The 144,179-nt window shown below is 39.0% G+C and overlaps 5 protein-coding genes across 6 annotated transcripts; 4 read left to right on the plus strand and 1 right to left on the minus strand.

Annotated features, from left to right (window-relative positions):
* Positions 1–23,542: 23,542 nt before the first annotated feature.
* On the plus strand, positions 23,543–36,146 carry ei24 (EI24 autophagy associated transmembrane protein). The gene is made up of 11 exons (XM_041801775.1): positions 23,543–23,666; positions 27,704–27,840; positions 29,475–29,620; positions 30,551–30,611; positions 32,786–32,852; positions 32,940–33,064; positions 33,290–33,409; positions 33,557–33,668; positions 33,776–33,887; positions 35,294–35,368; positions 35,462–36,146. The coding sequence occupies exons 2-11, from the start codon at positions 27,799–27,801 to the stop codon at positions 35,622–35,624; spliced, it is 1,023 nt and encodes a 340-aa protein (XP_041657709.1). The 5' UTR covers positions 23,543–23,666; positions 27,704–27,798; the 3' UTR covers positions 35,625–36,146.
* A 3,137-nt stretch (positions 36,147–39,283) lies between these two features.
* stt3a (STT3 oligosaccharyltransferase complex catalytic subunit A) lies at positions 39,284–55,294 on the plus strand. The gene is made up of 18 exons (XM_041802212.1): positions 39,284–39,348; positions 41,360–41,480; positions 42,614–42,674; positions 42,763–42,884; positions 43,166–43,311; positions 43,830–43,920; positions 44,009–44,115; positions 44,206–44,370; positions 48,501–48,681; positions 48,848–49,003; positions 49,105–49,196; positions 49,301–49,456; positions 49,781–49,969; positions 51,619–51,735; positions 51,813–51,915; positions 52,444–52,632; positions 52,867–52,982; positions 54,908–55,294. The coding sequence occupies exons 2-18, from the start codon at positions 41,393–41,395 to the stop codon at positions 54,944–54,946; spliced, it is 2,118 nt and encodes a 705-aa protein (XP_041658146.1). The 5' UTR covers positions 39,284–39,348; positions 41,360–41,392; the 3' UTR covers positions 54,947–55,294.
* Positions 55,295–57,067: 1,773 nt separating this feature from the next.
* si:ch211-266i6.3 (cytoskeleton-associated protein 2) lies at positions 57,068–68,034 on the minus strand. 2 transcript variants are annotated; one of them, XM_041800715.1, is made up of 7 exons: positions 67,947–68,034; positions 67,665–67,744; positions 64,727–65,544; positions 61,996–62,338; positions 61,841–61,901; positions 58,877–59,159; positions 57,068–57,612 (listed from the first exon to the last, which is right to left on the minus strand). In XM_041800715.1, the coding sequence occupies exons 2-7, from the start codon at positions 67,707–67,709 to the stop codon at positions 57,348–57,350; spliced, it is 1,815 nt and encodes a 604-aa protein (XP_041656649.1). In that variant the 5' UTR covers positions 67,710–67,744; positions 67,947–68,034; the 3' UTR covers positions 57,068–57,347. The 2 variants fall into 2 exon arrangements, with proteins under 2 accessions (XP_041656649.1, XP_041656648.1); XM_041800714.1 differs by having other exon boundaries at positions 58,877–59,162.
* A 2,733-nt stretch (positions 68,035–70,767) lies between these two features.
* Positions 70,768–79,974, plus strand: thap12a (THAP domain containing 12a). The gene is made up of 5 exons (XM_041802176.1): positions 70,768–70,924; positions 72,530–72,647; positions 72,929–73,027; positions 74,180–74,216; positions 74,337–79,974. The coding sequence occupies exons 1-5, from the start codon at positions 70,839–70,841 to the stop codon at positions 76,154–76,156; spliced, it is 2,160 nt and encodes a 719-aa protein (XP_041658110.1). The 5' UTR covers positions 70,768–70,838; the 3' UTR covers positions 76,157–79,974.
* A 2,607-nt stretch (positions 79,975–82,581) lies between these two features.
* si:dkey-250d21.1 lies at positions 82,582–111,072 on the plus strand. The gene is made up of 11 exons (XM_041800964.1): positions 82,582–82,937; positions 86,988–87,108; positions 87,502–87,609; positions 87,694–87,730; positions 90,072–91,861; positions 91,951–91,981; positions 94,807–96,572; positions 96,672–96,720; positions 105,195–106,990; positions 107,100–107,136; positions 108,977–111,072. The coding sequence occupies exons 1-11, from the start codon at positions 82,843–82,845 to the stop codon at positions 110,476–110,478; spliced, it is 7,332 nt and encodes a 2,443-aa protein (XP_041656898.1). The 5' UTR covers positions 82,582–82,842; the 3' UTR covers positions 110,479–111,072.
* Positions 111,073–144,179: the final 33,107 nt, after the last annotated feature.

The following is a 144,179-nucleotide window of genomic DNA, read 5'->3' on the forward strand; positions in this document are numbered from 1 at the left end:
GAAGCAAGCATTGTCTTTCAGATGCAGAACACGAGAACCTGCGTGGGATGTGGATCTCAATCCACAAGGAATGAGGACTTTGTCAATCTGTCCTTGGACCTATCTCAGGGATACTGTGTGAGCAGCTGCCTGTCTGCCTACATGAAAGAGACGCAGATTGACTTCAGATGTCAATGTGGCGCTGAAGTGTCAACCCAGAGGTGGTCGTTCTTAACGCAACCAAATGTACTGATCCTGCAGCTGCAGCGATTCAGGTATACCAAGTCCTACCGTCTGGAGAAGGTACAACGGCCAGTTGTGATATCCCAGAATCTGCTTCTGAACCAGAAGTCCTGCGTCAACCAAGAGACAGCCACTTCTTACTCTCTGGTGAGCATGGTCAATCATCTGGGCTCAGGAGCAGAATATGGACATTATATCTGCGATGCTGCCTACAGGCCAAAAGGTTCAGTGAACAAGAGGGACTGCTGGCTGACCTACAACGACAGGGAAGTCAGCGAAACGACCAGGCAAATGGTCTGCCGCTCGAGACGTAAGACGGCCTACCTGCTTTTCTATGAAAGGGACCAAACAAACTAACCAAGATGAGCAGAGCAGGCTATGAAATCTGGAGGAACTACAGGACACACAAAAAGATGTTCAACAAAACCCTCATGAATTACAGTCCACAGTCGAGAGCAGTGTTACTGAACCAAAGAGCCAAATTGTTGAAAAATATATTTGCAAGAGCCACAATCTAAGAGGTGAAAAGCAACATTAAAATAAGTCAAAGATGGTGACTAAAATGGGCAAAAATCAGAAAAAGCTGGGCAAAAATGGAAAAAGTGGCATTTAATTGCAAAAGGCAGCTTAAATGGGCGAGAAGTGGCAGAAAAGGACAGAAAATTGCAAAAAGCAGGATAAAAGTGACAAAAGGAAGTGGAACAAATCAGCTTAAGGCAGCAAACCTGGGAGAAAAGTGGCAGAAAAGGACAGAAAGTGGCAGAAATTGATGAAGTGGCAAAAAAAATGAATTACTGGTGGCAAAAATGGTCCAAAAGTGGTGAAAACATGGAGAGAATTGAGTGACAAGTGCCTGAAATGGGCAAAACTCAGATAAAAGGTTGCAAAAGGCAGCTTAAATGGGCGAGAAGTGGCAAAAAGGGGCAAAAAATTGCAAAAAGCAGGATAAAAGTGACGGAAAGAAGTGGCACAAATCGGCTTAAAGTGGCAAACACTGGGAGAAAAGTGGCAGAAAAGGACAGAAAGTGGCAGAAATCTGTGAAGTGGCAAAAAAAATAAATTACAGGTGGCAAAAATGGTCCAAAAGTGGTGAAAACATGGAGAAAATTGAGTGACAAGTGACTGAAATGGGCAAAAAACAGAAAAAAAGGTGGGAAAAATCAGCAGTCTCTTAGCTTCACTGTTAGTGTGACCGAATGGCTGCTGAGGAGGACGCAGGTGGTTTAACGTGGCCAGTAATCAATACTGATCAAACAAGACTTCACTTTTTTGGACATGGTCAACTTACTCTGTACACTGCCTGCTCGTTTAAAGGACAAATTAAAAATGGGAAAACAAAAAGTGATTCACAATATTCAACACAGCATGGGAACGGGTGCATGCCAAGTTCTATATTGGTACTGCTACTCCTGGCAGGTGGTATACATCTCAGTCCTTGCCCACATATGGATCGACCATTCAGCTCTATCACATCAGATGTGCTTCATACAAGACCAACAGAGGACATGATCCCACTTGATGGGCAGGATTTTGCGGGAAGGACAATGGTGGAGGCCACGCAAGATGTGTTTGGAGATGAGCCGCAACACCTGTTGGTAATGAAGCAAGACCTGCGCCACGTCCACGAGGCTCTGCTTGGTGTGAATCACGGGGAGATTTATGAATCTTACTGCCCAAATGTAGCCAAGTGCAACCTGGCTGGTGAGTCTGCTCAACTTGACACACACACATTTATGGAGACAGAAATCAAACACGCTGCGTGCGGCGCGCACACAAACAAACAATCTGAGCCGAAGGGACGGACATGGATCATGCTACAGTGCATTCACTAGACTTTCACAAACTGTCGGAGCTGCCAATTAAGGCTGAAATGGAACCCAATAACACATTAGGGCAACAAAAAGAAGAACACAAACTCTCGGATCCAAAAGACGGGGCTGTACCAGAGCACACTGCTGCAGCGCATCAGCACGCAGGCTTGGGGAGGTCTGTGTGCCACGCAGCGCAAAAGCAAAAACAGTTGTTGTTTTGTCAGACAGTAAATCATGCCAGAGTGCTATGGGATTTAAAATCAAAACCTAAATCTGTCCTAATCAAGGACAGATTTACACCGCGTTCCACATTATTATGCAACGACGCTTTTTCTCTGATAAATATCAGAGGTTTCAGCAATATGGGAAAGAAAAAGGATCTCTCTGCTGCTGAAAAGTGTCAAATAGTGTAATGCCTTGGACAAGGAATGAAAACATTCGATATTTCAGGAAAAATTAAGCATGATCATCGTACTGTGAAGAAATTTGTGGCTGATTCAGAGCACAGACGGGTTTGTGCAGATAAAGGCATAATGAGAAAGGTTTCTGACGGACAAATACATCAGATTAAGAGAGCAGCTGCTAAAATGCCATTACAAAGCAGCAAACAAGTATTTGAAGCTGCTGGTGCCTCTGGAGTCCCGCCAACCTCAAGGTGTAGGATCCTCCAGAGGCTTGCAGTTGTGTATAAACCTACTATTCAGCCACCCCTAACCAATGCTCACAAGCAGAAATGGTTGCAGTGGGCCCAGAAATACATGAAGACTCATTTTCAAACAGTCTTGTTGACTGATGAGTGCCGTGCAGCCCTGGATGGTCCAGATGGAGGAGTAGTGGATGGTTGGTGGATGGCCACTATGTCCCAATGAGGCCAGGACGTCAACAAGGAGGGGGCAGAGTCATGTTTGGGCCGGAATCATGAGGAGAGAGCTGACAAGCCCCTTTAGGGTCCCTGAAGGTGTGAAAATGACCTCGGCAAAGTATATAGAGTTTCTGACTGACCACTTTCTTCCATGGTACAAAAAGGAATCGTGCCTTCTGTAGCAAAATTTTCTTCAAGCATGACAATGCTCCATCTCATGCTGCAAAGAATACCTCTGTGTCATTGGCTGCTATGGGCATAAAAGGAGAGAAACTCATGGTGTGGCCCCCATCCTCCCCTGACCTCAACCCTACTGAGAACCTTTGGAGCATCCTCAAGCTAAAAATCTATGAGGGTGGGAGGCAGTTCACATCAAAACAGCAGCTTTGGGAGGATATTCTGACATCCTGCAAAAAAATTCTAGCAGAAACTCTCCAAAAACTCACAAGTTCAATGGATGCAAGAATAGTGAAGGTGATATCAAAGAAGGGCTCCTATGTTAACATGGAACTTGTCCTGTTAAGATGTTTTTGATTGAAATAGCTTTGATTTCAGTAAATATGACCCTCTGATGCTGCAATTTCTACAAATGACCATTTTCAGTCCTTTAGAACCTATAAAATGTTTTAAAAAGCTGTTGTGCTTAATAATGTGGAACAGTGCATTTTGAGGTTTTTATTATTTTTTTTTTAATAATTTTTGTCATTATAAAGTTTGCTCAAAACCATTTGAATTATGCTCTAATGGCTGATGACTTGAAAAATATTCTGACCGTCATTTGCATTAATATTTAGGAAAATCAGAGAAAAATATAATTTGCATAATAATGTGGAACGCGGTGTAAATGTCCCCTCCCTGAGCTGCCACCTTATCGTGGTGGAGGGGTTTGCGCGTCTCAATGATCCTAGGACCTATGTTGTCGAGGGCTTCATGCCCCTGGTAGGGTCTCCCAAGGCAAACAGGTCCTGGGTGAGGGACCAGACAAAGTGCGGCTCAAAAAAAACAAAACAAAACAAAAAAAATCCTCATATGGCAGAGCAGTAGGACGGTCTCCACTCTCCCTTGCCCGGACGTGGGCCACCGGGGCCCCTCCTGGAGCCAGGCCTGGGAGTGGGGCTCGATGGTGAGCGCCTGGTGGCTGAGCCTGCACCCATGGGGCCCAGCCGTGCACAGCCCAAAGAACCAACGTGGGACCCCACTCCCATGGGCTCACCAGCCATAGGAGGGGCCATAGAGGTCAGGTGCAATGTGAGCTGGGTGGCAGTCGAAGGCGGGGACCTTGGGGGTCCGATCCTCGGCTGCAGAAGCTGGCTTTAGGGACTTGGAATGTCACCTCTCTGGCGGGGAAGGAGCCTGAACTTGTGCGTGAGGATCAACGGTACCAACTAGATATAGTTGGTCACACCTCAACGCACAGTTTAGGCTCTGGAATCAATCCTCTTGAAAGGGGTTGGACTCTTTAACACTCTGGAGTTGCCCTTGGTGAGAGGTGCCGAGCAGGTGTGGGCATACCGACTGCCCCTGGGCTGGCAGCCTGTACATTGGGTTTAACCCAGTGGACGAGAGGGTAGCCTCCCTCCACCTTCGGGTGGGGGGACGGGTCCTGACTGTTGTTTGTGTGTATGCACCAAATGGCAGCACAGAGTACCCACCCTTTTTGGAGTCGCTGGAGGGGGCGCTGGAGAGCGCTCCTTCTGTGGACTCCCTCACTCTGCTGGGAGACTTTAATCCCCACGTGGGCAATGACAGTGAGACCTGGAAGGGAGTGATTAGGAGGAACACACCCCCCGATCTGAACCCGAGTGGTGTTCTGTTGCTGGACTTTTGTGCTCGTCATGGAATGTCTATAACGAACACCATGTTCAGGCATAAGGGTGTTCACAAGTGCACTGGGCACCAGGACACCCTAGGTCACAGTTCGATGATTGATTTTGTAGTCGTAACAACGGACTTGCGGCCACATGTCCTGGACACTCGGGTAAAGAGAAGGGCAGAGCTGTCAACTGATCACTACCTGGTTGTGAGTTTGCTCCGCTGGTGGGGGAGGATGCCAGTCAGACCTGGCAAGCCCAAACGTATTGTGAGGGTCTGCTGGGAATGTCTAGCGAAGTCCCCTGTCAGAAGGCGCTACCGTCAAGCTGAAGAAGGAGTCTTATCGGGCCTTCTTGGCCTGTGGGACTCCAGAGGCAGCCGACAGGTATTGGCAGGCCAAGCGGTTTGCAGCTTCACAAGTTGCCAAGGCAAAAACTTGGACGTGGGAGGAGTTCGGAGAGGCCATGGAGAATGACTTTCGTACAGCTTCAAGAAGATTCTGAACCACCATCCGGCGTCTCAGGAGAGGAAAGCAGTGTGCTGTCAACACCTTGTATGGTGGAGATGGGGACGCTGTTCACCTTGACTCAGGATGTTGTGGGTCGGTGGAAGGAATACTTCGAAGACCTCCTCAATCCTATCAACACGCCTTCCAGTGAGGAAGCAGAGTCTGGGGACTCGGGTGTGGGCTCTTCTATATCTGGGGCCGAGGTTGCCGAGGTGGTCAAAAAACTCCTCGGTGGCAGGGCCCTAGGGGTGGATGAGATCTGCCCTGAGTTCCTCAAGGCTCTGGATGTTGCAAAATCACGTGGACATCAGGGACAGTGCCCCTGGATTGGCTGACTGGGGTGGTGGTTCCCCTCTTTAAGAAGGGGAACCGGAGGGTGTGTTCCAATTATAGGGAGATCACACTTCTCAGCCTCCCTGGAAAGGTCTATTTGGGGGTCCTGGAGAGGAGGGTCCATCAGATAGCTGATCCTCAGATACAGAAGGAGCAATGTGGTTTTCGTCCTGCCCGTGGAACAGTGGAACTGCTCTACACTCTCGGTAGGGTCCTGGAGGGTGCATGGGAGTTTGCCCAACCAGTCTACATGTGTTTTGTGGACCTGGAGAAGGCATACGACCGTGTCCCTCGGGGAATCCTGTGGTGCCAGACCCCCTGATAAGGGCTGTCCGGTCCCTCTATGACAGGTGCCAGAGCTTAGTCCTCATTGCCGGAAGTAAGTCGGACTCGTTTCCGGTGTGGGTTGGACTCCACCAGGGCTGCCCTTTATCACTGGTTCTGTTCATAACTTTCATGGACAGAATTTCTACGCGCAGCCAGGGCATTGAGGGGGTCCAGTTTGGTGGCCTTAGGATCAGGTCTATACGTTTTGCGGATGATGTGGTTCTGTTGGCTTCATCAGGCCGTGACCTACAGCTCTCTCTGGAATGGGTCGCAACCATGTGAAGCGGCTGGGATGAGAATCAGCACCTCCAAATCTGAGGCCATGGTCCTCAGTCGGAAAAGGGTGGAATTCCCTCTCCAGGTTAGGAATGAGATCCTGCCCCAAGTGGAAAACTTCAAGTATCTCGGGGTCTTGTTCACGAGTGAGGGAAGAATGGAGCGGGAGATTGACAGGCAGATCAGTGCGGCGTCAGCAGTGATGCGGTCTCTGCATTGGTCTGTTGAGGTGAAGAAAGAGCTGAGTCGAAAGGCGAAGCTCTCGATTTACCGGTCGATCTATGTTCCCACCCTCACCTATGGTCATGAACTGTGGGTTGGGACCGAAAGAACAAGATCACGGATACAGGCAGCTGAAATGAGTTTCCTCAGGGTGGCCGGGCTCTCCCTTAGAGATAGGGTGAGAAGCTCGGCCATCCGGGAGAGACTCGGAGTAGAGCCGCTGCTCCTCCACTGTCTATCAAATAAATAAATTCAAATTCAAATTCAAAAAACATGAAAGAGCGGCAAGAAAGGAAATTAATGGAATTTAATTGCAAGAGGCAGCTTAAATGGGTGAAAAGTGGCAAGAAACAGGCAAAAAAAATTGCAAAAAGCTGGATATAAGTGTCAAAAACGTGCTAAAAGCAGTAAAAGGGGAATTAAAGTAGCAAAAAATTGCAAATGAGGGCAATGGAAATATGCAGACAAAAAAAGAGGTTGACAATTTAGTTTGACAATATAAGCCAAATGTATAAATGTGGAAAACAGACCGAATAATGCTACTTGCGATGGATAATTTCTGAGGTAAAATTTTCCTTTTGAAGGTTTTTTGGGGGAATAATGATTCAAATTAAGACATAGAAGATTTACAAATCACAACAAAAGAGCCACATGTGGCTCCAGAGCCACATGTTGAGGATCACTGGTCTAGAGTCACCTGCAGGGACAGACACGAGGCTTGAGTGCAACAGAGACATTTTGTTACAGATACTGTTTGTAATTTTTATGGACGGGATCTCAGGACCTCATTGCATTACCTTCACAGTAAGTTTCATAGGATTTTATTGTGAAACATTTTACAGTAAAATACTGTGAACTCAATGTAAAACTCGTGCAATTAGGTAGCCAGTAATTTATTGTAAATTTCACAGTAAATAACTCTACTACATGACCTAAACGCATTTGTATTGCAATTAAAAGAAAAAAAGAAAATAGCAATTTTTTGTCTGTTGTCATATTACATCAAACTGCTTTTACAACATAACATTACCATAATGATTCATATTTAAAATCAAATTTTTAAAAACACTTTTTAAGAAAATAAATAGTGCAAAGGCATACAAACCATTGATGAATCTTTGTTTAAAGTCTTTGTTGTCAGATGACTTCTCAGGCAGCATCAGTAAATCATACATATCATACATATAATCTTACATAGATTTGTTTTTTTCCCATTTTAAATCCCAATCAGTTGTAAAAATTTGACATTGGAAGCAAATTAAAAAGCAATGTTGTAACAACTAAGTTGAAATAAAGATGAAAATAAGTCCATTCACTCCTACTGTACTATAAAGATGCTTGAGTACAGCGGAAAAAGTCACTGCCACAGTAATGGCCAGTGAAGTCCATTAAAGAAAGTGTGTGCATCATGTGAAGTGTGTAAGCCTTGTTGAAAACAATGAAAGCGAAGAGGGCTGCAGTTACCCCATCATCAACTCCTCCCCCTCCTCAGCACAGATCCACACAGTCCACCATGACTGAAACTGGAATGTTCCTGGTAAAGGGCGTCTTCTGGCCTTGACCGGCTGTACTGGGCAAGGACTTCAAAGTTCACACTGTTAAAACAAGTCAAAACAATATAGAAGTAAATAGAAATAACAGACTCAGATATATAATCAAAGCTCCAAATCCTCATCAATTTTTGTTTGAAAAATCTGGGTGTAAATGTAGTATAATCATTTCCTGGTTAGAGACCCATAAAAGCATCTTTCCTATCATACAGTAAAAAACTAACTCATACCTGCTCCATTGCAACGAAATGGTCCACCATCTCTACAGCAGAGGGGCAGCAGGATTAGTGCATGGTATATCATGGTCAATATCTGTAAGAAACAGGTCCTTTAAGATAGTTGTTCTCAACGTTGGGACCGGGACCCCTTTGGGGGTGGAGAGACTCTGAGAGTGGGTCTCCAGATGCCTTCAAAAACATAGGGATATTTTTAAATTACACTATTGCCACATCATACCAATTTTGCTCAATTCTAACCCATTTTCATACATTTTTCCTATGAATTTTGTCAATTTCAACACATTTTTGCCCCTTACAACCCATTTTAAACCCTTTCCACCACTTTTTTTCAGCCTGTTTTTGTCACTTCTAAACCAATTCTTGCCACTTTCTGCCTATTGTTGCCTCTGTTGACCCAGTATTGCCACTACCAACCTTTTAAGCCTGTATTTTGCCCATTTTAACCACATTTCATTATGTGATATGCTTCTTTGTGCCAGTTATACCAATTTCTGCCAAATTCTGCCTATTTTTCCACTTCAGTTACCCCTTTTGCCAGTTTATATCAATTTTTTTTACCTATTTCACCAAATTTCCACCCGGTTTTATCACTTTAAAGCCACTGCAGCCAGTTGTTAGTCCCCTTTTACCACTACTTATGTCGATTTTGCCTCTTTAACCCATTTTTTGGTTATTCTTTACCACTTTTATCAAATTTTTGCCACTTCTAAGCCATGTTGTCTACTTTTAAATCCAATTTCACCACTTTTTCCACCAATTTTGCCATTACTACCCCATTTTAGCAAATTTTAAACCATTTTCATTCTGTTTTCAACAAAAGGGATTTACATTTTGAAGAAGGCCGGTAACTACACAAATGAAGAAAAATATATTTGTTTATTTCATAAGTGGTTATTATTCAAGTGAAATATAAGATATGTATATTACAGCTTATCTTTTCAATGGGCCATGTTTTGCTGACCTCCATGGTCCCCCAGTTTGGCCGGGTCCCATAAGGCTTTCCCATTTATCCTCCCTTTATGGGCAGCCTTGTTTGCACATTACTATTCTTGATGGATGTGTTCAACCACCCACAGGTACAGTGGGGGTCCCTGGTCTCTGGCACCTTTATTTGGGGGTCGCGGACTGAAAAGGTTGAGAACCCCTGCTTTAAGACATTCAGACTATGCTTCACCTACTGTGGATTCCCGATGAGTAACTGGAAACGTGCTGAACCACATGTACAGTTGAAACCAGAAGTTCACATACACTATATAAAAAGGCACATAAACTTTTTTTTCTCACCATCTAACATTAAATCAGATCAAACTTTTCCTGTTTTTGGTCAATTAGGATTACCAAAATTATTTCTATTTGCTAAATGCCAGAATAATGAGAGAGATAATTTTTTAGACATTTTTTTATCATTTTCTTGAGAGTCAGAAGTTTACATACATTTCATTAGTATTTGGTAGCATTGCCTTTAAACTGTATGACTTGGATCAAATGTTTTGGATATGCTTCCACAAGCTTCTCACAATAGTTTGCGGGAATTTTGGCCCCTTCCTCCTGGCAGAACTGGTGTAACTGAGCCAAGTTTTTAGGCCGCCTTGCTCGCACATGCCTTTCAGCTCTGCCCATAAATTTTCAGTGGGATTGAGATCAGGGCTTTGTGATGGCCACTCCAAAACACTGACTTTGTTATCCTTAAGCCACTTTGTAACCAGTTTGGTAGTATGCTTAGGGTCATTGTCCATTTGGAAAACCCATTTGCACCCAAGCTTGAACTTCCTGGCTGATGTCTTCAGATGTTGCTTCAGTATTTCCACATAATGTTCTTTCCTCATGATGCCATCTATTTTGGAAAGTGCACCAGTCCCTCCTGCAGCAAAACAACCCCACAACATGATGCTGCCACCCCCATGTTTCACAGTTGGGATGGTGTTCTCAGGCTTGCAAGCGTCCCCCTTTTTTCTACAAATGTAACAATGGTCATTATGGCCAAAAAGTTCAATTTTAGTTTCGTCAGACCACAGAACATGTCTCCAAAAATTAAGGTCTTTGTTCCTGTGTGCATTTGCAAACTGTAATCTGGCTTTTTGGAGTAATGGCTTCTTCCTGGGAGAGTGGCCTTTCAGCCCATGTCGGTACAGGACTCGTTTGACTGTTGATAATGACACACTCTTACCAGCTTCAGCCAGCATCTTCACAAGGTCTTTTGCTTTTGTTCTTGGGTTGAGATGCACTTTTCGGACCAAAGCACGTTCATCTCTGGGACACAGAACCCTTCTCCTTCCTGAGCGGTATGGTGGCTGGACATTCCCATGGTGTTTATACTTGTGTATAATTGTTTGAACAGATGAACGTGGCACCTTCAGGCATCTGGAAATTACACCCAAGGGTAAACCAGACTTGTGCAAGTCCACAATTTTCTTCCTGATGTCTTGGCTGATTTCTTTTGGTTTTCCCATGATGTTACACAAAGAAGCAGTGTGTTTCAGGTGTGCCTTAAAATACATCCACAGGTGTGCCTCTAATTAACTCAAATGTTGTCAATAAACCTATCAGAGGCTTCCAAAGACATGACATCATCATCTGGGCTTTCCCAGATTGTTTAAAGGCATAGTAATCTTAGTGTATGTAAACTTCTGACTCTCAAGAAAATAATAAAAAAATGTCTAAAAAATTATCTCTCTCATTATTTTGGCATTTAGCAAATAGAAATAATTTTGGTAATCCTAATTGACCAAAAACAGGAAAAGTTTAATCTGATTTCATGTTAGATGGTGAGAAAAAAACAGTTTATGTGCCTTTTTACATAGTGTATGTAAACTTCTGGTTTCAACTGTATCAGTACGTATGAAACACTTAAACATAATTTTAAGACAACCATTTATACATTCATTTACTAGAACTACGACAATTATTTACTTATATCCAAATTAAATGACAGAATATCTGGTAGATCTGCTTGAAATCTAGTACGTATGGATGTTTGGGATTTTCTTCCTCAGCTTGCTCACGTTCAGCACATTGTGGTTACAGCCCTCTTACCAGCACAGACACAGGATCACAGCAGATGGATGGATCACATCAGCCTCTCCTTACAACTGAAAGAACTGATAGAGGTATAGATACATAGATACATAAATCATTGATTGAAAAACAACAATAAATTAATTTTTTGTCATATTATTCTTAAATAATTTCACTTTCTGAAGAAAATGGTGGAAACTATTTGGTGTTTTAAAACATTATTAATTTTCAAAACAAATCAACACCACCAAATAAACCTGGTCCTGTTCTAGTCAACCATCCTTTTTATTTCAATGAGAAGCCATTTAAGTAATACGTCTGTAACTCCTTAAAAAAACAAGGTATTTGTCAAAACCTGAAATCTGAGAAAAATCCTATAAAAACAGAAAATCAACGCATAATTTCCCAACAGAAATATTTAATATATGTGATTATAGATCAGTGATACTCAACGTGTGGCTCTGGAGCCACATGTTGCTCTCTTGTGATTATTTGTGGCTCTTTTATGTCTTAGTCTAAAACATTATTCCCTCAGAAAACCTTAAAAAAAGGGAAACTTTTTTGCCCCTTTTTACCCATTTAAGCTTCCTTTTGTCATTAAATACCACTTGTTTCCTATTTTCTGCCATGTTTGCCACTCTTGCCTGCTTTTTGCCCATTTTAGTCACTTTTCACTTGTTTCTTGTGTAATTTTTGCCACTTTTGGACCTTTTCTTGCCACCTGTAAGTCATTTTCTTGTAACTTCTCCCCCATTTTTGCTACTTCCTGAAATTTTTCCTCATTTCCACCCCTTTTTCATCCATTTTTGCTGCTTTTTGAACAATTTTGCCATCTTTAACTTGTTTTTTCACTACTTCCAAAGTCTTTTTTTTGCCACTTTTCACCACTTAGCTTGATTGTGGCTCTTGCAAAGATAACCTTTAACAATTTGGCTCTCTGGTTGAGCAGGCTTGAGTAACCATACTATAGTTGTTTCACAACAGAAGCTACATGTTCTATTTCCAGTCAGTCAATAGAACAGATACCCTTCAAGCCAGTCAGACTAAAGCAGCCATATGGTTGCTTTAGTTGTTTAACAGATCATTAAAAGTCATTATCTTACCTAGTAGATTAGTTTGTCTCAATTATATGAGCCTTATGTGAAAATATCCTGTGTATGCTCATAAGTCAATATACATTTAAAATACCAGCTACACCCTGTTCATAAATGGGTCTGATGGAAACCACAATTTAGCCTAATATTTCACATAGTTAAATAATAACCTGTCTATTAGTCTTTTCAGATCTCCATTAACGTTTGCATTACAGCAGCCTATCTTCCTGGGGTCTGCTCAATTCCAGTGACCAGGGTCCGACATTAACGTTTGCCCGAATGCCCGGGGCAACTTCAAAAAGCCCACGGGCAAGCAAAACTTGCTCAATGCCAGTGACAATACTAAACATTTTAATATGAACATCTAAAAGCCTCTTATTCTAGCAATTAAAATATTAAATTTGTTATTGTGATGATCTCCGTTGGTCATCTTCAGCCTAAATGACAGGAGTCAGTAAAGCTTTTACACACTGACATAACGGTCGTAGCTCAAACGTCAAACGGTCGTTTTACTACTAACAGACAGGTGAATACTTATTTACCTGATGCAGCTGGCCTCACAGACGTATCCCTGTGTGTTGTGGTATTGTTTCGTCCGTTTTTTTCAGGTGTGTTTAACATCCCCAGTCCTGCTTCTGAACAGGCTATCACCGCATTAACTCAGCTAACAGGCAGAGGTTAGCGTTAGCCACATTAGCACGCTATGGTACCTGTGGGCAACTTAAGCCCCGCCCCTTCTTTATTATTGGTCCACTTGGCGGGTTTGTGACGTCATAGATCAAAGGAACGTAACACATACCACCACTTGAAAACATCTATACTATATATATACTGAAATATCACAGGATATATTGGATCAGTGAAATTTGTCACTACTTTGAGTTTTAGGTCAAAACACTTCTTTAAATATACCTAAAAATAAGAAATAAAAATGGGTAACTGTTTTGGCCAAGACAAACTCAAACAAGAGGAAGAAGACTTTTATATCCAAAGTCCATATTCCAGTTTTACAGAGGACCAGGACTCTTTCAATAACAATGGAGTCCCTAAAACCTCTAAAAAACCCCGCTTTTGGAAAAAGTGGTTCAAAAGGAAGGAGGATCAACAGACAACTGAGTGGGAAATAAAAACACAGGGAGCTGCAGCGCCACCCTCTGCCACAAAACCAAAATATGACAGCACCGAGACAATCATTGACCTTCCTTCTTCGAGTGCTCCAACGCCCTCACAAGTCCCATCAGCAGGTCACAGCGGAAGCCTTCAGATCGACACGGTCAGTCTGCTGGACTCTGAATCAGTGGCAACATCATCCCTCATAGGATCCCTTAGTGAGGAGCTAATCTGCCTCAATGATGAGAAAAACAAAGAGTTTGAGGTTAGAGAAGCTCCAGTCACCAACAGCGACGCCAATAAGGAAGATGTTGAACAATCAGAATTATCAAACCCTGATTTTAAACAGGAGCCTGAGGGTGGAGAGGGTGAAGCTAAGGAGGCTTCACTGAACCCCCAGAACACTGAGGATCCTGAGGGTGAAAATAGCCAAGTTAATGATGGAGCTTTTGGAGACAACAAGAACAAGAAGACACACTGGGTAAACACTGACCCTCTCCCCACCAATAATCCAAAGCCCCCATTCATCAGCCCAGCAGGCCATGGTGGAAGCATTCACTCCAGCACCATCAGTCAGCTGGACTATCCACCATCTGTGAAAAAACCCGTCCCGATCCATGAGCTTACCTGTCTCGGGTTCCCAAACCTGGCACAGACGTGCTACATGAACTCGACTCTGCAGGGTCTGCTGTCTCTGGAGCCTTTTGTAAAAGAGCTCTACAACCAGGAAATGGTTTGGAGCTCTCATCCAGAGACAGAGATCTTCAGAGTGTTCAGTGAAGTACATGTGTCTAGGTCTGCTGGCAATGAGGCAGGGAAGAGGAAGATTCTGGCTACATTCAAGTCAGTTGTGGCTGAATGTAACCCAGAATTTGAGGGCAATGATCAAAAAGATGCTCATGAGTTCCTCAGCTGTGTGCTGGAACTCATGAGGTCGCCATCATTGCACCTACAAGCAGAGGCCATGAGTTGGGGCTTAAATTACACCTGCCCCGTCGAAGCAAGCATCGTCTTTCAGATGCAGAACACGAGAACCTGCGTGGGATGTGGATCTCAATCCACAAGGAATGAGGACTTTGTCAATCTGTCCTTGGACCTATCTCAGGGATACTGTGTGAGCAGCTGCCTGTCTGCCTACATGAAAGAGACGCAGATTGACTTCAGATGTCAATGTGGCGCTGAAGTGTCAACCCAGAGGTGGTCGTTCTTAACGCAACCAAATGTACTGATCCTGCAGCTGCAGCGATTCAGGTATACCAAGTCCTACCGTCTGGAGAAGGTACAACGGCCAATTGTGATATCCCAGAATCTGCTTCTGAACCAGAAGTCCTGCGTCAACCAAGAGACAGCCACTTCTTACTCTCTGGTGAGCATGGTCAATCATCTGGGCTCAGGAGCAGAATATGGACATTATATCTGCGATGCTGCCTACAGGCCAAAAGGTTCAGTGAACAAGAGGGACTGCTGGCTGACCTACAACGACAGGGAAGTCAGCGAAACGACCAGGCAAATGGTCTGCCGCTCGAGACGTAAGACGGCCTACCTGCTTTTCTATGAAAGGGACCAAACAAACTAACCAAGATGAGCAGAGCAGGCTATGAAATCTGGAGGAACTACAGGACACACAAAAAGATGTTCAACAAAACCCTCATGAATTACAGTCCACAGTCGAGAGCAGTGTTACTGAACCAAAGAGCCAAATTGTTGAAAAATATATTTGCAAGAGCCACAATCTAAGAGGTGAAAAGCAACATTAAAATAAGTCAAAGATGGTGACTAAAATGGGCAAAAATCAGAAAAAGCTGGGCAAAAATGGAAAAAGTGGCATTTAATTGCAAAAGGCAGCTTAAATGGGCGAGAAGTGGCAGAAAAGGACAGAAAATTGCAAAAAGCAGGATAAAAGTGACAAAAGGAAGTGGAACAAATCAGCTTAAGGCAGCAAACCTGGGAGAAAAGTGGCAGAAAAGGACAGAAAGTGGCAGAAATTGATGAAGTGGCAAAAAAAATGAATTACTGGTGGCAAAAATGGTCCAAAAGTGGTGAAAACATGGAGAGAATTGAGTGACAAGTGCCTGAAATGGGCAAAACTCAGATAAAAGGTTGCAAAAGGCAGCTTAAATGGGCGAGAAGTGGCAAAAAGGGGCAAAAAATTGCAAAAAGCAGGATAAAAGTGACGGAAAGAAGTGGCACAAATCGGCTTAAAGTGGCAAACACTGGGAGAAAAGTGGCAGAAAAGGACAGAAAGTGGCAGAAATCTGTGAAGTGGCAAAAAAAATAAATTACAGGTGGCAAAAATGGTCCAAAAGTGGTGAAAACATGGAGAAAATTGAGTGACAAGTGACTGAAATGGGCAAAAAACAGAAAAAAAGGTGGGAAAAATCAGCAGTCTCTTAGCTTCACTGTTAGTGTGACCGAATGGCTGCTGAGGAGGACGCAGGTGGTTTAACGTGGCCAGTAATCAATACTGATCAAACAAGACTTCACTTTTTTGGACATGGTCAACTTACTCTGTACACTGCCTGCTCGTTTAAAGGACAAATTAAAAATGGGAAAACAAAAAGTGATTCACAATATTCAACACAGCATGGGAACGGGTGCATGCCAAGTTCTATATTGGTACTGCTACTCCTGGCAGGTGGTATACATCTCAGTCCTTGCCCACATATGGATCGACCATTCAGCTCTATCACATCAGATGTGCTTCATACAAGACCAACAGAGGACATGATCCCACTTGATGGGCAGGATTTTGCGGGAAGGACAATGGTGGAGGCCACGCAAGGTGTGTTTGGAGATGAGCCGCAACACCTGTTGGTAATGAAGCAAGACCTGCGCCACGTCCACGAGGCTCTGCTTGGTGTGAATCACGGGGAGATTTATGAATCTTACTGCCCAAATGTAGCCAAGTGCAACCTGGCTGGTGAGTCTGCTCAACTTGACACACACATTTATGGAGACAGAAATCAAACACGTCGGTGCGGGCGCGCACACAAACAAACAATCTGAGCCGAAGGGACGGACATGGATCATGCTACAGTGCGTTCACTAGACTTTCACAAACTGTCGGAGCTGCCAATTAAGGCTGAAATGGAACCCAATAACACATTAGGGCAACAAAAAGAAGAACACAAACTCTCAGATCCAAAAGACGGGGCTGTACCAGAGCACACTGCTGCAGCGCATCAGCACGCAGGCTTGGGGAGGTCTGTGTGCCACGCAGCGCAAAAGCAAAAACAGTTGTTGTTTTGTCAGACAGTAAATCATGCCAGAGTGCTATGGGATTTAAAATCAAAACCTAAATCTGTCCTTATCAAGGACAGATTTACACCGCGTTCCACATTATTATGCAAACGACGTTTTTCTCTGATAAATATCAGAGGTTTCAGCAATATGGGAAAGAAAAAGGATCTCTCTGCTGCTGAAAAGTGTCAAATAGTGTAATGCCTTGGACAAGGAATGAAAACATTCGATATTTCAGGAAAAATTAAGCATGATCATCGTACTGTGAAGAAATTTGTGGCTGATTCAGAGCACAGACGGGTTTGTGCAGATAAAGGCATAATGAGAAAGGGTTCTGACGGACAAATACATCAGATTAAGAGAGCAGCTGCTAAAATGCCATTACAAAGCAGCAAACAAGTATTTGAAGCTGCTGGTGCCTCTGGAGTCCCGCCAACCTCAAGGTGTAGGATCCTCCAGAGGCTTGCAGTTGTGTATAAACCTACTATTCAGCCACCCCTAACCAGTGCTCATAAGCAGAAATTGTTGCAGTGGGCCCAGAAATACATGAAGACTCATTTTCAAACAGTCTTGTTGACTGATGAGTGTCGTGCAGCCCTGGATGGTCCAGATGGAGGAGTAGTGGATGGTTGGTGGATGGCCACCATGTCCCAATGAGGCCAGGACGTCAACAGGGAGGGGGCAGAGTCATGTTTGGGCCGGAATCATGAGGAGAGAGCTGACAAGCCCCTTTAGGGTCCCTGAAGGTGTGAAAATGACCTCGGCAAAGTATATAGAGTTTCTGACTGACCACTTTCTTCCATGGTAAAAAAAGGAATCGTGCCTTCTGGAGCAAAATTTTCTTCAAGCATGACAATGCTCCATCTCATGCTGCAAAGAATACCTCTGTGTCATTGGCTGCTATGGGCATAAAAGGAGAGAAACTCATGGTGTGGCCCCCATCCTCCCCTGACCTCAACCCTACTGAGAACCTTTGGAGCATCCTCAAGCTAAAAATCTATGAGGGTGGGGGGCAGTTCACATCAAAACAGCAGCTCTGGGAGGATATTCTGACATCCTGCAAAAAAAATTCTAGCAGAAACTCTCCAAAAACTCACAAGTTCAATGGATGCAAGAATAGTGAAGGTGATATCAAAGAAGGGCTCCTTTGTTAACATGGAACTTGTCCTGTTAAGATGTTTTTGATTGAAATAGCTTTGATTTCAGTAAATATGACCCCCTGATGCTGCAATTTCTACAAATGACCATTTTCAGTCCTTTACAACCTATAAAATGTTTTAAAAAGCTGTTGTGCTTAATAATGTGGAACAGTGCATTTTGAGGTTTTTATTTTTTCTTTAAATAATTTTTGTCATTATGAAGTTTGCTCAAAAACATTTGAATTATGCTCTAGTGGCTGATGACTTGAAAAATATTCTGACTGTCATTTGCATTAATATTTAGGAAAATCAGAGAAAAATATCATTTGCATAATAATGTGGAACGCGGTGTAAATGTCCCCTCCCTGAGCTGCCACCTTATCGTGGTGGAGGGGTTTGCGCGTCTCAATGATCCTAGGACCTATGTTGTCGAGGGCTTCATGCCCCTGGTAGGGTCTCCCAAGGCAAACAGGTCCTGGGTGAGTGACCAGACAAAGTGCGGCTCAAAAAAAAACAAAACAAAACAAAAAAAAATCCTCATATGGCAGAGCAGTAGGACGGTCTCCACTCTCCCTTGCCCGGACGTGGGCCACCGGGGCCCCCTCCTGGAGCCAGGCCTGGGAGTGGGGCTCGATGGTGAGCGCCTGGTGGCTGAGCCTGCACCCATGGGGCCCAGCCGTGCACAGCCCAAAGAACCAACGTGGGACCCCACTCCCATGGGCTCACCAGCCATAGGAGGGGCCATAGAGGTCAGGTGCCATGTGAGCTGGGTGGCAGTCGAAGGTGGGGACCTTGGGGGTCCGATCCTCGGCTGCAGAAGCTGGCTTTAGGGACTTGGAATGTCACCTCTCTGGCGGGGAAGGAGCCTGAACTTGTGCGTGAGGATCAACGGTACCAACTAGATATAGTTGGTCTCACCTCGATGCAAAGTTTAGGCTCTGGAACCAATCCTCTTGAAAGGGGTTGGACTCTTTAACACTCTGGAGTTGCCCTTGGTGAGAGGTGCCGAGCAGGTGTGGGCATACCAACTGCCCCCAGGCTGGCAGCCTGTACATTGGGTTTAACCCGGTGGACGAGAGGGTAGCCTCCCTCCACCTTCGGGTGGGGGGACGGGTCCTGACTGTTGTTTGTGTGTATGCACCAAATGGCAGCACAGAGTACCCACCCTTTTTGGAGTCGCTGGAGGGGGCGCTGGAGAGCGCTCCTTCTGGGGACTCCCTCACTCTGCTGGGAGACTTTAATCCTCACGTGGGCAATGACAGTGAGACCTGGAAGGGAGTGATTGGGAGCAATGCACCCCCTGATCTGAACCCGAGTGGTGTTCTGTTGCTGGACTTTTGTGCTCGTCATGGAATGTCTATAACGAACACCATGTTCAGGCATAAGGGTGTTCACAAGTGCACTGGGCACCAGGACACCCTAGGTCACAGTTCGATGATTGATTTTGTAGTCGTATCAACGGACTTGCGGCCACATGTCCTGGACACTCGGGTAAAGAGAAGGGCAGAGCTGTCAACTGATCACTACCTGGTTGTGAGTTTGCTCCGCTGGTGGGGGAGGATGCCAGTCAGACCTGGCAAGCCCAAACGTATTGTGAGGGTCTGCTGGGAATGTCTAGCGAAGTCCCCTGTCAGAAGGCGCTACCGTCAAGCTGAAGAAGGAGTCTTATCGGGCCTTCTTGGCCTGTGGGACTCCAGAGGCAGCTGACAGGTATTGGCAGGCCAAGCGGTTTGCAGCTTCACAAGTTGCCAAGGCAAAAACTTGGACATGGGAGGAGTTCGGAGAGGCCATGGAGAATGACTTTCGTACAGCTTCAAGAAGATTCTGAACCACCATCCGGCGTCTCAGGAGAGGAAAGCAGTGTGCTGTCAACACCTTGTATGGTGGAGATGGGGACACTGTTCACCTTGACTCAGGATGTTGTGGGTCGGTGGAAGGAATACTTCGAAGACCTCCTCAATCCTATCAACACGCCTTCCAGTGAGGAAGCAGAGTCTGGGGACTCAGGTGTGGGCTCTTCTATATCTGGGGCCGAGGTTGCCGAGGTGGTCAAAAAACTCCTCGGTGGCAGGGCCCTAGGGGTGGATGAGATCTGCCCTGAGTTCCTCAAGGCTCTGGATGTTGTAGGGCTGTCTTGGTTGACAAACCTCTCCAACATCTCGTGGACATCAGGGACAGTGCCCCTGGATTGGCTGACTGGGGTGGTGGTTCCCCTCTTTAAGAAGGGGAACCGGAGGGTGTGTTCCAATTATAGGGAGATCACACTTCTCAGCCTCCCTGGAAAGGTCTATTTGGGGGTCCTGGAGAGGAGGGTCCATCAGATAGTTGATCCTCAGATACAGAAGGAGCAATGTGGTTTTCATCCTGCCCGTGGAACAGTGGACTAGCTCTACACTCTCGGTAGGGTCCTGGAGGGTGCATGGGAGTTTGCCCAACCAGTCTACATGTGTTTTGTGGACCTGGAGAAGGCATTCGACCGTGTCCCTTGGGGAATCCTGTGGTGCCAGACCCCCTGATAAGGGCTGTCCGGTCCCTCTATGACAGGTGCCAGAGCTTAGTCCTCATTGCTGGAAGTAAGTCGGACTCGTTTCCGGTGTGGGTTGGACTCCACCAGGGCTGCCCTTTATCACTGGTTCTGTTCATAACTTTCATGGACAGAATTTCTACGCGCAGCCAGGGCATTGACGGGGTCCAGTTTGGTGGCCTCAGGATCAGGTCTATACATTTTGCGGATGATGTGGTTCTGTTGGCTTCATCAGGCCGTGACCTACAGCTCTCTCTGGAATGGGTCGCAACCATGTGAAGCGGCTGGGATGAGAATCAGCACCTCCAAATCTGAGGCCATGGTCCTCAGTCGGAAAAGGGTGGAATTCCCTCTCCAGGTTAGGAATGAGATCCTGCCCCAAGTGGAAAACTTCAAGTATCTCGGGGTCTTGTTCACAAGTGAGGGAAGAATGGAGCGGGAGATTGACAGGCGGATCAGTGCGGCGTCAGCAGTGATGCGGTCTCTGCATTGGTCTGTCGAGGTGAAGAAAGAGCTGAGTCGAAAGGCGAAGCTCTCGATTTACCGGTCGATCTATGTTCCTGCCCTCACCTATGGTCATGAGCTGTGGGTTGTGACCGAAAGAACAAGATCACGGATACAGGCAGCTGAAATGAGTTTCCTCAGGGTGGCTGGGCTCTCCCTTAGAGATAGGGTGAGAAGTTGGCCATCCGGGAGAGACTCGGAGTAGAGCCGCTGCTCCTCCACTGTCTATCAAATAAATAAATTCAAATTCAAATTCAAAAAGCATGAAAGAGTGGCAAAAAGGGAAATTAATGGAATTTAATTGCAAGAGGCAGCTTAAATGGATGAAAAGTTGCAAAAAACGGGCAAAAGAAATTGCAGCAAGCTGGATAAAAGTGTCAAAAATGGGCTAAAAGCAGTAAAAGGGGAATTAAAGTAGCAAAAAATTGCAAATGAGGGCAATGGAAATATGCAGACAAAAAAAGAGGTTGACAATTTAGTTTGAGAATATAAGCCAAATGTATAAATATGGAAAACAGACTGATTAATGCTACTTGCAATGGATAATTTCTGAGGTAAAATTTTCCTTTTGAAGGTTTTTTTGGGGAATAATGATTCAAATTAAGACATAAAAGAGTTACAAATCACAACAAAAGAGCCACATGTGGCTCCAGAGCCACATGTTGAGGATCACTGGTCTAGAGTCACCTGCAGGGACAGACACGAGGCTTGAGTGCAACAGAGACATCTTGTTACAGATACTGTTTGTAATTTTTATGGACAGGATCTCAGAACCTCATTGCATTACCTTCACAGTAAGTTTCATAGGATTTTATTGTGAAACATTTTACAGTAAAATACTGTGAACTCAATGTGAAACTCGTGCAATTAGGTAGACAGTAATTTATTGTGAATTTCACAGTAAATAACTTAACTACATGACCTAAATGCATTTGTATTGCAAATTAAAGAAAAAAAAAGAAAATAGCATTTTTTAGTCTATTGTCATACAATACATCAAACTGCTTTTACAACATAATATAACCATATTTAAAATCAAATTTTAAAAACATTTTAAAAGAAAATAAATAGTGCAAAGGCACACAAATGCCATGATGACTCTTTGTTTAAAGTCTTTGTTGTCAGATGACTTCCCAGGCAGCATCGATAAATCGTACATTATACATATAATCTCACATATATTTGTTTTTTCCCATCTTAAATCCCAATCAATTGTAAAAATTTAACTTTGGAAGCAAAGTAAAATGCAACGTTGCAATGACTGAGTTTAAATAGAGATGAAAATAAGTCCGTTCACTCCTACTGTACTATAAAGATGCTTGAGTACAACAGAAAAAGTCACTGCCACAGTAATGGTCAGTGAAGTCCTCTAAAGAAAGTGATGAAAACAGTGAAGGTGAAGAGGGCTGCAGTTACCTTATCATCAACCCCTCCTCCTCAGCCCAGATCCACGCAGTCCACCATGACTGAAACTGTAACGTTCCTGGTGAGGGCATCTTCTGGCCTTGAATGGCTGTATAGCTGAGCAGGGACTTCAAAGTTCACACTGTTTAAACATGTCAGAATAATTTTGGTTTGTTTCTCAAAATCTCTGCTTATCTAGGCTATCTTATTTTGGGCAACAAAAGCAAGTCAACATTTCTTGACCCTAAACAGTAGTTCCTCTTTCTGTCTTTTAAAGATCCCCTTAACTCAAGGCTCCGTATAAGGGAGGAAAAAAGGGGACGCATTCTGTGGTCCAGCTGTGTGAGGTCAACAAAACATCATCCACAGAATGGATTATGTTGCATATCTTACATTTCACCATCTTAAGCAAACAAAAAATATGAAAACAGTGATGGTCGACTGAAAAATACCCAGAACTTAACTGCTGTTACACTGTAAAGTTGTTCACAATTGCTGATAATAAACACAAGTGAACGGAGAGAATCTTGTTTTGTGCTGCTTAAATCCAGATCCTCACACTGTTTGCCTACCTGGGTTCTCAAGATAAAATAAAAATCAATCTAACACTGCTTTCTTGGTGTAAAATAAAAATGAAAAATGTAGTGTGATGGGAGCAGAGTGAATGTCAACATTTTTAACTTGGAACTAAAGATAAGCTGTCTGTTTTGAAAAAAATTAACAAACTAACAAGCAAGATCAACCATTTCCATAAGCCTAATTATTTCTGGATATAAACAGATGTTGTATACACTTGGCAAAAAAGTCTTTACAGCAATCTTCTTGCTTTGAGGCAACATTGCTTACCCCTGCGTCGCTGTACAGATCTAATGATAATAATAATGATAACAATAACAACAACAATAAAATCAATAATAATAATAATTTTTAAAAAAGATAATAATAATGATAATAGAGAATAAAACATTTTTGTTTGTTTTTATACAGAGGAACAACTTCTTCTGTTTGACAAATGAGATTTATTTTGTTTGTTTGTTTTCCCCCTTCCTCTTGTTGCATTTGCCTACAATACAAGAGTGTGAAACAGATGAGCCATAACAAATGAGGAATGAAGATACGAAAAAAGTGCATACAATGCATAAATGATGAGGACTACATACATTTTAGAAATTTAAAAGAATGTTTCGATGCTTTTTAAACGCCCCTTGTCCTGTCTTTATTTGTAAAAGAAGGCGATTTTAAAAGAAGCTGATATTGTCAAATGACGTGCTCCATAATGACTCCTTTATCGCCCTTGCGTTTTTCATCAACGAGAACTACAATACCCATAATTCCTCAGTGTCTGAGCTTGCGCAATATGTTATCCACGGCCCTGGCTGCTTCTAGTATCAGCTTGGTGTTGTTGTTGTCACATTAAAGGGGGGCAAAATAAAGAATTGACGAAGTTATTATAACCCTGAGCCTGTCGCATGAGGTAAGAAGCATATCTCAGTTAATTGTTTTCTGTGTCTTTGAGTTCAAACGCCTTTTTAACTACTGTCTTTATGAAAAACCGAACAGTTAAATTAGTTGTTAAACGTTAACGTCTGGCTAGCAACACAGACAAGCTAACAGAGCCCTAAACATGACGAAAGTCAAAGATTATAAGATTTAAACTCATATATCGACCACACTGGATATATAATCAGGATTTTCATATATCAGGTTTTTGAGATCTTTTGTAGGCCAGGGAGAGCTAGCGAACATCTCTGAGTCTTAGCTATCATCTTTCTGAGCTAACACTGAGTCAGCTTGCTAACGTTAACTTACACCAACAATATCACAAGAGACACTGAATTTACTTCCATTTAACATTAGCATTAGAGCTGTATCACTGACAGACAGACAGTCAGTTTTAGAGGATTCGCTGTGTCATGCTTTAATTACCATGTAGACACATTCATGGGGTTGTTATGAATAAATCAGCATTATTTACTGAGCTGACATTAGCGCTAGCTTTGCTCTCATGGTTCCACTTTTGTTTACAACAACATGACCTGTAATACCAGCATCTTTCATAAAGTTAACAAGTTTATGAACTTGTTAACTTGTTTCTCACAATATTAAACTTTTTAAATTCTCATGGACCAGATCAATAGTTTGTCATATCTAGGTTAAAATGAAGATGATGTGTTATTTAATAACAAGGAACCATGATCGAGAGAAGTGACACAGCAGAATTTAGTAGTAACAGTAGGCTAATCTTTGATTTGAGTAATAAGATACCGATTGCTGTGTTTAGGGATGCACTGATACCAATACCAGTATCTGTGCGGGTATCTCTTCCAACACCAAGTCTAAGTACTTGTACTCATGAAACATTGCAGATACTAGGGCTGGGAGGTATTCGAAATTTAGATTAAACCATAATATGTCTGCATTTTTGAAATCACAGGAGGTGCAGTATTTCTCAAACCTGAAATGTGTGTCAAAATATTAGTATGAAACTCTTTTTGCGGCAGAGATGTTATTCCCTACATTATGCAGATGTTCAAGGGTCATTTTTTTGTATATTTTACAACAAATTCTCGATCCTCATTTTTGTACAAGGTTTTTCTTAATCAAAATGAGTGGCATAAATATGATTATTTTCTTCAATAGCAATTCATATTAAATTTGCAATGTGAGTGAAAATGATTTTCAGTCCATGTTGATCCATTGAATATTGTGTTGGTTATAAAATATAATATTTTATTGCTTGTTTGTTGATATATATACAAGATAAGGAACTTGGAAAAATATTTGCATATGAAATTGCAATCTCAATGTTGGGGAAAACAATCGCAATTAGAATATTTTTCCAAATCATTCAGCCCCTTGCAAATACAGCACTTAATATAATTTCTTAGATAGATGGATAGATAGATAGTCGTTGTCTATTGTCATTGCATTGTAAAAACACAACTAAATTACATTTGGTCTCCTCTGTAGCAGCAAACACAGTGGTTAGAAATCCGCAGCCTCACGTCATCCATCCTGCTGGCGAGGGAGCGGGCACCCACAAGAAAGAAGCTTGGTACAACAGGTTTGTGTGGGGCTGCTCTTAGCCTCGCCTGAAGCCCGGCTTGTTTGCCCCACTTCTGCCTTCTCGCGCAATGTCATCTCTGCCTACTTCCAGCTCGACTGTAGATGTTGTGCTGCTCCGTGTCCTCCTCCTTTCAATTTCCAAGTGCCCTGTTCTCCAGATAATCTCCGTTAGGAATGGGCGATATGGACTAAAAAATAATTTGCTGTATTTATATAACTTTGCAAAGCAGATGGATATGCCTGTTCCCTTGTTTCTCACTGGTGAATCCATCTTGCAAAGCACCCGTCTGAACCGTTTGGGCCTGGTTAGAAAGTGACAGGACCAATCAGCAACAAGGGGAAGTACTTTCAGGCACGGCGGAGGCGTGACATAAGCAAGCAGCAGCAAGAAACCATTGCTATTATGGTGGAAGACATTAGTGTGGATGCTGCTAAAGCGCCAGTTTTATCAGAACTTGACGACATTTCTTCATAAACGCAAGAACAAAGAACAGCAGTGAATTGTTTTCTCTTCAAAAACATCTACAGTCACCATGGTTCACGTTCCACCTCGGTCGCGGCTACGTCACGTGTTTTGTTGATCTAAATGGCCCATAAAGATGTGACAGACAGAACGTTCATCCAATCACACACCGAGTCTTTTTCAAAGCCTCTGCCCTTTCCACTTAGTATTGAAGGTTTTCCAGGTTGTCAGGTAAGTATTTAATGTGATAGCATTATAAATCACTATAAAAAATAGCACCATTCAACATAACCTTTTTGGCTAGGTAAAATGTTTCAAAAGGGCTGCTTAACTACACCAGCTACATATAAATATAGATCTATAAATATATCTTTATTAATACAAACATATAAATAGATATCGATTCATGTAGGGATATTTTAGTAAAAAAAAAAAAAAAAAAAACCTATGTTGATTCTACATTTTAGAGATTGGAAGGTTGGAAATGGTACAAAGAATGTTCCAACTTGGCACATTATTAAAAATATCAGGGTTTGCATTAAAAATTGACCCTAAACTAGTAGTATTTACATCACTATTTTACCTTCATTGGTGAATGCCGTTTTCTTATTGTGGAAAGTTTTATTTGCGGTAACCTATATCGCAGACGATAAGATATCACCCATTCCTAATCTCCATCAGGAAGGATCAGTTCTTTAGCAGTTAAAGAAGCAGTCTCTAATACACAGAATGTCAGTTCTGGTAAGAGTGTAGGGCTTTATTTTGCTGCTAGTGATCAGGCAGTGTTAAAGATATATTTTGGACATTTTGTACCTTTTCGCTAAGGAGGACAGTGGATAGAGTTGGAAAAGGATAAGAGAGTGGAGGAGACATGTAGGATTGGGTATCGTTTGGGTTTTTTTTCTGACACTGGTGCTAAATTTATTCTTGTCATACAGTGCCAGGGCCTAAACGGTGCCTGAATTGACACTTTTGAGAGAAAAAAATGTGGAAAGTCAGCAGGGGAATAAAAGCTGACCGGATTTCGATACTCGTTCCTAGAGACGTGGCAAAGAAGCCACAGGCTGGACTTGAACCCGGGCCGCCCAAGTACATGGGGCAGACTTTAAGCATTGGGCCATCTGCCCCCCTTTCCCAGTATCATTTTGCAGCATAATTTTAACCTTTCATAATATGAGTATGTGATCAAAGTTGGAGCCATGTCTGCTGTTTGGTGATATTTTAACAAAGTGAGCATGACAGAAGTAGATGAGAATGAAAATTATTCCCTAAAATTGTCAAGAGGAGGGATGAAGAACATCTTATGGAAATAAAACCAACCTTTAAAATAATTGCCAGAACAATTATGGTATTATTAAGCGCTCCTGTTTGTATTTGAGTTCCCAAATGTAAGTACTTGTACTCATACTTGATCTGGGAAAATGGTGATATCAGTGCATCTCTGGCTGTTGTGATGCTACAGAAACAAAGATAGAAGTCCTAGGCACCCAATATTGTTTGATTGCCTGTTTTCAAAGATAAAAAATGGAACTCACAGTATCAGCATGGTTGTGATATCCACATATAATAGCTGGAAATGTTAAATATCAATTCACCTATATGAACTGTGTTAATCACAACTTTTCTTTCAATGTTAGCAAAATGTGTAACTATACTATCGGTTTGCCCCCTCGTGATAATTTGAAGGAAGCTCCAAACATAAAGCAAATTTGCAAGCAAGGGGCAAGGCATCTGTGTTGTGAAATGGAGTATATTTTTTAATTTTCAATGTTTCTATGCAAGCAGGCTACTTCATTGTCACTGTAGTTTTAAAACAATCCTGAAAATCAACTTATATTGACAGAAAACATTCATGTAACCCCAGATACTGTTAGTGACTCTCTGTCAGTGAATCTGAATTTGAAGGCTGTTGTGTGTTTCTTGAAAGAGAGCCACCCTCTTGCTGTTATCCTCACCTTCTTGTTATCTCTGTGTCATTGCAGGTTACTGGGTGAGCCCCTCCCTGCCATGAGAGCTGACCACCAGGTCACCAGCCCCCCCTCCTTCTGCAGTTGATGGATCTGCAGCTGGTCCAGAGATGACAGACAGCGTCAGGGCCTTCCTCCGCAATGTTGCGACGGTCAGTGCGGACATTCACAACACTCAAACATTACATGGAGGCCAAGTGTGTGATTATTCTACCCATGTAGCTTTTTTGTACAGACATTAAACAAACTGTCCACTTACACCTTTAACAGTGTCAAGCCATGTCAAATCATAAAGACATGTAGCACGTGTCCTTAGTTAAAGGGGATGAACAAAGACAACACTTCAGTTTTTCTTGCTTTATAATATTACCCTTAAATAAATTTTAGGATGTTGGTCTTGTACTTCTTTTGCGTGTGCTAAAATTGTTTTTAACAATTGAAAACCCCATTTTCTGGTTTATAGATTCATGGTTTCTGTTCACAGACAAGCTCTCTGGACTTACAGAGCTTTTATTTTGCTTCTGATCAAGGGCAAATGGGGACGGTTAAACAACATTTTCCGTTTATTACCTTTAACTCAATATTTGTGTATCATTGGCTTGCATGTGATTTGGCTAGGCTCCAAAAGAGTCCAAAGATAATGTTTGTCTTTGGGATAATACCAGTTAACTTTGTGTTTCTGCCGTGTATTTTAAAATGATTTCAACTGGTTTATTTTACCCATCATTTAAAGGGGAAAGGATATAACACCGCCACACTCATTAAAAGTGGCATAATGATGCCAGTGGCATGGTGACACCTTTAATTTTGAAAACGTTGGCACTTCATAGCATGAATTAAACAGTGTACAGTAGACACTGATCCCCTTTAGCACACATCCTGTAATTATTCAGCCTCCTCATCCACCTCTGATATGATGATGGAGCGGTCTTCCTTTACATGAATTATACAGATATTCCTAGGTATATTTTTAGATGGCTGCTCAGACAAATAAAGTGTACCTGTGATCATTTTACTAAACAGCCTTTGTGATGGTGTTGTGGTAAAGCTGTCATGAAATCTCCCTGACTCTAAAAGAGAATCAGATTTGTGGTCAACGTCCACTACATGTATGCTCAGAGGTTTCATTGCCGTACATTCAAGTCATCACGATGCTTGGAGATACTTTTTTAATCATGAGGGGAAACTCAAGCAGCTGCTGCTCATAGTTCAAACCTTTCCTAATAATTTTGTCAACATCCCCTTATTAAGATGCTTCTTTGCTCTGTTCAGAAATCATTTTTGTATATTTATCTAAGAGTTTCCGTACTCATGAAGAGTGGCAAGATGGTGGATGATATCCAGTCATTTAAAGAGTTAAAAAAAAAACACAAAACTGTGCATTCACAACAATAAATAGCAAAGAATTCAAAGGAAAAAAATCAAGCTTGACCATTAACCAAAATAAAACCCAGCAGATGTTACAAAATGTGCCAGAATGCACACATTATGCTGTAATAGTTTGTTTTTAATTCAAATATCTCAAGATTTTGTTTTCTGATTCTGACTTTTAAACCTTATCCCCTGCATTTTTGCTCTCACAGCCATTTCACTGAGGTGGTTTTGAAAGCAGAAAGAGGTGTAGGATCTTGGATCTTTTGCTGCAGGCATTCTGACTTTTAAAACCTTTGACCAGTGTTTGTGATGTTTGTCTTTGGTCCTTTAGGAGCCTTTTGTTCTTGAAGTCATTTTTTGAGCATTGAAACAAACATCTAATGTATTTTCTCTCCATTACTTGGTTCTTTAGGGGATCAAGGACTCCATATTGGGGATTGGAACAATCTCCAAGCTGGATGCCCGCATCCAGCAGAAAAGGGAAGAGCAGCGGAGGAGAAGGGCCAGTGGGGCCCTGGCACAGAGACGGGCACAGAGCGAGGAGCGCAAGCCGGACAAGTAAGGTCCAAAGACGGCTGCAGATTTTGTTTGAAGCGCTACTGAAGTTGTATCACACATAGCCAGAGTCAGATAGGCTCATGGACAACACTGGATTTGTCTGTTCTGTTGACGACTTGTGCAATAATTTGTGCCACTATACATAATTACTCCAAAACTTAGTTAGGACCAAAGATTCGCAACAAGATGGATATAGTGTGTAACCTCTTGCAACTGTCCACTCTGCCAGTTCTCACTGCTGCGATTGATGGAGATGATACATTTTTTCAATAACAACAACTCTCACATTCACTCACTTTAAAGGGATTTATTTTTAAAGTTACTGCACAATGAATCTATCTCTACAAGAGTGACAGTACTGCACATTCCCTTTTTTTTTATGTGTTTTTTCGCCATGATAATGCTTAAGATTTCTTCAGTATATAAATGGACAAGAGTAATGCATCACAAAATCCTCATCACCCTAATCGCAATGCAGCAGCTAAAATTTCACAGCACGTATAAACAAAACACTTCTTGGCTAGCTCAGTCTTGGCATAACAAAGGCATCTGCTGAGAATAATTATTTTTTAGCTGACAAATTTAGCTCCTACAGCCTTAAATTTCTGCATTGCATTTATAGCATTTCAAAACTAGATTCATACTTCCCTTTTTTCACGTTCATATGCTTGCCACGTCATGCAGCCAGCTGTCTGTGACTTGAGTTGAATCGCAGGCGACTGCATCAGACGGCTTGATTTGAGCTGCAACGGTTGGTTCAGACTGCTGCGACTGTAGCTAGCAGAGTTTTAAAACTGTCTTGTTGCGTTGCAAATTGTTGGTCTGAACAAGGCTTAACACTCAATTTCCCCAAACTCTGTGGTGGTAGCATTACATGTGATTTATTCAACACAGATGAGTATTGTAATGATTGTCTTTTTGCTCTTTCAGTGAACCCAAAGTAGCCAGCAGGATTTTTCAGTGCTGTGCCTGGAATGGAGGAGTGTTCTGGGTGAGATATTCTCTATTAATTTATTGTGTTTGTTTATTTTTGAGCTTGTTATTGATATTATTGTCTATGGCAGTGATTCTCAACTGTTTGAGCCTCAGGGCCCTCTGTCAACTCCTTTAAGTCAAATTGCAACCCAAAGTTCAGATATTTTTCAGCTAATCAGATTTATTTAATGAACGTAGTGCAAAATCTGTAATAAAACCAAAAAACAGGACAAAAGAAGCATATTTCATTGACATTTTGGTGCAATTTTTTTCCAGGCATACATTTGCAACCAACTGAAAAGGGTTTCTTGACTCACTTTTGGGTCCTGACCCACTAGTTGAGAACCACTCATGTTTACTCTCTGGATACTCTCATTTTAAGTTTTCCTACTACTGACATTTTAATGATATAACTGCTACATCAATCAAAGTACTTCCAAAGAAACTATAATAAAGTTATCTATTTATATCTTACTAGCCTATATATTTTTATGCCCACAAAGTCAGATCTATCTGATAAATCTCTTTAATACTTACTGTTTACACATAATTCCCAATAGGACTAAACAATTTACAAAAATTTTCTAATTGCAATTTTTTTCCCCCCAATATTGCGATCACAATTAAATATGTGGTTATTATTAGGCTCCTCATCTTGTGTATTTTTCAACAAATTCAAGCTATAAATGATTCTATATTGAAACCTACACTCAGTCAGGAACCTGTCACCATACATTTAACCATTTTATTTTACAATGGATATGCAATTTTACTTGACAGAGAAGAATCTGCCTAAAAGATGCTCCTGGGTTAGTCAAGCAGCATGCTTTGACTTTCCAGAAGGGGATAGCTAGAAATATAGATAGAGACATTTATGACAATGTATATTGAAAACAATTCAATTATTTCAGAAGTAATTAATCCATAGTAGCATGAATTGGATCATGAGGGTAAAACAAGCTTTAAGCTATAAAGGAGGCAGCTGGGGTGGAGGAGGTTCAGCTTCGCCAGCAGCAGCATGGTGTACCAGCATTGATGCAAGCAGGGACTGCTGAGAAATACGTCATATTTAATGAACTGCCGTGTTATCATTTGAATGTTTGCATGATGTGCGTAAAATCTCTGCTGCTGCAAAAAATCAATGGATAAAACTGGTATTTTGAGAAATTTCAAGTTAAAGAAAAATAAATATAAAATGTAGCCAGCCATATTGTGATTCAATCTAATTTGCAATTAATTGCCTAGCCTTATTCCCACACTAAACTCCTTTATTAGTTCATGAGTCTCACTTTAAATCTATAGCCTGTGACTATGTAATCTCCTCTGTGTCACTTTTGTTGTGGTTTGCTTTCACTCAGAGATCATAAAAATGTGTTTCCTGCTCACTTTCCATCATAAAGTCTCAGTGCGTCCCTCCTGTCAGGCTGCTGACAGCTCTTTTCCAGCTAAAAGAGTCGATCACAGCAGACGACAGCTGAGCAGCTTGTACTTTCCTCTGTTGGGTTCAGAGGTGGTTTTAGCCAACTTCACTGTCAGTCACTGGAGCAGCTTACAGACTGGAGTCACTGCTGTCAGTTATCACACTGTCCTACACTGACATTACACAGAACTGAACACAAATGTTTAAAGTGTTTGACAGGAATAAGCTTTTAGAAACTAAACTACTGTAGCATTTTAACTTCCTGGTTTATTTTATGCAATAATGGTACTGTGTACATTTGCACTTATAAATAAAAAAATGTGGCATGAGGGAAAATCAAAAATCTTTAAAACTTACAAAAACAGATCTTCTTTCTTAAATTTCTGTATTTAAAACTAGAATCCTACATTTCTTAAGTGTTTGCCCTGTTTCTTGGTATATGACTTAAATGTATCAAAGTTGTTTTTGTTGCTCTTCAAAGATTACCCAAAAACAAAATCTGCAGGTCACTGGTGACTTTTTTATCATAGATCCAGTCGACAAACCCTGCACAGCCATGCCATGTGATCTTATTAATTTCTACATGTCTTGCATTTCAGTATTCAAATCCAAAACGTTGAAAGGTTTGGGATATTTTGACAAAATCTGTATAGCTGACATATCCTTTGAATGTCCATGAATGCTAAAGTTGAAACAAGTTTTGAAACAGCCCTATTGTCTTTTGTGTTTGCTTGATTTGTTGAGTAACTGTAGCTTTCTTTTCTCTGCAGCTCAGTCTGTTTCTCTTCTACCGGGTGTTTATCCCTCTGCTGCAGACCCTCACAGCAAGAATCATCGGTATGTTAGGCTGCTCTTGAATCTGGAGCAGGTTCTCAGTCCGGTTTGTGGTTGCGACAGTCACTAAACACTCTGTTTTTTCTGCAGGTGACCCCTCCCTCCATGGCAGTGTTTGGTCCTGGTTAGAGTTCATCCTGACCTCTGTTTTCAGCGCTCTCTGGGTCCTCCCTCTCTTCGTCCTAAGCAAGATAGTCAACGCCATCTGGTTCCAGGTGAGACTCTGCTCTGAGAGACCCAAATGAACCCTGGTTACACTGCTGACAGGCAACATTCACAAAGGTGGCCAAACATATATTCTGCTCAAGCAGATGGCTCTGTAACCACCACTCGAATCACAAATCAAAGTATAAAGTGATCCAAATCCTAATGTTTATCATATTCATTTCTTATTTGTAATGATGCACTCGCACTCATCAGAGTGTTGTTTTCTGTTGTAGGATATAGCTGACCTTGCATTTGAAGTGTCTGGATGTAAAGCTCAGCCTTTCCCCAGTGTTAGTAAGATCATCGCAGACATGCTTTTCAACCTCCTCCTCCAGGCACTCTTCCTCATTCAGGTACTTTCTCTAGTCTGAAACCACAATTATTTCTTCCTGATGTTACTAGAGCTATCAGAATACAAAAAGGTCCATTTTAGACAAAAGATTGGTGTGAATGCCCTAATTTAATAAACTGTGTTTTTTTTTGTCTGCATGGTCATGTAGGGTATGATTGTTAGCCTCTTCCCCATCGATGCCATTGGACAGATGGTCAGCCTCCTCCACATGTCTCTGCTCTACTCCCTGTACTGCTTCGAGTACCGCTGGTTCAACCATGGTCAGATACTCAGACCGAATTTCAACATTAAAACAACATCTCTGTTTATCTTCTTGAGTAAATCCAGAGCTCAGACTGAACTGTGGCTGTGTCTGTTAATGTTCCAGGCATTGAGATGCACCAGCGTCTGTCCAACATTGAGAGGAACTGGCCCTACTACTTCGGTTTTGGTTTGCCCATGGCTCTGCTGACTGCCCTGCCCTCCTCATATATCATCAGGTTGGTGCAATATATTTTGATTAATGTAGAAAATAAATCAAGTTAGTTGATAGAGAATTGTGTTATTAGTTGCAGGTTGCAGCTTTACTTTTTAAAGGAACTTCTGAGATTTTCATTGCCATATTGGTTTAAATTCTGTGCAGATTTAAAGAGAAAAGGTTTAATCTTATTCCAATTTAAACTTCACCATTTCCTGTCATGACAGTTGGGTATTTGTTCATTTCACCATCTAAAATGGTCTGTTTTTTTACCAAAAGGCTCTAGTAATTTTGTAGGTCAAGCTCTTATTCTTGCAAAACAGTCACAAAAAGTGTGACAAAATGTGTAAAATTCTCTCTTTAGGCTGAATTCTCCTTCACTGATAGGCTTGTCATAATACCAGAATCTTCAGCTTCAGTATTGTACTAACAAACATTAAATGATCCACACCTGCTTTAATACCAGTGCAAAAAAAAAAATGCAAGTCATACTAATAATTTTAGAGTGTAGCAGTGCAATCTTTGATGGATTAATTTCTCAAATTGTATGAAATGTCTCCAGTGTCCAATGAAATAGATGTTTTTAAAGCTTGAGCACTTTTATGTCGATTACCATACTATTGTTTAAAAAAGTAAGTTATTGATTGCCTATACAGACACAGATGTTTTTTTTCTTCTGGTATGAGACTATCACCTTACAAAAATTTTCCTTCATGTTTGACCATCACAACAAATCATTTTTTCCAAAGAGTGATTTAATCTTCTTACTAAAGAGTATTTATTATGTGATTAAGCAGTTAGCTGTTTTACATGCTAGCAACAAATTGATGAATATAGATAAACATCTGCTACTGATATTGGTTCATGCTACATTATTCAATGATGGCTTAGGTTTGTTAACAGAATTAATACATATGTTAACAGCCTCTCTTTTCTTCTTCTGCTTTATTTTCTTAACTGCTAGTCATAAACAGATGGTAGGCAATTATTGAAATTTGATGCTATTTAAACTCACTATTAGATTCACTTAAATTGTATGTAATTTTTGTGTTTGTTTTAAACCAAATGCCCCCTGGTGGCATCATTTAACTTTGTGTGTGTGATTGGATTAATGAAGATTGTATTCTTTGAAGGATTTGCTCATTATTGCGGTTCCTAGGGTTTATTTTTGTAAGTCTGCCTTTACCTTGGCATTAAAAACACATATGTAACACCACAGAGGTAAGGCCCACTGATTTTGACAGTGCTTAATATTTACAAACATGGATTTAAATGCCAGGGTTGTCAGTGAGGAGGAAGAAAAGGCTCATTTGCATACGGTGGACCACAGGCTACAGAGACCAGGAAGAGGTCTCAGAGACAAGTGGTGTATATAACATTTTGTCAGCCTTAAACACACAGGGTAAGTTTTGTTCCTTTTCCATGCAGTGGCTGCTTGTTCTCCATCCTCTTCCCCCTGTTCATCATCAGTGCTAATGAGGCCAAGACGCCAACGAAACTCTAGTGAGTAAAACAAACACAGCCACCTTTGTAAAAAACAGAATAGCTCCTCTAAATTCAGAAAATTTCACCATGTTTGTGTTCCCTTTTCTCCAGTCACTTCCAGCTGCGCCTCTTCTCTCTGGTCGTGATGATCAGCAACAAACTTTTCCACAAGACGGTCCACCTGCAGTCCTCGCTGACGTCCTCGGCCTCCTCAGAGCGGCTGTCCTCTCCACACACCTCCCCCACACGCCAGAGACCCCTGCCCAGCCAGTGATGAGCCACTGGATGGAGGCAGGAGATCAGATGATGGCCACTCAGTGTGATCCCCCCCATGATGAAGATGATTTTTCGGTGTAGGACAAAGGGTTTACATGTTTTTATCTCCTCTCTGGCCCTTTGGTTACTCATTCACAGACACGTTTTTAGTGTGACACAAAACTCGACTGCCCTGTGCCTCACACTCAAAACACGTTATATACTCAGCTCTTCTTGTTTTCTTTTGTGAATTTTCTTTCTTTTTTGTATAATGTGCCATTTGAGTGACTCTCCTTTTAATAAATTACAGCACAAGAACTCATGTAGTGTTACTATGTTTAAGCAGACGTGACTAAAGAAGGATTTTCTAGCAATGAAGGGTTTTCATTGAGAAGCAAAGCCCCTAGCGTGTTTTCTGTATGTTGCAAGTCCTTCGTCACAGATGGAAGGCGTACTTGCACATGGTTATTTTTCTCCTTGGTATCACACTGACCTACAATCTCTAGGAGTAACCTTGTGTAATAAAAACAGGTGGTTCTTATCCTGTAAGAGCTTTCTTTAAGTAGAGCTGCTGCTGGTAGGAACTGAAACCAAATAACAAAGTCACTCTGTTAGTCTGACGTTGAGATAGCCCTGCACTGTTTAAAATATCACAAGGTGACACGAGCAAAAGACATGCTGCCTAAGTGTTTAATTTTGAGAATACACTGCCGAACTACTGCATCTCTGTTCTGTTTATGTCACTTAATCTGCTGAAGCCCTATGATGAGAGAAGAAGCCTTACTCTAGATTGTTTTATCCTTACAAACCAGCCTTCACCTGCTCGCTCTTGCTGTCTAAATAGAGCTAAAGCCGATCTAACTGGTCCCTACAGATCATCGGCTGTGTGGTTTTTGTGCTGTACATAATGTTAAAACATCCTGAATGTTAAAAAGCAGAAGTCCACCTTCACACAGTGCAGACCCTTCCCCAGTCATCATGGACGGAGGAGGCCACAGTTTGAAAACATTGTGCAATTACTGTTAAAGAAGAGCGTAGTGTTTGTGCAGACTGATATTTGTGAGTGAGGTTTTGTAAAAGTAAAACGTCTTATTTCAATAAAATTGGTAGTATTTAATATTTTGATCACTGTGTTCAGGGTTTTGCTGCAGTAGTGGCAATAAATAAGATGCTTTAAATTCAGAAATGAAGTTTAGATGATCAGAGTTGGATTGAGAACTCGGAGCAAGTGAGCAAATTGAAAATTTATTGAAGCACTCCAGCATGCAAAACTTCAGCTGAAGTGGATTTGGTACGTTATTTTTCAGTAAACTGTTTTTTAGATAAAGATAATCATAATGATAACGGAGCAGCATGGTTAAAGAATATGAAAGGTGTTCAATCTACATTAGTATGTGCTTTTATTTTGAAAGAGCAGTAAATCTGCCTTACAGTGAGAACGTTTACCACTTTACCTAGCTATAAAAGGCAGTCATAATGGTCCCTTTCGGTCACAGTTACTGGAAAAAAACAGCTTCTGATGCATACTCAACACTACCAAACAAACCAAATGACACACACTGTTCTCTTTTATGCTAATTATCGGTCTGTCTCTCTAAAACAAACCATGAAAAGTCGATGTTTTTGAGGCTTTTATGCCTTGACTGAGATAGGAAGCAATGGGACAGGACAGTGGATAGGGTCAAAAACGGGAAAGAGAGGGCAGAGAGGATCGTCTACTCTTAGAATAACAGCCATCACATTAACTCCATGGACTCCTGATCTATTCAGCCTATAAACCCCAAAATAACAGTGCCACAAACCAGAGACCCCCACTTTCTCTTGGGGTGGTTACAGAATATAATGGTGTGTATCCTCACTAACAGGCTTTTCCTAACACTGGCTTTTGTTTGTTTGTAAAGCGTCTTCGAGTGTCCAAAAAAATGCAATATAAGTGTGATGTATTATTATTATTTTTTATTATTAAGAACAAAACCACCTCAATAAACCACGGTATTATTTTGTAAAGATAATGTCTGCAAGAAAGGAAAAATGCAAAATATGATTTAAAGAACAGCAGTTCTTTGCATTACTGCAGTTTGTGCAAACATGTACAAATGATTTTTTGTATGATTTTGTAAAACATGACTTTAATTTCAGTGTGGACCTGAAAAGACGGTTTTAGGTTTAACTGACCTTATTTAATGCATGTATTTTAGTTAAAGGATAAACTAGACTAGTAAAGAAAAGATCACACACCAGGAAGCGCCCATTTCAAGCATTTATTTGGAAAAATTAAATAATATGATATATATGATACAAATATATCAAAATATATTCTAATTTAAACTCAGAAGTCTGACTTAAAACCCAGATTTCTTGCTTGTTTTCTTGAAATGCTGACTTTTAACCTGTAAATATGAATTAAAACTAAGAATTCTGACCCCCCCCATTTTTCTGACTTTAAACCCAGATTTCTTACTCATCTTCTTGAGATCCTGACCTTTAATCTTTAATTTAAACTCACATTCATGACCTTTTTTTAAAATTTCTGACTTAAAATCCAGATTTCTGCCCTTTAAAAAAAAAAAATCAAATTCCAACTTCCAACCTGTAAATATAACTTTGAACTCAGATTTCTTTTTTCTGAATACTCTGACTTAAAAACCCATAATTATGACCTTTTCTTATAATTCTCAACAATTCTGGCCTTTATTCTGAAAATTCTGAATTCAAAATTAGACTTTTGACTTTTCTTTCTTATAATTCTGATATTAAACTCAGAATTCAGACTTTACCCTCTAATTCCCTGGACTTTAAACTCAGATTTCTCCCTTTTGTTCTTGAAATTCTGACTTTTAACCCATACTTGTGACTTTTTCCTCTTACATGCTAAATTTAAACTCCAATTTCTTACTCTTCTGTAACGTTCTGACTTTAAATCCAGAAGAATGGCTTTTTAATATATTTTCTGACTTTAAACTCAGAATTATGACTTTTTCTCTCTGTTCTCATGCTAAACCTAGATTTAGGATTTTATTTCTTTAAAATTCTGACTTTTAACACAGAATTATGGCTTTTTTCATATATTAATATAATAATAATAATAATAATAATAATAATTTTCTTATTATTCTGACTACAAACCCAGACTAATGGAGGGTTTTCTACAATTTTCAGATTTTAAAGTCAAAATTATGACCTTCTTTCTTAAATTTTGTTTTTAAACTCAGAATTCTGACTTTTTCATAAGACTTGGACTTTAGGCCCATTTTCATGACTTTATTCTTGAATTTCTGAATTAAAACTCACAATTCTGACCTCTTTCTTGAGATTCTGACTTTGAACTCAAAAATATGACTTTTTTATATTCTGACTTTAGCCCAGAATTTTACCCTTTTTTAAATTTATTTTTCTTTTAAAAAGTTCACCCCAAAAGAAAAAAATGATCTCTTGCCCTTTCACCTTCCGTAATTTTTCTGCGGCCTGAAGACTTCATAAATATTTCCTTGTGTCGGCACTGACGGACCTCTACCAGCAGGAGGCGATACGTTTCCTTCTTGCACTAAGGACACGTCACACACTCCAACGGCAAGTTAGAGAAGGAACTCTGAATGACGGCTCAACAACCAATCAGGTATGGTGAGGATTACTATTGACAGACTCTTAGCCAATAAACGCGCTGTATTACATGACGGAGGCGGGACTAGTCGTCGGTGAAGGTAGTGTGAGTTAGAAGTGTATGAGAAACAGGAGCGGAGCGGGTAAGTCATACTCAACATTACATATTAAACCTTTTAGCGTTTTAATGGTTTTATTTTCAATTAAAGCCTGTCGTCCTGGTGGAAAATTTAAAGGAGGCGCTGAGGTTTTCACAATGAGAGAGAAGATAAGCGAAGCTACGGTGTTCATTATATATCAGAGCACATTAGCCATGCTAGCTAACGTTACTGGCATACTTTTAAGTGGATGGAGGAAGCATAAAAATCAGCCGGCTTGATGCTAACTGTCTAAAGGAGCCTGGCTCATCTGTAACTGTACCTACACTCATTTAAAATATGCACAAGAGTTGGTTTAAAGCTTTGAATAAAGACTAGCATGCTGTTTGTCATTTCCTTGATCAGTTGTTGGAAAGGTTGGCATCCTGTCAGAACTCACAAGGCTAGATATCTACCCATCAGTATGTGCACTAAATATGAGAATTAACAAGAGCTGTGTTGAGTCTAATAGATCATGTTATTGTGTTGTTAAAACCTGCAAAACCCGAAGATGACTGGCTCAAATCCCTGCAGAAGTTTTCCATTGTGAGTGCTTCCTGGTTCCTGACGCCACATCTTAGTGCGTGGCCTTATCTGGTTGGGCTGGACATGGAAGTTCACTCTGAAAACTTGGAAAACTCTCATTGTCTTTCCATACTACCTGGCTGGTTTTAAACTTAACTCAACGATGAAGATCTTACTTTTGTGCAGGATGCATTATAATGAAACTGGTCTATGAAAATGTTTGACTTTTCTTCATTTTCTGCTGATCTGAACCTCCCAGTTTTACTATGCATAACTTTTTATTAAATTATAATACAAATAGAGGTTTAAAAAACAAAGTGTACAGAATTATTGTACTCAAGTACAAGTACAGTTAATTTAATTAAAATTTACACATGTTGAAGGACAGTTACTAGTCTGCAAATATACTCCAGGAAAAGTGATTCATGTGATGTTTACTCAAAGTACTAAATAGTTATTTTGATACCTGAGGGGGTGAAAAGCAGAACAGGATTTCTCCTTCATGTAAGAAAACAAGAGAATATGAATCTGGAGCTATATTTTTAGATTAAAGAGACTTATTTTTAATGAATTGCAGTGCAGCTGCAAATTTTGGATGCAGTCTAGAAACTTTGCTTCAGACCTATTTTAAAACCGGCGGGTATTTTTGAGCAGTGTCTGGTGAATTTACTCAACCTACCAGCCACTTTGACAGGTAAATAAGTTACCTGAAAGAGCGATTTTATGACCGTAAACAGTAGGGCTGAACAATTTGGGAAGATAATGTAATTACAATATTTTTTTCAATATTGATATGATGTGCAATTTTTCTTAAGTTCCTGATCTTGTGTTCTTTACAACAAACAGAAGCAATAATTCATTCTATATTACAACAAACTCACTACTAGATAAAACTAGGGTTGAACAATTTAGAAAAATATCTAATTGTGATGATTTTGACTCATATTGCAAATTGGATAGGGATTGTTGTATTGAAAGGAGTCAGTTTTATGTCATTCTCATATTCAGAAAGAAAAATGTACAAAAAAGTGGGATTTTTGTTGACTATTCTAAAAAACTTCCACTTGGATGGTAAGTAATTTATAGCATCTCTGCAGCAAAAATGCTTTAAATTGGCGATTTGAAAATTGCACCAGGCTATATTGCAATTTAATCAAATTTTTGTTAATTTCCCAGCCCTAGTAAACAGTATGAACTGAATCCCAGCTTTCTGCTTATTACAGCTGACATTATGAGCAGAGCCAAGCAGACCAACATGCTCACTAGACATCATAGTTTGTGTTGATTCTGGTGAGCCCTGTAAAGAAAAAGGTCCGTCTATTCTTGTGCTGACCATGTGTTGTAGATGCCGAAGTAGTTCTAAAACATCCTACTGTCAGTCACTTGTAAAACCAAGGGTTTACAGAGTGTGCTGACATGTGCAGAAATACTCTTACTTGTAAAAGGTAATGTTTTTTGTATGATGTTAATATGCTTGTCTTCCTCCCATCAGGTAGTACGGTGAGCTGTCCCTAACCTCGCCAAAATGACCAAGCTGGGCTTCTTGCGGTTGTCCTATGAGAAACAGGACACGCTGCTGAAGCTGCTCATCCTGTCTATGGCTGCTGTCCTCTGTGAGTTCTTTCCCCCCTACGCTACTCTCTACATGTTAGGGATGTCAAGATTTTGATAACACATGATTTAAAATGATTGCAGTCAACATTTAAAAGCAACATTTAACAAAGTTTCAGTGGCAAGGTAAAACTTCCCTTTATGGGGCAGAAACTTTGAACAGACTCATGTTGATCAGCCATCTGCTGAAGCTGTGCTTGAGTAAAAAGGGGATTGAGAGGAGATACGGAAGGCTAGAGAACAGAAATACATAAGAATAAGACTGTCCTAGCCATGAATCCATCTTAAAATTAGGCTATTCAATCATCAGTAGTTTTGAAAAGTACTGACACCTTAAACACTACAGAGCACCAGTCATTTTCTGAAGAGCTGCTGTAGACTTAAGAGAGAGCAGGGGTGGTCTGTATAAACCTTTCTGCAAACACTGATGCTCTTCAGGTCCTTACTTTTACATCTCTTTCAAGCGGAGAGAACAAGAATGACACTGTCTAAATTGCACACTTGCCAATATATTTGTGCAAATAAATAGCATGCAAAGCTTGATGGCTTTTTATTGTAGTTAAAAGACAGAAATTACTGGTTGCCTGAGTCTCTTATTTTTTGATTTCATCTTTCCTGCATAGTATCGAAACAGGTATGGAAAGTGTTTAACTTTTACTAGTATCTTAAAATGATTAAAAAAATGGGAAATTATACTTTACGTCTCAATTTCAGTTTTGATTTTCATTTCCCATGATCATGAAAACAAGATAGTTCAGGTTATACAATTACTGTGCTGTACTCTTGATTGCAGTTTTTTTGTCCCTAGGTTTTGTCATGTTTATTAATGTTTTTTTTCTATATTTAAGCCACATGAATTCATCACGATACCATAAAAACATATTTCATTTATTTATTTTTTATAAATAAGTAATGTTAATGTGTTCATATTGTTAAAGAGATAAGGTGTAAAAGTTTAACTAATGTAGATGTTGCAAGATTAATGAGTAACTACATCATATCACTCAAATTGATTATCATATTTGCCATAATAGAGCATTCCTAAAGCCTACTTCACATAACATTGTGTTCCTAATAGAAATCACAGAGGTACCACATTGGTCTGTGACCTTCTGTACCCTTTTTCTCTCCTTAGCATTCTCCACCAGACTCTTTTCCGTCTTGAGGTTTGAAAGTGTCATCCATGAGTTTGATCCGTAAGTTCTACTTCTACTGCTTTTCAAAGATTTTGAATATATGTGCTCAGTTACAAAATATCTTACATCACTTTCATCTCACCTGCAGGTACTTCAACTACCGTACCACCCGCTTCCTGGCAGAAGAAGGATTTTATAAGTTTCATAACTGGTTTGATGACAGGGCATGGTATCCTCTGGGGAGGATCATTGGAGGAACCATTTATCCAGGTAGGAATCAGTTTGAGTGCTCATGACATGTTTGCTGTTTTTGTTTTTAATTTCAGGATGCAAGATGAGCAGTTAAGTTGATGTGTCATGATCATAAGAGAGTAGTCAATGAGGTCCTTACTGCCTGCTTTTGTTGGCAGTAGTGCAAATATTAGTTTAACACCCCTTGTTTAAATAGAACTGCAGAGACTATTAACCTATTCTGTTTGCAAGGAGACATTGAGGACATTTTTTGCGCTGTGGTGCTTTATAAAATCTGACTGACTTGTTCTTTCTTCCAGGACTGATGATTACCTCTGCTGTCCTGTACCATGTCCTACATTTTTTCCACATCACCATCGACATCCGTAACGTCTGTGTCTTCTTGGCTCCTTTGTTCTCTTCCTTCACCGCCATCGTCACGTACCACTTCACTAAGGAGCTGAAGGTAAAGCATGTCTTATTTGAGTTTAGAAACTCTTAGAAATGCAGAGCTATTTTATTTCTTTAGAGGGGCACTCCAGGGAGTAAGTTTCCTACTTTAGGAGTATACTTTTGTATGCATGCACTGCAGCTGTTCCTTGCAGAGATGTATCAAATGTGACTGAATTTGCTTTATTTTTAATGCCACACTGACTACAACCTGCTGCTACATCCATCCACTGACACATCTTTATTCCAACATCAGGTGTCGGTCTCATGAACTACTAATAGTTGGTATGAGTATCAGCCCTAAGAAACAATATCAGGCAATCCAGATTTGAGAGCCTCAGAGGGCATTAAATCACAAATTTCATTAGGAATTCATTTGGAGTGCCTCTCAAGATCCTCTAAGCAGCTTTAAAAGAGTATGTGGCCAGTGTAAAAAGACTTGTTTCTGTTGAATGTTGTGTATAAGTTTTGCATGTTGTCCACTAACATGAAGTGTACATATTTTGACTGTAACTCGTCTTTTTGTGTGTTTAGGATGCAGGTGCTGGTCTCCTGGCTGCTGCCATGATCGCAGTGGTGCCTGGCTACATCTCTCGATCAGTCGCTGGCTCTTATGATAATGAAGGTATACTCATGACATACATTACGCTGTCATTTAAATAATACAGTAATAAATATTTTCTAAATGAAACCCTCTGTGCTGTCTCACTCAGGTATTGCCATCTTCTGCATGCTGCTCACTTACTACATGTGGATCAAGGCGGTAAAAACAGGGTCGGTTTACTGGGCGTCGATGTGTGCTCTGGCCTACTTCTACATGGTGAGGAGACCTTAAAGTGGCATCTTTTACTGAGTTACTTGAGTTCTTAAAGATTATAGAGTATTTATTAAATGTTTAATGTGTCTGCAGGTTTCCTCCTGGGGTGGCTATGTGTTTCTGATCAACCTGATCCCCCTCCATGTCCTGGTTCTGATGCTCACAGGACGGTTTTCTCACCGCATCTATGTGGCTTACTGCACAGTCTACTGCCTGGGAACTATCCTCTCCATGCAGATCTCTTTTGTTGGATTCCAGGTAAGCTGAAAAAAGAAACAGAATTTAAGTTTCTCTGGTGTAAAAGACAGTCTGTTTTTGGGGGGTCTCCCAGAGGAAAAGGTTTGAACTGTCATTCTGATTGTGTTTTGCAAAGTCTGCATCATTCAGATTCTGTGCAGCTTTTTAGCTCTCATAGTTCATCCTTTTTTTTTTTTTCTTTTTTTTTTTTTTTTTTGCCAAGTGGAGTTTGCAGTCCTACCAGTTTGATAATCAGCCTCTCAGCCTTCATGTTGTGATAGTTGTGAAGTGCAGAGCTACAGCCTGCAGGTAGTGCTGCCCACCTTTGATGGTCACTTATGGCTTTTAATGGAGCAGTCTTTTCAATTAAACCTGTGTGGGTCAAGGCTTTTGCTTAACAGTATGTCTCTGTATCTGTTGAAAAGTTGTTAAAATATGGCACTTGTCTGTGCAGCTATGTACCTGGCACAGTTTACACCATCAGATCAAAGCTACCATAAGCTTTCAGACACTTCATAATCAAAGTGTACTTTTGTTACAGATTTGATTGGAAAGACTTATTAGTAAAATATATTAAAGTTCATTTTGAACAAATGTATTATACCTGTGAAGCTCTGTCTTTAAGACCCGGTGTTATTTCACTCGACTGTATCATAGGTACAACCAGTAGTCAAACAAATGGGCAATATTTTTAATATTTGCACAAGAATAAAACATTTTTTATCAGCTGACCATTTGAGAATCACGTAACTTGATGATAGCCTTAAATTAACTTGCATTAAATACACTGTTTACAGTACAGTATTATAATACTACTGGATTGTGGAGCTCAAGTACAGATCAGCACAGCTAATGTTATGTTACAAACTCAAATGCATTTACTGAGTTTACTTTAGGGTTAGATAAATATTCTAAAAATATATACATTCATATCTCGTTAATGCAAGCCTTATCATTTGTGTCTGTTATTCTTTAAATATAAATTAAAATTTAGGACAAGGCTGCAGCTCATGCTAGCTTTGATCTTATTGGTCTTATCGCAGTGTTAATTTTGACAGCTATTTTTACTTTTAGTCTCAGTCTTAGTCTTTAGATTAAATGCCTTTTAGTCTTAGTCAAATTGTAGTAATTTCTTCTCTTTATAGTTTAAGTCAACGAAAACTCAAAAACATTTTAGTGTAGTTTTTGTCAATAAAGTCCTCATATTTTAGTCTCCACTGTAAGTCCAAGCATTTATTCTCTTGCCTGAATCTGGTACCAAATTATGATGGTCTGTTTTAGGGCTGGGCAATTAATAGAAATTTAGATTTAGATTCTTGAATAGTTTATAAAAAATCCTATTTTCCCCAAATTTTATCAATTTTTTTTCTTCATTGAATTGATAACAGCAAAAATGATCATTTCTTTCTTCACAACAAATCATATCGAATTTGCAGTATGAGTTTAAATAAGTGCAATTAAATTTATTTTTTGAAAAGTTCAGCCTTAGTTTAATCTGTTTAATATTTTGTTGGTTAAAATAAAGAATGATTTAGTGCTTGTGTTGGTTGATACACAAGATGAGGAACTAAAAAAGATAATTGAATATCAAATTGCGATATTGGAAAAAATAATCAGAATTAGATTATTTTCCAAAACTGCTCAGCCCTAGTGTGTTCTTTCTTTGCATGTTACCAAACCTGGGATTCCTGCTTTCTACAGCTGAGGGATAGTATAAATCCAGATTCAGTGGAGAAATATTATGGATTTTGAGTGTTCAGAGTAAACCAAATTACATTTTAGGCTAGGTTTAGTCATCCTAACAAACACTAAACTTACTTTTAGTCAGATTTAGTCATCGGGGGCCTATTTTTGGCCAGTCATTCTCATGGAAAAATAGCTGTTGATGAACATTTTTAAAGAGAACAGAAATCTCCAGACATGCTTATAGTTTAGAGAACAATTTTATGAACTAGATGAACAATTTTAGTCATAATTTTAGTTGACCAAGTTGTTTTTTAAGATGAAACGTTTCATGATCTCTCTGAAACTCCAGTATGGACTGTCTTAGTCAATAATTTTCATTTGGAAAAAAAACCAAAATCAGTTGTTGGAATCTTTGCAGTTATATGAAAGACAACCTGAGATTAAAAAAAGATGGCAATATAACATTTAACTTCCCACCCTGGGAATGGCATCACAGGAACATAGCTACCGTGGGAATATTGATTACTTGGGGTAATGATGGTGCATTTTTTTACTGGTAAATTGGTTTCCCCCGTCTCATCAACCAGTTTATTCATTGATTATTTAATACATGACATGATTTGCTCTTACCCTGGACTTTGGGAGAGAACTTTTCAGATGAAGTGTCATGGAAAAATACCATCTCTTGTTCGAATTGCCAGTGTTAAGATAGCATCCAAAGCTGATGTCAGACAACACATTTGCAGCATGATTATAGCCTGATCTGACAATTGTAGGGTTTCAGGACCCATTGGCACTGAAAATTTGTCATTTCATCTCGTGTGGTGTGTCATAGTGAATGACAATCAAAAACATGCCTGTGAAACCTAACAACCTCCTAACTGAAAGTCCTGCATGTTTGATTTTTGTGCTTCTTTCCAAGAATTTCTCTATGATGTCAGTGTTGTTTATCAGTCATAGCAGTTACAAATTCAGAAATATCCAGTAGGAAAAAATGTTGATTTGAGGAACAGTTAAGATTGGAAAAAAAAATGTCCAGATTGGTTTAATTGATCCATTTTACAGAAATCTACTAGGGGTGTAACAGTACAGAAAAATTTCGGTTTGGTATGTACCTCGGTTTTGAAGTCACAGTTCGGTACGTTTTCGGTACGGTGATTGAAGCGGATAAATACAATTTAATTTTAATTTTTAAAATTAAATAGGCTGAATACACTACATTTAAATTATAAATAATGCTGACCTCCCTCCAAAAGTTCTTCAGTGATTACAAATATTAATAGATAAATACATTTTGAATAACTAGGTTATTTTCATTGATATACTGACATATTTATACCCATTCTTTAAACACTAATATTTCCCAGCTAACTTAAACGCATCATCACAGAACCGCAAGTTAGCTTGTGAAGTATGCAAATAAGCGTCTTTTTTGCCAATTTCAACACGGACTTCGGTACTGGACTACTTTTTTAACCAATGGGACCTACTACAAAGTTTGGAAGAACTTTTCACAGCCCATCTTAGAGGATAAGGAGGTTAAAGCCGTGTGAAATCTGAGGATAACTTGTGACACAACTGCAAAGTCCCTCTCTCGCTCCTCCGAGGCAAATAGCTGAAGGTGAAGTTAATTTGATTCACAGAGCCGGAGCACCGTTGCTATAAGGGTGATTTAAATGAAACCGGCGACTCTTCTAACTCCACACGCGCCATCACTCTTCTTTGTTTGTTTTTGTAACTGCTCCTTCTTCTATAATGACGGTTGCTGGCAGTTTTTAGGCTCATTGCCACCACCCTAATTAAAGTGAGAACAGACTTATTTTTAATACTCACTCAGACGTATTCGTCGTATTACTGTGTGCACCAAACCGTGACGGCCATATCGTGACGGTGCGGGATGAATACAAATACCGTTACACCCCTAAAATCTACCTGCCAGCCCCTAATGGCAAGATGCATGATAAACACCCCTATCAGTTCATTCTTAATTGATAATATTCACAAGGTATATTTTTTCAAAATAATAATCAGACCAAAATGTCTCTGTGTTTTGTTTATTTGAAAGTCCAGTTCCCAAACCGTCCATCAAGGGAAAAACTGGCCATTATACAAATATAGCTGATGGCCCTTGCACTATAGTATAGTAAAACAGTGTGTTTATTTACACTCTCCTTCTGTTGTAGTCTAGCACTGCCCTCCTGCCTCCCTACATCATAATTTTGGCCACAGTGATTAATCGCATATTTCTGTGTAGTCTGTCATGTCATGTTGGTCAAGCCTCAGCACCAATTAAGACTCTTTGATCACCTAATCTGACACAGTGACCACCAGAACTGACAAAATAAACGTACAGTCTGAGCTCAGTTTAAGACAAAAGAAAACAAAACTGACTTGTCAAGGAAAAGCAGCTTTTATTGTTTCAGTTGCACTCAGTCAATATCCATGTGTCTCTCCTTATCTACCAGCCGGTGCAGTCCTCAGAGCACATGGCAGCCTTCGGGATGTTTGGCTTGTGTCAGATTCATGCCTTCGTCGACTACCTGCGCAGCAAACTTAACGCCCAGCAGTTTGAAGTGCTGTTCAAGAGCGTCATCTCCCTGGTGGGCTTCGTTCTGCTGTCTGTGGGCACCGTTCTCATGCTGACAGGTAAGATGGTTTACAAGACGGCCCAAAAAATTATGTGGTTAAAACCTAGCACATGTAAAAGTTTTAACCTGATTCACTGCATCTCTTTCTGTTTGTCGGAAATGTTAGAGATTGATTTCTTTTTTTTTTTTTGACAGTGACTGACTAAAAATTAATTTTCCTTCAGGTAAGATCTCTCCATGGACGGGTCGTTTCTACTCTCTGCTGGATCCCTCCTATGCCAAGAACAATATCCCCATCATCGCCTCTGTCTCTGAGCATCAGCCCACCACTTGGTCCTCATACTACTTTGATCTGCAGCTGCTGGTCTTCATGTTTCCAGGTGAACACTCAGAGAAATGCAGAGTAACAAGGAATCTTTAAGCACATCTCCCTGCATATGCGTTTCAGTTTGACTGACTGGCAGCTTCTCTTCCCTTCCAGTGGGTCTCTACTACTGTTTCAACAACCTGTCAGACGCCAGGATCTTCATCATCATGTACGGAGTCACCAGCATGTACTTCTCTGCTGTCATGGTGCGTACAATCAAACCTTTACTGAACCTGAGGGGGGGAGAATGTCTATAGAAACTGTACTTGAACTTTTGAATTAATATCAGTGACTTTTTCTGCTTCTTCAGGTGCGTCTCATGTTGGTTCTGGCTCCTGTCATGTGCATCCTGTCAGGCATCGGTGTGTCTCAGGTGTTAACCACCTACATGAAAAATTTGGACGTCAGCCGGCCAGACAAGAAGAGCAAGAAGCAGCAGGACTCCACCTACCCCATCAAGAACGAGGTAGGAGGGCTGAGAGGCCTGGTCGGGGGGCTGTTAGGGGGCAGTGTTGTCTGCTGGAAAAACAAGAGTTAGCATAGTAAATTATCAGTCAGAGGAGAATACTTGGATACTTTGATATAATTCATGTGATTGTACTGATATTCCTCTATGAAGGTGCAGTTGTGAACGCTCACTGATAAAATTCAATGACATTCCTTGTTGATAAGGAACATTAGATTTTTTATTAACCTTCCTGAATTCCAGCTATCAGAATCAAAGGAATGATTGATGATCACAGAGACTGAAGTGTTAATCTCACACCCTGGGTTGCATGTTCTTCACCAGGTTGCCAGCGGTATGATTCTGGTCATGGCCTTCTTCCTCATCACATACACCTTCCACTCGACCTGGGTGACCAGTGAGGCTTACTCCTCCCCTTCTATCGTCCTGTCAGCTAGAGGAGGTGACGGCAGCCGCATCATCTTTGATGACTTCAGAGAGGCTTACTACTGGCTTCGCCACAACACACCTGAGGTCAGTTATACATAGAAAAAAATGGACTCAGAGCTGAATATATAGAAATTACACAGATATAGGTATATTAATTTAAAATAACTAGTCCTGTGTTACTTGTACTGTAAAATCTGGAATATTATTTGCCTGAGTCTGTAGGCTGCTGTTTTTAGAAATCAGCAGAAGGAGAAACGTTTAAACTGTCCACCTGTCTAATAATTACCATCGGTTCGCTCCCTTGAAAAGCAATCTCTGATCTCAACAGGACTAACCTGGTTAAATAAAGTTTAAATAAATAAAATTTTGCCATGTGTAGTCTGCATATCTACTAGCGTTAACCTCCTTAGACCTAAGCTTTTGTTTGGAATGAATCTTTTAGTTCCCCCCACTTGTTCAGGTTTAGTAGGATCTGAGAAGTTTAAAAGCACGGCCTTTTCTTTGAACAGGAAGCAGTTTTTACCAAAAAAATGTCTGTAAATCTTCTGATAGTTTTGTTTCTGCAGTAAATACAGCACTGGATGGGTTTTAGCGCAAATGTTTCGACTGTGGCCAAAATCCACTTGTCTAAATTTCCACTTGTTGTCTAAATTTTTGTGAAAATTCTAAAACATTTGATCTAAAATATTGAATTAAATAGCCCAATGCGTTTTTACCCAAATGTTTCAGTAAAACTTTATCATAAAGCCCAAGCATTCTATTTAAAATTTTCTGAAAAATGCCATATAAATTCCTGAAAATTTTCAAGCAAATTCCACAAAATTTCAAAGCAAAGTCACCCTAAAATTTCCCTCAAATTCACTAGAATGTACAAATATGTTCCCTAAAGTTCAATGAAAAATGGACAGTTACCCTAAACATCCCCAAAAAATCCCTGAAATTTACATGAAAATTATTGTAAATACCAAAGGAAACCCCTGCTCCAAATTCCCCAAAATTTACAAGTAAATTTCGCAGATTTCTGTTAAATATTCCCCCAAACATCCAAACACATTTCCATGAAAACACCCTTAAATTTCGAAGCAACTTTCTCCCAAAAATTCCAGTCAAATTTTGAAAATTAGCAAACATATCCAAAAAATTTCCATGAAAATAACATACAATTTATAAGAAAATTCCCAAAATATTGGTAAAAATTTCATTACAAATTCTTCCAGCATTTCAAGAAAATTACTTAAACTTAAGTGGAAGTTCTCAACAAATATCTTAAAAGTGGTACTTGTTTGGAATTGAAAACTGTTCAACAAAAGCAGCACTCCATTTATCTATTTACAGGAAACTGATGTTTTGGTTGCATGGATTAATATCTTATAACAAAGGAGAAAAGCAGTTAAAGTTATCTTAGAATACTATGAGAGCACCTCACAGCACAAATCGAAAATTCCACTTCTAACAGCTTTTCTCCCTCATTGTGTGAAATACATCAGTAAAACCAAACATTGGGTAAACACCTTCTGGAGTACCATTTTTGTTGAATAGTCCTGAATTCCAAACATAGAGTATACAGTGAAGATGGGCAGAATGGAGCAGCATGTTTCTACTCGTCTTCTTTTGATTTAGAGCCCCCTGGTGGTAGAATTTACATGCTGTGCATTTAATTAGTATGAAACATTTTTAAAGACAAGATTAACAGACTTTCATGCTGTATTTGTGGATAAATTTTGTGCTTTCAGGATGCCAAAGTCATGTCGTGGTGGGATTACGGCTATCAGATAACAGCGATGGCGAATCGAACGATTCTAGTGGATAACAACACGTGGAACAACACGCACATCTCCAGAGTTGGACAGGTGAGTTGGGTAACCTCTCAGCTGATGATGTGTTTTAAGTGTTGCTGTGATGGCTGAGCTGTTTGTTCGCTCTACAGGCGATGGCGTCCACAGAGGAGCGAGCCTACGAAATCATGAGGGAGCTGGATGTCAGTTATGTCCTTGTCATCTTTGGAGGGCTGACAGGATATTCATCAGATGGTACGTCTCTTACATCCCAGTATTGCATGTTGGCTTTAAACCTGCATGTCTGCACTCATTCCCACTGCAGACAGCAGATTTAACAGTCTGAGCATGGTTGTTCCTTTGTCATGGGACTGGAACACATCCCTTAACAGCTAAAAGTTGTAAAGTTTGAACAAACAGATTATCACTTCATCAACTTGGTTTTTATCTGGATCAGACTCAGAGTTTGACGTTAAAACTTTAAGCAGGATTTGGATACTTTTGATCTTAAAATCTGGATAATCCTTCCCACACAAGAGAAGTGGATTTAAGGTGGATATCAGGAACAAAGTTGTCAACCTCTTAAAAGAAATCACCTTACTTCTCCTTTCTGCTGCTCAGTTTAAGTTAGAGCTGACTGCCTTGGACATGCCAGCATACCAAAAGGCTTTCTGTTAATGGGAATTATTTTACAAATGAATGAAGTAAATCTGTCGCTAGATTACCAAATGTATGACATTTTTAACACCACTCCTTTTCCTGAACGCTCCATCTGCCTCACAGACATAAATAAGTTCCTGTGGATGGTTCGTATTGGAGGAAGCACAGACACGGGTAAACACATCAAAGAGCACGACTACTACACCCCCACCGGAGAGTTCAGAGTGGACCGCGAGGGCTCGCCTGTACTGCTCAACTGCCTCATGTACAAGATGTGCTACTACCGCTTCGGACAGGTCTACACAGAGGCCAGTGAGTAAATGCAACCCTGTAGGATGTGTCTTTTTATCTTATCCAACCAGAGGAGATGTGTGAATATGTAACTGTGGGGATTTTTTTTAAAAGAACTGCTCAGGATGCTTTGCTTTCTCAGCTCCTAATTTAATATATTAGGTACTTAACTCAAAGTTAGACAGCTGTTCACAAAAAAACATAAGTCTTCTCTTATTATATCTGTTCTGATGATCTGAATGATGTTTTCTGCAGAGCGCCCGCCTGGTTACGACAGAGTGAGGAACGCTGAGATCGGGAACAAAGATTTTGAACTGGATGTGTTGGAGGAGGCCTACACTACAGAGCACTGGCTAGTTAGGATATACAAGGTAAACTCATATGAAACTCTCCAGTGTTTCATTGGTATTGATTAAGACTGAGCAACTGATTCAAATTTAAATTTAAGCACAATACAGTTCTTATACAAGGTATTCACCCCCTAGGATGTTTTACCCTTGTATTGATTTTATAAAAGGCCACTACAGAGAGTATGGTCTAGGCCTGCCCTCTTTGTAAAGTGTCTTAAAATGAATTTGGTTAAGAGTTGGCACTATACAAGTGAAGAGGAAATCAGTCATGGTCAATATAATTTTGCTTTTTAGACACAAAAAATCGAAACGGATTTCTACAAAGTAATGTCAAATAAGTGCATGAATATTCACCCTCTTTAAAGTGGCTGACCTAATTCAACAGAGGTCCAGCCAGTTGGTGCTAGAAGTCTCACAATTAGTGAAACAGGGATCTCTTGAGTGCAGTGAATGTGTCTCAAGTGATTGTAGTATAAAGACACCTGTGTCTGGAAGGTCCAATCATTGGTTAATTAGTATTCCTAGCTACCATTACACCATGAAGACAAAAGAACACTCCAGGCAACTCAGAAAAAAGATTATTGACAAGTATAAGTCAAGGGATTGATACAAAAACATTTCCAAGGCACTGAACTTCCCCAAGAGTTCAGTTAATTCCATCATCAAGAAATGGAAGGAAAATGGCACATGTGTAATCTGCCTAGATCAGGCCATCCTCACAGATTAAGTGATTGTGCAAGAAGGAGACTCTGACGGAGTTACAAGCTCCAGCAGCTGAGATGGGAGAGATTCTGCTTACAACAACTGTTCATCAGGTTCTTCATCAGTCAAAGCTTTATCGGAGAGTGGCAAAGAGAAAACCACTATTGAAGAAAACTCAGATTAAATCTGGACTAGAGTTCCCCAAAAGCCATGTGGGAGTAAATTCTTTGGTCTGATGAGACCAAAATGGTGTTTTTGGGCCATCAGAAAAGACACTATGGCTACGTTCACAGTCAAAAGTGACCTGAATCTGATTTTTTTTTGCTCACATTTAACTCGTATCTGTTTTTTTTTCTGACTGTGTGAACAGCACAAGTCACACTGAATCTGACCTTTTTCAAATCAGATTCATGCCACTTTTGTATGCGGTTCACAATCAGATACGTATCTGATCTATTGGAAGTTGACTGCAGTGTGAACAGGCAAACAAACACACCATCCCCACTGTGGAGCATGGTGGTGGCAACATCATGCTGTGGGGATGCTTCTTGGCAGCCGGCCCTGGAAGGCTTTTAAAGGCAGAGGGTAAAATTAATGCGGCAAAATATAGGAAAATCCCGAAGGACAATCTGATTCAATCTGCAAGAGAACTACAGCCGAAGCATACAGAGAAAGCTACACAGAAATGGTTTAAAGACTACAGGGGGAATATTCTGGAGTGGCCGAGTCAAAGCTCAATCCAATAGAGAATTTGTGGTTGGATTTGAAAAGGTCTTTTCATGCCCAATCCCTGTACAACTTGACAGAGCTTGAGCAGTTTAGCAAAGAAGAATGGAGTAAAATTGCACTGCCTGATTTGCAAGTCTGATCTAGACCTATCCACACAGACTCAGTGCTGTGATTGCTGCCAAAGGTGACTCTACTAAATACTGAGTTGAAGGTGGTTAATATTTATGCAGTCACTTATTTTATGTTGCATACTTTTGTTCAGTTGAAATGACGTAGAAATCTGTTTTCACTTTGACATTAAAGAAGTTTTATTGTCGAGAAGGCCAAATTATATTGTTTACGGCTGTCATGTTAACCCCTAAAGAGAAATTCAGTTTAACTATGTTAAATATTATTGTCTGAATGAAAACAAAACTTAATTTGGATCATTTATTTATAGCTTTCTTTAGGCATGAAATAATTGCCTGTAAATCGCCCAGCCCTAGCCATAACTAAACTTGTGTTTGATGTTTCAGGTCAAAGATCTGGACAACCGGGGTCTGTCGAGGACATAAAAGCTTCAGACTGCAGTGAGAGGAGCCTTTTAGCGCACAGCACTGAACACCTTCCCCTGTGGTCTGCAGATGAGTGGGAAAAAAAGAAGAGTACTTTTTATACTTCTGTTCTGGGGGAAGAAATTTGCATCCAAGAGATTTTGTTTTGGGTTTTTTTTTTTTTGTGGATGATTTTCATTTTTTTATTTTGTTATAATGAAATGTCTCATCTGGGATCAGAGGGAGTCAAACGTCCAGTCTGATATCAGGAAGTGAAATTCAGCGTGATGCATTCAAGAGAGAGCAGTGTTCATTTTAGGACGCTTTGGATTTTTACAATGTGTTCAATAAAAGTGGGATTAAACAGAATCAGACTGTGGTTTGTCTTGTGTTTTTTACTGCTGACAAAATAAACTTCATACTCGAAGAAGTTGTTTCAGACAGAGGATGTAAAGAATCTGGGACAGATCTCAGCTGAATAAAACAACAAAAAAGTAAGTTATTCAATTCACAAGTTGTCTGCAGAGCTGGAAGCTAACAGTATTTTCATCCATTCAGCCACTATCTATACTATTTATCCTGTTTAGGGTTGCAGGGGACTGAGCCAATCCCAGCCATCATTGGATGAGAGGCAGGGTACACCCAGGACAGGTGCATCTCAGAAGATTAGAATATCATGAAAAAGTTTATTTTTTGCTGCAATTTAATTCCAGAAGTTAAACTTCCATATGTTATAGAATTACCATTACAAAGTGAATGATTTCAAGACCTTTTTGTTTTAACCTTGATGATCTTGAACTTAAAGCTAACAAAATCCACTATCTCAAAATATTTTAATATTGTGAAAACATTTTTGCAAAAAATATCTCGCTCTGGTTCAGTTCACACAACCACAATCATGGGGAAGACTGCTGACTTGACAAATGTCAGAAGGCACTCATTGACACCCTCAACAAGCAGGGTAAGCCACAGAAGGTCATTGTTGAAAGGGCAGACTGTTCTCAGAGGCTTATCAAAGCATATTTATAGAAAGTTGACTTGAAATGTGGTAAAAAAAGATGCACAAGCAACAGGGACGGGCTCAGCCTTCAGAGGGTTGTCAAACAAAGCAGGTTCAAGAACTAAAGGGAGCTTTACAAGGACTGGACTGAGGATGGAGATCAAGAGCCACCACACAGACGGGTCCAGGAAATGGACACGAGTTCGTAGTGTCGAGCCAATCCTGAACTACAGACTTGATCAGCATCTCACCTGGACTGAGGAGAAAGAGAACCAGACCATTGTCGTCTCAAGTCTTGTTTTCAGATGAAAGTCAGTGTTACATTGCAGTTGTAAATCAAGGTCCCAGAGTCTGAAGGAAAATTGAGTCACAGAATCCAAGGTGCTTTAAGTCCAGTGTGAAGTTTCCCCAGTCAGTGATGGTTTGAGGTGCCATGTCATCTGCTGCTGTTGATCCACTGAGCTTTATCAAGTCCAGAGTCAACACTGTCAGCCGTCTACCAGGCGACTTTAGAGCACTTCATGCTTCCATCTACTGAGAAGCTTTATGGAGATCCTGATTTCCTTTCCCAGCAGGACTTGGTGCATGCCCACAGTGGAGCCAAAACTATCAAAAACTGGTTTGCTGACCATGATATCACTGTTCGACTGGCCAGCCAACTGGTCTGACCTGAACCCTCAAGAGAATCTCAGGGGAAATATCAAGAGGAAGATGAGAGACACCAGATTCAACAATACAGAAAAGCTGAAGGCTGCTACCAGAGCAACCTGGGCTTCATAACACCCCACCAGTGCCACGGACTGATTGGCTCCATGCCATGTTGCACTGATTCATGCAAAGTACCAAGAACCTCTAATGATGGAGGGACTCTGAATAAAACAGTTGGAATTTGATGATAAAGGTTGTATCTCTTCACGCCAGTAGTTGAGTGAGCGCGCCATATACGCAGGCGACCCGGGTTCGAATCCGGCCCGTGGCACCATTTCCTGCATGTCTCTCCCCACTCTCTTCCCTGTTTCCGACTCTATCCACTGTCCTATCAAATAAAGGCAAAAATGCCAAAAATAAATCTTAAAAAAAAAAAAAAAAAGTATAAAGGCTTGTGAAGATGCACTGAAGAATCAGACACCACCATTTAAAGATAAGGCAATATCTTTTTATTGTAACTTTAAGGCAACACATGTCAACTTATATTAGATTGAACAATAGTGTTATTAGGAGATCTTTGATACATTCAGAACAGATAAGAGCACGTAAAAAAAAGTCTGTTAAAATTATTTAAATGACAATTAAAATTCTTAGTTTGTACCCATCCAGATGAGTAAAAACCACCTTGGAAAGAATCAGTATAAAGTGTCCTTCAGCTCCAGTCCCGTAGTTTTACGGAGGATTATTTTTAATAGCACACATTAGCACAGCTCCTCAGGCTTGAGGCTCATCTGGCAGCCCTTCTAACAGTGCAGGGTTTTTCCTGTAGATGTAGGCATTAGGATCGTCGTCCAGCTTCACCAGCTCAGCCAGTGACGACACACAGGGATCGTGATCCACCAGCATCGTGGGCATGCGGGATGATTTACGCTCGATACGACAGGAGCGACGCACCGGGGTCAGAAACTTCAGATCTTTAATGTTACTCTTCCTCCTGGAGGAACCCAAGCTGACCTCACCTTCGATTGTCTTCTTCACACTGAAAGAAAAGAATTTAAAACAAAATGTTCATGTTGGAGATAGTGGGAGCTGAGCAGCACTGGTCTATACCCGTCATCTTTTGTTAAAGTCTTTAAAGACTGGAATTTACATATGTTGCATTTAATAACAAATGTCAATGTTTACAGTAGGGCAATATCATTTATAACAAAGTTTATGTTCATGTTGATTTAAAAAAAGGAAAAGAAGTTGACAGCCTGATGCTCAGTAAAACGTTTACAATAAGAGCCAATAACAGCAGCCTCCCCACTGACAAAACACAATCTGTTTGAAATGTTTAGTATCAATGGAGAATTATTTGATATTAATTAAATAAAGGAACATTTTATTGGAGGTAAAAATCAAATTATATCACTGCCTGATCGATACATGACAAAAATTGAAGTCCAAAACACCAAATATTGGATAATGTATTGTTTTTAATGATCAAAGACAGCAGATAATCTCCTGCAGTCTAATTTCAACAAATAAGTTGCCAACATTTGGAAAGTGGTCAGAACTGGTGAGGAGTCCTCCCACTATTCCAAATGTTGTCAACACACTTTGTAATTTAGACAGCTCTTCCAACAGGTTAAAAATAGGACTGAAGATCATTTAGTTTCTGTAGACTGATATCACTAGCCCTTCAAAAAAAAAAAAAAAAAAGAGATTTTGTCATTTTAAAAAACATGGCATTTAAGAGTAGTAGCTATGTTTACATGGACCATTTGTAATCAGAATATATGCCTGATCTGAGTAAAATGCTTCATATAAACACTGCATTCGTAAAAAAAACCCACAGCTCATTCTGTAAGAAATTTCATTCCGACAAGAGGGTTGGTTTATGCCAATAATTGTTTGGATCAGCGTCCATGAAAACACTCGATCTGATCATCTATCCCTGTTCAGGGTGAGTTTTGTGTTGCTGCACATGTCTGCCCCCACGTGAGTAGGAGTTAAAAAAAAACAAGTGGGTGCTGGCGATTTATTTACAACAAAGACGAAGAATTTCTTCTTCTACAGCAAACTTTTGGTAGATCTAACTGGTGGGATGATGAACATGTAAGAGCAGTTTTATTCAGATTAAATGTATGATACATGAGCACTCATATCTGAGTAAGATCATCTTTTAGCACCATGTAAACAGAGAAGTTTAAATCTTTCATCAGAATAGATTCAATTGGATTGTGAAAAAATGCTCTTGTTACCACAGCTACTGTTTCTGAACTCCTAAACAGTTGATTGAGATCAGCTAAAGGACTCACCTCTGCAGGTACGGCGTGGTCTTCACGCTGTACTTCACCACTGAAGCTTCCTCCCTCTGTGGTGTGGTCTCCATCACACCTTCATCACTGTCTGCCTCCTCAGCATCGTCCATCTCCCCTTCCTCTTTATCATTTTCTTTTTCTTCATCCTTCACATGCACAACCTTCAGCTGCTCCTCAACATCCTCAGTCTTCTCATTCTTCAGCTCCTCTTTCTCACAGTCTTCTTCTTCATTCCTGCTCTCAAGTTTAACCTCAGCACAGAGGTCTGTCACCTGTAAGACTTCTGAAACAAACAAAAATACAAAAAAAAAAAAAAAAAACGTATTTAATCATAGATAGGCCTGTTGACATGGCCTAAGTATCCAACTTTGTTTTTTGCCTTTTGTGGTAACAGTATTATACCAGTATTACAAATTAGAAGAGATGCATTTAAATGGATATTCAGGTCCTACAACCCCCTTCTCCCTCAAAAGGCAAACCTGTGATGGTATACTAAAGTCGTATGTGAGCATTAGATCACAGAAAATTATTTTATAAGTTTGTCTGTGTTCACTTCTTTGTAGCTGCACCTGTGCTTTTAGGTTTCGTCTCTACCCTGCTGAGTTGTTTAGCTGCTATTGAAAAAGTCCGGTCTGAGAGTTGACTATAAAAGCACGCGCAACAACTATGGACTGCTCTTGTGAAGGACTTGTCAGAGATACCATGTTTATTATGGATTTAACTTAGCTTTAGCAGCGCTACTGTGTTTAGAGTGGCTTCTCCGACCTCTTTAACGCCACAATGGGGCAACTGAGGCTCAGTTGGTTGTCAGGTTGTCTCACAATCAGAAGGTTGCGAGTTCAGTCCCCATCTCCTGCAGTCACATGTCAATGTGTCCTTGGGCAAAACATTTAACCCCAATTTGCTCCAACTGCTTTGTCTGTGTTGTGTAAATGGGTACAGATGCGATTGAACAGGATTAGCATTCTCCATAGCAACCTCTGCCATCAGTGTGAGTGAGGAGTGAATGGTGTGAAAGAGTATGAATGTGTAGATGTGACCTGTAGTGTAAAAGTGCTTTGAGTAGTCAGACCATTAGAAAAGCACCAAGTTCACTTACAACATGCTTATTTCAATCATGAGCTTAAAAGCAAGCAAGTCAACAGTTAAAACACATATTTAAACAGGCTATTGTAATACGAGTCACTGCAGCACTTGTGTTAAAGCCCCAGACAGGCCGACAGACGCTTTGCAAAGTGAGCACACTCACTTCATATTGCTATTATTTTTACTTGGAGAGAAGAGATCAAACCTTTAACCTCATTACTGTACCTCACATTAATCTGATGGACACAAACGAATGACATTTGGCTTGTTACCTGGCTGACCTTCAGTGTCAGAGTGAAACATGCTGATGAGTCGACTCTGCTGGGCTACTGCTGGAATGGATTTTTACCATTCTGTGTAAGGCTGAACGATTTGGGAAAATAATCTAATTGCGATTTTATGTACCCCAATATTGCGATTGAGATTTGATATGCAATTTTTACCTAAGTTCCTCATCTTACATATTTTCCAACAAACAAGCAATAAATCATTATATATTATAATCAACACAATATTAGACTAAACAAGGGCAGAACAATTTTGAATAAATATCTAATGGTGATGATTTTGACTCATATTTCAAATTGGATAGGAATTATTGTATTGAAGAGAATGAGAATTTTTATGTCATCCTCATATTTGATTAAAAAATGTACAAAATGAAGAAAGTAGGATTTGTTGTAGTCTATTCTAAAAATGGGTGTTGAATGTTTGCATGATATGTTATGCATAACATCTCTGCTGCAAAAACATAAGTTTTAAACTGGTATTTTGACTCAAATCTCAGGTTAAAGAAATATTTCAACCCCTGCAATTTGAAAATAGCAGCAGGCCATACTGCAATTTCATCTAATTTTCAATTAATTGCCTGGCCTTACTTCTGTGGCAAAATTTTTACTGGTTATGGTATTAATACAGGTGTGCCCCTACCATATTCAGGAGTATTTACAATTTGTAAACTCATATCTGAGGGAAATCTCATCAGTCCTCAGCTCCACACATTAATGCACCATTTAGACTCAACCAGTCAAAGCCACGCTGTAAAACTGATCAAATTCTGATTATTTTGTTTCAGTTCAAAAACTATTTCTAACAGAAAAAATTCTTTTCCTGTTTGTGCACACTCTACAGACATCTATTTCCTTTTACAACTATTGTTTTTGTAAATTGAACTTGATTTTTTGCATCCACTTTGAAGAACATTGTGACCTGGATTTTTGATAAAAGTTAATTAAAGTGTTAATATGAGTTAAAGCTATCAAAAAGTGAATACTGCTCCAGTCCTTGAATTTCCCTTTGGATCAATGAATTATCCATCTATCTAAACTCAGCTTTCAATAACAAACAAAACCTGTAGAAAGGAGTCCAGACAAGTTAAGAGCTCATTTTCTCAGTCAGCCAGCTCTCCGTGGTTAGATCAGATATGTAGTGGATTTGTGTGGATCAGCTGTAGTAGATTTTAGGTATACATCTACAGAATCATATAGGAAATGGTATACTCAGCAACATATAATGCTGTATATTATATATAATCTATATTGATGTTTGTATCTGATGTGTTATCTTTGCCACTAATGATTGTTGGGTAAGCATCTTCATGATGAGTAAGTTTGACATTTGTAATAGTTGAAGAACTGCTGTGATTGGATCAGGAGTCGACTAAGGCGGGTACTTGTATAAAAAATAACTTTTTGTCTGGGACTGTTTGTTTTCCTGCTGCACAGCTACAAAGATCACATTAAACCTTTGAATTTTGAAATACAATTTTTCTGAGTATTTATTTAAAATATAAAAGGACTATGATACAGTATAAACATGTTCTATATTGTTAGAAACTGTTTTAATACAGCTTCGAGCACACACGTAAAAACTTACCATCATTGCATCTGGAGGGCGTCTCCATGGCCTCCAAAGCATCACAAAGGTTCACAACAATCTTTTACAAAGAAAACAAAGACAAAAACAATTTTTATTACTGCAGACAATAACATTTCAAACACCATGAAAGCAAAAGCAGCCTGTTTTCTTACATCATCCACTCTGTCCTGCTGGCCTTCAAACAGATCGTCAGAGTCCTCCAGCAGGTCCAGAGTCGTGTTCATGATGGCAGGAGTCTGACAGTGTGTCGTCACCTCTGCTCTCTGAGTATCTGCACAGAGAGCAGCAGCAGAATCTAGATTCTCCGCTTCCTGAACATGCTGAGGTTCAGGGTTGATTTGTTTGACTGACTGAGTCTCAACATGAGACTGAGTCTGAGGTTTAGGTCCACTTGCAGGTTTTGTAGAAACTTTTGTTTTTGGTTGGATTGCTGTTGTCATGGCAGGTCTTTTGAATGTCTTTCCCTTCGAAGCTAGCCAGTTTGCAAGTTTAGCTCTGCAGAGAAGACAGAAACATTTTTGTTAAAAATTTCTGATGTTATTGCAAACATGAGGAGCGAGAAGAAGTGTATTCATAAATATCATTTCCATCCTTCCTTTTTTTCCTGCATTAATGAGTAAATACCAGGTATTTTCTTTGGAAGTACCTACTTGTCTCATTATAATCACCTTTGCTTTCCTAGGATAAGACAACTTTAGGGGGTGCATGATATTGATTTTTTTGCCAATATTTAATACACAGATTTTTACAAATTAATTTTAGCCAATACCAATATATATATTTTTTTGATACTTTAATTTTTATTGAAGTTTCATTTTGAAGCATAGTGAGAACAGTTCTCATTTGAGCCATATATTTACAACATTCTGAGTAAATGTGTTAAACAGAAAACAGGCAAAAAGACAATAAAAAAACAAAACAAAACAGTCATGGTTACCAACAGCTATAGTCAAAGTAGTTTACATATCAGTGATTCCTTATGTATCTTTCACTGTGTCGTAAATTATCCATTTTTTCACAAAAATATCCCCCTTCAGTCTAAGATGATAGGTCATTCTTTCCATAGTATAGATCTCTCTTATGATTTCTAGCCATTGGTTTACAGTAGGGGGTTCAGTCTTGCACCAGTTTCGTGTTACTGCCTTCTTGCATGCGATCAATAATATTTTAGTTAAGTATCTATCAGCCAATACCAATATTTAAATGTAGTTCAGACCTAAAACTTCAGTCCTTGAAACCCACAACTAAAATTTGAGGATGAACAATTTTCAGTCCTTAAAACAGACATAAAAATGTTAGGAATGATGACGAATAAAGAAAAGACTTCAGCTGACATAGGTCTGTTGGTCCTGCCTAAAACTGCACTAATGAGAGAAGATTTATATATCCAAAATATTGGTTGTAAATACTGACAAAAATGTTCATATCTGCCAATATGATGATTCACTTTAAAAGCATAAATCTGCCAACACTAAAATAATGCCAAGTGACAAGGACAAGTTAATTTCTAGTTTCTTTTTTAACTTTAAAAATATATATTTTAAAAAACTTATCTGGGGAAAAAATGATGCTTTTTGATACCATACGTTTACAATAAGTTAGTGTGTTGTTTTTAAAGCTTTAACATATTGTTAAGCACTGAAGCATAAAAAAAAAATACTTTGGCTCTTCAGATTAATTTTTAACCAAGCTGCAGCAGGAACAAAAGAGAACTGTCAAACTGCACTAATTATTTGGTAAAATTCTTGGTAACAAAGCAATGTAAATAAATGTGTGCATATTAGAGAGTTTGCAGCATTTCAATTGAAATTTTGATATAAAAACAAGAAATTCATTGGGTACCTTTGACTTGTGTGTTTGTTGTTGTGATATCCATATAAAGGGTCACTGTAGTTTGGCTTTTAATACAGTTGTGATGATTAAAAAAATTTAACCTCCTTATGTAAAAAGTAACTCTGAAATAAGACTTCCTGCAGCACTAAGGCTAAGAAATTGATAATATTTAGATGAAATCACATTATATCCTACTGCAAATCCCACAAGGTACAATGTTTCTTTAACCTGAAATGTGTCAAAATAAAATCTTTTTGCAGCAGAGATGCTATTCTCTACATATCATGAAAAAAATCAAGTGTCAATTCTTTTAAAGAAAAATTAACAAAATAACTACTTTCTTTTTGTATGAATTTATGAAAATGGTCAAAAAATGTCATTTCAATACAATTCATATCAAATTTGCAATGCCATTCAACCAATCACAATTAGATGTTTTTCAAAACTGGTCAGTCCCATTTGGTACCGCATCAACAGAATTACAGTCCTCAGTGGTCACGTTTTTGTTTTTAATGACAAAAAAACCTGCACACATAGACTACCAAAATGTTAAAAATGAGTTCACCTACAACTTTTGATCAACTCATTCCCTATTTTACTGTAATTTTTTTTTACTGTATTTTCTGTAAAAAATAAATATTGTTTTGCTGATTTTAATCTTGATTTATTTATCACCTTAACTTGGAACATCAAAGCTTGTTCTCCCATGATAATTTGTTAATATTGATCTCTAGAAAATCAATGTTATCACAGAAAACAGTGCAAAATTAAATGCATGCATGCATGCATGTCCTCTCAGGGCTTCTGTACTCTTTAAACATTTGTTTTTTCCTGTCTCCATGTTTAGTCACTTGAGAACCACTATATGCACCTGTCTAAGAAACAGTTTTTTAAGCTTCTGCACTTACTACCGATCTTAAAATAACAGATTGTGTGGTTTAAAGACATGGTATTAAAAAGTACTAATTTACAGAAAATTATCATAATGTTATTTTTGAAGTTCAAAAATCAGGTACTGTGACGAGCCTGTTTTTATGTGGGAATATTTACCTTCTCTCCTCAGCAGACTCCACGTTTAACCTGTACTGACTGATGGTGCTCGAGACAGGAGGTTTGCTGACCTTCCTGTCTGTCACCGAAACTTTCGGCTTTGACATCTGATTCCCGATTCCTTTGCTGGGGGCCACTTTAGTGTTTCTGGTGCTGGTACTGGTCAGTGTTGCTGGGATAGTTCTAGCAGGGGGGCGAGCAGAGCTGAATCCAGCAGGAGGGCGGCCGCTAACGGAGGGCTTGGACACATGAGTAGGCTTTTCTGACACCGACTTTGACCTTATAGGTGCAGGTTTCTGTGAGCCATTCCTTAGTGTGTCAGCAAAAGACTTGGACCTCATCTTCGTCATGTTTCCAGCCATTTGGCTCTCTGTTTTGGGTGCTGATGGTTTGGGATCTGCCTCACCTACGCTGCTGCTTGACTTCCAAATGGATCCAATTTTTGACTGGATAATCTTGCCTTTGTACATGCCAGGAGCAGATTTCAGCGATGGAACAGCAGCTGGAGGCTTTGGAGCTTCAGCAACCATCTTTTTGTGTTTGACAGCCTGTTCAGACAGGAATGCCTGGCTGTGTGTTTGACGTTTTCTGACCTCAGTAACAGCAGCTCCTTTCCCATTTCTCTGCACAGTCTTTTTCAGGGCTTCACCAGAAGCTGACCTTGTATCTGCTTTTTTCTCCTTAGCTTTAAGAGGAACACTTTTTGCCAGGGTTTCCTCTTTTTTGTTGCTTTTCAGTTGGAAGGGAGGGGCAGAACTTTTCTCTTTCTTAATACTGGGCTTGCTTCCAAATGCTGGCTGAGCATTTTCCTTGTTTTCCTAAAAGAAATAAAGTTTAGTAGCATTTTTACACCCTTAAAAACATTTGCAAGTAATAATAAGTAAGATAACATAAAGTGTGGGAAAAGACACAAAACTACGAGAGCTTATGTGAAGCCTCCAGATGGAGGGTGGGTTAGTGCCCAAAAGTGGGCTGTAGTGCTTTTTTCACCAGGGAATAAATGCATGCCTGGAAAAAATTCTGGCAAAACATCCATGATGTATGGAAGCAGATATACAGTGCATGGAAAATATCCTGAAAACCCAAAACTGGCATGTTATCACTGGAAACAGTAAAAAATAAAATGTATGCATGCTTCTGTACTCTGTAAACATATTTGTTTTGTCCCATCTCTGTGCAACTTAAAATTGGCTCTGAATCCTGACAAAACCAAACTTGTGATTTCTTCCAACTCAAAGAAAAAGCTTCTTACCAAGCCCCTGAACCTTACCACATCTCAGGGTGATGAAATTGAATCTGTCTTATTATAAATACCTTGGGTTTAGAATAGTGATCTTCTGACTTTAAGCCTCATATGGAGCAACTTTTACTTCAGAAGTAAGTCTTGCTTTTCTTTTGCTGCAAAGAAAAGACTTGTTGTGGCCACTTTAATGCCTTTGATTGATTATGGTGGTATTTTATATATTCATGCATCTTCCCAATGCCTTAAATCTTTAGATACTGTTTAACATGAGGTTTATAACAAATTTTAATTCATCTTTGGATTCTGTATGATCAAGTTGGATGGCCTTCATTTGCTGCGTGTAGACAAATCATTAGCATATCCTTATTTATAAGGCAATACTTAACCTATTTCCAGGAAAAAAGTTTTGGAAGCTTAAGGGTGAATCCCATTTCTACTCCTTAGCCCTTATCTTGGCCCTACCCCTTGGTTTTGCACGTTCACATCAGGTGAAGAGGTATCCCAGTTCTCTTTTAAATCGAGAGCTGGGGCTAAGGGCCAAGGGCTACATAACCCTTGAAACGAAGATTTTCCAGGACCACACTTGAAACCAAGAGGTATGATGAGTTTCCCTCCACACACAATTGTGAAATGTCACAACGAACTACAATGGAGGAACATAAATGTAAAAATATTTTCGGCATAGTGATTATAGAAAACACAACAGTTGTGTTTTCACATATATTCAATCTTTAGCCACTGGGATGGGAGATTATTGTATTTTTGGTATAAATAAATGCAGAAGATCAACACGCAGACCCAAAGTATGAACGAGATGGTCGAAGCTTTATCGTCACCTCTGATGACACAGCTGTTTATCGGCAATGTGTGATGATGAACAGCAATCAAGTGGAATCTCGTTTCTTAATGGAAGGTTTTCACCCCTACCCCTTACCACTCTGTTTCAAGGGGCAAGGGTAAGGGGTAGAAATGGGATTGACCCCTAGTCTTCACACTATGACAGTCACAAGATTTGCTTTTGCCATCTGTGCCCAAAGTCCAACTTGAAATGGGTAAAAGAAGTCTGCTTCTGCAGCCTGGAATCTTCTTCAAGAAAAAAAAGTCTGGGGAACTGGTCTATTTAAACTGATTTAAAGTAGGTTAAAGATCTTGGAGGAAGATGCACCAAGTTATAGATGTTTTTATTGAGGACTTTCTGCTCGGTGACAAGGGATTTGGTTGATCTGTATTTGCAGTTGTTTTATGTTTAATGTTGCTGCCTGTCTTGGCAAGGGCAAACTTGTAAATGAGATTCTTAATCTGAGTCAGGCTTTCTTTGGTTATATACATTTAAATAAAATACATTTTAAAAAAAAAATCAATAATATGTTTGCTCCGTCTAATGTCCATGTATACATTTTCATTTAATTATCATGTGGTCAAAAATATTCTGTAATTTGGGTCATGATACATTGCCAAGGAGGTGGTGGTGGGTCCTGAGACTACACAACTTGAGAACCACTGATCTAAAAACAAAAAGACGTTTTACAAAATAATAAATACAAAACTGACAGAGGAAAACAAAATAAATTTACAGCTTTGTGAATAATTGTTCAACTACACATGCAGTAACATTCAAACTAAAAGCTGAAAATAGATAATTAACAGTCAATGTAACCGGATGAGAAATTAATATTAACATTTACATAAACTTACCTTCTTATTGGCGTGGTTTCGTCTTGAAACTGTCACTACGTCCATGGTGAAACTTCAACCAAGTTAATCTAAGGAAAAGTCTAGACAACGACCATAGAAATACATATATTAAAATGACTAAAATGAGTCGAGTCAAATTTTCCGTTCATTCAGCAAACACGAATAAAAAGCCAACGTTTTAGAACGTTAGCGGTTAGCAAACATTGCCCATAATTTCTACTCTTGTAGTTTGACTTTATCTACTCTCATATTGAAATAAAGAAATATCAAATGTAAACGTACCCCGTTGTCTTCCTTTGTAGTGTAAAAACCGAGGAGAAACTCCTCCAACGGCGACTTCTCACCAAAACAGTCACACGTCTGTTTGTCCGGGTGCGGATAACTCCCTTAATTTGACTTATCGCGGCTGCGAGGCTATTGGTCAAACGAGTATCGCGAGACTTTAAAAACAACCAATGGTGTCTCAAAACCGAGAACGAGATTTTCAGAAGATCTCCGCATCACAAGTTTTAAACCTCGTCTGCTGTTTGAATGTTTGAACCCAAATAGGATTCCTTTAGTACCGGTCCATGCTTAGAGCAACACGCCCAAAGGCTGACAACACTAGACAGTTAATAAATATTCCTGACTTTATAAAAACAACACGTTCGTTTAAAATGATCACATTAAGGTGTGTAGTAGAACACATTATGACTTTAATTCAGTTTTATTAACAATACAGGGGCTATGATAAAGAAAAATCTCTTTATCTCAGACATAAAATTATATGTTGCTGCATAGATTAAAATAACACTTTTCTGTACTTTGGTCAGTTCTATAAGACAAAGGGTCTGTATGTGACTTTTCATTGTTCATAGTCTTGTCACTGTCACTTTGAAAATGTTATCTTTTATATGATAAGGATATAAATAGCCTACTGTCTATACACAAATAAACAACGCCAAAGCAGTAGTAATAACAGCTCTGCTGTAATCATGTTCTGTTCTTGGTATGAAAAAATATGTGTCTTTGACCCACAGGACATGTCCAGGCATACCTTTATACATAGCGTTATGTCTGGGCATGCCCTGTCAACCTAGATCATTTACACATATTGGCTGAGTATAATGGGGAAAATGTAAGGAATGCACTTAAGTTTTAGTTTATTTATCAAGGGAAAACATGATGTGGCATTGATCACTCAGATATAGTACATGAAAATGTTGTTGCATCAGATTTAGAAAGTTGCTAATTTCCAGCTATAGTCCCATATAAAACTAATGCAAAACAAACATGAAACTCCCACATAGCAAGGACCTGTCACCTAACAAGACAAGGTACAAAGCATAGGTGATCATTTGATGCCATAAACTGTAGGTTAAAAATGTATATATTTGTTGATTGTATGCAAATGAGAGTATACAACTCCTCTTTCTAAGAATATGGATGTAAAGCAAAATTAAAATAAATTCAATGTGAATATATTTTGCAAAATACTGACCCCCAAATCTGACCGCATATTGCAAAAAGACAACAAACTGGAACAGAGAAATTGTTTTTGGAGAAACTGGCAAAATGATTGAAAGTGATTTTAATACTGACTGGATTAAAGTTTCAAGGTATCTTTATCAATTTCTCAAAAGGTAAATTTTTTTTAACTAAGTTTTGGCTTTCCAAATACAGAAACAATAAATAATAACATCAAATCACAATTCAAGACAGTCAGAAAAATATGTGAAAAACTAACATTAAGATGCTAAAAAAAAAAATGTTGTTTATGTAAAACCGAGTCATGATAAAGTGCTTTTGAATGCACTGAATGCATGCAAGTTAAAGTGCATTATCTCAGGCCTGCCCACAGATTTGGCTGGGCCCCTGAAAAGCCCAGAGAATGAGCCTTCCCCAGGTGTGATTTATTGCAGTATCATTACTGGATCAGTAATATTAGAGCTATCATGTGTCCTACTAATGGTTACTTCATGTAAGAGCTGAAAATTGTGTCAAACTATTAACAAATTTTAAATTTGTGTGACTTTATTACTCTTTTTAAACATTTTTCCATCCATTTTTGGCAGTATTATTTACCACTTTTATGAAATATTATGCAATTTTTGCCTTTTTTATTTTACCCATTTTGCCACTTTGACCAGTTTTTGCCAAATTTAATCAACTTTTATCCCACCTATTGTATTGTTTTAAGAAAAGGGGGGTTTGTTTTTCAGAAGGCTGTAAACTTTGGCATCAATGAATTAAAAAATATTTTCTACTTTGATAGGAGTGGTTATTATTCAGGTTTTTAAAAATTGTTATCACAGCTTAAATTCACCATGAACCATGATTTTGCTGACCTACATGGGCCCCCAATTTGGCAGAGTCTAGAAAGCTCTCCTCTATATCCCCCTTTATGTGCAGCCTTGCATCTTGTGCTAGTTTTGTCTGGAAGAGCTAGAACTGCTGGAACAAAAGTGTCGCTGTAGTTGATACTCAGAATTTAAATTAAACTTTTTGAGATTTAGGATTGTAAATCTGGGTGGTATTAATTTTTTGAGGATCTAAATATAAACCACTTTCTTTGTGAGTGGTGGTCAACACAGTCATCATCACAGAGAAAGTGTATTTTCTGTTATAATAAATAGGATGTACTATCTACACATAAATGGAAACAGCAAACGTACGTTATAGTACAGCTGTTTTAACTCCATAATGAATGTTTTGACCTTGGACTATAAGACTAAAGGAATGAGGTTTCCTGATGTTTTCAAATATGAGCATGTTTTGACACTTGGATTTTGAAACTATTGCTGAGGATTGTGGGAAATAGCGAAGCGCGCGATGTGGTTGTGTGCACCGGTTGGCTCCATCAAGCCGTGTTCAAACAAGCAGGACTGCTGGCCTTCAAAATAAATTCAACGTCCCTGATTAAACAACAAGCGCATACGCTTGGTTGTTTATAGCTGCACGAACAAGTACGTTAGGGAGACGGATCCTGAATAATAAAATTTTATAATCTGATGCGGTTATTTCATCAAGTCTCGACATATTTGATCCACTCAAAATATATATATTACATTTTATTTTGAAAATATTAAGCGGAAACTGTCTTTCTCAGCAAATTGGCTCGACGGCTAACAAGCGTTAGCATCATAGTTGATTCCTCAAATGCATTAATAGCTCAAATCCAGTTTAAAGCATAAAATGCAGAATCACTGCGCCGTGCCGAACTGTACTAGTGGTATATCAGACCCTCAACCTCTCTTCCGGTTCCCGAATGATCCAGAAAGGTAGGCTAATCCATGTTCACATCGATACCCATGCTAACAGACAGCATTTAAGCTACATTTGATTGTGTGCATTAAAAAGCCCCAGCTTCTGCCAATTTGGTTGACTAGTTGCACAGCCACACTTGTCTCAAGACAATTAAATGGCACTATAATAATGTTGCATGCTCAAAATAAAATCAGGATAAAAACTGATAAGCATCTTAACAGGAAAACTTGACTCAAGTTTGACAGATTCACGTGCGTCTTCAACGTTTCACAACAATCATGCTAGTGAACCACATGCTAGTGACTAAATGTACTTGGAAATTACTGGTGTTATAGAATAAAGCATGCATTTTGGATAAGAAGAAGAAATAACTAGTTTAACTTGATGAATCGGATGCTGAAACGTTTTGTTAGTATTTTCTTGAAGCTGGGGGTGTAACAACACTCCACAGTTCAGGGCTATTCAGTTAATCTGGAATAGGGGCCAGTTCCTGAAAAAGGACCCAGATGAAGAGCTTGGGAGTTGGGAGATATTTCTCGACTTGAAATATGCAATTTTTAGAGCTTCAGTCAAACTGTTGGATTTTCTCATCTGTACAAATCTACTCAGATACAAGCATTAAAGTCGTGATGATGTTTGCGATTGTAAATGGCATTGTCTTTTTTGTAGTCTAAAATCCATGCCACCAGTGGGGATGTGTTGATAGTCTTGATACTGTGCTGTGGGAATCACACATTTAAAGAAGACTGCACATATCTGCAAAGCTGTTATCAATGCATAGAAAAGAAAGAAAAAGTTTTTGGGTGTTTTTTTTTTAAATACAGCGTAAAATATTGCTGTACTGATAGCTACATCATCATGTAGAGGGAAAATTTCCCCTCTGTACTTTTTGTTCAAAAATGCTGGTAAGACTATTCAAAGGGAGGTGTATTTAGTAAAGAAAATCAAGAACACTTTTCTAAAAGTGTGTTTTCCTCCAATTCTTAATTCATTTTAAGGTCACATATTATGCAAAATACACTTTCAGAGGCTCTTCTAGCAGAAATGGCCTGGCCTGTCCACAATCCCCCCAAGTATCAGAACCCCCCCCCCCCAAACACCTTTCAGAAAATGTGTCCTGAAACAAGCCGTTCTCTGATTTCCCCCTCATGATGTCATGTGGGGCGTTAGCACCGCCCCAAGGTTTGGTTGGCCCTTGCCACTTAGAAGAAATTTCCGCCCCCTTTCCTGGAGAGGAGGATCAAGAGAGCCACTTCCATTTAGCAGGGGCAGAGTCAGACAGCCTATTAACATTTAAAGCTACAGACACAGAAACAGCTCGTTCTAAAAGGGCTGAAACAGAGGGGGTTTCAGACATGCAAAAATCTAATACTGGGCTGTTTTTTCAGAAACAAACTTCACAGACATGTCTTTGGGCCTTCTGAGACCAATATAAACTTGTCTGAAAGAATATATATAAATATGCGACCTTTAAAGTCACTGTTAAAGGGATTTGAGATTTTTAGTGGGTTTGTTGGAAAGTCCATAAAGCACTTGGGGTATGGTTGAAACAAAGACCAAACCTCAAATTTAAATGTCTTTCAATTTTTAAATACGACCTGATTTTGATTTCCTTTCAGGTCTAAGAAGTGGGTTGAACAATGTCAGAGAGAAGATCTTGCAGACAAATCACCAGAGTATCTATACAGATACTACAGACTCTGTGGGAAACATTTTGAAACTTCTTTGATTGAAAAGGTAAGCAATGTTTTTAAAATGCAAATGACTGACAACCGAAATTCAGAGGACAGTATTGTCCAGATGATCTGCCGATCATCAAATTTGATACCCCAGTAATTCTGCATCAGTATGGTAAACTAAAGTTTTTTTATGTGCTATATAAATAAACCTTGACTTGACTTACATAAAGCTTGTTGTGTTAGGCAGATAATGTAACTTTACTTCTATTCAACATAATCTGTGTCTCAGTATTAATCAGTGCCGTGTATTGATATTTTTGTTTGTTTTTTTTTTATCAGGATGCTCAGAATGCAGTGTTGAAGGATGACGCCCTACCAACCATCTTTGATACCCCAAGCCCGTCAAAAACTGGGCAGGTGAAGCGTGGTAAAGTGCTGGTAGGTTATGCACCTCTTAATTAATTTAGAGGAGAAATTTAAGGAAAAAAATGATTAATATTAATTACTGATGATGTGTCTTGATGAGCTGCAAGAGCAAATCTGAACATCAACATAAAGATCAAGTAATCTTGATAATCATATTTAATGCCAGCCTTTTTTTTTTCATTTTCCACAGCAGTATTTCTCAATGAGTGATTCATTTGGCTATAGAGATTTTATGCATCTTACAAGTTAATGTCCAGCAGATGTTGCGCTTTGACATCAGTCTGTCAGACCAAAATGCCCCACTTCCCTTCCTTGCCATCTCCCACATGGGTTCCGACTGTTGCTATGCCTGATCTCCATTCAGATATGCAGCCCAAGATTTGGTGGCTCTTATTTCTTTCATGTATATCATGCATATCTTGATTTTCTTATTGATTGTGAGCTTTCATTCAAAGCGCATATTGCCAATTTGGTCAACAAAATTAGGGTGAAAATAGGTTTCTATTATAGAAATAAATTCTGCTTCTCCCTCAGAGCTTGGAAACGTCTGTTATCAGCAACCTTTTTACCTTTACTTGATAATGGTGATGTTCTGTAAATGAATGCTTCAGCCAAATGTCTGCAGTCTCTGCATACTGTTTATCACTGTGCCTTGAGGTTTTAACTGGCTATTGTCACCTCACTCATCACTGTGAACTCTATACTAAATCTGGCCGGCTCTCTCTTAGTGTTCAAAGGTATACTCACTGGCTGACTCTGGTTTACAAGACTCTGCTTGGCTTAGTTCCTTCCTATTTATGTACACTTCTTCAGAGAACTAAAAGCCATTATGCCTTGGTTCTTGTGATATTTTCCACTTGCTTGTTCCTCGTCTCAGGACTGAACTGGGGAAAAGAGCGTATGGTTTAGCTGCCCTTCTGCATGGAATACTCTTCAGACTGATTTGAAACTGTCAGAACTCATTTCACTGGAAAACTTGCTCTATCTAAAATGACAAATCCATGGAACAGGGCTTGTGATCTCTTGAATATGCATTATGACGTCTCCTGCTTATCTCTTGGCCAGGCCAGCCTTGTGAAAGAGATCTCTATCTCACTGGGTTTTAGCTGGTTAAATAAAGGCTAAATAAAAATAAATGATTTATTCTCATTACTTATTTTACAGGCCAAAGAAGAGGAAACGCAGAGTAGGGGAAGGAAAAGTAAGTCAAAAGTCCATGCACATTCATCATACCGACAATGAAAGATATCACCTCCACTCACATTTTTTAGTTATTTTATTTTGATGTCTTTCTTGCAATGGTTTTTGTCTCCCCTTGTAGAAATGAAAAAGTCTCAGCCAGAGCCAGCTAAAGAAGATGTCCAGAAACCCCCGGAGGAGGACGAGTACAAACAGTATCTGAAATCTTTATTTGAAGTTCTTGTTCTGCTGGGAGAGCAGAGCATTCCTCCGACAGGGCCTGGTGAAAGCAAACAGGATGGTCCTGGTTCAAGCAACTTTGAGGCACTGTTAGAATATCGCATGAATTGTGGAGATGAAGCCCTGAAGAAGAGGTATGATGAGAATAAAGAGTGCTGCTCCTCTGAGATGCTCAATCAGCTGATGGAGGTGTGTGAGAAATACATCCACAGCAAGCTGCTGGAAGAAGTGAAACTTAACGGCTTCTTCTCGTTACTCACTGATGATCTGGTGCAGATCTCTGGAGAATGGTTCCTCCCTGTCTTCCTCAGTTATGTGGACCAGTCTAACATCCAGCAGGAGAAGTTTGCTGGGTTCTTACCCTTTGAGGGCGATGGAGAAGTGTTTGCAGAGAAAATGCTCTCTGAAATGACTGACAAATGGGGCTTAGATATGAAGCAGTGTCGAGGGCAGGCCCACTCCTGCTCTGGGACTCATAGTTGTAAAATCAAAACATTTGCTGCAAAACTGACAGAGAAATATCCAATGGCAGTGCTTTCTCTAAGATCTACTCGTGCTCTGAACATGTCTTTGGCAAACAGCATGACTTTGTCAGGGGTTCAGCTCGTCATGTCCACTTTTAAGAAGATCGACTCGTTTTTCGGCCAGTCCCATTTCCTGCAGTTGGAGTTGGAACACGCCATTTCCATTTTTTACCCAGACAAGGAGGACAAAGCCAAGGAGCTGAAGGAGCTCTGTAAAGCTGGTTGGACCAAACAAAACAATGCTTTTGAGGTGGCTGTGGAGATCCTTGAGCCGATGCTTCTCTGTGTGGACAGCGTGCATGACAACGAGGACATGAGGTGGAGCGATGAAGTAGCACACAACGCCTTAGAGATCTCTAAAGCTCTCACTGATTTCGAGTTCATCATGGCGTTGATTGTGCTGAAAAATGTTCTGACACTGACTCGAGCGTTAGGGAAGAACATGCAAGGGAAAGCAAAAGATGTGCATTTTGCTGCAACCAGTTTGAAAGCTGTGCATCACTCCTTAAAAGAAGTGTCAGACAACATTGATGTGTATCATGAGTTCTGGAATGACGAGGCTGTTAACATAGCTGCTGCAATGGAGGCTCCTGTCAGAGTCCCCCGTTTCTTCTTGAGAAAACATCAGTTGGGAGCTGGAGCCGTTCGTCCGGAGAGTTACTACAAAGAGCATCTGTCAGTTCCTGTTGTGAATCACGTCATCCGCGAACTGAATGAGCTCTTCAGCGAGAACCACCTGAAGGCTCTGAGGTGTTTGTCGCTGGTCCCTGCTGTCATAGAGCATTACAAGTCCACCGAACCTGAAGAAGACTGTGTCCAAGTGTTTAAGGATGACATCCCTAATGCAGGAACCCTCTCCACAGAGCTGCATTGCTGGTGGGTGAAATGGAGCAAAAGGGGCAAAGGGGAGATTCTTCCCACCAGTCTCCAAGAAGCTCTGCAGCTGGCTGACGTGAAGTTCTTCCCAAACATGCTTTCAATTATGAGATTGATTGCCATACTGCCTGCTTTGGCTGTGGAGGAAGACAGTGATGTGGCCTACAAGCACTTCCAGATGTACTTGGCAAACACACCTGATAAGTTCAAATCTAAGGGACTTGCTCTTTTGAACATAAACTCTGACGTTGAGTTTGATCTGGACGCAATGGTCGAGCTCTACATGACTGCCCACCCCGACAAAGGGAAGGTGTCACAGTGAATTCTGAATTGATGCTAATAGTGTATACTCAGTAGTCAGTTAAACAGGTGTGAAAATATAAGATAGTTGACTAGTCTAAAAGGGAAAACAAAAAGAAAAACAGTCAAAACAAGCAAAAAATTATTTTGGTTTTCGCAGTGATTTTCAAATGTTGGTACTGTAATAAATTCATAAAACAAATCCACAATTACATATTTTTATTATTTCAATTTATTTATATCTCATTGTTTTTATCCGCTCCTGGTTGTAATGTGGTACTACTGCCAGATGGTGGCTCTATTGCATTTGAAAGCTATTTGTGGATCACCATTAAAGTTTGACTAAACCCCAGAATAAAATACATACTTAAGCCGGGCAAACACTGCGCGATTTCAAGCCGACCATACAACAGTAGTAGCAGAATGTCCATCATGCCCGATTTATGTGCTCACACTACACGGTCTCACAGTCGTGCTTGACCTCAGTGCTAACACTGTATGAGTGAAGTCAGGATGGATTGTGACCGAAATCTGTGGAGATTCTTTTTCAAAAAAGTCTCACACACTGAGAGCTAAGTGTCTCAAGTCATATCCTCTTTCCACCTTCCACCTCTCTCTCTGTACCCCGCTACCTCTCTCTATCCCACACACACACACAGCATCACCTCCGAGTCAGCTGCAGCTCGAAATCCATCCGTTCAGGCAGAAGCAGTTCGTCAGGTTGTAGCTGGGCCGTGGTTGGCTGTTGTACTCCCCTGTACACAGCATGACAAACGACACCCGATCCCACTGGCAGTTGTCCAGACTTCAAAGTGAGTCGTGCAACTCAAAATCTGTGGCCGATTTGGATGAAAATCACACAGTCTATGCCCAGCGTAAGACACATAAATACATTTAGAACACTTAAAATATTTGACACCTTTAGAATGCCTTTAAATGAAACCACCGACTAAAACCACTGTGTTAAACATAAACATTAACTAGGTTACTTGGTAGTAAAGTTGCAGAGGATGTCATATGGTACTGGCTCAAAATTCAGCCACAGTAACCTGGTTTCAACCTGCAGAGAGCAGTCACTATACACATTTCTGACTGAATGTAGATGTAAAACTTTCTGCTCAAATTTTGGGAGCTGGACCTTACTCATTCTAAACCACCAGTAGATGCCGATATATGTAACTTTAAGCAAAAAAAAATGGTTTGTGGGTTTAACTTTACTTTTAATAACAAAAGATGAAGAAGGTGGCTCTGGTTCCAGAAGTGAAATTTACCATTCAAATCCCCAATAGACATTTTGCAGAATTGTTATTACAACACTTTTTATGCATGGACCAAGCAAACGAGCCGAATACTCGTGACTCTGCGCAAAAATGGAGAAAAAGTTTAAAATACAAGACTGGGTAAATAATTCTTTATGAGGATGAAGGAACTACATATCCCACAGTCCACTGTGATTCATTTCCCTCCTCAAGGATAGCTTTTCAAGCTTTTCAACCATATATGATTATATATTACTATATATAACGATAATGTTGTAATATATCCTAGTTTGCATATATTTTGCTTCACACTATGGCGCTGTGTTTTGTCGTCATCAGCAGTTGTTAGTCTTTGTTTGTGGGTGTGGTAGACAGTTCCAGTGTTACCAGAAACCAATCCTATGAGAGACATCGCTTTAACACTGTAGGTTTGTGAGTAATGTTTTTTTTTTTTTTTTTGCTGAGATCATTTTTTTCTCAAAAAGGTTGATATCTTACAGACATCTGTTTTACAGGAGCATAAATCATTGTTTCATACTCAGGTAGCCTGTGGAAAGTCTGACTTAGATACTTCTGACAATATCTCTAATAATCAAATCCACTGTGGAGAAAATGAATGGGAATTTTACTTCTAGAACCACACTGTTAAACTCTTTAGTGTGACTAACTGGAGAGGTGCCAAGAAACTAACTTCCTTTCTGTTAACTTTAGATGCAATCTATTTCAATTGAACGTTTTTTTTTTTTAAACGTAAATGGCCAGGTAAAAATATCTATTTTACTTAGTATTTTGAAATGAAATTGTTTCTAAGTAATATCAGTGCAAAACCAGGCTAAATATGTTAAGCCAATGCAATGCAATGGCAGTTTCTATTATGTGTGAGTATCTTACTAAAAAACTAAAGCCTGGCACACTATTAAAGTTTTGAAAATCCAAATTGGTTTTGAAAAAGTGAGAGATCCAACAAATGTAAGATGTAATGGTTTGGATCTTAGAGCGTGTTGTGAGCAAAAGATGTTAACAAAGCATGTCACACACTAACAGATACATTCACCAACAACCAGAGTCTCCACTCTGGAAAATGCAAAATCCCACACAGTTAAACATGACTTTAAATTAAAAGTCAAATGTGACTAGTTGTTAACTACCTTTAGCATCCATGACAGTGGCTATTTTAGTCCAGCTCCTCTTCTTGTAGTATAAACTTACTCCTCTATTTCTGACGTCTGTCTTACTTTATATTTCACGTTTAACTATTGTTGCCATGGCTGTGTTTGCTGTGCTTCCTCCTTTGGTTGGCTAGCTTTCTGACTGGTGATTGATCCAGTCCACGTAACAATCCTGCTCATGCCTGCTAATCTGCCCTCCGTGTTCCCTCCACACAACAGGATTTCTGATCATAAATAAAGAACACATTTAATATTTATGATTTCAAGTCAGAATAGCTTCAATAGCTAACCGTCAGAGCAACCACACACCACAGTAAAATCTGTCATAATAGTCTTCAGAATCATCCAATAACTGGGCCTTTGTTGACTTTGGTCAGAAGGGGGACTCGAGCTGAAAATCATCCAAGTTATCTTGTAATGTGTACCTGATTGTAGATGGACATTCTGGTCCATCTATTCAGATTTTTTTCAAACAACCCAAAAAAAGTTTTCCTAGAAATGCACTCTCCTATTTTAGTGGAAGCACATCTTATGCTGGTAATGAGCTGTGTCTCCTTTCAGACTGAGTGGGATCAAAGCAGCTGCAGGTAAAAGAAATGTCAGATTGGTTTGCAGAGTCTGACCAACATTAGAAGTGATAACATCACCAGCCATCAGTCCTCCTACAGATTAACATGCAGGCGCTTGTGTTGAATGTGGTTATGGATATGCCAGTAAACCTGACATGGCCTTTGTACAATTTGATATTTATTTTCTCAATTGAATTACTGCTGAACTGCTACTTTTATATGTGCTATCCATTCACTGCTCTCATTTGCTGTATATATCCAGGTACTGCAGCAGGAAGAAAAGGCCTATTTGGCCATGGCTGTAGTGCTCTGTAGGGGTCCAACACATAAAAATGTAACAGTCCAACTTGCTTTCACAGCCGTTTTTTAGTACAAACAGTGTGCTTTGAGCTCTGTTTGTATTGTTTTCATGTGGGGAAAAAGAGCTGTGAAGCTTTTAATCTCCTTCTGTGAACAAGGAAAGTAATTCTAAGCTTTGCCAATAATAATTTCTCTTTCATGTTGGGTGTTATGACTATAAATGTTCAAGTAAAAAGCTGACTCCAAGTCTCCTGAGAGTCAAACTTCCACTGTTGTGTTTGCATATTTAGTGATTGATTTAACTGAAGACTTGCTCTGATTCTCTGCTGCAGAGGACTATATTAAATCTGCCTTTTTCTATTAGTCTTGTTTGTATTTACTTGTAAATAATTTATATCTTTTGTTGACTTGTTTCTTTATAGGGCCTCTTTTTTTGGCAGTTAATGGAAAATTAACTCCTACTTCCTACCTTGTTAGAAGCTCACTGTTGCCTTATTTTTTATTCCTTTCATGAGAATTGTCTGAGGCTAGTTAATGTGTATTCTGGAGAACAGATGTACCTTGTAAAGTGTCATCGATTTGTATGCTTTATATTTGTTTAATAAAGCAGTATTAAATATAACAATTTAGTGGCGGATTCATACGTGAACTTCTTAGGTACCTGCATTGGTATATTAAAAGATTTTTTGCTCAAATTAAAAATTTGTACATCATCTAAAAGGTGATAGTTATTCTGACATGCTGATTGCTTATAAAATAATGCTTATCATTGCCATTCTTCTCACTAGCTTCAATGGTTATTTTGAGCATTTTAATAAAAGGTGTTTACGTCACTTTACAGTAAAACATTTAAATGCAAAATGCTTTACAATACAAATCTGGACTGATGGTCTTTGAATTACTGCTAAAACAACAACAAATATGTATATTTTGGTATTTGCTGGAACGCTATAACACATCCACCTGATTTGTTAAGAATTTTAACACCATTAAACATTGGGAGCTTTAGCACCACCATCTGGACTAATAGTCCACAAAGTCAGCCTCACACTTCAGGTAGAAGACAGGTCCAATGAGCATATTTTGCAGTTATAAATGATTTCCTGCACATTGCAAGTATTGTTAAATGAAAAAAAAAGTGTAATGGTGTTCCTAATTACATCAGGACTATTATTCTAGTTCTTTATGCTTTTTACTTGATGAGTACTTATCATGACTGACGTAGATATGGGAACTGATGATTTTACTAAAGATATTTCAACCCATACAGACCTTCACTCGACCGTCCCCATTGAATTCAGTTCTGTATAAATAAAGTTTGAGTCTAGAAATGACAGGAGTCATTGCACAATAATTCCTCACTATATGATTTCAGTATAGTACTCATTGTTCTTTTCTGCAAAGACACATGGTAGCATAAATAATTAATAAGCGCACACAAAGAAAGTGCTAGATGCTATTTAGGATCTAGGATCAGAGGGATTAAAATGGTTGATTGAAGAATAGGAAGGGTACATAAAGACAGCATGTATTAAATCTGCGGTACAAAGTGTGAAAATGAGGAAGCTGAAAATCAAAACCAGAGAGTATTAAGTCAGGACAAGAGCAGAGCTGCAGGCTAACGTGCCTCTGAAAGTGTCAGAGCTTAAAGTTCAAACAAAACATGCTTTCTATACACATATGTCAGATATGATATAAGCAGTGCAATTTGATGGGAGGTTTTAAATATGTAGAAGTAGGTAGAAATCTATTTACAACAAATAAACATAGTTTATAATTTTCAGAATTTGGCTTAAATGACTGTCCTTTTTATGGCAAAGTATACAGCCAATGGGTCATTCATAGAAAAGAGACACTGTTATAACTTATTAACCATTTTGAATATACTCCCAAAATGTTCAGAATTAATCTAAATGTTAAAAATATTTTTTAAATTTTAATTTTGATCAATCTCAAAATATCTATAGTTTATCGCTATTAATCATCCCTTATATTGCATTTTAAAATCCCACTGTTTTGCATTCAAAACTGCTTTGTGACATTTTGGGCTGTCCTCACTTCTTGTTTGGATAAAGACCCGCTTTTATAAGTAGATTGAAAATTTTAACATGAACTTAATCACAAAAAAGAACTGGTTATGGATTTTAAAGGAAATAAAATTGTAATTTCACAAACACCTTAGCCCTGCTTAATGTAAAATATCCTACTGTTTCTTACTCAAACACTTTTAATAAAGCTCATTCCAGTAAAATGCCCCACCTCATGAGCACATTTGCACTAATGCATCTATTGACTGTAACTTGAATCACTGTGGAACAATGCCTCACCTCATATGCACACTTATTTATTTATTTACTGCAACTCAAAGTCAAATCACTATAAGACAGCTCACTGCAGTAAAATGCCTCACCTCAAAGGCACCAGTTAATCTATTAACTCTAGCTCAGATACTGTAAGAAACTCCCTGTGGTAAAATGCCTCATCTAATATGCACATTTGCACATTTAAGCTTATTTACTGTAACTGAAACCACTGTTAAAATGCCTCACCTCATATGTATATATGCTCTAGTTAATGTATTCTGTAAAAAGGCTGAAATTGATCAGTTTACTGTAACATAAATCACTGCGGTAAAATACCTTACCCCATCTTAACGTTTGCACTATTTAATCTATTGAGGGTAACTCAAATTCTGTAAGAAGGCTCACTGCAGTTAAATGTCTCACATCAAATGAATATTTGCACCAATTGTTTAGTCAGCATTCTTGCACGCTTTGCACGTCTTGCAACCACACTATCAATGCACATGGATTTGTTTATACTGGGAAAATAACCCCCAAAAATTTACATATTAAATTCTTCTTTTTTTAAATACTTTAGTTGTATTTAATTCTATATTTAATGTTGAGAGCAAAGCTAACTGGTGTCAAATTCTTTATTGCAAAGCATACTTGTCCAACAAAGTTGATTCTGTTTGTACGGTCACTCGTCTGGCGCCGATGCCTGTTCCTTGCTGTCATTTGTTGGTTTCCCGATAGAACCAAACAGGACATGAACTATCTTGACTTCTAAAACTCTTTGGTCCAGCCTGGCGGTGCCATCCTGCACTCTGCTGGACAACGTGTTGTACTACACGGTCCAGTTCCTGGTTGATGGGATAACACGCTTTCAGCGACACTTGGCTCAGCACGGAACATCAACTTTTGAAAGCATGGATTCAGTGGGTTCTTAGTTTGCCAAAAAAGACAATAACAAGTGACAATAACGTTGAAACTAGAGTGAATCGGTTGCAGGTTTTGCCCGAGGCATGAATCTGTAGACTCTCCTGCAGGTTTGCTCTCAGTAGGCTTGCAACCGCCAGCTAAGCTAGCTAAGTTGCTAGCTAGCTAGCTAGCTTCATTGCAGTTAAAAATGACTGACTGCTGCGCTGCAGTGAACTGTGATTACCAGCGAGGAGAATCGGGAAACTCCACTCCGCTCTTCAGCTTTCCTTTGGATCCAGAGCGGTAAGACTACCACTTATTTCATTGAGCTAATCATGAAAAATAGCCACTTAGCATGCAAAATGTACGTGTTAGCCCTCCAGTGTTAGCATTAGCCTAACATCATGTTGGCTAACAGTGACACAACTCTGGAAAATGGCGCAGACTAACGTTACTCTGGAAAGAAAAGTCCGTGTGAAATACTATCCGTTCTTTCAGTTGAAGTCAGATACGGACTCTGTGGTGTGGGATTGACATAATGGGTGTGTGTTTTGTCTTAACTCATTCAAATAACGACGACAAACCACACTCAAAAACTTTTTTAGTTGTAATTTAAATCGCTATCGGTAGACGACACCTACCGTCTCCATAGTGGGTAACGTTAGACCAGTTAGCCTAGCAGCCTTAAATATCATAATTTTGATGGATATATTTAGAATATTTGTATGTTAAGTGCCAAACCACTCAAATAAGGAAGTCATTTTGCGGTATAACCTATTTTAAAAAAATATATAACTAAACGTGTATTTTCTTAGCATTGAAAGAGGGATGTCTGTGTTAATAAACAGAAGTATAGCGCCTCCCTCCTTCCTGTTGTTTCCTCTGAATTGGCGCTGTTTTCATTTTGAAATGCTTGTGTCCAGTAGTTTAAGTTGAAAGGAGGTAGCATTTCAACCGTCTGAGCCTTAATATTGCATCTGCGCTGGATAGAAAATACCATTTTAAGAAATATGTAGATTTTTTTCACTAGAATAGTTTTAGTGTTTCATAAAGTAATCTTCCTATGTGGTGTATTTTTCTTTTGGTCTTACTGTATCTCAGATATTCCTGTGAAATTTTCAAAGACAGAGAAATTCATATTTTGTTGTAATTGTTAAAAGACGTGTCTTGTCATGGAGGCCCCCCATGGTATCAAGTTTAATTGCCCAAACTGACCTCTGAAACATGGATCCCCCACCCCACCGCCCAAACCTTTTCAGCTTTGTAGCATTTCCAGTGCTACCCACCTCGGCAGCTTTTTTCACAATATTTCTTTTTTCTTTTTTTTTTAATTTAGGACTTTCTGTGAATTAAACAGCACATCATAGGGTGTATTTACTACACAGAAAACAATATTTTGTTTACACACCGCAGACTTGCGTAAATGATTTTCAGAATCTGCGAAATATTTCTGCAAAAGTCATGCCACTCCTAATGTGCATAAAAGGTGTCAGAAAATTGGTCTCTGAATTATTTGCCTTTTCGTGCTATTTATTCATGTTGTCCTCAGTGTGTAGTAATAGCCTTTACAATGAAGGAGAAATGCACTTAAATGCACTTCTGCGTTTGTGCTGAAGCAAAGCCAGGGAGCTTGTGTGTCCTTGGATCCCAGAGCACATATGCATTATGGGAAACATTTCAGATATTTTAATTGTGTGTGGGATGTGAGGGTTAGCCTGTATGCAAGGGTCTATGTGAATGAAGGTATGCATGTATGCATTAGTGTAGTTATGCATGTTGGATTTTTTGTACACAGTAAGTTTTTAGGTCTTGGCTTTTTATTTAGATGATTTTTAGTATTAACCCTATAGAACCCAGCCTAGCGCCGGCGCTACAATTAGCATATTCATTTTTGATTGGCAGTAGATTTGATAAGATAGATTGATCATTCTTTTTACATATAAAATCAGGGGAGTTACACTAACATTTCACACATTTACCATGTTTCAGAGGGCTTTTTAGTTGCAGTGATGGGTTTGAAAAAATACACAATAAAGCGCACATAACAAAAATCTTTATAAACGAGACCACGGGTATTTGCAGCACTTCCTACGTTTAAATAAAGATCATCACGTTGTGGGTATGACATGTCACATAATTCTTAAGTGTCTCTACACTTAAGAATTAAGTGCCCCACCCCCGACACCAGGAAGAGGCATATTTTCCCAGGAGTTGTAGTTTTTTTCCACAGAATACACTGCTGAACTTAGCCTGCACACATACTTGCCTTTGCTCTCCTTTCAGCCCTAGTTTTTGTAAAAAAAAAAAAAAAAAACTCTTCGACACACAACCCACACACACCAGACATCCATCACACACACCTTTGACACACTTCCACTCATATGTAGTTATGGATTCACAAAACCTGTTTGTGTCAAACAGTTTTGGAGCTGGCGTGAAGCTTTCAAACTAATTATAGCGCCAGATGAAGAGTCCAACTACTCATCTGGCTCTGTTTTTTTGCAGGTTACAAAATTGACTATATCTCAAAAAGCAAGTTATGTACAGACTCCAAATAAATTTCCTGCGGTTCCAGAGGATATTGTGCAACTTGTTTACATTTACAAATTTGAGGGATACAGCTGTGCAATTTCTGTATTTTGAAATATATGTGAAAAAAAAAAAACTGTTTTCATTTTTTTTAGGTTTATTGCACTTTTAAGCAATTTATTGTAGTAGTTAAGACATAAGTCAATACATACTATTAACACTTGGGATATAAGGGTTATATTGATGTAAAGCAAGAAAACAAAAAAACAAAAATTGCACTACAGTTTATAAAAATGTAAGAATATGTCCTGGCAGACTTGCACAATTTTAGGTTCTAAGGGGTTGATTTAGATGATTTCAATAGGACCACAGTACTTTGTTTTGTTCCTTCTCATGTAATCACATTTGGTTTTGAATGACAATTAATGATCCTGGAATAACATTTTTCCCATGTCACTTAATGTTTTTTTCTATTAAGAAATAAACAAATTAGTTCTAAGTGAAATTCACATGTTTAAACAAAAATTTTCTTGTAGTCAAGTGTAATTACATATATTTTTACTGTTTAACTGTAAGTGGCTCTTACACTATGCAGTCTCTTCAATGAGCATTAAACCTGGTATCTATTTTTTCTTCAAACTGACATAAACTACATCAATTTGAATAACTCCTTTTTTCAGTTTGCTTGTGTACAGGAAACCATGGTAACTCCATGAAATGGAGTACATTATGTTGGTGTTAGAGAGGATAAATATTAAGCAGCAGCTGATCATTACACTTAAGACAAAAAAAGGAGACATTGGAGGAGACGGAAGTTAGGGCGGATGAATCAGCTGAAACAGAGGACAGGATTTGTTTTTTTGCTCTGATTTTGCCACAGAGAGAGACCTGGATGAGTAAATGCAAGCCAGTCAGATAGTGTTGTGGGCAGGACATGAGGTGAGACTGTACAGAGTTAAAACAGAACCAAAGGGGAGGTCCACCCTGAAGTGAAGCTAAAGCACACCTTTGAATTGATTGATTTTGGCCTCAACAAATGCTCCCTCAAATTAACGCTGCTGCTGCTTGAAGAAGCCAAACTGTGAATGAAGTAGCTATATTTAAAAAAGAGATGTCTTTAAGATTTAAGGAACAACAACACCCATTAAAAAGACTTAAAATGACAACTGGATGAACTACAGAAAGAGCTAAACCAAGACAAACCGACCAAGTTCAAGAGAAATCAGTCCACTTTTAAGAAGGACATGTCTACAAAGAAGCAAAAAGACAGTGACGAAGCCATACCACAAAATAAAGGGTGGTTTATGATGGGGATCTTTCAAGACTGGAAGAGTCCTCTTCATCTTGTTTTTCATTCAAGACCTCAGACAGTCAACAGTCCAAGACCACAAGAAGTAAGACCAGATGACTCAGAAGCAAATCATCATAGACCCAAACAAAAACCCAACAAGGTGGGAGTGAGACAACAATGAAAAGTGATAAGGATCAATTAAGTGTGGAAGAATCTTTTTAATCCTAGATCCAAGAGATTTTAAAACTTTAGATATAGCAGCTTAGTGGCCGTTGTTTTTCTGCCTTCATGAAATAAAGACTTTTCATTGATTTCCCCTTTTGAGTGCCTCAGATCTCTTCGATAACTTTAAACTTTGCCCCCACAGCGACAATTTTTAAAACATTTTTTCAGACCAATACGGCACTCCATGCATATTCTTTGTGACTACTTAAGAACTTTTAGAACACATGGAGAAGTGCTTTGGAGTTTGCCTTTTCTAACCACATGTGTTAACCCATCAGTTGGTAACTCTATGCACATTTATTTTACAGATGCAAACAATGGGTGAACAACTCTCAACGGCAGGATTTGGCGTCAGAACCTCCTGAACAGTTGCATAAGCAGTACAGACTTTGTGCAAAGCACTTTGAGCCCTCAGTGATCTCTCAACAGGTGAGAAACAAATCTGTTTTGCATTAATCTCTGGATTTGTAGATGCTTTGATAATAAAATAAACTGCCAATGTGTGACCAGACAGATGTTATTTTTGTACCATGAGTGTTGTTGATAATAGCCTACCACAGGGCGTCACTAGTAAAGTTTTAGTATGTGCTCTCCCTGAATACCAAATTCAGACTCATCTTGAAATACTGCTGTCTTCAGATTAAGAGAAGTTACACATTTCCATGTATTCCTTAGAATTAATTATTTTGTTTGATCCATTATCGACAAAATAAAATGCGGTATTTGGCCAAACGCCAACTATCAATAATTGGTCAAGCTGTATTTCATAGCTTATTGCAAAAAGCAAAAACATAACTGACCTTCTGCCATTTTTTCTTGCAGAGCGGCTCCTGTAGCGTGTTACGGGAAGATGCTGTTCCAACGATATTTAACTTCACAACACCTGTGAATAATCAGTCAGCCAGCAACAGGAAACGAACCCGGGATCCTGTAAGTATTCTACCTGTTTACATTTTTCATCAGATGTTTCACACGAAAGCTGCTAACCTGTTAATATGTTTTATCTCTGCCTAGTCCGAAGAGGAAGCGACTTCTGTGAAGAAAACAAAAGGTAAAAGTTAAAAATTCTATAAACATCACTCTAGACTCTTTTCCACCTTTCATGCACTCTGAATTAACAACAATTGTGGCCTCTAAGTCAAAATCACCTCTCACTGCTGTATTTTTTAACACGACTTATTTGCTGAAATGTGAAGAAATATTTTTGTGTTGTGGTTTAGTTATTGTTAGGGTGAGTTTGAATCCAGTGCTTTAAACAACTGATGTGGTCATAGATCCACTGATATAAAATGCCAGTGGCTTTCATTCATCACGTTCCCCCTGCTCAGACTAACAAGAAAAAGGCCGTTGAAATGCCAAAGTGAGTCGTGTCAGCTTTTTGATCCTTGTCACAACTTCTACCATCAATATTGTTTTTATTGATCATACACTTTAAGTATAAGCAGTTATTAGAAATGAGGCATCCTGAACACTTAATATTATTGCTGTGATATCGATACTATCGGATATTATAGTATAATATCAATTAAAGTTAACTATCAGTATCAGCAGGTACTAACATTTTTGGCTAATTTTTATAACCGGTGTATCTGCTGTAACTATCTGCTTATATCAACTGTAAAAAATTACCTGTGTGTGTAAGTGTATGAAGTCTTAGACAGAACATAAGACCAACATCAGTCTTCTTCTTTTATTCTTTTGAAATTATTATTATTATTTTCAGAGATACACTTAGACATATACAAAAATAAAATTAACACGGAAATACACAATAAGCACCAAAGATCGACAGAAAAGTTGAAACAAATAAATAAATCCATAAGACAAATAGCATCTTACATGATTTTTGGATGGCAATTATGTTGAACAATATTGGGTTCTTTAAGTACACTATTTCATGTTCTTAAATGTCCATATATCTTGGTTCCTGACTTTAAAGAAATGTATTAAATTGTTCCCAAGTTTGAAATAAATTCTTTACTTTTCCTTTTAGTCAGTTTTTCCATGGCTAAATAATTAGAGAGACTCTTAAACCAATGTCTGACTCTAGGCATGTCAGGTTTTCCATGCTGTTGTAATACAGTTTTTGGCCAGAATAGAGCATAGAGTAACATTTGTTTTTTTTTCTGTTTGTATCTGAAAGACTCAGCTCAGGTGGGAAAAGTCTTAGAAGAATGCCCAAGGGCAGATAGTAAGCCTAGCAGACATCATATCAGATGTAGTTTGGATAGTTTTTCTCTCAAAATGTTTTAATTTTTGGGCAGCTCCAAAGACTGCGAAATATGAGTCCTTATCCAGGCCACAATTCATACATGGATCAGAATTTCTGCTATCACAGCGATCTAGCAAGGAGGGATATAAATATGTATACGAAATCCTTTGAAATTAAAATAAGTATTGATAGTGTGGCTTTGTTTATTTTGGCCTTAAAAACAATTCTTTAAATACCTCCAGATAAGGAGTTGCCTTTTAAATGCTTCAGGTAAATTCCCTTGCAGATCTCATCTGTTAAGCCTCAAAGGACACACTAGATAATCTCAACAGTTGTGGTTTTATTATTTATTCTTGTTTGTATCTTCAAATAAGGACTTAAGTTTGATTCTTTGTTCATCCTTTAACTATAGAGTGTGTTTCTCAGGATGGAAGTTTTAGGTCAGACTTAGTCTGTTTTTGCTAAAATTATGGGTGATTAATGGTATGCATACTTTTGTGTCTAAGTCTATTTCCTTATAAAAATTGTTATACACACACACACACACACACACATATATATATATATATATATATATATATATATATATATATATATATAAATTCATGGCACATATTTTATATTTTGGCATCTCAAACCCAAAAATGTTATGTGGTGTGACCATCAGCATTTTATCACACTATTCTAGATTATTTCAAAGAAAGAACACCCCCAAAATAAATATGGGTGAGGCACTGCCGACACTTTTGGGGGTACTTGCCAAAGATTTCAATTCATATTATTAAAAGGAAAGTATGTGTATTTAAAACAAATGCAAAGTTGCACCCCCTGATTGTTTTTGGATGCTGAAGTTATAAATACAGTCAAAAATAAATTTAAACACTTTTAAAAGTTATTTCATAAAGGAAATTTGTTGAAAGACATTGTTCCACATGCAAACACGTATGAGAATGCTTTAAAATTTACCTTCTTGAAGTCCTATATGTGATTGCCCCATTGGTAAACACCATCATATTGGATATTGGCAAAAATCCAATATCATCCATCTCTACTTTTTAGTTATAATCACTGTTAAAATGTTTTTCTCCTATTATCAATAAAAATTATCCAACCTAATCAGCATTATAAACTGATTATAAACATTCAATCAGGTCTTTTTGTATTTCCTGTCATTAAACAGAAACAGAAGACTCTAAGGTGAAGAGCGAGGCCTCTGGAGAGAACAGTGTGACACCTGAACTGCAGAAAGAGAACCAAACCCCAGAGGATGCAGCCACCTCCAAAGCAAAAGAGACTCTGAAAATTTATTTCAAAGAAATCCTGGCACTCACTGGATTCAGCATCAATGGTGCAAACATCAAAGCTGATGAGCCGATCGGAGGTGCGAGAGGTCCGCAGACTGTCAACCCAATCTGCGTGGAGAAAATTGACAAGAAAGAAATCCTGCAGTTTAGTGAAGACCTCATGCGGGAGGAGATCCAGAACAGCCTCAGACTGGCTCGGTTCTTCTCCATTCTGCTTCAGGACGTGACGAGTATAGAGGGAAAAGATCAGATTCCAGTTTTCATCAGGTCTGTCACAGTAGATGGCTTTCCACAGAAGCACCTCATTGGGTTCTTACCATGCGACATAGATGCAGAGAATCTTTTTTACATGCTTCTGTCAGAGCTGAGGAACAAATGGGGCCTGAGGATGGAGCACTGCAGGGGACTGACGTATCTGGTTACAGGCAACATGTGTCAGAAGATGCGAGACCTCACCTGTAAGATTCTGCAGGAGTTCCCCCAGGTGGTTCTGTCACCTAGCGACCCATACGCCTTTAACATATGGATTATCCGCTGCATGCCTGTGCCCTCCATTCAAAAGGTGGCAGACACTGTGGAGGAGGTGGCTGTGTTACTCAGGAGAGCACCAGAGCTGTACAGAAGATTGGAGGGAAATATCCAGTTGACATACGGGCACATAAAAGGAGAAGTTGACAGGATAAAGACAGCGCTCGGGGAGAACTGGGAATATGGCACTGATGCCTTTCAGACCATGTTAGAAATCCTGGAGCCATTCCTGAACTGCATCAATGAGATGATTTCAAAGGTAGATGAGGATACGGCTGAACAGATGGCCAAGCTCAAGCCAATTTTGAAGAATTTCAATTTCATCATCACCCTTGTTGTTCTGAAGAACACCCTCTGTTGTGTGAGCATACTCAACTCTAGTCTCAGGGGAATTATTAGCATCAGCAGTACCTTACAGTACACAATCTCCAATGCCTTAAAGCTGGTGAGCAAATACCAACAGGAGCTTGCAATATTCAACAGAAAATGGTTTTCAGATGCAGTAGGCAGAGCAAAGAAACTGGGAGTGGAGGTGACGAAACCAGAGATGGGCCAAGCAGGCGAAGATGAGACCTCACTGGAGGACCTCTACAGAGAAACCCTGGGCCGGCCTATCCTTAATTATCTTGTCGCCGAGGTAAAGAGAGTGTTCAGCATAGAGATGGTGAGGATTCTCAGATGGCTTTCCCTCGTACCATCTTACATGGCTGACCACAATTTCAGCATTCGCAGAGATAAAGTAGCAGATGCCAACTTGAACAACCTGGCAAGACCGGACACGTTCTACGAAGAGCTCGGTTGTTGGGAAGTGAAGTGGAGGCATGCGAGCAAGCGCAGGATCCTGCCGACCACAGTGTTTGCCACGCTCAAGATTCCAGATATCGGGTTTTATCCCAACGTGCAGAGCTTGTTGAGGGTATTGGGAACTGTTCCATGCGTAAATGCAGAAGCAGACGTTTACGGCCAGTACCACATGGTGCTGGAGCGGTGCCACGCCTACCTGAGAGCCACACCAGAGGACCAAAGACAGTGCAGCATGGCGTATGTGTACGTAAACCAAGATGTGCACTTCAGTGTTGAAAAAATGGTTGAGTCATATGTCCAGAAGCACCCAGACATCCTGCAGCTGCTGCAGAAGGTGAGTAGATATTAGGTCTGTGAGAGTTTTATTAAATAATAAATCAAGTCACGAATCTTAAAATTCATTATAAATATTGCTTTTTATAGGATGAAGACGCAAAGGAGATTCCTCCTCAAGGTGAGCTGACTTTCAGATTATTTTAAATATATAACAGTGTGTCCCAACAGCATGTGACACGAGCAAGCGTCAGTGACAAAATCAGCTTGAGTCCAGCTCAAGCAGCATGATGCAATGTGCTGCTTTTACAAAGATGCATGTTTCTATATTTGTTTCTATTACTCACGTAGACATGAGCAAGGAATGATGAAGGGGGAGGGAGATCAACAGGACACTGGAAGAGTCTTACAGGAACATTTATCCCAGTTTGTCCGTCTTTGTTACCCATCAGAGCATGTTAGCTTGTTGTACACATGGCAGTAGTGTTGTATTAGTAATATCCATATTTGTGATTTGAATTTTTGCTCTAAACTTTTTTAATGTGGGAGCAAAAAAATTCAGCTCACTGTCGTCAGATCCAGTCAGTACAAGGCATCTTACTCCCTTTGTTTCACCTTTGAAATAATAAATGTCTCACAAGGGTAAAAGGAAATTTACAGAGCAGGAATGTTAATATTTAACAAATATAGTGGTGACATCAAGTATCCAATATTGGACGATGCAGACCTGATGTTCATATGGTGTTAGAACATGCTGTAAGAATGCTTATTTCTGATTTACTATGCATTCTCTCCATTCAGATATCAAAAATACACAAAGACAGGGATGCATGACATTATTGGCATAATATTGACTGGCCAGATTTCTTCCAATACTTCCAACTAGGGGTGTGAATGTCTCTTTCTCAAGAGTATTCGATTTGAATCTCGATTTACAGGCTCGATTCACTGATGATTCTTTAAAATACAGAACAGTTCAGTCTGATGTGATTCGGTGCAGTTTGATGCAGTCCGGTGCAAACTGATTATGGAATCAAAATAACTTTTGCTTTAACAAAACTGAGAAAAAGGAGGGGAAACAAGATAATTTCACCACAGGTTAATTGTCTCTGAGTTTATTTTTAAAAGAGACAAAATCCCTGGTCTCCCATACAAACATTCTGGCATTTTTATGAACTGAAGTTTTCATCACACACCTGCCCAGGTGTCTCACTTTGACAGTTAGTTGGGAGACAAATATATATCAGCATATTAGCTAAACTTTAGCTCCACTGTCTCAACTGGTGAGGTTTATGTGCTGCCAGTCTCTTCTCAGAAATGTACGAACGGGCAGACATTTCTCAAGTTTTCTTTCCTTCATGTGAAGTCCACATGAACTGTAGCTGACATCTTGGTGATGATCAGTGCAACACATCCAGCTACCGAGCGAGGACCTATGGCTACGTAACTCTTGTTTAAAGGAAAAATGTCACAGCGAGTCATGGGAGATTAGAGACACTGAGCACAAGCATGGCAGAATGAGTGATGAAAACAAGCAGCAAAGCCTCAGTGAACTGATCTCTAAAGTTAAAACCACTGCACAGACCGATTCATGCTACATTTTTACTGATCCAGGGCTGCACGGATCGATGCACTCGGTCCTGTGATGATAAGATTGGCTTACCGATCCAGTTTGGTCCATCATTACACCACTTCTTACAACCAGTATATCAGCTGTATGCAAGGTTATTATAGTTAACTTAAACTAACTAAATAACTAGAACAAAAATGTGAAAATTGCTTTAGTTAACTGAACCTAATTTAAAACTAAGGTTTACCGGGGAGCAGGTGGTCAGTGGTTAAAGGCGCTCCCCATGTACGCGGGCAGGCCAGGTTCGAGGCCCTTCACCGCATGTCTCTCCCCCACTCTTGACCCTGTTTCTGACTCTATCCACTGTCCTCCTCTCAAAAATAAACCTTAAAAAAAACAAACAAACAAACTAAGGTTTACCAAAAAAATGTATGATACTCACTCAGCCCTGATGTGTGAGTGGAAAAAAACTAGAGAAAAACTAAAATTGATGAAAACTAAACTTAACTAACATACAATCAGTAAAAACTAATTAGAAATAAACTGAAATTGAACACAGAATGTAGAACGAAATCTAATGAAAAATTCAAATCTTTTGTATCCTTGTCTGTATGTATGTATAACTTTGTAACTTCTTGGTAGGAAAAACAATGTTTTTCTTTGTTTATCCTCATTCCTTCGATTTTACAATGTGTTTAAAGGACTGAGACTGAAGTTTGCTCTATATATTTGTCTGTATCAGAGACGCATGATGTTGGATTTTTTCAGATATGTCAGTATTTATAAAATAATTTCAGCTCATATTGATGCTGACATTTAAATGTAGTTCAGACCTAAAACTTTAGTCTTTGAAACACAATTTATAGTTTGAGGGTGAACAAATAAACAAATTTAATTCCTTAAAATACAAAATTTAAAGTGTAAAGAATGATGATTATGAAATAGACTCACTGACCTATTTGGTTGTAAATATCAGCAGAACTTTGTTGCCATATTGATAATATTGTGCATCCCAAATCTGTTTTATTTGTACCACCTACAATAACTTAGGAAATAATGGCATATTTAATGTTGGCAAAAAAAACAATATTATGCATCCCTGATAAAAAGAAAATTGTTATATGTTTTTTTTAAGAACAATATTTTTGTCCAAATGTGGGTGTAGAATATTGTTGTGTACACCAGTAAATACTATATGGCAACAAAAAATAAACACCCAACATAAAGTGCCCAAATTATCTAAAATTGCTTTGCTTGCTTGGGATTTTCGTCAGTATTGCTTTCTAGTAATTAAAAACAGATTAGAACATCTCTAAGTTTGATAGTGCTTTTATTCAACTGCAGTGTCTGCTTTCACATTTGCTTGTTTTATTTTGAGATGCAATGTAAATATAATTGCTTATGCTAATAATGACTTCTCCCACCTCATGATTCAGTGGCATCCCATGGGAACCATGCTGAAAAGGACACTGAAGAAGAATTACAACTCATAAACCTGGAGATGGATGCTGAGAGGCTTGTGGAGTTGAAATGTGCAGAGACTGACAGAGAAGCTCTTAAATCTGCTCTGCAGGCTGCGGTGACGGCTGCATACAGCAGTCAAAGCAGACATCATGGTGACACTTCTGTTCAGGACGGAGAGGTCGAGTATGTGACCAAGTCTGAAATGAACGAGGTTCTCGCTGTGTGTGAGAAAGCTGTCAGAGAGGGAATCCTCACAGAAGTGGGGAGTTCATTCTTCTCCTTATTCATCGACCGTGTGGTGAAGTTTGGGGAAAAGGACTATCTACCACTTTTTCTCAGGTTTGTGGACAGTTTCGATGTAATGCGACTGGAGCTTATGGGGTTCCTTGAGGCAGATCTTGATTGTGATGCCATGGTACAGCGTCTCCATGAGATAGTCACAGTCGAGTGGCGTCTGGATCTGAATAACTGCAGAGGACAAGCATATCTGGGCTCTGGTGATGTCTCCTACAAGCTAAAAGCCTTTGCCTGCAAAGTCCAGGAGAAGCATCCTCTTGCCATAAGCACACACTGCTCTTCCTACTCTTTTAACACATGGTGGTCTAAATCCATCCCAGTGCCTGCCGTTAAGAGAGCCCTGGATACATTTGAGGAGGTGTTGATGTTTTTTGGCAGCACTGCTGCTCTACAAAAACAACTAGACCATGTAATAGACTTTGGACTGAGAGAGAGCTATGAGAAGGTCCAAGAGCTGCAGGGGAAGTTTTGTGCCCAGTGGCAAGAGAAGCACGATTCTTATGAAGTGTTTGTGCAGATGCTTGAGCCACTGGTTGAGTGTCTGGAGAAAATCAAAAACAACCCACAGAGATGGAAAGGTTTCGTCTCTGAACAGGCTGGGGCACTGCTCCGCAGAGTGATGGAGTTTGACTTCATCATCGCGATGGTCGTCCTCAAGAATGCATCCTCTTTTACTAGAGAGCTGAGCGCGGGTCTTCAGAAGGACCACTTAAGTGCTGCATCTCAACTTTGCCAAATCGGTGGCATTGTAGCCTCTCTAACTCGAGTGAAAACAAATATGAAAGTCTTTCATCAGAACTGGTTTGACGAGGCTTGCGCAATGGCCCAGAGTCTAAGAGTGCAGATTGAAGTGCCTGAAAACTCAATGCCAAGAGACGGCATGATCAAGCCAGTCGGCTTTTACAAAGATGCACTCAGCGTGCCCCTTGTAGATAACTTAATCAATGCTGTGAAGGATCATTTCTCAGACGACCACAAAGAAGCTCTAAACTTTCTCTCCCTCGTTCCCTGCTCGGTCACAGTGAGTTACATGTTTGAGAGCTTGAAGTCAAAGCCTCCTCTCTACAGCAGAGATCTCCCTGACGCTGACAACTTCTTCACTGAGCTCTGCTGTTGGAGAGTAACATGGAAGACCAAAGTTGCTTCTGTGACGATGCCAAGCTCCATCTTCCAAACATTACGCCTGCCCATCATGCAGTACTTTGGTAACATCAATGTGCTGCTGAGGGTCATGTCGGTGCTACCCAGCACAGCACTGGAGGACTGTGGGGTCGTTATGCGCCACAAGAAGTTTCAAGACTACCTGAGTGACACAAATCCCAAAGACAGGTCCCTGTGTTTGGCTATGCTTCAGGTGGGCACTGACTTCAGCAGAGACCTCGACCACATGGTGACCCAGTGCTTGAAGGTTACTCCACAAGCGCTGGAGGGTATCTGTCTGGTATGTACATCTTTTCTTCAATGCCTGAAAAATTTTACCTTTTTTTTAATTTTCACTTAGTTAAGTTGTTCTAATGTATTTTGTTGATTGTACTTACAGGACAAGGAGTCGAAAAGTTTCAACAAGAACTCTGAAAATAACATGGAAGGTATGGCATTTTATTTTCAAATGTCGCATATATTAACAAATCTATTGTAATCAGACTGCATTACTTCACTCATTCCAACACTAAAGCCAGATTCACATATGCACTAAACTCCTGAAAGGTTTCTGAAATTTCTGTTTACTCCATGTGAGAATGCAAGCAGTTAAATGTTTTATATTATAACTTATTTGGATTTTTTTCCTGTCACCCCCCTAAGTTTTACATGTGAAGTAGAGTTGTGCTGATTTGTAAATAGAGCAGGAGATAAGCAGAAAATTCATAGCAAGTGAGTGTAAAGGGTAATGACTTTTAATACTGCATCTAGTGCATGACCAGAGATTATATTTAAAGTAGGGCTGCCAGATAACAGTTTCTGTTTAATTGCAATTAGTCTCACCTAACCCTACCCTAACCCTAACCCTAACCCTCACCTTTTTCTTACATTCTGAAATTTCACGATCAGTTTATCAAAATTCTGCTTTCAAATTTTTTTTTTTCCAATTTTGGACCAGCTCTTTTAAAACAAAAAGAAATGATTTTGGGTAGATCACAGATTATGACATGAAATCAACCACAAATATGAACTTGTTATGGATTGTTAAGGAAATAAAGCCCAAACACACCAGCATGTCAAAACAAACCCACACCAGCAGCAGCCAGTTGCCTGTCGATGCGCCGCGGCACTTTAGGCCAGGTGTCTATTTCTGATGAGTCTTTCCTTGAGAGAATAGCTATTTTTCCATCTCTACTGCCATAGGAGCTGCTCTGTTTTAGGCGGTTTGAGGGTACAGAAAAGAAATCTAGCGGCAGCTTTTGTCCAAGGTAAGAATAGACAAGAGGCCTTAGCTGCTGGTGAAATACCACTGTTCCTGTGGTTTTTTCACTTACCCAGACAAGTGATCGCCAAGTGGGCTTACAGCTCTGGTATCAGACACCTGGCAGTGGAGTGGCTGTTTGGGAGCTTAACTCTTAATACACTGCTGTTGGTGTGTGTTAAGGATGGCAGTTGAAGGGTCTCAAATAACATGACATGCCAGTGTGTTTTGGGCTTAAGGGATCAGTAAAAAGGTAAATGCTTCATATCACAAGGTGCAGATGACTTTTGAATTTTGTGCAGTCTGTATTATTTTGAAAGTGAAATGAGACATTAGAAAGCGTTAGTGAATTTATTTTGCACTGTGGCTGCAGAGAGGTGCTGCAGTGGCTTAATCAAAGTGTGCTGAAAGGGACGATAATGCACGCAATCATGATTTTAAAACAAATGAATGCACTAATCATGGACAGTAACTTATCACAATTAATGTCTTCTTGTTGACTAGAGCTGTCAATTTTTCCTAAAAAAAAACACATCCTTATTTATTGCTTTATCTGTTATTGAGCCACACTAGACAGGACCTCAGCATCAGGAAAATAATAATCTTTAGACAACAGAAGCGGTTTTTAAAAGTGTTGGATTTTAACAGCAGTAATATGCTACTTATGCATCGACCAACATCCTGATGGCCTTTTGAGTGATCCTGGTTATTTTAATGGAGATTATTTGCTAAAAGAAAACCTGTCAGTTTGATCTGCTTTCTACAGCAGAGAGGCAGAATAGCTACAGATGCATTGCATTTTGACAGATTAACCCACAGTGGGGAAATATCACAGATTTTGAATGTCTGACGAAAACTAAATTACATTTTAGTCTAGTTTTTGTCATTTTGACATAAACAAAACTTAGTTTTTGTCAATTTTAGTCATCACACATCTACTGTTATTAGTTTTAGTTTAGTTTCTGTCATGGAAAAAAGGCTGTTGACGAATAGTTTTAGTCATAGTTTTAGTCATAGTTTTAGTCAACAAAATTAACACTGCGAGCCAGCTTTGAGAGCTACAGGCAGTACCTTATGTTGCTCCGTTAAAGAGTTTCCTTTATGTATGTTTGCATCTCCTGAATCACTCTCCCTGTTTTTTATTTTACCATAAAAATCCACACAGAGCTTCTTGTGTTGAGATGTCATTTTTGTTCACTGGTTGATCTGCTTCCATCTTTGCTTTGTAAAACTTGGCGCACCGCTGTCCTTTTTTACTGAGGCAAAGACGGCACATGATGGCTAAGTTATCCTGAGAGCGCTCTCTGCTGGATCAAAAGGCAAACTGCTTCAGACAGCATGGTGTGCTGGTTGATCATTTATTTTGACTTGGAATGGCTCATCACAGTTTGAATTTAAACCTCCACCCATGGGTTCAAATTAATGTTCGGATTTGAATAAAAAGTGAAAGCCCTAATACTGACAGCCCTAATAGGCTATATGCATGCAGGGGTGCTGACGTGTTTCCGGTAAAATCTCAGCCAGTCGCATTACTTCGGGTACTGCATTGATAACAGTGTTACAGCCGTGAGCTAGCCATGTCCGAGAGGAAAAATATAAATTTCAAAGAACAGGATGCTCTACATTGGAACACTGCTGTGTGCCGTTATGTACAGCATCCAGCAAATACAATGCTGTACTTGGCTTTCACACATTTCTGACTGATGTGAAAACCAGGCATAAGTGGATCGTTGCCATCCGATTTTTCGTCAGCCCTTTGTGACAGGGAGAGGACTGCTGGAAAAGGCAGCAGTTCCTTCATTGTTTGAGTCGAACAATTTCTCACTTCCACCCTCAAGACCAGGAGCATTGGAGAGAGTGGGCCATACCGGCAGAGGAGGATGACGTGTCATGGGAGGAGCCGGCTACGTGGGACCATGACTATGCAAAAGCCCCAGATCCTGTTGTGATGGATTTATGTCTTGAAGAAAACGAGACCCTTAGAGCTTAAATCAATGACCTTAAAAGCCAAATTGAAGAGCTACATATAAAGCAGCGGTTTGGGATTCATCGGTTTTTTGCCTCCGACAGCGACATCCGCTTTTTCACAAGGTAAGAATGTAGAAAGAAAAACAGAAATAAAAGACTTTCATAGTATTATTTTCAAACATAGAAACCAGTTAATGTTATCTTAGCTCAATAGTTTGTGAAGCTTTTATGGTGCAGTTTCTATCTCCCTGCGTGCCTGTCTCGCCTTTGTGCTGTGGTTTTGTGCACAGTTTGGCATGAAGTGAAAATCATCTTTTAAAAGTTGACGCCAACAAAAATGAGTCCAAGGCAAATTATTTCGTAAGATAGAATAATGTGCATTTTAAAAATTATTGCATTTTCATTATTTTAAATAAATCCTTCATACATGAGCTATTAAAACCCAAAGATCCCCCCCCCCCCGTTAACCGATGCATTGTGCCACCCTTGCTAATTTAAAATTAAAGGAAGAAAGATTTAATTTAACCTTGGAAAATGATAACCTTGCAAAGCAGATGGATACGCCCAGTTCCGTGTTTTTTGCTGGCGGATCCATCTTGTTAAGCTCCCATCTGAACCGTTTGAGCCCAGTTAGAAAGTGACAGGACCATTCAGCGACGAGGGCTAGTACTTTCAGGCACAGCAGAGTCGAGACGTAAACAAGCAGCAGCAAGAGGCCAGTGCAGTTGTGGCAGAAGAGCTTAGCGTGGATGATGCTTAAGCGCAAGTTTTATCAGAACTTGACAACAATTCTTTGTTGAAAGAAGAAGAAAAAACAGCAGTGAGTTGTTTTCTTTTAAAAAAGGACAAAAGTCGAGTACTTACATGACTATAGTCGCCATGTTTTGCGTTATTTCCCGGTAGCTGCACACGCACAGCTCGATAACTGCTACGTAACATGTTTTGTTGCTCTTATTGGCTTGTAGCTATGTGATAGAACGTTCATCCAATCGTGCTCCGAGTTTTTTCAAAGCCTCTGCCTTTTCTCAAATGTTTCCTATTGAAGCTTACCCAGATGGATGTGTGAAACAAATCCATCTGGCGTGTCAGGTTAGGAAAATCATTGTTTTCCACAAATATCTTAGATCCAACAAGACCAAACAAAACAATGTCTATCATCATGTCTGTAATTGGTAAAGTAAATAAATTCCAGGGGAAATAAATGCACAGATGGGATTGGTGTTAATATTGTAATATTATTCCTGTGCTAACCAACATTTGGTTAATTTTTGTTGTTAATATGTTTTACTGAGTGGCCACTGTAAACCCTTCATTAATCAAAAGAGCCTGTATTGTGCATTGCAGTGCAGCCTTCTCTCGTATTAAGCATAGATATTCTGCTTTTCCTCTTTTTTCCACATAAAGATGATGAGTAAGGAGGGAAGGGGGACTTTTTCAGGGTTTGTTTGAAAACTGTGATTGGAGTTTCATGTTCAAAACAAAGTTTTCTCCTTCAGTGGAGAAAGTGAATCACTCCGTCTAATCAGTTGCACCGGTCTAATCTGACAGTTCCGGCGCATTTAACTCTTTGAGTGTGCTAAGTGCAGGGTCTGTTAACGCACCTACAAGGCTTCTTTGTGAAAATAAGGTATTAGCTGAATATTATTGTAGCCTGTAGACTTCATTTACACTAAACTCAAATTAATTTTGTTATTTTATTTCATTAGGTTCACATCCTATGACTCCCTGATGCGTTTTTGGGCCTTAATAGAGCCCTTTTTGCCATATATGGTCAGTCGGCCTCAAGCACAGAGAGGTACCAAAACACAGCCCTCTTGCCCTGCTGTAAGAAATCTTATTATTGTTTTTATTGTTATTATTATTGACTGCACAATTCTCTTGATAGCAAGATCAGGTCTGATAGTATTAGATTAATTTGGGAGAAACCTACCTTAAATGTTCTGAAATGTTTTTGTTTTGAACAGGCTCACTCCCTTCAGCCCATCGATGAAATGTTCATGCTTTTGAACTATCTTGCGCTGGGATCAAAACAGTATGACCTCGCTCTCCGTTATGGAGTCCACCAGACGACCGTTAGTCGCATCATAACAACATGGAGCAACTTCTTGTGCGCTGTGCTGGGATCAGTGAGGATCTGGATGCCAGAAGTGGAAATACAGAAACATCTCCCTGTGGAGTTTAAGAACTATAAAGACACCGCGGTCATCTTGGACTGCACAGAGCTGAGGTGCCAGTGTCCATCGTCAACTTTTCTCCAGTCGGAAGTTTTCTCATCGTACAAGTCACACTGCACCCTCAAAGGGCTGCTTGGAGTTGCACCTCATGGGGCAGTCACCTTCGTTTCTCCACTGTATGCAGGATCAACCAGTGATGTGCAGATGTTGCAAGAGTCAGGAATCCTTTCCCTTCTGAAACCTGGGATGGCCATCATGGTGGACAGGGGTTTCCTGGCTGATGACGTTGTGTCGTGTAGAATCTACGGGCCTGCCGGTGAGGTCAGGGAGACCTACGCCATTACACGCCTAAGGGTGCATTTGGAGCGTGTCATACAGCGAGTGAAAGAGCACAAGTTCTTTGACTCTGAGATTCCCCTCCGGCTTTTGGGCAACATTAATCAGCTCTACACCGTGGCCTGTCTCCTGACCAACTATGAAAATGGGCCACTCATAAAGTCTAGGCAAAAAAACCCAGAGTAGATTCTGTATTAAGGCTGCATTGGCTACTGTCGTTGATTATTTTTTAAATGTTTTTGCATAAAAATTTACTGTCAACACTAACATGTCTATTAACAAAATAGTTGCTTATTGTTTTCTATCAGTAAAGAAGTTGATAGCTCTCGCAAGAATCTTATATGTGCCATGATAATGTTTGCACAAAAGGAATGTCACTCCAAATCATATTCACTATTGTGCCTTACATAATTCTCATAATCCAGTGCCTTCGTTGTATGATTGCAGGGTGAGAATTCTTTCACTACAAGTGTTTATACCAAATCTTAGCAACAAATCTATGTAGATTGTACAGAGACCTATTTGACACAAACAAATGAATAATCCTTACAGGGCTGTATGACAACTTCAGCACTTTTGATTTATAGCAAGAAGGTTCCTAATTCACATCCTGGTTAGGCCCTTTCTGTTAGCATGTTCCCCCGGTTGCTCCAGCTTCCTCCCACTACCAAGGACATGTTGGTTAGGTTATTCGGTGACTCTTGATTGTCGTTAGGGTATGAGTGTGGTTGTTTGTCTCTTTGTGCCAGCCCTGTGACAAGTCCAGGGTGTACCCTGCCTCTGACCCAGCGATGGCTCCAGCTCCCCACATGGGAATAGAATAAGGGGTGTAGAAAATGGCTGGATAACCTTTATCCTTTTCAAATGTTTCAGAGAGCAGGGAATGTGAAATTTAAGATTTAACACCACTTGGTTTTGGAGCAAAGCATCTTTAATCATTCAATACCCTAAATGATGAAAACACAGCACCGCTAATCAAAATACTTTGCTAGGGATGACTGATATTATTGGTATTATATTGGTTATCAGTAAATATTTGCTTAAAATTGAATTATCAGTGTATGTTGAAATGAAAATTTTGGCAGATGTTTGTATTCCTGAATAAATTTGTGGAATTCAGAGCAAGACCAACACCTACGTCAGCTGAAGTCTTTTGCTTTGTTCATCCACGTTCCTTAAACAAGTAGTTTAATGGTGTTCTGAGGCACGTTGTTGAGTCTTGGGGAAAGCCTAGTTGTGCTGTTGGAGTTGCACTAAAAATATACATCAACTTAAAACACTGTAATGTGTTCTTAATGAGGCTGTTTTGCATAGGTAGTAGGGGTGTGAGGAGACTCTTATCTTGTAAGAGATGAGATTTGGGCCCACAAGAAGAAGACAAGAATTTACAATTTTGGAGAAAAATATCTGAGGGGAAAATACCTCCATTATACAACTGAAAGTCATAATCGCATAGCATTCAGGTCTATTCAGAAATGTTGCAACAAACTCCTTTTATGTTGAATAGGCTATAAATGCTTACACAGTTACACTCAAACTGTACATTTTAATGCACTTCAAATTTCTGTGTATTGTTAATTTTAAGAAAAATAATAAATTAAAGGTCGATTAAAATATAATTAGGTTAATTTTATTTTGTCATGTCAAAATGGGTCAAATTTTATACAAACAGTATGAAAGGGATGATTTGGTTGTTTCTCTGTATTCTAAATACATTATAAATTTAATTTCTCACTGTTTGCATTTTTATATTTAGTTAACTGTAAAAGACTTACATTGAATAACTTCTCTCCCAGGTGATTTTTAAAGGTGGAAAAGGGGTCTGTACCCCACGTCTTCTTTCTTAAGATGACTATAAACTTTTTGTTTGTTGTTAATATAAATCTAACAAAAATATTGTAATATAAAATAATATAAATACAACAAAAGTAAGGAATAAAATGTGCAAAAAATATTTAAATACAACATAACCAAAATTAGCATTCATAATAACTACAATAATCATGATAATGGAAATATTTACATGTGTACATCTTCACTTGTGGAAGGACTTAGACCAGATTATAAATAAAACACACACAGTGTACATGGTGCTAATGTGACAGAGGTACTAATTTCCAGGTAAATATTACACATCTGCCAAAAATACTAATGATATAAATAATTTAATATGAAGTTAAAGAGTGGGAAAAAATAGCCATTTGGGAAGGTGGCTGTAACATTTTTGGGACTGTGGGGACAAGTGTAAGAAAGGAGGAAACAGTGGACTGATGCTACTTGAAACTCTGCTTCCACTTTAGCTTACTAAAGATGGAGCGATCTTCTCATCTGCGATCAGAATGTGATTGCCTAACATTACTGCCCCAGCACACTGACTGATGTTTGACACCTTTATACCATTGTTAAATAATGTGAACTAGCTAATTGGTGCTCACCTATACTGGAGTGATGCAGAATTTCCTGTTTCACTATCCAGACAGCAGCATTTTGGACTCAAACACTTTGTAATTGCATAAAACTATCCATGGTTGTGTAGACTTTAATCCTGTAGCTGGGGAAGGGGAAAGATCTACTCTACTGTGGGTACACTGGTTTGTAAATACCACTAAACCCCAACTTCTGCCTTGGACTTTCCAAATTAAGTAATTTAGATAGCATCCCAGGTGCTGCACAACATGATTAAAAACTGACCGTTTAAATGTATACTTTGGTTTTTTTTCTGCAATTGTCAGGCGATGTAGATATGCATTGTCTAAACAAAAGGGATAATGAAGTGCCCCATGCTTCTGTGCCATGTAGTGTTCAGCCATATTTGTCTCACTCTAGGCTCTTTTTGACCTCTAGACTTCTAGACCAGCAACAGGACTGAAGTGTTGAGAATTTTAGATATGTAAGAATACACACATCATTGATTTACAGACAAATATTTATATTATGGTGGACTATTCTGTTGTCAACCGTTATTCTTTTTATGTCATGTATTGCCTTCTAAAATGCCCTCCCACCCCAACTCTTGCACCTTTTCCCAACAGAGATGGTTGGACAATGGGGGCAGTCTGCATTAAATTTTCTTGGAACTTTCAGGAGTGCATATGTGAAAGTGACTTTTAAAAGTTTGATTGAGCATTTTCCCATTATTTGGATGTTTTCCATAACCTCTTTTTTTTCTTTCTTGTTTCTTTAGTTGACTTGGTCAAAGAGGATTATGAGGAACCAAACATTCAGCAGTCCCCAGACAACACTGAGGTCCAAGACATTAAACCAGCAGATGAGAACGGTCATGCAGGAGACAATCGTCGAAGCATTGCAACGGTATTCAGACAAGCTGCTCTACTAGGGAAAAAGAATATTCATCTCTCTGACCTCTCTGAAGAGAGCAGAGAGCTTCTCAACCAGGAACTCAGCATGTGCCAGTGGTATGAAAGTGACAGCAGATGCACATTTTTAAGCGACGATGAAGTGGTGAACCTCCTCATAAATGGAATCAGAGATGTCATCCTTAAAGAAATACAGGAATCCCCATTCTTCTCACTAATCACGGACAAACCTGTCAGAATTGCAGACAAGACACACTTGCCTGTTTTTGTCAGGTATGTGGGAGAATCTGCTCCCAAAGTTGAGCTCATGGGTTTCTTACCATTTGATGAAAACGGTCATATTGATTCACAAGCAAAGAACCTCGCCAAGATTCTCACTGAAGACTGGGGACTGCCGATGTCTCAGTGTCGTGGACAGGCATTCATGCACTTGGGTTCAGGTTATCAAAGCCTGAAGAAAATGTCTCTGGATTTCCTCAAGAGCTATCCACTCTCTGTCGTGACGCCCAGTGAGTCTTGTGGCCTAGCCCATTGGCTGTCAGGAAGCGTGCCTTGCCCTTCAGTAGCAAAGATGTTGGACATCACAGAAGACCTGCTTCTGTTCTTTGATGAGTCTCCTCAGCTTGAGGGGCAGCTTGCACAGGCTGTCGATGGCCTTCTGAATATGCCAAGAGAGGCGCTGGAGGAAATACCCGAAACATGCTGCTCGAGATGGAAGAAGAGGGAGGACTTCTTTGACATTCTCGCTGACACATTAGAGGGCATTCTCAGTTGCCTGGAGGCTGTCAGCTCTAGTACCATAGGCGTTAAGTCCATGCATGCCCAAGTTCTCTCTTCCGCTCTGAGAAATATGGATTTCATAGTCACCCTTGTAATTTTAAAGAATGCATGTGCTCCTCTCCGTAATTGTAGCACTGTCTTCCGCTGCGGAAATCCTGCTGATATTCTTTGTGAAGTGGAAAAAATCCCCTCAATCATCGAGACTCTTAACAAAATGTTGCAGAATGTGAGCACATTGCACTCATCTTGGTTTGAGCAGGCATTCCAGCTGGCCACCAGGGTAGCACCTGAACAGGTATGCTTCTCAGAGGAGGCCAGCAGCTATGAATCTCCAGAGATTTATTACAGAGAAAATCTAAGTGTTCCTCTCCTTAGAAGCCTTGTCGATGAAATGAAGTACAGCTTCTCAGAGGGCCACTTAAGGGCCCTCTCAGTTCTGTCATTGCTGCCCTCCTGTAATCCTCAGCCCGTTCTACCAGAGTCCACAGACAAGCCATTCAGCATCTACCTTACAGATGTTCCTGAGCCTGAAGCAGCAGAGCAGGAAATCAGTGACTGGGCTGCAGTTTGGAGAGAGAAATACCAGGATGTTGCTCCTCCAGCCTCCATCGCTGAAACACTTAACCATCCTGAGTCAAAGAGCCACCCAACTGTCTCCTTACTGCTCAGAATAGTGGCTGTCCTGCCAAGCGTCAGTATGGAGTGTGACCTGATGAAGACCACCCTGAATTCCTTGAGGGATCTTTTGAAAAACACTATGTGCAAAGGCAGCAGAACAGATCACGTCATGCTTCTGTCTCACAGTACAACACTGCAGAGACTGCCAGAGGTCGTTGAAGAGTGTGCAGCTGTGGATCCTGAGAGCAGTCCATGCCTTTACCAGGTAAACCTTCAAATTATTTTGCAAAAAAACTTTGCTTGATTACACAGTTGATCAAGAACACAGCTCTTGCACTTTTCAGCTGTTCTAATCATTATCATGTATTTTGCAGGTGATGGGAACTCTGGAAACACTCAAGTTGGTCAGCGGTAAGCGCTACTCATTTCACTCTTGCTCTCTCTCCTTCTCTCTATCCGCAATCAATGAACAAACAATAATTAAGGCTTATCATCAATAAGGGAGAATTTTCCTACATAGAAGTTAAAGTAAAATCACTTGATAATTGATTTGTGGGTCTCTGGATAGCAGAAAATGGACACAGTCATCCTTTTGGATTGGGCAATAAGAATGGAATGTTTTACTAGCGCCAGTTAATAAATTAAAGACTGACTCTGTCATGGACTAAATATTTAGAATATTTCCAGCATTTTGTTTTTTAAAAAAGTCTAGAATTTATTTGTGTGTAAGAAGAAGAAAGGGTCAAACTTTTGTTATTAGTAGGTGCAGAAAAATTTGTAATCCTGGATCTGCGTATGGTCCGCCCTGTTTCACTCTTCAAGTGTGAGGACTTCAGCCGGGCGCAACTATTGGACCATAGTATGAGCACATAAATCTTAAGTTTTGGTCTTGTGCCATAAATATTTAAGTCGTACCGTGGATGCTGACATATGACCACCACGGTTACAGTTATAGACAGCTCAAGCAGAGACTGAAAATTATTGGGGGGGGTTTATCAGTAACAGAAGGGTTAAATCCCCTCAACAGATCGTACCTTGTGACCCGCTTTGCAACAGCGAGCCGCGCCTTGAGGTGGAGCTGGATCACATTTGGGCGCAGCTCAACTTGGTCTGGCTCAGCGCAGCCAAAAGTTGTAGTGGACAAGCCCCACTAGTCCTGTACAGGTCTCAATGAGGTTTATACATGCAAGAGTCTTTTAGTCCTTAACCCCATTATATAGGTATATTCGTCCAACTTTGAGATATTGGATTGAGTACAATATCTGTGTGGACCAACATACACTACCGCTCAAAAGTTTGGGATCACTTGGAATTTTTCCTGTTTTCCATGGAAAAGCTCATGAAATTAGTCTGAATAAGAAATACAGCAAATGAACTGGTCATGCTGACATTGTCAGAGTTAGAAATAATGATTTTAATGAAAAATGTTTTTTGAACTTTGCTTTCATAGGAAAAAAACAAACATTTGCAGCCATTACAGCTGTGCAGACCCCAGGCACTCTGTCAGTTTTTTAAGGTAGTCTGATGAGATTTCACCCCATGCCTCCTTGAGCATCTCCCACAAGATGGATTGGCTTGATGGAGTCTTCCTTCGTACCGTACGTTTAAGCTGCTCCCACAACGCCTCAATAGGGTTCAGATCTGAAGACTCTGCTGGCCACTTCATTACAGTCAGAATTCTGACTGCTTATTCTTTAAATATTTCGTAGACATTTTGGAGGAGTTTGTTGGGTCATTATCCTGTTGTTGGATGAAACTGGCCCTAAGCAAGTGCTGCCTACAGTGTACGGCATGGCATTGCAAAATCTTTTGATAGCTTTCCTTCCCCAAGGTCCAATGTAAAATTTTTTTTAGCTTTGCAAAATGAACAACTTTGATTAGCAGCCATGGCAGATGACTGACAGTTGCTGATAACTGTGAACTGCATGAAAATGTTTTTCTTGGGAAAACAAAGAAATTTGCCAGTGATCTCAATCTTTTGAGAGGCAGCGTATTTACATGCATTTTACCTTAGGAAGCCCAAGTATGATGCTGTTTGTATATTATTCTCTTTATTCTCCAAGAATTTATAATGTCATTATCCAGCTGCTCTGGGCTGTGCTGCCCTCGGCTACAAAATCAAGAGAAATTGTGGGTTAGACTTTTAGAGGCAGCCCAAGATTCTGTCCATAGAATTACTAATTGCTTGTAAATAAGGTGCAGTTGTTTTTTTTCTGTATGACTTGAAAATATATTCTTATTCTTTAATCAGGAGGCGTTGAACTGCATGAAGAGGTTCCAAAAGAACTGAAGGCAGAGAATCCAACAGACCAAGGCATAGAACCAACTGTTGATCAAGGACAGAGAACAGCCCTCTCTTTCTATGACCCAGAACTGCGCGAACAAATCCTCAAGGAGCTCTGGGACTCCCAGTTCTTCACAGTCATAACAGAGCAAGCTGTTGATATTGAGGGTGAGCTCTATGTCCCTGTGTGCATCAGATTCCTAAACAAAGAGGGCATCCAGTGTGAGGAAACATTAGCTTTTATACCCTTTTGCGGAGACCCAGTTGTCCTTGCAGATGCCATTGAGACGGCTCTGTCTCAGAAATGGGGGCTCAACATGGAGTTCTGTAGAGGCCAGGCGTTGATGAGTTTTGGTGAGATAGGAGCTCAGATGAAGGCTGTAAGTTTAGCTTTAGCACAGAAATACCCTCAAGCTCTAAGAACGCTCAGCTTTGCTTTGTCTCTTAACATATGGCTGGCAAGATCCTCTCCTGTTCAAGAAGTGGCAGATGGAGCAGCTCTCATAGGAAAAGTATTACACTGGCTCACAGAGGATTCAGAACGCCAGAACAAACTGGAAGACATGATCATTCACGTGTTCCAGCACGATGAAGGTAGAGGCAACGAGCTGAGGGACAAACTGATCAAAAACTGGGAGAAGAGTCACGACATGCACGAGTTGATGGTGGAGATCTTAGAGGCCGTCATGCTCTGTCTGAATGAGCTGAAAATGGAGGGAAGCCCTTCAAATCAGCAGCAGGCTTCACAGATCTTCGATGCGATCAGAAACTTTGAGTTTATCCTATCAACTGTGGTGCAAAAGAACGTCTTGAGTGTAACTAAGAAGCTCAGTCAGTGTCTTCAGGGCAAACCCTTGGATATGTTGCATGCTGTGCACAATTTCCCTGATCTCAAAGCATCCCTCTGTAAACTTCAGAGTGACATAGACACCCATCACAAGGCCTGGTTTGAAGAAGCCATTGCACTGGCTTCTAAACTTGACATTACAATGTTGCATTCAGTGCTACTAGAGCCACTGAGCGAGTTCTACAAAGAATCTATAAGCACGAAAGTTGTTGAGCAGTCGATAGCAGAAATCGACGACCTCTTCACAGAGAAGGTATTGGATACCTTGAGGTGTCTGGAGATTGTGCCTTATGCAATGTCCAAAGTAGAAACCAGCATCCTTAGTGGTCTTGTGTTTCGCTTGTACAAAGAGGACTTGCCAGATCAGGGTTCCCTTCATGCTGAGATGAAGTCATGGAAAGAGAAATGGTTGGGTACCGTGGCGGGATATCTCCCAACGACTGTGCTCGATACGCTCAAGACGTCGCAGACCAGAAGTTTCAGTAATATTGAGACTCTCCTCAGACTTTTGGTCATCTTGCCGTTTTCAAGAAGGGAGAGCAATTTCAGGCAGGGAAAAAGAAGTTTGCAGGAGTTTATACAGCAGGAAAACAGATCCCTCGCTGAGCTACATCCTCTGTAGGTGCAGGTCTTCCATCAACCCTAGCAGGTTTGAGAAATTAATTTGAGATGTCGGCGCCTCCATACTTCAGAGCCAATGTTTCTCAATCTTTGTTGAGACGCTGAGCTCTCACTCAATCTGTGTGTACATTATTGATCTAAATTCTTTGAGATTTTCTTTTGTTATCCTGCAAACCAAGTCCTATGTTATATTCTGTTATTTTCGTTCTGTAGTTTGTACAGCTGTACTGCCCAATGGGACCAATGTCTTGGCAAAAAAGCAATGCTCCACTGACGGTTCTCAATGCTTGTGTGCCTTGATGCAAAACTAATAATTCACCCCATGTATCATGATAACACAGATGTTGAAAAATGTCCCATTGGCGTTGACTGACCTCTGTTTCACTGTCATGAATTTATCATAATCATGAAAATGCACCCTTACCTTTTTTCCTGGGCACAAATAGAAATTGTTAGTTTGATCATGTCTCCAGATGATTTCCCATGTTTCCTGTCTGTTTGCAGGAATGAATTTGCTGTAAACGTATCTTTGAAAGAATGTTTCCTTGATAGGAAAAAAAACCTTCATATATATTTGTCAAAAAAGTAATAAAAAGCTCCAAAAAGATGATTTGCTTTTGAGGGGTTTCTGTCTTTCTCTGAGCCTCTTATTGAAACCCCTTAACGGGTTTTATCTGGTTAAATAAAGGTTTAATAAAACAAAAAAATTCTGATACGACAGGCCTTCACTATTTGTCAATACCTTAAAATAACACAAGATGGTGCCATAAGACAGCAGTATTCCCTTAAATCAGTGGCACTCAAAACTTGTCACCCTTGCCAACTTGATTTAAAAAAAAATATAAAAAAATTCCAACCTGAGGGGTGTATAAAGAAATTTTTATGCATGTTTGTGTGAGAAAGCTCCCAAAGTTAAAGAATCCAAAAATTATTAAATTAAAACAATCAGAGCATGTAGAATGCTTGTTTTCAGCTTTTATTTTCATTTTCCTTCATCTATAGTTATTTAAGATAATTATTTGGGTTGAAAAGCCACTTTTAAGTATCTTTTTTATTTTATTCTTATTAAAATACCAGCTTAGCTACATGGAATAACTGATTTTTTAAAAATATTTGCTGTATATGGTTAATATTTGATATAAAAATAGAAAGTCAGGAAATTCAGTGATGAAATATGTCAGATGAATGGAATTTATTTTTTGAGTGGAAATGAATGCATGTAATGGAATAATAATATTACTGAATACCAGTTTTAGATAACTGAAGACTTGGCATTTATCTTGAATCAATAAAATAAAAAAAATAAATGCCTTTTAGTGTGTCTAATGGAGTTGGAAAAAAAATCTAGATTTGGGCATAAAGGTCATATTTTGAATTATTCTGCTCCTACACACAATGGTTCAGGCCCTCAGCCTACACAAATATCCACTCTAAATCACTGAAATAAAGCAAAAGTACAAAGTCAAATATTTTGTTCCTTTTTCTCGAGAATCAGTGATAATATAGTGCCTGTGAAAAGCATTCACCCCCGTGAATGTTTTAGCCTTTCACTGATTTTATAAATCAGTCATGGTTATGTGCTATGATCTGGCCTTTGGACAAAAATGTTTCATAAAATACTCTTTAATGTTCAAGTGTAAACAGGTTTCTACAATGTAATGCAAATTAAACAAAAATATGTAATGTAAAATAGGTGATGGAGTAAATATTCTCCCTCTCTAAAGTGACTGACCTACTTCAACAGAGGTCCAGCCAATTGGTGCTAGCAACTGCTGCCCAGGTTCTTCACCAGTCAGAGCTTTATGGGAGAGTGACAAAGAGAACCACTGTTGAAGAAAACTCAGATTAAATCTGGACTGGAGTTCACCAAAGCTATGTGGAAGGAAGTTCTTTGGTCTGATGAGACCATCAAAGAAGCTGTTATGTTTGACAGATACCAAACACTGCACATCACCACAAACACACCATCCTCACTGTGAAGCAAGGTGGTAGCAGCATCATGCTGTGGGGATGCTTCTCAGCAGCCAGCCCTGGAAGGCTTGTAAAGGTAGAGGGTAAAATGAATGCAGCAGAATATGGGCAATTCCTGGGGGACAATCTTATTGAGTCTGCAAGAGAACTATGACTTGGAAGAAGATTTATTATCCAGTAAGACAATGACCCCTGTGCAACCTGATGAAGCATTAGCAGTTTTGCAAAGAAGAATGGAGTAAAGTTGCAGTGTCCAGATGTGCAAGGCTGCTTGAGACCTATCCACACAGACTCAGTGCTGTGATTTTTAGCCAAAGTTGCATCTGCAGAATACTGACTTGAAGCGGGTGAATATTTATGCAGCTACTTATTTTACATTATATGTTTTGTTTTATTGACATTACTTTGTAGAAATCTGCTTTCACTTTGACATTCAAGAGTTTTTATCACATTTTTGTTAAAAAAAGAGCTTTTTTATTATTTACTATATTGACCATGTTTGATTTATAAAATCAATAAAAGGGTAAAATATTCAAGGCAGTTAATGCTTTTTATTTGCACTTTTAACCATAATAACTACAGATAACAGCTTTTAAAAAGTATAAAGTGTAACAGAGCATCTAGAGCTAGAACTATTTCCATAAGCTGTTTTCAAATTCCTTCCAGTTTGCAAGTTAACCTCGATTACAAATACCCCACATCATGAGGAAGATGAATTATTCAGCATAAAATGGTTATATTTGGAGTTACTGGGAATTTAAAACATGCCCTCTTAAAACTACGTGACCTGGCACCACAGGCTGCCAATGTTAATGATTGCTGACTGAAAAAGACCAGGTCCTCTCCTTAGGCCATGTGGTATGAAAATTTGTGTCATATTTCACGTACTGGTCAACAGGGATGTGGGTTTTGACCGAGGGTTACTAAGGCCACATAACCACCATGTTATCTTGAGATACGCGGTAAATATTTACACGACAATTATGTTTTGTCCTCAAAGACTAAGGTCTCTGCAATGCTGGGTATGTGAGAGAGATGCAAATCATGGCTTTCAGGCTCCATTGTTAGCATTGTGGCTTGGTTAATGAGTAATTTCAGGGAACAAGAGAGGTCTGTGGGTCTGTTGAAGGGAAGTGTCAACCTTTTTTGTCAATTATTTGCTATAAAACTGACAATATGCCAAGGCTTGTAGAGCCACTTTAAGTTCAAAGGACAGATTTGTTCCTGGAATGAATAAGGATTCAGGTTTTTTGGCAGAGAGCGTGAGGAAACCCCAAGCAGACATGAATCCAGACATTTCATTCTACTCTATTTTTCTGTAACAACGGGAGAATTGTTTTCCTGAGTCTCAAGGGATTTGTCTTTAGAAAACAATGCCTTATTTATCCATGATGTTGGCATAATACCCAGTATAAAAGACACATTTTTAATACCAAGTTCTGAGTATAATATGCTGAGACATGCACCGTCAGTACCCCCAGTGCAGCCTCTCACATCAAATACAGAACAGGACCTGAAAATTCATCCCATTCATTGATCATTACAAGTGGCTATTTCACTGCTTTAAACATGTCGGGATTAATTGTAACATGGACCTACACACGTGGACAAAATGTTGATACCCTTTTATTAAAGAAAGAAAAACCCACAATTGTCACTGAAATAACTTGATCCCAACAAAGGTAATAATATATTAAAAAAAAAATACTTAAAAATTAATGAATGAAAATCAGACATTACTTTTGAATTGTGGTTCAACAATCATTAAAAAAAAATAATTAAACTTGGCTTGGACAAAATTGATGATACCTCTAGGAAAGACTGAAAATAATGTGACCATAGGAACATGTTAAACTAAGGTGTGTCCTGTTATTAGCATCACAGGTGTCTTCAAACTTAATCAGCCACTCTGCCTATTTAAAGGGTGAAAAGTAGTCACCGTTCTGTTCGGTGTCATGGTGTGAACCACACTGAACAAGGACCACAGAAAGCTAAGAAGACAGTTGTCCTAGGAGATTAGAAAGACAATGATAGACAAGCATGTTAAAGATAAGGGCTACAAGACCATCTACAAGCAGATTGATGTTCCTGTGACTACAGTTGACCATATTATTCATTAGTTTAATGTCCACAGGACTGTAGCCAACCTACATGGACGTGGCCGCAGAGGGAAAACGGATGATGAATTGAAGAGACGGATGATACGAATAGTAACCAAAGAGCCCAGAACAACTTTCAATACATTAGAAATGAACTCCTGGCAGTGTCAGAACCCACCATCCATCGCTGTAAAGGCCAAAATGGACTTAATGGAAGACGACTGAGGAAGACCCCACTGCTGGCGGCAAATCATAAAAAAAATCCAGACTGGAAATTGAAAAAAATTCATATTGGCAAGCCACAAAGCTTCTGGGAGAATGTCCTTTGGACAGATGAGACAAAACTGAAGCTAGCAAGTCACATCAGCTCTGTGTTCACAGATGCAGAAATGAAGCATAGAAAGAAAAGAAGACTGTAGCTACTGTGAAACATGGAGGAGGCTCAGTTATGTTCTGGAGCTGCTTTGCTGCATCTGGCACAGGATGTCTTGAATCTGTGCAGGGTACAATGAAATCTCAAGATATCAAGCGATTCTGGAGCAAAATGTGCTCCCCGGTGTCTGGAAGCTTACTCTCCGTCACAGGTAATTGGTCCTCAAACAGGATAATGACCCAAAACACAGAGCTAAAGATGGCCTAGAATGATTAAGAACAAAATGGACTATTCTGAAGTGGCCTTCTAAATCCTATTGAACATCTTTGGAAGGACCTTAAACAGGCAGTCTGGAAAAGGCACCCATCAAACCTGAGACAGCTGGAGCGATTACTCACGAGGAGTGGGACAAAATACCTGGGACAGGTGCAGAAGTCTTATTAAGAGTTACAGAAACTGCTTGATTGCAGTGATTGCCTCAAAGGCTGCGCAACAAAATATGAAGCGAAGGGTACCATCAATTAGTTTGTTTTTTAAATAATTCTGTTGAGCCACTATTTAAAAGCAATGTCTGAGTTTCATTAGTTTATTTTCAGTAAATTCTAAGTCATTACTTTTGTCAGTTTCAGGTTATGTCAGTGACTGTTGTTGGGGTTTTTTTCTTTAATGGAAGGTACCAACAATTTTGTCCATGTGTCAAAGCTATGCCACTTTTTAACAGCTTCTCTCCCTCATTAGGTCATAATCCTGCATTTAAAGACAGCAGTGGTATACTGTTGAGAAAATGAATGTCATGGAGTACTAGTTTGATAGAAAAGTCAAAGTCAAGGGACGAGCAGAGGTGGATTGTGCAACCTGAAGGCTGCAGGTGTGTACTTCACAACTGTCACTGGACAGGTTTAGGGCTCAGTGACTGTCCCTGATCCTGGCAGAATTGCAAACCAGATGGTAATAAATTAAATAAACCCATAAAATATCCCAAAATAAAGTTTAAAAAATGGAAAAGGAAATGACTGAAACTAGTTAAACAACAAGTATTGTCTGGAGAAAAATGAAAGTGAGGATGTGAAGAAAAAATAATCATGGTATAATGGGCAAAAAATGTATGAATTTTTGAGTTAAGGCTTCCATAAAAGTGGCTTTATTTACATGCAAATAATCAGACAAATTTTAGGAAGAAGAGGGCTTTCTGCTGCTGTTCAGACCCAAACATATTCACTGTGTTTGTTGACATGAAGCCACCTTATCTTTCACACTGACATCCCCTCTGATTGTACTTTTTAAAGGGACAGCTCCTCTTCCTGTGAGCTGTAACAGCAGTTGCCTTACTGACAAAGCCCTGATTGTTGGTGTTCAGCTCTCTGTGAAAGGAGCATCTCCGTGTCCCAGCTCAGCTGCTGAGCAAACGGATCTGCCTCCGCTGTGGGCCGGCGGCTGCAGCAGTGGCCTCACTGCAGCCATGTGCAGCACAGGAGCGCACCAACATCACCGTCCGGAGAGTGATATACCTCCTACAAGCTGTGTTTGATTTATTTACACTCTGGAAGTAAAAGTGAACTCTGTTGAAGGTGCAGCCGTCGTGTTTGAGCATGAAGAACACATCCTCTACCTTAAAGCAAAACAAGGTATTGCCATAATTGACCCGTGCTCCGGGTTTCCTGCTGGAAGTCAAGGTTCTGCACTGATGTAAGACCTGTGGCACTCGGTAATCATGTCCATACACAGCCAGGCTTTAACTGCACTCTGGAGGGGAAGACAGAGGGCTTATGTGGATTTTATTTCAAGGTCCCCTTTCAAGGAAAATTGGCAGCACAGGCCAGAACTCAGATCCTCCTTGTACAACCGGTGAAACTTTTGGTTTTAATTATTCAGAAGTCCACTTGATTGTTCTTCTAGAGAATAATTTGTAATTTTTTCTTTGGCTCAGTTTAGCTCATTGATTTAAAAGCATATGAAATATAAAGGATGTCTGAGCTCTGAGCTTTTTGAGACCCTCTGATCACCAGTGATTACAATTTATTTCTTATGAGTGCATCTTTGCTTGATTGTCTGAAATGACTCAAAACAAATGCTCAGCTCCCTTTTTGGATGCATGCAAAAACCTCCATTTATTCAGTCGTGGAGCAAAGACCATGCTGCTTGGAAGCTTTTGTAATCCTTAAAGAAGGGAGCTTTAATCATTTGTAGGATCTCTGTGCTCTCACTCCTCCCCCCTACCTAACGTAAAGAGTTAAATTCATAAGAACCAGATGTATCTGCACAATTTATCTCTTGTAATGTTTAGAGTCCTGCAGCCTGGCTGGTGCCCGTCCTTGTAATCGCTCTTCGGCTTCATGTTTACCTCGAGGTGCTGCCGATTAGACGTCTGTGAATAAATCAAAGCGTTGCAGACTCTGCTGAAGTCATCACCCCACCCACATGGTTCACCTCGACCTCCTCTGCCCTCGGCACCTTGTGCTCCTCTTCAGCAACACCTCCTCAGATGCAGAGATCCGGCTGCATTCAGAGTGATAAAGGACCTGCCGCCTCAACGCTGGAAGAAATGTCTCTTTTTGTGCAGAAAAGGCATCCAAAAATTCACGTGTTGATTGTTGGGTGATGTATGACTGAGTTTTAACTCACAGTTTGGACCAGAATGAGAGCAGAGAGGCTCACTGTAGGGGTGATGTCATGACACCGATTCTGCAGCTGCTCCTCGGTAGTGAAAAATAACAGAAATCCCAAACTGGATTATCAATATATCTTCTAATTCATGACAAAGTGCTGCTTCTCATTTATTTATAAATTAACAGGCAACAAGGAGCTGGCAGAGGTTTGCATTCATTATTGACTCATTCACTATTTCTGTCAATGAAACAACTCCAGCATGTGTGGCTGAATGACATCCATTACTGTCATGTTTGAATTTTCAATCAATGCCTACCAGGTCCAGCGCCAGGATTACAATTTTGCTGTATAAAGAGCGGCTTACTGTGCTGTCTGTCTGAGCTTTATCATCAGCAACAGTGATTATGTTTTTAAGACAAAGTAAAGACAGACCAGACAGGGGCCATCCCCAAACTGTTCCCACAAAGTTGGGAGCATGGGATTGTCCAGAATCTCTTGGTATGCTGAAGCATTCAGAGTTCCTTTCACTGGAACTAAGGGGCCAAGCCCAGCTCCTGAAAAACAACCCCACACCATAACCCCGCCTCCACCAAACTTTACATTTGGCACAATTCAGTCAGACAAGTGCCGTTCTCCTGGCAACTGCCATCCCAGACTTGTCCATCAGATTGCCAGATGGAGAAGCGTGATTCGTCACTCCAGAGAATACGACTCCACTGCTCTACAGTCCAGTGGCGGTTTGCTTTACACCACTGCATCCGACTCTTTGCATTGCACTTGGTGATGTATGGCTTGGATGCAGCTGCTCAGCCATGGAAACCCATTCCATGAAGCTCTCTACGCACTGTTCTTGAGCTAATCTGAAGGCCACATGAAGTCTGGAGGTCTGTAGCGATTGACTCAGCAGAAAGTTGGCGACCTCTGTGCAGTATGTGCCTCAGCATCCGCTGAACCCGCTCTGTCATTTTACGTGGACTAACACTTCTTGGCTGAGTTGCTGTTGTTCCCAATCGCTTCCATTTTGTTATAATACCACTGACAGTTGACTGTGGAATATTTAGGGGCAAGGAAATTTCACCACTGGACTTGTTGCACAGGTGGCATCCTATCACAGTACCACACTGGAATTCACTAAGCTCTTGAGAGCGACCCATTCTTTCACAAATGTTTGTAGAAACAGTCTTCATGCCTAGGTGCTTTATTTTATACACCTGTGGCCATGGAAGGGATTAGAACACTTGATTTCAATTATTTGGATGGGTGGGTGAATACTTTTGGCAATGTAGTGTATAGTGTATAATGATGTGAGCATTTTGCCTCGCCTGAACATTTTGTCTAAAAAAGCTTGTGAAACATCAACCCTGTGGTGTACTGTCAAGCTCTAAACATCCTTTTCTTCAGGACAAACTGGTCTTTAAGAGTCTGTGTGCCGCAGTAATGTGTCTTGAATTAAAAAAAAAAGTTATTTGTTTATAAAGACAAAAGAAAAAACTGAACTGAGATTAAATCTCAAAAGACTTTTATGTGTGACACACAGTAAACAACAATGACTTTGACTTTTTTGTTGCACAAACTTGTTCTCCCATCTCTTGGAGCCCAAAAAGTGTAAAAATAATTTTTCTGTGACAACAGTCTTTAAAATATTCACATATTTACAAAAATGTCCTTGCACTTTTTTTTGTATAGGCTCTATTTGTGCCATAACTCAAAGCAAATCCTGTCTGCAGAGACATAGAGTGACACATCACAGGCTCTCTGTCTCTCTTTTGCTCCATTATGAGCTATACAGGGCATGTCCTGCATGAACTAAGAGTAAAGACATGCACAGTTTGACTAAACATGACGGCACAACAGAGCAGCTTGCCATTGGAGGTCACAGCCCATGTGGGATACAATATGGCATTAGCAGCTAGCAGCAGAAACAATAAAAAACTGATTAAAAATGGATAAAAAGAAGTTCAATATCAGAGTTACTGGATTTAATTTTTAAATGTCCCAGAAAGTCACCCAAGTTCCAGGCTCACTAGAAAAGCTTCCATAAGGAATTTAAGGGCATTATAGCCTCATTCAAACAGCAAAACAGCAACCTCCAAGAATGTAAGAAGCTACAATTTATGGCTCAAAAGTTACTGAAGTTTTTATAATCTGTGTCACTTGTTGTAGTATATGATAACACTGGCCTCGGAGGGTTAAACATGAAATATGAATCCGTTAGAATAAGAGTAAGGAAAGTCATTTCCCAGTCTTTTAGGTTTGACCAACTAGACAAGTAGGTGGGCCCATCCATAACACCATGACTGAGCCCTACTGTGCACACAGACTTCAAAAAGGCTTAAACAAGAATATAGGCTGACATATTGTAATATTTAGGAAAGATTGTGTATTTTGCAGCGCCATGCCAAACAGAAACCTCCAGTGTGGGAAAATAAGCCAATGTGAAAGTGTGAAAACTGCAGTTCCTTGAATGTCCACTGGAGGCTGACTATAAAAGTCCAGGGTTCACATACACACCCATTCAAATACTGTCTGATGTTTACAGCAAAAACTATCATGTTCAATGCCTGGGTCCAAAAACAAATTTGTTCATTGGCTCTTGATCATCCCACACTCTGAATTAATTTTTTTTTATATAGCTTATTCATTTGATTTTATGGATGATAAGAGTTATTGATGATAGTGAGCAGGGCTGACCTGACTGATGGATGGATGCATCGTAGCTGTTTGTCAGGAAGCCTCACAGCCTAACTTCAGTGTAACTTCACTGTAATTGTCTTCACAGAGTTGTGCTGTCCCAAATCATATCCTTCTGTTTAGCTCTTACCAGAAGTGAGGACAGTTAATCTGCCCTTTTTTTTTTATCTTCTTCTACGTCCCTTTAACATCAAATTTCAAACAAATGTTGGTAATTGTTACTAAAATTTGAAAGTTAATTTCACCCACAGCTCGTTGGGTTAACTTGAATTTTAGTTTAAATTATTTCCACAATGAAAATGAACTTTACTGCCTTAAATTCCTTTTGTGTGATTAAAACCAGCCACTGTAGCTAGAGGCATTTTAGCTAGCTAGTGGATGCTAACTTTAGCAATGTATTAGCACACTAATGGTATCAAATCCAAGTTTGTATGACACAGCATTTCCAATATGGTGACCGCCATAGATGGGCTACAAAATTTTAGAAACCAATGGGTGACATCACTGAGCCTATGTCCATGTATATATATATATTCTATGGTGATTACATAAAAGTCTGAAATTAGACTTTTATGAAGTCTTTCTCGATGAAGCTTCTGGTTGTACTCTAATTTTTATTTAATTTATTTCTGTAATTATTTTTAGCTTTCTGTATCCACATGCTGCCTGAAAAAAATGAAGTTTGCTCTTTGGAAAAGTTCAATGTACAACGTTCCTACATTTAACTTTGCCACTATCAGAGACCAGGGCTGAAAACCATCCTATTAAACCAAAATTGTTTTCATTATGCCTCTTTTTAGTGTCCAGAATAATTTAGTTTCTTTCTTTCATCTCACAAATTGCTCTACATTTGGTTCAGTTTTGAATCTTATTAAATCTATTAATTCAGCCATGTTTTGACTCGTGACTAAAATGTTTGGTTGGATTTTACTGGGATAATTTGTAATAATGATATCAAACTGAACCTAGAATATCACTGTTTTTCATGACATTTGGTATTCAACATTATAATGTGCCCATGGTTGAGCCGTGTGGAGAAAAGATCATCCTTTTATCCTGTCATGAATTAAATGACAACAAAAAAGAAACCAGCTCTTACGTAGGAGTCTGCTCCCATCTTTCATATTAAAGCACTGACTTACAGAGCTGAAGGACAAACCCCTCATTTAAACAAGACAAGAAAACATTAAGGACAAGAAGAGAAGGAGAAGTTCACAATGGAAAGTGTGGTTTTATTTATTTTTTCTTAGTAATTAGTGTCATTATTGAATCCATAGTGACTTAGTGAATTGGTCAACAGGCTGAAATTCATATAAAAAAAAGAGTAAAATAGAATACTGCTCCTCCCTTAAAAATGTAAAAATGACCAGCGAAATAATGAAAGTATATTTAATTTAACTATGTGAAAAATATTGCTCATAAATGGGGAAATTATGGTTCAAAAATACATAAAAAAGTGTAAATATTTGTAAAAATGACAACATTTGTTGCTTGTCTCCCTGGTTAAGGGGGGCCCTGTGTAAATGATTTCTGCCAGCATGTCAGTGAGAAAAACAATTAGTGTGCATTTTTGCATTGCTGATGATTGATAGTGAATTGTTTAAAATTTAGAAGGGTACTGAAATGATCTTATTTGATATTTTCAGCATTTATAAAATCTAGTAAAAAACGTTTTTTTTTTCTTAAAGGGAAGTGTCTTATCATGGCAGCTGTTGTGACAGATATGCAGTGCACTCAGAAAGTACTCAGACCCCCTTCTCATTTTTTCAGTTTTGCTATGTTGCCGTCTGATGCTACAGTAGAAAAAAATCCTTTTTATTCCCATTAATCTGCAGTCAGTACCCCATAATGACAAAGTGAAAACTGCATTTTAGAAATTTTTGTAACTTTATTAAAAATAAAAATATCACATTGACATAAGTATTCAGACCCTTTGTAAAAACTGTTGTTTATTAGCTCAGGTTCCTCCCATTTCTCTTAAAGGGGCTCCATGCAAGATTTAGAGAAATATCAGTGTAGCGACACCACCGGCTAAACCAAACCATGAGGTCAAAGGAACTGCCTGCAGAGCTCAGAGACAGGATTGTTGTAAGGCACAGATCTTGGGAAAGCTGTAAAATAATTCTGCAGCTCTGAGGATTCCCAAGACCACAATGACCCTCATTACTCTAAAATGGAAGGAGTTTGGCAAAACCAGGACTCTTCCAAGAGCAGGTCACCTGCCATCACTGCAGCCCTCCACTGATCTGGGCTTTATGGCAGAGTGGCTAGACTCTCCTCTATGGAAAACACATGAAAGCCTGACTGGAGTTTGGAAAAACCTCCATGTGAAATCCTGATTGCAGGGTTTTATGTCAAAGACTGCAGCCTTTCTGTTGCTGTACCTCATTTATGTTTTGCATTTCACCCGTTGGTCTTCATTGTGGTCAGTTCATTTTCATCAGTTGGTGGGCGGTCGGTGAAGCAGAGAATCACTCCCATGATTCCCTGCTACCCATGGCACCATCTTGTGTTTTTGGTTCATCTGAGTGCCTCCAATACTGCGAGTTTAAAGAAGTACTTGATCCTCAGAATAATCTGCTCTGTTTACACTGTATGTTTAAAAGTATCAGGAGGTAGCACTACTGTTAGACCTTTAGGAGAATATTTTGTAATGTTAAAACTGTCTAAAAAGTTGTTTAATAGGAGGCTAGCATCAGTGGACAGTGGACTGGAACAGTTTCAGTACTCAAGAATAGAAATGTCCTGTTTTAAAGGGCGCCAGTTTAGCTTGGAGGTTTGCTCGAGCATCCCAGCTTCAAATCTGACTCTCTGCTCTTTGCTGCTTGCCTTTAGAAAATATTCTCTCACAATAAAAGCACGAAAAAGCCTCCCAAAAAATCTGTTTTAGGGTGTTTAGTTTCTTTAAAGTTTATTTGGTTGTCAGAGTTGTTTATCGTGTGGTGAAGTGGCTCATTTAGCTCAGATTTATGAAGCTCCGCTGATATGACAGCGGAGTAATGTGCTTAATTAGTGGAGTTACTGGAATCTTCTCCTCCAAACTGCAGAAAACATTTATCTGTGAGCTCCAAGCAGAACAGCCGCCGTGATTCCTGTTTTTCTGGAGACCTTGTGGACACAGCTCTGGGCCCGGACTCCTCAGAGGACCACATGACGTGTTCAAAGGTGCCACCCATCTGTCACATGAAAGGGCCCGCTCCCCAAAGCACAATAGACGGAGGTCATAAACAAATGGTTTGCAGGAGACGTGGGAGCCGTTCCACAGATTGGACGGAGCTTGTTGTTTGTGAGCCGGTTCCCACTGTGAGCTTCACAGGAGGAAGCCCAGAGCATGATGGGATTCTCACATGGCTCCTTGAGTGCTGTCACTGTCCCTGTGCTGGGTCTGGTTCCACTGTTTGTACCACCAGGAATGCTGTTAATGTCATCCATGATGTTCTTATTATTTATCAATAATCAGCTGGCAGCAGAGCCGTGCACCCCTGCTGGGGATAAGAGACAGGACGAGAACTGAAGCGCTAGGGATACGCCGCTCTGATGGTTTCCATCCCTAAATCCTCTTTTAACTCCAGGCTTTATAGTTTTTTATGACAGCCGTTAATCAAACTCCTGGTTTTGATATTGATAAGACGATTATCTCCGGTCAGACGGGAATAGAAAGCAGACAGAAATAAATGCAGCTCATCAGAGTCTGAACCTTGAATAGTTTATCGATGTGGTTTGTATGTTTGAGGATTTAAAATGAAAACATGGCAGCGAGTTTCTGTGAATATTTAGTCTGACTGAAAGAAGAGTTCAACATTTATCACTTCATTGTTGTGGTTTTCATGTTTAAATGACAAAATTAAGCAAATTAGACCTAAAAAATTAAACCATGGCAGTGATTTTTCTAAACATGCGTCTGATGTAACGGGAATTAAACATTCATCAGCCTTTTACTGTGGGTTTCATATTTTAAATTAATGTAAAATTATGAAATAAACAACATTTAACAATGACAACATGACTTTTTTTGAATGTTCACTCTGATTTTATTCATCATGTTTTGGCTTGTAGACCCATTTAAACACATTTATGATGTTGAATTTCTCTCAGAACATCTTTAGAGTTTAAAAAGTAATGAAAAACATTTCTCTAACTTATTTTAGAATCATTATTCATCTATCAGTGACTAAATCTTCATTTATAAAACAGCTTTTCATGATAATTGTCATCTCAAGCAGAGAAAAGAGACTTCCAAATAAAAATAATCAGGCTTGAGAAGAAATGTATGGATCTGGCTGGAATAAGGGGGGATAAAAATCGTGTAACAACAGATTTGACTGCAATTCACTTTATTTTGGTGTCAATCAGTCGTCTATACACTGTTGACAGCTTGTTCCAAATGCTGCTGCTTCGTAGCAGAAGTAAAATAAAGCATCTTTACACTGGTTACCAGTTCAGTTCAGAATCCCATACAAAACTCTCCTGGTTGAGTTTAAAGCCCTTCATGGCCTCGCTCTGAGCTGCATCAAAGAACTGTTAACACCTTACAGGATGGCTCGGCCCCTCAGATCATCAGATCTGGGACTATTAACCATCCCACCATCACATCCAAAACCTTTTGGTGACTGTAGCCTCTCCAGCACCGTGGAACAACCGACCATCACAGATCTGACCTGTGGACAGCTTCAAAAATACCTGAAGACTCACTTTTATTTTCTTGCTTTTTCTAGCAGTTAATCCCTCCAGGATTTGTATTCTAGTTTCCTCCTTGTTTTATGATAAACCCATTTTGTGTGTGTGTGTATGTGTGTGTGTGTGTGGTTAAAAAGTCTAAAAAAGTTAGCAAAAAGTTGTGAAAAAATTGTAAAAGGGGCAAAAATGGTCCAAAAGTGGCAAAAACTTGGCAAAAAAACAAACAGAAAAAAGTGACTAAAATGGGCAAAAAGCATTCAAGGATAGCAAAATAGAGCGAAAAAGAGAAAACAAGTGGTATTTAATGGCAAAAGGTAGCTTTAATGGGCGAAGAGTGGTGAAAGTATGGTGAAAAAAAAAGGTCAAAATTGGGCAAACAAAATAGGAATAAAGGGGCACTAAACGGCAAAAGCTTAAATGAGCAAAAAGTAGCAAAAGTTGTGAAAAGGGCAAAAATGGGATTAAAGTGGCAATTTTTTGCCATTTTTAATGGAAAATGCATCTTATTGGGTGAAAAGTTGCAAAAATTGTGAAAAAGGTCAAAAATAGGGTAAATATGGCAAAAATGGGACAATTGAGTTTGACAGTTAAAGCTTTCTGTATGAGTATGGAAAACAAACTGATTTATGTGAACAATTTCTGAGGTCAAACTTTCCCTTTTCTAAGGTTTTCTGGGGGAATAATATTTCAAATTAAGACATAAAAGAGCCACAAATAATTACAAAAGAGCCACATATGGCTCAAGAGCCACACGTTGAGTATCACCGCCCTAGATGGTATAAATTGTTCCACTTAGGATGCTTGTGACCAAAAAATGGCAGCATACGCTAAAAATAATGTAAATGATCATTTCCAACCTTTTTTGCATTCTTTTTTTGGATAAAAACTAGACCTGATCATAAACATCAAATATGAATTAATTCAGGATCTATCCCTGTTAATGCCAGTTTTAGTGCAAAACACACAAATACATTTAAATTCTACATGCAAATCAAATTTCATTGAAGGTGATCATCACTGCCTTGACTATGGTAATAACGAGCAACAATTTTATTTTCTATGCATTATTGTTGGTTTTTTAAATGTTTAATATTTTAATAAATTTTCACAGTAGTGCCCTCATAGAAAACCAGAAAAAAAGCATACAATTTCCCCTCATGTCAAATACGGAAAAGACTTACATTTGGTGACAAACAGGGAAAAATGCACATTTGAAGCAGAATGAAGTCAAATATCATGAAAGTAGAGTTTTTGTCCTGCGATGGCTGAAGGATGAAAAATTGTGTTTTATGTGTTTAATGGAGCATTTTTGGTCACAAACACCCTGAGTGGATGTGGAAAGTTTGCAGAGTTTATTATTGACCTGTTACAGGTTCTGATAGTAAAAGTTCAAACTTCAGATTAAAACAAAAAAATACCCTCCAAAGTTTTGTTGTTAGCACTAACAGTCAAAATATCAACAATTTGAATGAATAAATCTGCTAAATGTGTCAAACACCCTCAGAGGGTTAGACTGCACACTTTTAGCCACAAGGCCATCTTTAGTTCTGTTCACTAGAGCATTTGAATCATTACATTTAAATCCTGTTACAAACAAATATCAGTAGAGTAAAATAGAGGAGGTAAATAAAAGTTTTAGATGTCATTCATGTATTTCTGCTTTGGGTTTATACATCAAGCATAAATAGAAGGAGATTTTCTCACTCTGTAGAGTTGATTTGATGTTGAAAAGAAGGAGCTGGTCTATAAACTGTCTGCATCATTCTGCTGCTGCTCAAACACACGATGAGTTTTTCTACATGTGGACTGTTTGAGCCATGGACTGTAGGGTTTTTTCAACTTACTGTCAATTTATAAACAGTTTTACTTCTCTTATTTGGCATTATTTGTGATCAGTAGAGGTGCTGAACATCCAAAATAAGAAAATCATGACAAAGAAAACAAAAAGAAACAAATCACAAGATGTGTTTATGATGATGTGTTTAAAATGAGATCAGTTATAAATGAGTCTCAGGGATTTGGTGATCTTGGCAAGAATGGTTGTTACCATCCATGCAAAACAAACAAAAAACAACAACAATAACAACAACAACAAAAACAAAACAAAACAAAAAAACCCCAAAATAACCAAAAAACAAACAAACAAACAAAAAAACCAAAACAAAACAAAAACAAACTTGAACTAAACTTAAACAAAAAATATGTCATATATTTCTTATAACAATATAATAAGAGGAAAAAAGCAAGCACTAATAAAAGAAAACAGAAATAATAGTTAAAGATAAAGTATCAGTATGTATTTACATATAAGTATTGTTTTGATGATCGTTATTATTATCATGGTTTATTACAAAAACTTTGTTGGTTTTCTTTTATAAATCCATGCAGATGTGCATAAAATATGTTAGAAAGGACGATAAAAATATGCACATACCAAAGTATTTATTCATTTATACACATAAATCAATTTCTTTAGTAAAGTTGAGTTGGACATCCAGACATTTTTTCTAATATTGAACTATATTTTATGGGGTTTTTTTAAATTGCTTTTTTGGTAATATTTTTCCTTTTCTTTCTTTTTGTTGTTCTTTTATGTGTTTTTAAGCCTGCAGGGAAACTTGTTGATTTGGGTTTGTTTTAAATGTGCTATGTAGAATTATTTGATTTAATTTGATGTAAACAAATACTTGTTCAAATATAAGTAAAAATATACAGTACATGTTTGAGACAGAGCTTTTACAAAACAAGCAAAAAAATTAGGTTCAAGTTATCAGAAAAGTAAGAAAATTGAAGACAAATTCAAAACTGTTAGATCTGTTAGAGTCTAAACATAATGACACTGAAAAGCTGCAATGTAATAATACAAAGTAAAGTAATTATTAAAATAATTAATCAAAATTATTTGATAACAGGCAGATGTAAAAATATATTTTGAAGCTTTTAAAAGCCAGCCGAAGCAGACTGATCTGTTATAAAATCTCAGATGTGCCAGCCTCGATCCAACCTCTGTAAAGAGAAATCAAAGTGCCCCGTGTTTTTCTGTAAAGATCTGAGAGGTTCAGCAGACCCACTAATATGTTGAATTTGGCCTAAATGATGAATTTTCACTGGAGCAGCTGCTCTCAGTTGCTGGGTTGGAACCTAAAGGTGGGTTACAGATGTGTGCATAAAAAGGAGCAGCATAAAAGACTCTGATGTATGGAAAAACCTGAACAGACACCCATCCATCATCTGATTTTCTATTTTACCATGTGAATAAGTGACTAATTCTCCTTGCACAATCTTTACTTAATTTTATCATTACCTCTGAAGCACTTTAGAGCAGAGTTTTCCAGACTTTGCCATGACAAGACCCTCATGAATCCTAGACTCTGGTCGGGAACCCAGCCTTATAAAAAAGATTATGATGGCAAGCATAAAAATAAAAAACATAACTCCTTCTCATGTCTAATTTATTAACATTAGCGTTATTCCTCTGGTTATTAATCATTTTATTCGGTGTCTTTTTGTCAGTAGACTTTCACGTTTTTTATTGACATTATCTCTCTCACCCAGTGGTGCAGTGGTGCCTGCAGGAGTGGCTCTTTATTCATGGCCCACATTTTCTGAGCGATCCAACCAGGAAAGCCAAACGGCCTGTGTTAGACTGCTCTAGGATAACAGGAGTTCTGTCTTTGCACACTGACATACTTCTCCTGTTTGACTGAGGATTATTATGAAATTATGATGAGAGGAATTTGAGAAAGTAGTAGTGCCGTTTCTATCTGCATCAATGAACCAAAAAAGTCAGTTACAAGGACTGGCCTGTTAGACGAAGAGTAACACGAGTTCCTTCTCTCCCCTCGGGAAAAATGTAGAACGACACTGAATGATTTGCACCAGAGCACATCTCCACAGAGACTAAAAAACAAGAGGGTATACTCTGTCTACACGTGTATACCTTACACTATAACACTGCACCTACCTGGAGCAGGTCATGTAGATTGAAATGTTGCCATTGTAAAATAAAGTTCTTCACTGGGAGCTGAGCAGAGCAGACTAGTGTTCATTTTGTTGACTGAATCCATGACTAAAGAAGTCCATCAGCTGCTTTTTTTCATGAGGAAGACTAGAGACTTGCTAAAAACTCATCACTGGCTATAAAAACTCTGATAAAAGGAAGTTTAGTTTTTTTCAAAGAGACTAAAATGAGACTACAGTGTTGGAGCTGGACTGTTGGATGCTCAAAAAACAGGATATTTCTCTTTTCATTAAGCCTAAAATCAGACTAGAATGGTTTTTGAGTGTTTGTTGACTAAACTACACTAAAACTACTAAGGTAAAAAATGACTTACATTTGACAAAGACTAAAAGTAATTTCAGTCGAAAGACTACATGTAACATTAGCTGATAAAAATATCACTGGTGTAGACCTTTATCACCTTTCTCTCTGTCAGAACTGCAGAGATGTAATTTGCCACAGCAATGATGAAGATTTTTTTCTAAATTCAACTTTATTTATAAAGAAAGTCTGGAACTTCCATTCATGAAAGAACCACATCACAAAGATTACAGACTCAGATATTTCATATATAAAACAGAAAAAGGTTAAAAGTCTAGTCTGGGATTGAATGACTTAGATCTGTTTTACAAGAAGGTATGCAAATGGTGGCTAATGTAGACACATAAGCTTTAGCTAAAGCTAACATAGCTTCACTAGCTACATAGTTGATGTTACTATGTGAGCCAATGTAGAAACATTAGCTTTAGCTAAAGCTAACATAGCTTCACTAGCTACATAGTTGATGTTACTATGTAAGCCAATGTAGATACATTAGCTTTAGCTAAAGCTAACATAGCTTCACTAGCTACATAGTTGATGTTACTATGTGAGCCAATGTAGATACATTAGCTTTAGCTAAAGCTAACATAGCTTCACTAGCTACATAGTTGATGTTACTATGTGAGCCAATCTAAATACAGTGCCTTACAAATGTATTAGACCACCACCCAAAGTAAGGTTTATGCCACAGCTGCTCTAAATTAACAGCATTGGTAATTACCAAAATCATTTTTTATGTTTCTGCAATGGTTAATACACCAATATGTAGAAGCTCTTTAACCCAAATGATGTTTTCAATGCTAAAATATAATTATTATTGTTATCCATGATTTTTCAAATTTACTGATTTAATAAAAAAGGAAAAAATATTAAAGCATTATTTCTTGATTAATATGTCAAATTGTAGTTTTCACTTGAACAGAAAAATGAGTTTTAGTGGTTGAATGTTATGCTTGATTCATTTCTGACTTCTCAGAGAAGCCCAGTGAGCCGACTCAAATTTGGTTGAATTCAGTTTGAAATTCCTCATTCCTGTTCAAAATGGTAAAACGTGGAGAGCTCAGAGAAAATGAAAGAGTCCACATTAAAGCACTTCATGATGCTGGATGGTCTCTGAGACAAATATGACAGGTGGTCAATAAATTTGTTAAGCACTGTATGTATAAGTATCACACGAGTCATGGATAGATTTGCTTGAAAAAAAAGGCATGAGTTTCAATGCAGTGATTGATTGGATTTGAAACATCACATACATCAAACTTTATGAGATGATTTTATTCAGTTTCCACCCTCTTCCCTCCAAGTTTCTGAAGCTCCCCAGCATCTCCATGGGCTATAAAAAACAACCAAAATGTTTCTGGAAATTGAGTAAAAATAAAGAATGGTGCATGCATGCTCTTCCAGGAGCTTCTTCATTAATGCACTTTTATTTGCTTTGACTTTTCATGCATTCATGTTTTCTTCCATCTAAGATCCAAACTGAAACATTATGCTTATTCTTTAATTGAATTTGAGTGTTTGAACGTTTTTACAAGTTTGGGCCCTGATTTCTAATTTTGGAAACTGAATAACAATTATATGGACTCATACTAATATATGTAGTATCAAAGAGTGATTTTTTTTTTTTAAATTATCGCTTCTCATTAGTTAAAAAAACAAACAAACAAACAAACAAACTTTTTGCAATTTCTGTATAAACAAAATACTGTATTCTTAAATATGTGTATGAAATATGCACCAGAACATCTCTGCTGCAAAAATTTAAGTTAAAATGGTACTTGAAATGGATCTTTGACACACATTTCCCCTATAAAGAAATTGCAACCCTCAAATTGCTATTCCAATATAATTTGTAATCCTGAGGACAGTCCAGTCCTGAAGCTCTGCTCTCTGCAGAGCTCAGTCTAGTTTGATTTCAGGCATATGGGAGTATTTTCCAGCAACATAAAAGAAACTCTGCACCCATTCACGCTCTGATCCTCCTGGGGGAAAGCTGAGTCTTGCCTTCACATTTGTGATATCGCTTCAATCCTCCGGAGGTTTGAAAGACAAAGACTGAGAGCTGGAGGAGTGTATCCATTCAGACTGTGGTCATTCATATCATTCAGAAACTTCTGCATGGTTAAACACAACATTTTTACAGCACTAGATTTCTTACATATGGTTTAAATATTAAATAATTGTTTTTATTTATGCACATTTACATTATGGTTGCTGAAACATTTGACTGTGGCATCATTTAAAGGATTTATCTGATTTAGAAGTTAAATAAATTCTGCTCAGACTCAGACCACATCTGGGATAAACAATAGTGAAAAAAAGAAACAAAATGCACGTTTTGGAAACTTGGAGATGTTTCCAGAGTGAATAATAAGAGAACATCTATTCATGCGTTTCTGCAGTAATCCCTTCATGTCCAATGCTGATTATTGTGACAGTTTAAAAGCTCACAGTAACATTATCTCCGTAAAGCTGCTTTTGATCCTGTTGGAGGATTATCTATCATAACTCAGCTGCTCTGTGACATGAGTTATTTCATTATCATGAACTCCAGCGGCTCTGTCCGCCTCACAGGGACTCTCTGCCCTCTGTGTAGCTTGGCAGGTGATGTGTGCAGATCAAGGGGCTGCATGTTGATCCTGAAGCTCAGGAATGGAGAGCCTGGGTGTAAAAAGTCTCTCTAGGGACGGGCCCCGTCCCGCTGGAGGCTCCTGGACTCCCACACACGCTCTAACCTGTGCCGGTTCACAGTGTACTGCCATGTGAAACACGCCGAGTCTCTCACTGTCCAACAGACATACAGACCAGCGGTTCTAAATCCTCCCTCTGCCATGTTTGGATGATCTTCTCTGGGAACGGCCGTATTACCATGCTAATGTCACGCTAAAGTCAAATAAAACAATTGGAAGCAGGCGAACCCGTCCTGCTCTACCACTGGAATCCATGGTCAACAAAACCCCCTCAGCTGCTGAATTAGACACTGATGTTCACAAGTACAAGAGCTGAAATACATCCAACCATTTTGTTTTTCTCTCTTATCCTATGATAATGAGTCCATTTTGGTTGTTTTCTTGAGATATCAGCACATTTATCTTTGGATAAACAGCAATAATTTTCCCAAAAACAACTGAAACTGAGTCTTTAATAAGGAAAACAGCATTGTTTTCTCAGTATAATGAGTTGGATCAGTCTAGATCTCCCAAAAACAATCAAAGTTTACCCTTAGCGCGAACTTGAATGCAAGGTCTAGATCATTACACTACCACAATGTTAGACTGCTGCTATGATGTTCTCCTAATGAACTCTGTTAGTTTTACTGCAGATGTAAGGGACAAACACCCTCCAAAAGTGAACACTGACCTTAACTGAACTCCTGGATGAGTCCTCGGTGCGCTCTTGGAGTGATTTCAGTAGGCTGGCCACTCCTGGGAAGGTTCATTACTGTTTCAAGTTTTCTCCATTTGTGGATAATGGCTCCCACTACAGTTGCTGGCATCCCAAAGCCAGACTGATAGATTTCACCGACTTTGTTTCTCATCTATTCTTGAATTGTTTTGAATATGGTGCCATGATGTGTCGCTTTAGCCTGCTTCACTTTGTCAGACAGGTTGTAGCCTATTTAAAGGGTTTCTGGACTCAGCAGGTCTGGCAGTAATCAGCCTCCGTGTTGCTAGCGAAACTGAATTTTGCTTACCATGAAAACCACAGGTAATTCATGATTTAACATGGGGAGTCATTTTTTTTTCACATAGGGCCAGGTAGGCTTTTTTCCCTTAACAATAAAATCAAAGTTTTATATTTATTCAGGATATCTTTGTAAGACATGAATTATACTGAAGCCCTAAGTCAGGGGTGTCTAACTCAATCACAGCAGGGGCCAGATTCTTAATTTAGGTCTCACCTGAGGGCCTAACAGGGTTGACTTTTAACCATAAACTGTCAACCTTATTTTCACCAGTGATAAATTATGGGGGGAAAAAAAAACCTTTTGAAATTTAAACTTAACTTTAACGCTAAGATTAAAAAATTAAATGAATGACTTCAAAAGGTAAAAACACATTATTAAAAGTCAAAATAATGTGTTAATAAATAAATATATGAGATAGAAGTCAAAAGAATGAGTTTAAAAGGTCAAAATATGAGTTCAAATCATAAATTTTGAATCAATCAGGTAAAAATATGAGATTAAAGTCAAAGTTAGGAATTGAAAGGTCAAAACATGAGATGAAATTTAAAACATCTAGTTAAAAAGGTCAAAATATGACTTAAAATTTAGAATTATCCAAAAGGTCAAAATGTGTAATAAAACTTAAAATTATGAATTGAAAAGGTTAAGATATGAAATAAAAAGCCAAAATCATAGGTTTAAAGTCATAATTCTGTGATGCAATTTTGAAAGTATGAACTGAAAACAAAAATTTATTTTTTCCCCACATTCCTGACTTTTGATCAGTTTTACTCTTTGTTTTTTTTTTTGTTTTTTTTTTTGTTGTTTTTACTTTTTTATTACTTAACAAGGATATTTTAAACCATTGAGGTTAAATTTACATTTTTATAGTGGAGTAAATCTGCAGACCTCATACCGGTGGGCCAGTCATAATTAAATATGATATGATCCTGCGGGCCAGGTCAGATTTGGCTCTCTGAGTCTTAAAGGTAAAATTTTCATTAGTTTCACTCACATTTTAGTCATTTCTGCCCTCAGTAGTTAAAGTCTATTTACCTGACAAAAAACTTTTTACTCCAGTTTTAGTTCTTTTAAAAGTGATGAGTTTATATGAGTTTTTTTTTATCACTTAAGATAAATTATGTCTAGTCTTAGCCTTAGTCACAGTACTGGTCTCAGTGGTCTTAGCCCAGTCTTCCTTGGGTAGAAAAATGGTTGTTGACAGACATGTTTAGTCAAGGTTTCATTGACAAAATTCACGCTGTCATTTACTTTAAAGTTTAGTTAATAGATTCAAATTCAGCGATGACAAGACAGGCCATAAGGAAACCTTTTACTCCATTAAACCCTGCGGTTTAATGTGGTGTTTATCTTTAAACATGAAGCCTATAAAGTGCTTACTCTGTCAAGCACAAACTCAGACACCTTGTTCTGATTTTCATTTGTTTATCGTTATCTCTCTGCCTCAGCCAAAGCATTACAGACTGGTTTATATGATGGAGGAGTTCTCCAGGAGAACACGAGCTATGATAGAGCTACACTGTAAAAACTGGCAGGTTCATTTATTTAACTCCCAGTTAAAATATCTCATTAGTAAGGCTGACAAAATTAATCGCATTAATTTATTTAATTATTTTGGTGCACAATTAGCGCACCATTTTTTAAAATTGTGATTAATTGCATAATTTATTGATTTATTGTCCCTTTAAGCACACTTTTGATGAATCCACAGCAGTGTCTCTCTGATCTGTAAATTTCAGATTAAACACCCTGAGAGCTAAAATTAACACTCCATCATTTCATTTTTGACACTCACAGTGTTGTTGTTGTTTTCTTTAACATATTAAACAGTACTTTTAACTAGGGCTGGACAATTAGTTGCAAAATAGATTGAATCGCAATATGAACTGCTGCAATTTCAAATCGCATAGAGTGCAATATATATATATATGTGTGTGTGTGTGAGTGTGTGTGTGTGTGTGTATTTTTTTCTTTCAAATGTACATAATATTTAGGCTGTAACAGTGAGATCAGTCCCTATTTTGCAGACAGCCATGGTGGGGCTACTGAGATATTTTAACAGGATATTTCTGCAGCTGTCATGTTGTCTATCACTGGGTTTGATGCTTATGTACTGTGTAGTGATAAATAAAAGACCCAAGCAGGAAAACTGCACTCCCAAAACACCTGAAGCTGAGAGTAATCAAAGAAAATAGCAGTTTTTTTTTTTAATCAAGATAGACTGATAAATATGTTTCTCACATTAAATTTCTTCATAATGGCTGAAGGGTGGATTTCTGAAAAAGTGGGTGAAACATAAAGCTTTTCCTGAATAAGTTGTTTTAATCTCAGTCGTTTTTGGAGTTGTTTTAGCTGTAGGGCAAAAAAAAAAAACATAATTCCACAACGCATTTTCTTTCTTTTTAAATTTGATAATGTTCTGGGGCCAGATGAGAAGATCTGAAGGGGCCTGATGTGGCCCCTGGGCTGCCAGCTGATGATCACTGCTATATGGCTGAGCTTCCTGGCTGCTGCAACCAGCGAGGCCTTCTTAAAGGAGCAGTGCTCACTAAAATCACTGGAGGCTAATGCCACTTCTACTGTTAGGAACCTAATTCTGCTCAACTTCAACAATACTGGAATATCCCTTTAAGCAGAAAGAAGGAGTCATCATCATGTTTTTGAATCAGTCCATGTTTACATCTGTGTCGAGTCTTACATTGTCCGGTATTCCAGCTGTGTGCAGCACAGAGGGTAAAGGATGATTTTCTAATTCTAGTGTGTACTCGTGGTACATCAGCAGAAGCCAGTCACTCAGTCAGTCTGCTATCTGTCAAGTTTAATAAAGGAGCGATGTGGGAAGGCAGATTTCCACCAAGAGCTTCATAAATAAATAGAGGCTGATGTCTTTAACGTCCAGCTGTTGATGAAGATGGACCAGCTCTGTCATACCGTATACAATGATGAGTGAAATAGCTCTCAGCGGTGATAAATCTGAGGGTGGAATAATAAACTTAGTCTCAGGATTTTAGAGAGGAGGCAGGAGTAAATTACATCTCTGTAATACAGATCAGACATGAAGATGTCTTCAGTTATATGTTTGGAGCTACAGGTTAGTGGAGAATATTCAGGATTAAGTCTGAGAGGAAAACTTAGCAGCTTGCTTTTGTTTGGCCCCCAAAAAATGTTAAAAACCAAATGAAATACGGCCCACGTTAGAACATGAAGCTTTTGCCTGACCCTATTGTACTTCTTACTTTCAGCAGGAGGTGCTACCATGCTAATTCAGCAAACAAACATTTTGACAAGGATTTATTGATGTGATTTTAAAATTTGTGATTAAAATAAGATGTCACATGAATAATAAACATTTTGGCAATCAAAATAATGTTGATATCTTGATTTTTAACAACCTAATTAATTACTGCAGGAAATGGCAGCACCAATAGCGGTCTAGAGGCGTAGCCAGTGGTAGCCAGGGCCAACCAGGGTCTCCTGAAATCTGACTGGCCTTCCAGAAATCCTTAAATCGATTGCCTATCTGCAGCTGTAAGAGCACATTCAGTCACTACGAATATCTTAACCTACTTAGACTGGATTTACTAACTTTAGTATTCTCAAGGTATGGTATATGAAAGTGGTACCACCAGTCTTATATATTGCAAAAAGTTTGGACACACCTGTTGTACTGTAATTCAGGAAAACTAGATATACATTTAGCCAGAGATTTTATTATCAAAGATCGAGTTTAAGCTCTTATTGTCTGGTTTTTAATCGTTTAATGAAGGTCATTGAGGAGCTTTTTTTGGCCTATTTTCATTGACAAAGTTAAAACTGCTTACTACCACAAATCCAGGTCTTATTTTTAGGTTGTAATATTCTAATATATGTATATATTTATTCCAACAAACACAGTGAGATCTTCTTACTAGAGATCAGACGTACACCCTGGCTTGTATTCAAGTTTTTGCAGTGTAAACAGTGTGTGTAAAGCTGCACTGGAGCCAGTTGAGCCAGCAGATCGAGTCACAGGATCTGGGTGCTCCCAGAGGATGAGGTCCCGTTGTTTTCTGTGAAAGTGTCGGCTCCAGAGACACAATGACAACACCTGATCTGCAGCGTGCAGCAGCGAGCCGGGTTAGTAAAACCGGTTACAAGGTCAGGGTCTGGACAACAGCTCTGTGCCGGTTTTGTGTGAGTGCGGCGTGGAGCTTCAGCCCGTTCTCAGGGAAACTATCCGCTCCCACAGCTGGCTCTGCACAGGATCACTTACACTGAGCTTCATATAGGAGGAAATCAGCCGGAGCGGGAAAACATGGGAACTTTAGGAAGGTTTGATTTCTCCAGCACTGAAGAGTGTGTGTGTGTGAGCTTAGCTGGGAGGTTATTAGGTACATTTAGCTGTGTTATACTCATGCACAACTTTGGGCTGCCACGGCATTTCCATTCAATGCTACATCTGCTTCAACTTTGAGGTAATTAATCATAGTTTATACTTACTTCATTCAATTGGCAGCCTTATTTTTTGGTAACTAGGCAAAGTGAAACATGCCAAGTCTGAAACATTAAATGTTTTTAATTTAGTAATACAGCTAATTTTAATGAAGAACGTGCTACATTTTTACTCAACTCTTTGGAAATCGGGAATTTTGCACATTTTACTTATAACATTTGAGCTGCAGCCTTTTTTCTAGTTATTTGTCCAGTTCAGATTGTTATAGCCTATGAAATGAACTCATTCTGATATATTACTTGTTTTTTAGTTAGTTATAAAGCTGATTTTAATAAATATTTACTAAATACTTCTGAAATTAGTCATTTTGCACAGCCAGTGCCTTTAATTTTGGTGCATAAACTAAATACTGAACATTTACTAAACACGGCTGTTTTTAATAGACTCTAATTCATAAAGGTTAGATATCCCTGCAGCCCTCCTACTAATGTTGAAGCAGATGCAGGTGGAAAACTAAAATATCACACCACATTATATTCGAGAAATTGTGAGTTTGAGTTTCCAGACCAGTAAATCAGACGTTTATTTTAGTGTCAGGGTGAATTCAGAGAAGCATTTTTGAAGTAAATTAAACAGAAATATTTTTCATCTAAGAAAGAAAAATGGGAAAAAGTTCCTGCTCTGTTCAGCCGGCGGCCCGAGGAAGATCTCGTATATCGAAACGCTCTAATAAAATTTCCTGTTGTGAGTTGAACGGTGTGTCGACATTTCCATTTTTCTAGACTCAGAACATCTCGTCTCTTCTCCTGGTTTATATTTTGTCTCCATGTGCCCACACCAGGGATCTCTTGTAACTGAAGGTCTCCTACAAGAGCTCATTTTATTCCAACGCATCCAAAACACCTCTTAACTTTGCCACTTTATACAGCTGATATCTTAAACACTGGTGCACTAGTTCTACCATTTTTATTGAACCTAAAAATCCCAGTACTTCTCTTATTCTAGCAAAGCTATATAAGGAACCATGATAAAATGACACATTATATTACAGATATTGTATGTTTGAGTATTCAGACTTGTAAACAGGTTATTTATTTATTTAGTCTTGTGGTGAATTCAGGCAGCATTTATGTTGTAAACTGGAAAAAGTCTGTACTGTTCAGCTCCTGGTCAGCCTGAGGAAGATCTGGGATATAAATAACACTGTTCTATTTGATAAATTTGCTTGTTGAGAGCTGAACAGTGAGCATTCATTTGCTTGTTTTCATCTCTCTATACTTTTGCACCCAGTACACATTTTACCTGGATCTCTAATCACCAGTGATCTCTTTTTTGAAGTTCTCTTAAATCAGGGGTGTCAAACTCAATCACAGCAGGGGCCGGATTCTGGATTCAGGTCTAACCTGAGGGCCTAACAGGGTCACCTTTTTAACAATAAACTCTCAACCTCATTTCACCAGTAATAAAATATTTAAAAAACTTAGTACTGATGATAAATGATTTTGAAATCCAAAAGAAATTAAAAAGATAAGTTTAAAGGCTCAACATTTTAGAAAAGTAAACTTATTGGTACAAAAAGGTCAAAACAAAATATGATTCCAGTCTTTAAATGGATTGTCTAAAAGGTCAGACTATGGGAATATAAAGTCAAAGTTAGGAGCTGAAAATTTAAGATTAAAAAAATAGTTAAAAAGATCAAAATGTGACCTAAAATGTAAAATTATGAATCTAAAAGTTCAAAATATTATCTAAGAAGTCAAAATTATGATTTTAAATACTCAAGGTATGAAATAAAAAGTCAAAATCCTAAGTTTGAGTCCTAATTGTGAGATGCAAAATTGAAAATGTGAAATTAAAGCACAAATTAATTTATTTTCTGACTTTTTATCTAAATATTTTTACTCCTTTCTTTTTCAGATTTTGTGACTTAACAAGGAAATCTTAAATCATCAAGGATAAGTTTATGTTTTTATACTTGAGGAAATCTGCAGACCTCAGACTGATGGGCCAGTTATAACAGAAACACGATTTAATCTCGTGGGCCGGATTTAGAAGTTCCATGGGCTGTTTTGGCCCCCGGGCCTTGACTTTGACACCCTGTCTTAAATGAATTATTTTTAACAATTAATTAGTTGTTTTTTTGTGTATAGGGTGAATACTGTTATTCAAGTTGAATTTCCCAGTGGTTCCTCTGCAAAAGTAAGAGCATGAATGGCAGAAACACCACAATATAATTTCACATTATATCAAGAATATTGTGTGTTTTTGTATTCAACTGGTAAATGAGACATTTATCTGATGGCAATGCTTAACCTCCTCCATCCCAGCCTCCTCTTTTATAGCATAAAGCTTGTTGCACCCTCAGGTTCATGCTCCTGTGGATTCATTGCTATTGAACTAATTTAATAAGTCTTAGTATCCAGACTGGTATAGAAGATATATTCAGTCTTGAAGTAAATTGTGGGAAAGTCTGCACTCTTCAGCTCCTGGAGGAACATCCTGCATAGCAAAACACTATCCTGTTAAATAAAATGGCCTGTTAGGAGAAGAACTATTTTAAAGTAAAAAAAATTCTGGTGCATCAAAAACAAAACGTTTCAGAATTGAGCCGATTATGATTCATGTTGATGCAAATATTGATGCTATTCTTCCTTTTTCTATCACTGTAGAATTACCATTTTTATTAAATCTAAGTATCACTGTACTTCCTCTTCCAGTGGTTTTAGATAGAAAACCAAGACATCATGTCACACTCGGCTAAGATATTGTGTGTTTGTGTCCAGACTGGTAAATAAGATATTTGTTTTAGTGACAGGGGGAATTCAGGGCAGCATCTATGTTCCAAAGTGGACAGAAATGTCAAAAAATGAAAATGTTCCCACACGATTCCTCTCCCAGTCAGCCTGGGGAAAATCTTGAGTATCAAAACTGTGCCCTGTTTGATAAAAATCCTTTTTAGTACTCAGTACTTTCCCTCTCCTGCACTGGTATACATTTTGCCTGAATCTGCCAACTCTAGTGAACTCTTTTCCTTTAAAGGTGTTCTGAAAAACAGGCATTATTTTAGTGCATCTAAAACTGAACACTGTCTTTCATTCTGATTCATATTACATGATGCCATTCATGCTTTGGTATTTTCACTGAATATAAGATGCAGGACTTTTTCATTAACAGACTAATTTGACTCTCTATTATCATCCTTTTATTGACATTGTAAATCCCAGTACTAGGACCAGTATCTGCTTATGTTTGTGCGTGGATAGGTGGAAAACCAACACATCATGTCACACTGTGTTAAGGATACAGGATATTCATTGTAGTGAATCTAAGTAAGCGTTTATGTTGCCAGTTGGACAGAAATGTCATATTCATGGTCATCTAAAGAAGGAAAGGAGAAAATGTTGTCCTGATTTTCCTTAAATAAAAAATAAGTAGACAGTCAGTGTTTTAACATGGACATAAAACTGAACATACATTAAAGGTAAAACATGCAACAAGATTGATGCATCTATCTTTATGCCCCTGACCCCCCGAGATAGTCTGTCTTATAAAATCCTGTCTCGTATATCCAAATGTTGGCCCTGTTTAATAAAATAGCTGCTGGGAGCTGGACAGTGAGCAGACCTGTTCTTTTCACTATACTCTCACATCTCTCTTCAAGTTTTTACCTTGTGGTGAGCACAGGCTTATTGAATTAACTAAGCACTGCTAAAATCAGCCTTTTTATTTACAGCAAATATCTTTAACTTTGGTGCATAAATGGAGTGTTTTTGTTGAAGTTAAATATCCTCGTCTGTCTTTCTCTGATGTTTAAACATCATGTCACAGTGTAATAAAGATGTTAAAGCATCCAGACTGGTATATTAGATATTTATATTAGATATTTCAGTGGCAGGGGCGGGTTCAGGGGAACATTTATGATGCAAATTGAACTTAAATGTCATAACTGTGTTCATCTAAAATGAAAAAGGAAGAGATCCATTCACTGTTCAGCTCCCAGTCGACCTGAGGAAGATCTCCAACTGTTTTCCTGATGAAACTGTCGACTGGGAGTGGAGCAGTGTGTGGAGCCTTTCCTTCATTCAGTGTTTTCCTCATCCTGGATCTAGATTCATTTTGCTTGAATGTGCACTCCAATGATTTTTATTTCTTAAGCTAGAACACAGCTAGTAATGAAATGCAATTAATAACTAAACACATCTGAAATGAGCCTTTTTGCACCGACACCTTGAACTTTGGTGCATAAAGTAAACATTGATGATGTGCACACTTGCACTTTTGACTAAAAATCATTAGCAGCATTTTTTATTTAAAAGAAGGATTTTGTGGAGTAATGTAACATTTTTTCTGTTGGATTTAAGCATTCCAGTCCTTCTTCTGTTTGTGCACAGATAGTTGGAAAACCTAAACATCACACAGTGTTAATAAAGATGTTTATCCAGCATCCAGACTAGACTGGATATTTATCAGTCAGGAGGAATTCAGGGAAGCATTATGATTCCAATTGAACATAAATGTGAGAACTGTGTTCATCGGAAAAAAACAGGAAAAGGTCGACACTCTTCATCTCCCAGTCAGCCTGAGGAAGATCCCAGACATCCAAACATTGCTCTGTTTTAAGGGCTTCAGAGTAATTCAGTGCTTTTAAACTGAACACTTCTAAAATGAGCCTTTTTGCATTGCAGGTATCTTTAATTTTGGTGCATAAATTCTGATGCTTTGCACAAGTTTGTACTGAAATCATTAGTTTTGCTTAAACAGAGGGATTTTACACTGTAATTTCACAATCAAAATCAGCTTTACTGACAAAGTATTTTTACACAACACAGAATCTGACTCTGTTAGCTTTGCTCTCAGCACACAGAAATAAAACTTTAAATAAATGAAATTGAAAAGGTTAAAAATAAAGATTTAGATATGTACAAGCTCTTGTTAATTATTTTTTCCAGTATCCATTTTGCATTGATAGTATGGTGAAGGGTGCAAGGATACTGACTAGACATGATCAGAAGTTTAAAATCTGCAAGGATGTGGGCTGATTTACATGAGGATAAGATCATTTTTACATATTCAAACTAAAGAGTTTGTTTATTTATTAGGATCCCTGTTAGCTCGAGCATCAGCTGTAAGCTATTCTACCTGGTTCCACAATTTACACTGTGACAATACAGTTTACACGATCACTAATCACAGTTCACAAACATGACAAGCATTTCTATAATCATGACTTGAACAAAGTCAGAGACAACAGACATTACATTAGCTCTGAGAGCAGATGTTCACATGAGCCAGAGTGGAGAGTAACTTATTACATTTTCTCAAATTACTGTAATTGAGTAGTTTTTTTGTGTACTCAAACTTTTTTGAATAAACTTTGAAATCTGTAATTTTACTTCTACTTTAGTGAATTTTAACCAGAGTAACTCTTCCTTTACTTGAGTTCAGTAGTCTTGTATTTTTCTACTACACTGTAGCACGTAGTGAGAATTATTTCACATCGCATCCCAAAGCAGCTGCTGGACACGGCAAAAGCTGGAGAGTTGATATCTTAAAGGTGAGGGTTTTAACTCCCAAAATGTAATTTCAACTCCATTCTGAGTGAATTTTTTCTTCAGCGCTGGAGTTATTTGACAGCATTGATCCACCAGTAAGAGTTCAGCTCTGCAGAGTCAACTGATCTAAGCCTCAGCTTTAAATTAGATCAACACTGTCAATTTTGTAGTGTATTTGAAAGAGGTGTGACTTTAACTGAACAACCTGGTTGAGATCTATTCTCTTGTTAGCGTTGCCACTGAGGAAAAATCTAAATTTACTGTACAACTCCTGAGTAGATACTCAGTACTTAAAGTATACTCTACATTGAATACTTTTGCTTCACTTGAGTAGATTTATAGATGTGCACTTTTAATTAAAGGTCACACATTTTAACCTTTTAGGACAAGTTCACATTGCTCTCAAGGTCCCTAAAACATGCCTGTGAAGTTTGTTGCTGAAAAAAGCTCCAGTACTGGATTTTTGCATGTCTTAAAAACCCTTCTGTTTCAGCCCTGCTGGTACTGTGTCTGTGGCTTTAAATGTTAATGAGCTATCTGACTCCGCCCCTGACCACGCGCCTCTCAGGAAATGGATGTGGCTCTCCTGATCTTCATCTCAGCTGCCAGAGAGGAGGATCAGGAGAGGAGGGCGGGACTTTCTTCCAAGCGGGGAGGGCTAACCGATCCGGCGGTGGTGCTAACTCCCCACATGACATCATGGGGGGAAAATCTGAGAACGGCTTGTTTCAGCACACATTTTCTGAAAGGTGGAGAAAGAGAGGGTACAATAGTCACGCCCTTTATCCACCTCTGATATGAGGTGAGGCATTTTACCGCAGTGAGCCTTACTACAGTATTTGTAAAGTGAAGCAGCAAGAGTTAGTGATAAATGTAATGTTATAAATATTTATAATTTTATTGAACTTGAACATTTCAGTTCTTCTTCTAATGTTTGTGCATGGACCGGTGGAGAGCCATAAAATCATGTCACATTGTATTATAACGTGTGTTTTTGTATCCAGACTGATAAAAAGGACATTTATTTTAGTGTCAGGGTGAACTCAGGACAGTGTTTATGTTAACCACTGAACATAGCTGGACACAAATGCAGTAATTTTGTTGCAACAGAATAATAAAATTATATTTCAGTGCAGTTTAAGACAGACAGGGTGAAGCTTTCCCTAAAAAAATAACTTTTAGAAGCACTTTGTACAACGGCGGCAATATTTACACTCAACAGTGGAAGTTTTCAGCTGAGGAGATGTCAAAGTTTGGTTAGAGTGCGCAAAAGAGACACAAGGTTCGTTAG

The sequence above is a fragment of the Cheilinus undulatus genome, linkage group 12 (genome assembly GCF_018320785.1).
Source record: "Cheilinus undulatus linkage group 12, ASM1832078v1, whole genome shotgun sequence".
NCBI classification, from domain to species: domain Eukaryota; kingdom Metazoa; phylum Chordata; class Actinopteri; order Labriformes; family Labridae; genus Cheilinus; species Cheilinus undulatus.

What these genes read in the sequence shown, in the direction of transcription:
- ei24 (XM_041801775.1), top strand. Translation starts at nt 27,799, where the DNA reads ATGACAGACAGCGTCAGGGCCTTCCTCCGCAATGTTGCGACG. An exon ending in CCTCACAGCAAGAATCATCG is followed by an intron (nt 32,853 to 32,939) that starts GTATGTTAGGCT and finishes TTTTTTCTGCAG; the next exon opens with GTGACCCCTCCCTCCATGGC. An exon ending in TCAACGCCATCTGGTTCCAG is followed by an intron (nt 33,065 to 33,289) that starts GTGAGACTCTGC and finishes TTTCTGTTGTAG; the next exon opens with GATATAGCTGACCTTGCATT.
- stt3a (XM_041802212.1), top strand. Translation starts at nt 41,393, where the DNA reads ATGACCAAGCTGGGCTTCTTGCGGTTGTCCTATGAGAAACAGGACACG. An exon ending in ACTTCACTAAGGAGCTGAAG is followed by an intron (nt 43,312 to 43,829) that starts GTAAAGCATGTC and finishes TTGTGTGTTTAG; the next exon opens with GATGCAGGTGCTGGTCTCCT. An exon ending in TGGCTCTTATGATAATGAAG is followed by an intron (nt 43,921 to 44,008) that starts GTATACTCATGA and finishes TGTCTCACTCAG; the next exon opens with GTATTGCCATCTTCTGCATG.
- si:ch211-266i6.3 (XM_041800714.1), bottom strand. Translation starts at nt 67,709, where the DNA reads ATGGACGTAGTGACAGTTTCAAGACGAAACCACGCCAATAAGAAG. An exon ending in GAGTCTGCTGAGGAGAGAAG is followed by an intron (nt 62,339 to 64,726) that starts GTAAATATTCCC and finishes TCTTCTCTGCAG; the next exon opens with AGCTAAACTTGCAAACTGGC. An exon ending in ACCACGCCGTACCTGCAGAG is followed by an intron (nt 57,613 to 58,876) that starts GTGAGTCCTTTA and finishes CTTTTCTTTCAG; the next exon opens with TGTGAAGAAGACAATCGAAG.
- thap12a (XM_041802176.1), top strand. Translation starts at nt 70,839, where the DNA reads ATGCAGAATCACTGCGCCGTGCCGAACTGTACTAGTGGTATATCAGAC. An exon ending in TTCCCGAATGATCCAGAAAG is followed by an intron (nt 70,925 to 72,529) that starts GTAGGCTAATCC and finishes ATTTCCTTTCAG; the next exon opens with GTCTAAGAAGTGGGTTGAAC. An exon ending in AAACTTCTTTGATTGAAAAG is followed by an intron (nt 72,648 to 72,928) that starts GTAAGCAATGTT and finishes TTTTTTTATCAG; the next exon opens with GATGCTCAGAATGCAGTGTT.
- si:dkey-250d21.1 (XM_041800964.1), top strand. Translation starts at nt 82,843, where the DNA reads ATGACTGACTGCTGCGCTGCAGTGAACTGTGATTACCAGCGAGGAGAA. An exon ending in TCCTGCAGCTGCTGCAGAAG is followed by an intron (nt 91,862 to 91,950) that starts GTGAGTAGATAT and finishes TGCTTTTTATAG; the next exon opens with GATGAAGACGCAAAGGAGAT. An exon ending in GCAGTCCATGCCTTTACCAG is followed by an intron (nt 106,991 to 107,099) that starts GTAAACCTTCAA and finishes TGTATTTTGCAG; the next exon opens with GTGATGGGAACTCTGGAAAC.